The sequence below is a fragment of the Chiroxiphia lanceolata genome, chromosome 8 (genome assembly GCF_009829145.1).
Source record: "Chiroxiphia lanceolata isolate bChiLan1 chromosome 8, bChiLan1.pri, whole genome shotgun sequence".
In the NCBI taxonomy this organism is placed as follows: Eukaryota; Metazoa; Chordata; class Aves; order Passeriformes; family Pipridae; genus Chiroxiphia; species Chiroxiphia lanceolata.
Window position 1 is genome coordinate 9,669,873 of NC_045644.1, and position 144,179 is coordinate 9,814,051.

Consider the following 144,179-nt stretch of genomic DNA (forward strand, 5'->3'; position numbering starts at 1 on the left):
TGATGGTGTAGTTTGTGATCTCAGCGACCAAAGCGCATGACCAATGACATAAAAATAGCCTAGATCAGCTGTGGAAGCATCACCTATGTCCCAACTCTGAAAAAGAGGAGCTCAAGGCAGACCTACACACATAGGTTTCTTCCAAAAGATTGGAAAAAAAATTGTTTCAGTTCATGAAAATGGTCATTTTTCCCCTCAAGACTTAATTATGAAGAAAATGGATGACAAATGATATGGTGAATTAATTCTCTGTAGGTTAGCAGGAGCTCTATGAATTGTATAAGGCTAGTGATTTTTGAAGTGTCTGAGCAGGTTATGGCTCAAAATATTTATTCAAACTATTACTTTTTGACAGAAGTGTCTGCATGCATGGGGTTTTCATGCAGGTAAGAATAAAATTTTTCTTTTGCTAGTTTTTGTAGGTGATAGAAAGCTCAGTAGTTTCCCTTCTCTGTTTAGATCCATTTTCTGTGCTATCTAAAGGATCAGCAGTCAGATTAACACATCTTTCAAATGTAATCATTTGCACCTTATGCAATTCAGGTGACACTTGAATGATGAAGAAAGGCACCAAAAGGAAGCAAAAGAAATTGAATGGAATGTTTCTTCCAGCTCCACTACTGAAAGCAGGATTCAGAGGCATATTTTAGATACCTGCCAATGAACATGTAACTGTGGGGTATCCCTGAATGCTGATTTAAAGTGATTCTTGCTGAGGTTGTGCAACCAGTCTGAGCTGTGAAAGAGTGGAGCTAAAGGTCATTACCATATAAAGCTGCAATTTAATCACTTCTAGGTACTGTATAAGAAGGTTCTTTTTTCTTGGTCTTGTGCAATAGGCTGTTGAATGGTAAACACAAAACAAACTCTAACCCTTTAGCCTAAATAATTACCCTTACAGTAGTAAAATTTGGTGACAGGATAAGTCATTCTTACTGTGTTAAAGCATTTGTATACAAAGGATGGGTGTGTAGTTAAACTGCTTTGAGGAAAATGCACGTCTGAATATTTGCAGCTGCGCTGTGGTGCCCGAGAACGGCTACACACTACTGTTGTTACTGGATATGGCTGCTGCATAAAACTGAAAGATCCGAGTGAATCTACTGTTTCTGTATTGCCACTGACAATCCTACATTCTCTTCTCTTCATGCAAAGCTTGAGTAGTGTCCCTGTAAGTGTCTGTGGTTTTAAACCCAGACAAAACATGGTCTTAGGTTAACTGTGAATATTAAATACATACCAGTATGAGCTGGCACCCCCTACTTTGCAGGAGCTAAAAGCATCTGATTTCTATCTTGACTTGATGACTCTAAGAATAACAAGTGATAGATAATTCTACTGATTTCGACTGGAAACTATGGAATATGTTATAATGTGTATATATATTGGTCTATTTGGGATCAGAATTTGTCCTCAAAAGACTAATTCTTCTGAGCTCTGACAGAAAAATATATTTGGCATTGATCACTTCTGTTTAATCAGATAACCCTCATAGATGAAAAACTAATGAAGCACTCTCTGCATAGTCTCCAATGCAGCAATGCCATTCCTATTTTAAAAGCCCTGAGTGCCATATATTGCATCTTAACCCTGGAGACCATCCAGTATGAATTCTGCCTGGCTGTGACAGCAAGGCTCTGATGAAAGTCTGCAGATAGATTAAATCATCACGTCTTTTCTTCCTCTGAAGGTTAATGACACAGGGGAGGCCACTGAAACATGAAGTGGGCAGATACAGTGAATATAAATGAGCTCAGAACCAGCTTGCAGCAACTCCTGAAGATTCCATGGTATTTAATACCTGATGAAAATAAGAACTGCCTGTCAGGACTGCAGGTCCTCTGACATTTTGAAGCTCAACACAATTTTGTTGTTTTGTCCATGCGGAGCTTGTCTTCTGCATCAACTCCAGACTTCCAAAACCAATCCTGAAGCAAGTTCCAAGAACTGAAGATTTGATTCATTTGCTCCATAGTTTCCATAGTTCAGCTCTGTTGTTCTGCTTACACATTAATCTAAATGTTTTGCTGTACTTAACCTCCACTACTGCCAGGATAAGATGTGGGCAACAGAAGCAGACATGGCAGTTTATGATCGGAGACTTTGACTATTGACCATTCAAACTGGAGGCAGAAAAACTGAGCAAATTTTTCCTAGTGACTTTAGACTTTGGATCTTCATACTAATAAAAGAAAAAAGAGCTAATGTTCAAAGTAAGCAATATCTGACGTGTAATATTTAGATGATGAAAGTTTAAAGACCAGTTGGATTGCTTCTGTGTTATCACAGTGCTGTAATTTCTTCAGGTGGTTAAACTTCTGTTGAAACAACAAAATTCCTTTTTTTTTTTTTTTAAGGTACCATGCTTTTGATGGTGCAGTTGTAATTACAGTGGTTTGCTAAGATGTCTGTTTCAGTTCTTTGTGTGTTGTGTCTTGAACCTCTGTTCACCTGTGCTTGATACAAAGGATAAGCCTTGAAATTTAGCTCTTGTTCTTATATTCTGAGGAGATTTGGGGTCCATCTCTAATTTAGAAACTCTCTAATACAGGGACTTTTTCTTCCTTTCAGGATGAGATAATGCTATTGATGTTGATGAGGTGCAATTATAAACCAATACAGAGCTCCAGCTTTTAAAATACAGCAGATCTTCTGCTCATACCTTGTTATTGGAACAATGCAGAATGCCTGTAATTTCTGAAATCTTTTTTATCTGTGCTTCAGTCTGAGTCAGTTTTGTCCCGATTAAAGACCAGACTGAGTATAAGAAGTTCAAGATGTGGCTTGTTGTGAGAGAAGGAAGGTCTCCAATGCTTTTGTGATTTAATTCTATGGGCTTTATTAGATGCATAGATTTAAAAGACCAATGAATTATGATATCTGATCAATACTTGCATGTTCTTTAATTCCTAAGTATTTGTATGTCTTTCTTCAGAAATCTGTGGAAACAGACCACTGGAGCTAAATCATAGAAGGTCTTTGACATCACAGTGGTGCAAGATCACAAAAAGAGGCATTGCTCTAAACTGTGCATTTAGATTTTCATTAAGCCTGTCTTGTTGACGTTACTTATTAATAATGAAGGCATTTGTATTTTGGTGCCTAAAAGTAGGTTCAGAAATGTAGGGACTGTGATTGAGGTAGTTTCAATAGCACATGTAGCTTTTCAGGGTTGTGCAGATAAAGAAATGCCAAATTCAATTTTGTACCAGCTGAAGCTACTGACCTTAAAAAAGCCATTCGCTTGACTAAATTTGGTGTATGTTGCAGTTCAGGGAAATACATTGAGAAAAAAGGTAGTGATATTCAAATTCAAGCAATCAGTACTTCCTGTGCCTAAGTTGTAACCTCTGGGTCATGTTTAATAAGGGTTTGGAATGAGGTGAGTAAATGCCTCTGTCTACCTGATTAATCAGTGTGTGATGTACGGGTGTGTAACATGCTCTAATGCCCATCTATGGCATTTCCACTGCAGTCACTGCAATAGACATGCAAAAGAGATGCATTTGATGCTTTTTGTTGAGCTACAGCAGATATGATTGTCAAAAGTACTTTAGCCTGTGGGAAGTCATGAAAAATCATTAAACAGACTTGTCATGGTGAGTGTTTAAGTGCAGACATTTTACTTGGATTTCCATTGTGTTCAGTGTGACTTTTCCTGTGTTTTAAGCTAGCAGTTTCCCAGATTTATGTTGTTTTGGGCAGAGAGGATCTGCAAAAAATATGTAACAAGAATGGGGATTTTTCTTGGGGCAGGATGGCAGCAGAAGTATGGCATAGCTGATTCTGGATTGTGTGGGGGATGGATTAGAGAACCTAAACTTGCAATGATTCTAGTGGCAAATGAATTCAAGACAAAATGCATCACATTAAATTCTACACCTTTTATGACCTTGTGGTTGAATTGCAATCACCTAGTTACCTTTGAAAATGCTGCTAGAACTTATGCAGCAATCCACTGAGGTGATGTGAATATTCTGCTGAGTTACCTCAAGGCCTGTGTTCCAGCCGTAAATGATTTAGAGAGGACCTACTGCTCATGTTGCAAACTTCTCTTAGATTTCAGGCCATAGCTGGGGCAGATGACCATGCTTTGCCAGCTGCCTCCTCAGGGCAAGCTCAGACATGGATTATTTGGGTTACATCTTCTTTTTCAGAGCATGTGGGATATTTCATGTGAACAAGATAAATTGAGACTTGGTCACTGTTCCAGTAAACCATACTGGATTTTTGTCCTGATGTCCAAAGAAGAAAATACAGTGCTGAAAATTTTGTTAAAAATGAGAAAAATTACAGAAAATGGAAAAAAAGTAGAGAATAAACAGAATGCAAGAGAACAGAAAACACATTCATGCTGGCTGTAAGCAGAGAATCAACCTATTCTGCCTTGGTAGTTTCATGACCTTTGTCACCCATAGCATTGGACTCCTTGTGGGGCATTGATTGTGTAAAAGTTTGAAGAGCAAAGACTATTTGGGCAGAAAAAATGCGAGTGAGTGTTTGGAGGAGCCATTGGTGGCCCCTTTTTGCAGGACACTGCTTATACCCTGAGCAACATGAAGGGCACCAAGAGCCATCTACTCCTTGTCCCAGATCTTTGAATGGTATCAGAAGTTGTTTACAGAGGTTGCTGGAGGATTTGGAACTTTTTCATCTGTTCTGGTTGCATTTGGTTTGAGAGCAAATTAAACCACCCATCTTGCATAAAATGCATGTTGTGTCTGATGACAGGCTGAGGAGCACGTTCATTGCTTCACAAGGCTGCACGAGTTCATTCAGTTCTCAGTGTAGAACCAAGGGAAATATTTGAAAACAAAACAAATGAAAAACTCAAGCAAATAAACAAACACTAGTATTGCTTTCATTCTCCATCATCATCTGCCAGACTTTTTTCTCCAGGAAGAGAATTTCTACCTTTTCTATATTATACAGGATGCAACTTCTGGCTTAAATAGAGAGAAATGAACAACTGCACCATTGAGGCAATCTCACTAGTGATACTTTCCTCATCCTTAATTGCTGTTATACTGAATTCAATATACCCAGTTGTTTTCTTGCCAACTGAAGTGTGATAAACAATATAAAACAAGCTGTAAAATCTGACCTGCCCTGAGTTGCAATTATAAATTGAGTCCAAACTCAGGATGCCATTGAAACAATTAAACCAAAATGCTCTGATTAATTAGGATTATCTAATTAATATCTAGTGACAGATAAAGAAGTTGGAGCCAGCAGAATACAAAGAGGAATAAGAGGAAAGTGTAGTGTCTGAGGTATGGTGACAGCGTGGTCTCAGTGTGCCCTTCAGTGCCAAGGGAGGACTCCTGCCTGTTAGTACTGCAATAGCTCTTGCTCTGGTAAACCTTGCCAATGCTTTGGTTAATGTGCCAGACACCTTCGAGCTTGTTGTGGAATTTCAAGCACCTTGTAATGCTTCCTACCCACATGGCAGCCAGAAGCTGGGCTCAGCCACCCAGATTGCTGCCAGATATTTCCAACCAGTCATCCTCAGGTAACTTCATCACGGCTTTTGTTTTTGCTGTTTGTGTTTGCAATGCCAAGAAATCCTTTTATGCCTTTGCCTGTCAGGTTCACTAGGAGAATGTTTCATCCCTTTTGTACCAGATTGCTCAAAACCTGAGGTGGAGTATATGTTTCTGTGGTTTGCTTGCTTCACCCTCCAAGTCTTGTGATTCTGGGGTTCTGTTATTTGATAACAGTGCTTGGACCAATGTCTTCCCAATTTCAGTGGGAAGTCCTGGCATGGGAGGAGGTTTTGTCTAATATGTGACTCAGACTTGCATCTGTCATCCTTGGTATAACCCCAGTTTGACTGCTGCTTTCCAGTAGATGCAAAAATACTGTGTTCTGTTTCCAGGCTTTTCTGCAGAAGTGCTTTGGGAGAAGGCTATTGCTCTGAGGAGTCAGGAGGATTTTGTCAGGGGCTCTGTACCCTCTGATGTGTTTCTTATGCCTCTGAGCTCACAGGCTATTGCAGTGCACTCATCTCAAATTGCACTCATCTCACTCTCTGTGAAAGTAAAATACTCTGAAATCCTCATGACACACCCTTGCTCCTGCCAGTAGTTGCTAAAATGACAGGAGGCTTTGCGACAACAAGCTGGGAAATTTGGGGTGGGGAGGAGGTGGGAAATTGATGCCCCTGTGTAAGTTTTCTGTGTAAGTTAACATAGTGTTAACACCGTTCTCCTGTGTCTTCTCATCCGCTTGTGGTGAGACCTGCCTTTTGACATGGATTGCTTTGTGCCTTTGCCAGATCTTGAGCACATTGCTTCTGCTATGAAGTTGGTATTTTCTGCTAGGAAGTGGGAGGGAAGGGGGATTGTTTGTCTGTTAATTATAACAAATGACAGAAGGATAAGCACTTAACAGCAAACCCAGGCAAGTAGTGCTCTTCATCTGTACTGAGCTCTTGAGCTTTTGGTGGTTGCTGTCAAAGGCTTTTTGCAGTCAGGTCTGCTATTTTCTCATATGAATAGCTGGTTTCTGTCCAGAAAGTACTTTCTAGAAGATATAACAGCTATTTAGGAGGCAGTTTTATTTTGTCTCTTGTAGTTTCAGAAGGCTGGACCCTATTTTGCTTTGAGGATCTTTCAAACCTTAAAAAATAAGAGAACATTTTTAGCTGAACCAAATTGCATAATTTTTTCTGAAATGCTGAAGCACAATGTCTTGACTCTTTCCAGCTGGGCTAGGGTGTTTTGCAATATGATTTGCTGCAGTTGCTACCAACCTGAGCAATACTTCAACTAGTCAGAAGCAGACAGTGTCTTCAGGCCCAGTCTGGGATGTCTGGGATGGCACTTCAGGCACTAGCTCTTGCTGCCTTGAGTACCTTTTAAGCCTTTTTGGCACACAGACTGCTCCTTTCTTAACCTTTCAAACACAACACCTGCCACAGCATGGTTTGCCCCAAGACTTCTTTGAGCTTCTCTGACAGTCTGCCTGTAGCTTTAAATTAATTTGCTATGACGGTAATCACAGCATTTTGACTCACTGTGTAGCAATCCAAAGAAGGTTCTTCCTGGTAGAGGTATGCAATAGGAAGGCAAATGCTAGAAAATATTCCTGCAATACCACATCTCTGTTTATAACTGGCAACATCCAACTTAAAACCTTCCTTGAGGCAATTGTGGCACTCAAGCTGGGCTCATGTCTGTATCATGTAACGAAATCCATCCCTCTGATAGCAAGAGCATAAAATAAATGCTGTGAATTCTATAAATGTCAAATCAGCATCATCAGTGAGAAATGGATCATTAGTTAGATGAGTATTTGGCAGATAATTCTGAATAACAGAGGAAAATGTGAAGGGCATTATTCTATTTAATCACCTTGTAAAGACTAAAAACTGCTTGAATATAGTAAGCAATATACACTCCACAAAAAAGACTTGTCCTGTGGTAATACCCTTTGTTGTCCTCTTCTGAGTGCTGGGATCCCAAGCTCACTCATATGCTAGTCCATGCTGTGTAGTGCAGGTCATTGTGAGACTTCCTCCCTACATGCAGTCACATAACACACTTCGTTTTGTACACCCACATATTGTTGTAAAACCTTTGGTGTAAGTAATATCATTAATTATTTCCTATTAGAGTAATACATCCAGATCCCATCTTGTTGGCCAAATGTAAGGAGAGCAGGAACTCTATTCCCATAGAGCAGGAACTACTGTAGAAACTATTTGACTTCAGCCTCCCAACACAGCTGGAGGACAACCCAGGGCTCTGGAGATTCTGTCAAGTCCTGGAAATGACGAGTCTGTCTTTCCTTTTCTTTGCCTCTCTCCTACTTTCTTCTATTTCATTCAAAAATGGTGCACATTTTTTTATTATGTTTTTGCAAGAAGACATATTAGGAAACAATTCTGTAACACTCAGATAGATTTCATCTCACTTGCACTCTCATTATCTCCAAATTTTGCAATCTGTGTTTGTTAAAAGAAAATAGAAAAAAAACCCAAGGGAAAAAAACCCCAAATCTATGATGTTTGTCTGAGGAGGTGTATCCAGGCAGTATAGCTGATGGCTTCACTTAGTTCCATGTAGTCAGTGGTATAGTTTATATTCCATAGTAGTACTTTATAATTTTTAAAAAATAGCATCCATGCTGTTCCTGGGATCTTCCTTTTTTCCTTGTGGGTTGAAGTGCTATTTGCTTTCTTCTAGTCTTGAAGTAAGTCCATATGCTCTTCAAAAATACATACCAGTATACATTGATTCATTATCTCACAGATTTCCATGTATCAAATAGTTGTCATAAAAGTTAGGAATTTAGAATTTTTTCTTTTCCCATCTCCATTCCCCTTTCTTTTTCCCATCTCCACCCCAAAAGTGCAAATGGACAAATCAAGTATTCATACAGTACCTTCTACTCAAGAGTTGTAAATGGAACTAGATATTCTAGAGAACATACTCCACATAAATACTCTCCTAGCATCTTTTAATGAGCTTACTATGAAAGATGAAAACATACATTGTGACACACGAGAGAGCAGAAGAGATCAACAATATCATTGAAGTCTTAACTCTGTGGCAACAGGAAGTTGTTAACATCAGCTAAGCACCTTTGCCCAAGAAGTGGACAAAGCAAGCAGCTTTTTTTTCCCTTTTTTTTCCCTTTTTGTTAGTTTTTTAGGGGGTTTTGTCTTAAGTCACTCACCTCTTTCAGTAGAATATCAGTTGCTGTTTCTGTGATCTCCTTAGCACTGTTGTTAGCTTCTTGCTCTTTGCTCTTCAATCTGCTTACTCAATCATCTTTTATACTGTGACAGCTACACCCTCACGCAATAATCACTTGTTTTTATACAGTGCATTCACCTCAGTGATTTACCCAGCCTACTCACAACCTTACAAACCTGAGAACACTGTTTTAATGGGATGCTGTCTACCCTCTAGTTTCCTAATCTGTTAGTGGTATGTTTTATGTTATTACAAGATCACCTCAAGTATGGCAAATGGCATAGATTACCATACCTCAATATGGTGAAGAATTTAAATCTGAAATGGATTTTCCCCATTCAATGGAAACAACTTGCAAAAGGATTTTCTTAATGAATCCATTTTTACAGTAGAGAGTTTCCATATGCTTATAAGACATCGAAACTTTTCTAATGGAGTCAATGTCCAGATTTAAAATTGGATTTAAAATTAGAGAAGTGAATTACCGTTTCATCCAGAGAGCCCTTGTGATTGTTGATTCCAGTCATCTTAAGACAATCCATCTAAGTGACTGCTGTTTAAAGGGACAAAATTTGGGGGCTGGGGGAAGTCCCTCTCAATTCTTCCCCAGTTTTACGCGGCCAAAAGCTTGAGTAGTTGCCTATAACAAGCTGCGGGTATTCTTTAAAGAGTGTGGGCTGTGGCTCTGTGATCAGAGAGACCTTGCTGCAGTGTTTTAATAGCTCTTTTACCAAGTCCAGACAGAGATTGTTCAAGAGCAGCTGATGCAGCTGTTCCTGCTCATGTCTGCCTTGTTGGGCTTCTGTTCAGGCTGCAGGGAGTAATAAGCAGTTCTGTGCTGTCACAGGGCTGGCGCAAACAGCATGAAGAGCTTCTGTGGAAGAGTGGTTAGCTTTCATCTTGCAACATTTTTGTTTGCTCAATTACTTTTTTCATTTCGTACTGACCTTTTCCCAAACCAAATGACTTTTTTTTTCTTTTTAACTCAGGGACTACTTAAGGGCAAAACTTGTTCATCTCCTGGATATAAATCTTGATACAGAGATACATTATAGGGAAAAAATGATCTATTGCTGATTGCATAAGAGTTGCTTAGGTAACACATGATCCCATGTAGTTAACTCTGTCCTCTAATTTTGATCATTGTCATCTGTTACATCCTTTAACTCTCCTGCAGGGTCTTCAGTTTCAATACAGTCCCTTCCAGTGTGAATGTAAGGCCAAAACCAATGAAATTTTTTGTATGATCTAGGTATTCCAACAATATAGACAACAGCAATGCTTTGATAGACAAAGTCAGACAAGTATACATGAGTTAAAGATCTGGGAAAAAACCTCAAACATTACTATAGCTTTTTCTAAAGCTTAACAGGGTCTGTGTGAACATCCTCCAAAACTTTCCTGGTTAGGAAAACATCTATTTTTTTTATTTCAAAATCAAAAAGTAGTTGCATTTCCTAATATCTAAAGGGTAGGAAAAAATGCTGAAGGCATTTACACTATCAAAAAGACGGGATGTTTCATAGGACATAACACTGCTTAATAGGTGAAAATGTGAAGTGCCTAAACTACTGAATAAAATTGCAGGACATCAGACTTTGCCTGTGTGAACCAGGAAAGTGTCTTTAGGTCTGAGAAGCCTCCAACCACTCTTATTTTCTGCTCTGGAGTGAATTTCTTTGGCTGTATCCCTCCCAAGGATAACAGCAGTAAACCTTAGCCCTGCCAGAGGGAATAAGGTGGTGTGAGCAGTTTCACTTTCCTAATGGCTGAAGACATTGGCTCCTGTTTGTTGCTGAAGGTAAAAGAATGGTGCCAGATAATTGAGTCACAAGGTTTAAAAGCAAGATTTATTGGTTGATCTCTATATATGGGTGACTGGCAGACTTTTAGTGGAAAGTCTATAGAATAGCTCTTTATGACAAAATTACTCTCTGGACAAGGGTGTATTGTAGGTGGAGTTGTGGAGAGTAAGGATTCTCTTCCTAACATAAAGATTATTGGATCTATGGGTTTTGTTATTAAAGGCTCAGACTGATAGTAATGAATGCTTTCTTCTTCTGGTCTTCCCTGAGATTATTGCCACCGTGTGAACTAGTTACATGAGTGCTCGACTACACTGTGAAGCTAGCAGTGATTTTGCAACTCAATTTGTGAATATAATAGCAGCCCTGACGGAAAAGCCATTTCAGCAGGCCAACAGCAATGTGCAAATTGCTTTTACTTTTTGGAGCTGATATGTCAGAGCTTTACATTGAAATCTGAAGGCAGCTTTGGAGGTGGGGAGTAGAAAGGAAGGGTGTCTGGCCCATACATGTCTGTGGTTGGAGAAATGATCATCACCAGTATCACACATTTCTGAGAAAAGTGGGCTTTGATCCATGTAGTTGTAAATAAAAATGGAGATAAATCAGGAAATATTTCTTCTCTATAATTTTGCTCTTTTATGCCGTAACTGTAAACTTTAAAATTTACATGCTTCTAAACAGCTTTCATTGGCTGGGTATTTCCCAATGTCCTCAATAGACATTACTTAGATGTTTAATTTCAGTTATGATATCATCAGTGACATAAAGCTGTTAAAAATCACCCTTACCAGCTTTTTGCAAGGAAAAAGTATCTGGAATTGAGGCTTGGAAGACTATTCTAAACTTACCAATACAACACATACAGGAGTGATCCAGATTTGGGCTCTAATATTTACATTTTTGTTTGCTCTTGATGGTCTTCTTTGCTCTTAAAGAACGTAACAAAAAAGCTGGGGAAATACTTATATCAATTAATTTACTCCGTGAATGAATTTGTCCTGTAAAACACAAAATCACAGCTTTTGTGATTTATGCAAAGTTCAGTAATTTTTCAGCTGTATGGCAACTGTATTAGATAATAGCCTAAGATTTCTCTTTGACGTAGATAATGGTACTATAAAGTACGAAAACAATTGAAATCCTTGGGAGATCAATAAATCCAAACTGACCTATGAGACAAAGGCAGAAGCCAATGGTGATTGTGATTACTGAAGACTATAACAGGGCAGAGTTGCACTACAGAATAACTTTTGCTTTCTATTTTCTGACACAAAATAAAAGGCCATCTTCTTGTGACCATCTCTAGAGTACTTTTCTTTCGTCTTCTGATTGAAATATCCCTGTGTTTCTCTATGGACAAACACCAAAGCTGGAAGTTGTCCTTCTCTGACACTTCTCTCAAAACTGTGTCCTCTCTAAGGAAATTAGCAGAAGTACTTTACAAGCATCCTCTGACAGGACTTCTGCTGTGTTATCTTATAGCTCACCTGAAGCTGCTGTGTAGGATTAAGGAAATGAATTGTGGACCTCTGTAGAAAAGCAGATCAGTTAATATCATCGTTGCTGCTAAGCTTAAATACAACACAAACATGCAACCCTTCACCAGGAAAATCTCAATTACATATCATCTGCTCTGGGAAGAAATTTCAGTTTAAATACAGTTTTCCTTTGTCGGTCAAATCTATTTTTCTTGCAAAGTGTCAGCAGGAATTCATTAAGGGAGCAAAAATAAGTACAAATCAGCTTGACTCTATCAGAACTTTACTCAGCCTTTCTTCACTAGGGAGGTAAGAAAGTGCTGTGCTGAGGTAAGAAAGGAGTGTAATGGACAGCACTTGTCTCTTAAGGGATGAAGAAATTGGATACTGTTGCAAGTGGTGATTATTTTATAGTGCATATTTATAAATAAATGCTTCCCAGTTAGTTATGGTTAATATACAAGTGTGTAATAAAACATTTTGTGATAGGTAATCGGTTTTTCAGGTTATATGGTGATTCCCAGAGACTGTAGTGTTTCTAAATCTGTGTGGACTCCATTCTCACTGTTACCTGTTTAAAGGATGATTTCTATTTCTTACTAGCTCTTGTAGAAACTGTGTGAAGCTTTAAAAACAGGAAATGTTCCTCTCCATGCTAGAATGCAGCTAGTAGTGAACATTGAAAACTGATATTGTGACTAATACTGCAACCATCTTCTTTGCATTTTATTTTATGGACTTCATTATGTTACTCACTTCAGTAGCATAGCACAAGTCAGAACACTCAGCAAGGATTACTGTGTGCCTAACACTGTGGTACAGAGACAAGTTGCATCTGCATCTAGAGTAGCCAGTATCTTAAAAACACAATTCATCCACATAGAGCAAAACTCTGCATCTAAATGGACATCTGATCCACTTGGAATACCTCTAATTAGGATGCCTGTACTCAGGACCATTTCATAGCAGTCTGCATCTGAGCTCTTTACAAATCTGCTGTGTGCATCTTGCATGATCACAATTTTTGGAAGCTGCTTCTTCAGTAGTTTCTAAACTCACTGTTTTGTGATTTTAAAATTGCATATATGTTATCTTCTGTCATGTTACCTTACAAAGATATATAAATTTATATTGCAGCAATAGACAGCCCAAGCGCAGGCCATTGAGTCTAGCTAGGTAAATGACGCCCAAATAAATGATCTTTTGACAGGCTTCTTGCTGGCATTGTACTTAGCCCCAGCACCATGCTGATAGCATGCGCTGCTTTCCTGTTTGCTTGGTGCATCCTAACTGTGCAGGAGGAGGACTTTGCTCTACTCACTATAGATTCAGCATTTTGCTCTTGCCTGGGGGAGGGGACAAGAAAAATGTTCACATATGACACTATGAATATAATAAACTCTGACCTAAGTCACTCCCATGTATAACATTATGATCTTTATGGGTCCCATCCTACTTGAGATATTCCATAGTTCCATGTGACTGCACATTTCAGTACTTCAACAGGACAGTGCAAATGTGAACAGCGATGTTCTGCCCTTCCTGAACTGCAGAAAAAGTGACACAAGACACAAAATACATGTGAAAGCAAAAGATCAGAAAGAAGGTAGAAAATTGTCTCCTCCACCTGTTTAGAGCCAGGTCATAGTGAATCAATGGAATATGAGAAGGCAGAAACTTAATTTTATTAATTGCCACAGTGGTGGGGGTTTGTGGTTAGAAAGGTGGTTGATGCCCGGTTTGGGCCTGTGAAAAGGGTGAGGTGAGGTGTGCCTACATGCCAGGCTGCTGATTTTCAGAGTGGAGCAGGAATGGAGACTCCCCTGGTCCTCCTGAGCTTTTCTGGGATATACTGTTCTGCTGCCAAACATGACTCACCTGTTTGTGAAGAGCTCAAACCATCCCTGCTCACCAGCCTTACTTAATGCCCCCTGTAATGAAGTGGTGTCCCCACCTGCCCCCATTCTCCGGACACTGAAGTAACAGAAATAAATCCTGTACCTGTGCCTTTTCCTTGGGAAAACTCTGGAGGCAGAGCTGTCAGGTGCTGGACTTTTATATATACTGTCATTAATTCTGGGCATGAAAACAAAGGTGAGGAGGGGGATAAAAGAACTTTGTTATTAATACCGTTGCTTTTCGCCATTGGAAAATGCTGCCAAGTTCCAAGATATTGATGGACTTTGGAATTTTAGCACAACGTTGCCAGGAAAAAAAAATAAAGTGTTTTAGTAAATATTCTATAGCTTTTTAGTAAAATATTTATTTTGGAAAATGAGTTTTCCTCCACAAAAAGAGAGGAAAAATAAGATGAGAGGATGAATGAAACTGTTCCTGCTTGTCTTTAGTTGTCATTGATATCTTGTTTGCAGATGTTTCTGTGCTGGTTTAGGCTGCTGTCCATCATCACTCAACAAAATGCTTTCCAAAGAGATTTTTTTATCACCTGATAATTTTGGTTTGATATTCTAGAAGAAATTATTTTTCTGTGCAGCAAAGAGAAGCCTGTGGCTGACAATCCTCCTGCATAAAAGAGCAAGTCCTTTCTTGTATTACCTCCAGGCAGTTTACCTGCAGGACTATTAATGGGTAAAATTTTGGTGGCAGTTTCCAGCTGCCACAAAGCACTTAATTTCCATCACCACAAGATATTTAGCTGATCATCAGACAAATATTCAGCAAGCAACACACGTTTATTTACTAAATTACAGCCCACTGGGCTTTCCAGAGACATGTATGTGGTTAAATACCCTACAGAAGTGTTCGCTATGTGGTAAATAATTTATGTAATTTTAGTACTGATCAGTACCTCTATTTGTTCTGTGACAGGTTGTAAATGAAGTGGTTGTATGAGCCTCTTCACTGCCCCCTCAGCCTTGCAGTCATTCAGGTGTCAGTCAATTATGGTAGAAGTTAAGCAGATTTACTACATGGGAAACTTGTCTTTGTTGTCTCACAGTTTAAGTTTGGCAGCAATGCAATTAGTCTAATTTAACTTTTTTATTATGTACCTGTTGGTCAATAGGACAAAATCAACAAATAAACTAATGCATTAAAGCTCTTACAATCCAGCAGTGAGCTAACCCTAATGTCTAGCCTTTTCCAAGGAATTCATTGGATTAAATATTGGAGTTACTAATTGGATGCCAGAGGAGGGGCATTGTTTCTGGACATCTTCCTGGAAGATGCACTGAGAAACAGCAGTGTTCTCCTAGTGTACCAGCATGGGTTCCTGGTAACCCTCAACTCTCCTGGGTAATATACTAAGTATTTAAATTTTTTGGAAGAGGGCTAGGAAAGACTTGAAGGGACAGCCCTTTTACAGCTCCTTTTCTTCAGAGAAAGAAGTTTGATGCTTCTTCCTTTTCCCAATGTATGATTTCCCCAGATTTGTATACTTAAATAAGTTTGTCTCCAATCAAACTTCAGCTGAGGCACCTGTGAGTGATTTCAGTTCCCCAGGGACTAAGGAATCCCAAAGTCCATGTAAGAGTGATGTTCCTAGGTGTGTTTTTGTTCCTTCCTACTTGAAGAATGATACTAGCTAATTCTAGATAGTGATTGTTAATTAATTATTATGGACTGGAATCACAGCTGCATTTGAGACAAAGTTGGAATGTATTTATTGAAATGAAATTTATTGGAAATGGAAATTTTAGCTGAAAATATTTGACATGTAACAAAGCCAGGAAGTATCTTGAGACTGCTGCATTTTTGCTGCACATTGGTTTAGGTTTGTTGGTTAAGGTCTGTTCTTTATTTGGCCTCCTGCATGATGCAGTCCTGCTGTATGTCAAAGGAAATGTTAAACCATGGGGCTATTTTGTGGAAAAAAAAAAAAAAAAAAAAAAGTTAAATATGGGAAGGACATCTGGGGTCAAAGAGCACTTACTGCAATAAAATCCCTTTGTACAGTAAGCATTCAGTGAGGTGATTTTCATGGCTGTACACAGTTGGAGTTAACCAACAGGCTTCTTCCTCTTATAGCTTGTAGCTGGAGAGGAGTTTGCAGGACCTGTGAGCATATACCACTCTTTTGAGGTGATAGCTAAATGTTCTGTTTTAACTGTCACTTATGAGGTTGAGATCAATACCTCTAAATCAGACTCAGGCAGTTCTGTTACCTTAGACGCTTTTCAGAATAACCTTTTGGTTTGCCTTTTACCTCCAGGTCATTGTGAGACTGGTTTAGGGAGAGGTGCTGCTTGAGGGTAGGTAGGCAGAGGGAGCTGAGTAAGGTGCAATGGTTTTTTAATCTGACCAGGTGCAGCAGCCTTATGGGTTACTGGCCTGGTGCCAGTCCTGTGTGGTTCAGACAGTTCATCAGCAGGCTGTCCCCAGATTGGCACTCTAGGAAAACCATTTTTGAATGTCTGGTGTCCTTCCCCCCAGTTAATAAGCAGGGGAAATTCTTTAGGGATCTGTCTGTCCTGTGTCTTTTCCATTGAATTACAAACTCTGCTGGAAGACTCTCAGCAGGTCTACAGTATTTGGTGAAGAGAGCCCTAATTTAGGCCAAAACTGGGAATAGGAGTGTGGACATCATGCCTTGTCAAAGCTCATTATTCTAGTTGCTCTGTAGAAAGAAAACACATTTAGAAAGGCTGCTGAGCAGAGGGGAGAGATGTGGCACAAGAACAGGAGCTGTACATCCTAGGCAGCCTGCTTTTGGTGCTTACTTCACTTGGAATATGCTTTCTGTTTCTTCTGAACATATGTGAGCACAATGCACCTTTGAAAAGTGATGTAGTTACTCCACCATCTATTCGAAGTCCTGCTAAAATCCCCTTTGGTTCCCAAGGACCAGCAAAAAAAAGTCAGTATATGGGTACGGAAAGAAAGTCTTGTCCTGAAAGCTGCTTTATTGTCTTCTCCGGGAGCTGAATTGTTTTCAGAGAGAATGGATGCCTCAGCTATAACACCCCCAGTAGATACCACAAGGTCCTTCTCACAAGAGGGTGGCACTTGATGAAAAGTATGGCCACTTCTTCACCAGCCTGGAAAGTACCATGTTTGAGATACTGCGTCATGAAAGTAGCTCTGTTGTCTATGCAAGAGCTTGTGGAAAGGCTTTGGTGTAACTTGAGCCTGAACTTACTCAGCAGCAACTCTTCCCCAGGCAGCCTTGGGTCCTGGTGGTTTCACCATGAGCAGGCCTGTTACCATCATATATTTATATAAAACAAAGAAGAAACTTGCAGTAAAATGTCAGTCCTTTGGGTTTCTGTAATTAGCAGGCTACTCTGACGTGCACCTGAACCATCTGAGAAGGATAAAATTGTGCAATTTGGAATCTTCTTGCTCTGTGGATTTTAAATAATTTCTAGCAGGAAAATGTAAGAAACTAATGAGAGAACATCCAGCTTAACATGCAGCAAAGGCAGAGAGAAGCTGAGGCTGACCAGGTTCCTCTCATCCACAACTTTAATTGGTTAAGCTTTGTCTTCTTAGGAATGCTGGCTCAGTGTACATTGATGAACTGGGAGAGAGGAGCATATTTTAGAAAAGCATACTCTATAGGTGGCTGGAAAACTTCCACTATCAGTATTCTTCACTCAAATAGAGATGATTTTCCATGAAGACACTATATTTTAACAGGTTTTGATATATTTTTCCCCCCTCAAAATATTTTATTTGTAGCTTGTGTCCTACTTTCTGAAATTTTTGTGGGGAAGAAAACATCCAATTTTTAACAACACGACAGAGCAGTTAGATGTGTGTCCCTGCAATTCATTAAATAAAATAAATATGAAAGATAGAAGATAGTGGAAATGGATTCTTAAATAACTGTCTGCATCTGCCTGCAGTCCAACAAAATAAATTGCTTCCACATTCTGGCTAGATGTCTTTCCTCCTAAACACAGGCCCCTTTGTGGACTTCTTCATGAATATTGCAAAAGTGAGTATATTTAAGAGTCATAAGAACTGAGCTATCAGGTACTTGGGGGAGTGAGAAAAGCATTGCTCTTTTCAAACATGACAATGACATTTTACAAATGTTAATTAACAGAAATTCATGGTGTGAAAAAGTGGCCAAGAGAAGCAAGCCATGAGGATAGAGTTTTGCTCACTTGTGAAAGGCTTATTACCACAAATAGGATGTACCTTTCACCTAACAGGTATCAAAAGTGTTTTGCAGACCATGTGAAATGTGTGTTTGTTCACCACTCAAATGCAGCTGTTGAAGAGAAGGAAAAGAGTGGCTGCTTAACAGCCTACAAGGACAATCTTCACTGGTTTAGAGCAGGAAATGAAGACAATTAATATCCATTTGAAACCAGATGGCATGTTAATTAGGCAAATAGTAAGCTAGTCTGCTTTCTTTTGAGTACTGACTGTGGTTGATGCAGGTGTCATGAGTGAGGGATTACTTCATGTTTGGTTTTCTCTATCTCTGGTCAATACTGTCCCAATTTCAAATGTTTGTCTAGTCTCTTAAAGCAAAATCGGTCACATTAATCTTGCTACATATAAAAAGCCTCAAAATAAGCTAAAAAGATAAAAATGCATAGAAGTGCCTCATCCTTTGCAGTTGTGCTTACTGTAAAGTAGATACCCCTCAAGGGGTACAGCCTCCTCTATAACATCCTAAAGACACATGGAATTTGGCAAAGGGGTCATGGAATTTCTGGCAAATAGTTATGGAATAGCAGAGCTTTTATTTTGATTCTTCTGCTGGTCTTGGAGAGTGACCTCTGCTAAAATAACTCTGTAGGAAGGTTACTAGCAAACACATTTTCATAATCTATTAATGGGTGTGAGGAGGAACCTTGTTTCCCCATCTGACAAGGAAAGTTGTGAAGTGGTTGAAAATCTCTCCTAGGTAAAAATACTAAATAAAATTTCAGTTTAGTCCAGTGAAGGACCATTGATACAGTAACTTCAAAATATTTTTGAGGGATTTTTTCCCCTCTGCTTTTCCTTACATTTTTGGAAAATAGTTACTACAGGATTGAAGGTTCAGGGTTTTTTGCACGCTGCACTCCAAATCTAGGATATGCAATAAAATAGCTGTACCCTTTTTTTTGCTAAAGGTATAAACCACTGGAGATGCTTATACGGTGTCCAGCAGCCTGCCTGTCCACAGTGGGATGAACCACACCGAAGAAATAGCTATTATGGCTGTGAAATTCCCAAATGCTGTGATTACTTTGGAGATTGGCCCTGCACCCAAAGAGGAGCTGAAACTGCATTATTGGCCTTCCCACTGGTAAACATCCCGAGTCTGGCTGACTGTGAGGGGGTGTGGAGGTCCAAGCATAATGGAAGGTAAGGATTGCCACCCACTTAGGCATGGTGGCACACCTCTCACAAGTGTGAGGAAAAACCTGTTGATGTAAGCTCCCTTACAGGTGATTAACCTTTGAGTTTTATTTTATGTTAGGTATGTACGTTTCTGATTTGTTACTGTGGGTCACTAGATACATGATAAATTGCATATATGAATTTATTATATTGATTTTCTGTATATATAGAATTTCTCTTTCCAATATAGATAAAATAAATGCAAAATTTGCGAGTTTTCTCAAATCACAATTCATTCTCAGCAGTATCAGATCAGGCTACATATTTTTCCTTGATTAATATTTCTGTTCTAGTAACATTCCTCTCTACTGGAATGAGTGCCAATGATCTGCTCATGTCATTCTTTCTACCTCAGTTTTTCTTGGTTTGTAAAGGGAAGATGAAATCTTCCAGATGAATCAGTTACTGTTTTTAGAGTACCTTGAAGTACTCACTAAAAGGTGCTAGCACAGAAGTGTTGGGCATGGAGACAATCAGAAGTGCTCAGAATGTTCTTATCAGTGCTTATTAATCACCATGTAAATTTATAGTGCTGGGCAAACATTTCACAGTGATAAGGCTTCTGTTTTAGCATTAGACTTTGCTTTAGCATTAGACCTCAGCTTTAGTGCTCACCAAGGAATAGGATCTACATGCCCCACTTCCTGTCATGCAGTACTGCATCATTTCGACTCTGCGGAATGGACTTGTAGAAAAGCAGAAAGCAATTTAAACCTACAAGATAGTCTCAAAACATATTTCAGGGCCATGTTACAGATAAGTCTGTGCTACCCATTGTGGCTTAATTATAATTTTAAATTAAAGTTAATATAATATATATCCGGATTATCTGTGTCTGGGGTGTGTTGATGTGTTTGCTCCCAGAAGAAAAATGCTGATGTTATTTTTTTAATTAAGAGCAGGTGAGTATAAACAGAAGAGCAGACTGTTTTGCAACAGGGTAGGTGGGATCCCTTCCAGTGATGCTTTGTGTCACAGAGTGTAAATGCTCAGAGAGAGACTGTTTGTGGGAGAAGGATGTTAATGTGGATGAAACTACACACAGAGAAAATTTAGTAGAAGAGGAGGCACAGGCTGCTCGATGTGGAAGCAGTCTGGGAAGGCTGGAGATGGACTGCACCACAGAGCAGCTGTTTGCATTGCAGGTGGGCTTCCTAGGGTGGAATTTAACATTTCTCTTAGGTTTTAGAACCGGAACATATCTAACCTAGTTGCTTTTAAAGAGCAAGTATACACATTATTGTGCACTAGGTTTTCCCTGTAACAACAAAGTGAAGAAAAATGTATTGGAAAGCAGGGCTGATCTCTGTGTTTCAGAGTGCAACCCAGCTTCTGACAGAGCTCAGGATGTCTCACCCTTGTGTGCCTGATGGCCAGGCTGAAAGAATTATTACTGATTTCTCTGAAGCCACTGGACTTGACCTTTGCAGGTCTGTAGTGATATGCTACAGGAAAGGACAGTGGGGTCCAATCAGTCAAAAGATATTTTTTCCTCTGCACATGTGAGTGACGGTTGCCCTTTGGATAGGGATAACTTGAAAAGATGTGATCTTCAGTACAGAGTGAAGAGGTTTACTCCTAATACAGGCCATGTATGTCTATGATGTGTTTTGTAATGTACCGAGTCATGGCTCTTATGATACTATTCCGAGATGTAGGGCTTTTCCTTGTCTCTGACTGGGACATTTAAACAAAATGTTATGGATTTACAGAATAAAGAGATGAAGTTGGTGTTTAAATGAAGATTAAGACTGGGGAGTTTCTGTACATGGTATCTGGATCTGAGGCATTGCCTGTGTTTCTATGGTGTAATGCATTGCCAATTCTGGCAGCACATGCAATGTTTACCTCAGTCTGAGCTGAGATCACCTACAGAGAGGCTTTCAGCCCTGATGTGCTTCACTCCTTCCACAGCTGCATTAGCAGTGGTTGCATAAGGTGGGCATGTCAGGTCAGACCTAGCCTGGCATCCCTGCAGCAGGATCATTTGCATGTCCCCCGGTAACCACCTCTGAAATTTGGATTTGAAACTGTGAGATCCCAGCATGAGATATAAGGCATTAATGCTTGACCAGAATTAATTCTGAATTTATAGTCTCAGAGCCTGTTCTTTCTTTTTCACTATTGGGCCTGGGCTGACAGTAGAGGAAGGAATCACAGTGCCAACGGCACTGCTTGTTTGGGGACACTAAATATAGAATGTCAATGATGGACAGTACCAGCTTGCATTGGTGGTATCCATGCTTGTTTTTTACTTCTGAGGATTCTATGTTAAATCTGACTCACTCTTTCACTGGCAGTTTCCATTGGACCTTCTTAGTGGTTATTTGCACCTGCAGCGACTGTCAAATAAAGGCCACCCAGGTTAATGGTGTTTACATTTGCAAGTGAGAGGTGACCTATATTTAATGAACAAAATACTGTGTAAAATTGTGTCACTGTACTAGCAATATTGTGCTGCAACCTGTGTTGTTATCATCTTGACACCTATGTGTGTTCATTTCTCTCCTACTTCTTGTCATGACCTCTGTGACCTTGTGCTTCAACATTGCAAGCTAAACTGTGAGAAGGAAAGCATGTAAAAATTCATGCCTCATTAAAGTTCATCCAAATGGGAGGAAGAATCAGGATAAAGCCAATTTAGAATCTTTGGGAAAACAAATGTTGAGTTCTAAACAGATTATCTGCATCCCCTTTAACTAACCTTCTTGTCCCCATGTTTCCATGGCCAGTATTGACTTAAACTTTCAGATGCAAAGATCAAGGCAAGCATCTTCATGCCCTGGCAGTTGAAAAAAATCCATCAATATAGTGCATCTGAAATGATGAAGTCTACCAAGCTTCATCTTGTGCTAAAATCTTTTGCAATCATTGTATTTTATGATATTGGCAACATAAATAGTATTTAGTAGAATAAGTAGTGATGAGCCATATGCAGGTTAGGAAAAATAAAGATGAATTATACTCCATATTTTCTATGCAAACTACTTAGGATGGCAACTTGTGCTTTTTTAAGGAACAGTACTTCTGGAGCTGTTCGTATGGTGCTGCCTTCTCTGGCAGATAGACCTTTCCACAGTCACCTCTGGCAGCTATTTTTCTGTTGTGTTTTGTTTGCTTGTTTTTAAAAATAAACTATTTCTGGATTGTAGGGAGACAGTGATCCAGACTGGGACAGCAGGGCTGTGCCCATCCTGCAACCACAGCTCGCTGGGTCACGAGCCCCACTCAGTACAGTACCAGGTACCTGAGACATGTATGCCCAGAGGCTCCGTCCCACGGCGGGCAGGGAGGTGGCCTGGGAATTCGCAGGCACACTTCACAGCTGCTGCAATCCTGCAAGGTTTGTTTCAAAGCAACACTTGTTGCATAAGCAGGAAAAATATTCATCAACCTACCAAGGAAACTGAGTTCAAGGATTTCTGCACAAAATAGCCACAGTAGGACAGCAGTGAATGTTGTAAAGGCAAGGCAAAAGAAGCAGGCTTTGGAGAAGCAGCCCATGCGTTAATCTCATTTGGCAAGGACAAGAAGGTAAAGCCACTTGGCGGGTGTTGAAACGCGGGGCGCTAGTGGGAGGAGGGAAGAGGAGAAGGAGACAAAGCAGCAAACGTGGGCGAAAAACCTGCCTTGTCATTATCTCTGATCAAAATACCCTGTGGAGCACGAAACATCCAGCAGCTCCGCTCTGCTTTGGGAACTGGGAGCACTGGGGAACACCTGGAGGTGCCGGCCCCGCCTGGGCTGCCCCGGCCGGGCGATGCCGTCCCGGGAGCGCCCTCGGCTGTGCGCGACCGGCAATAACAGCGCAGGGCCGGCGGCGCTCGGCTGGGGCTTGTCTGAGCCGCTTATAAACACGGACAGACTGAGATTACACCTAGGGGAGGAAGTGGAGTCCATGGAAAAAGGGATTCTGTAATGCACGCGTGTTCTAGCTCTGCGTTATCTTCATAGCAATGACCTTTCACAAAGAACAGGGAGCTGAAAATCCTAAACTTAACAGAATTATTCAGGAGGCTTCCTCTCTACAAGTGATAGCAAAAATTCTATAATGTGCTGATGCTTCAGTATGTATAGACACAGGTACACCTACTGTGTTCATTAATTGGAAGTGTAACAGCTGTAGTCATTCACATTTAGGATCCTGGACATTTAATGGAAAACATCTAGGAATGTTTCTTACCCTTTCAAGATTTTTTTTTTCAATATTGTTTAAGTAATTACTGGATGTAAGGAATCTACTGTTCTGCTTGTTAGGGAATTGTTTCATGCCCTGATATTTCCTGCTCTGTAGAAACCACGGTTTTCCTTTCTAATGATTTCTTCTTGCTGTTTAAGAGTTGTTGTTACTCAGGTACAGACCTAACATCTGAACCCAGTTGTGTCTGCCACAGCTATGTCAAGACAGGGTAAAGCTCATTAGCTTGTTTTCCAACCTCAGATGTGCTCAATATGCATCCACACCATGCAGCTATCTAGCACTGAGCCTGTCCAAGTCAGCAAGATATCCTCCTCTTACAGGGTACTCTGCTTAATCTAACCAATCAATACCAACAATGGTATTGAGAAGCAGGAAAGAAATGTCAGGTAATTAATTCTGAGTACCTTCTAATTATTGCTACATGAAAAGCACCCTTTTCTCCCATCCTTGACATGTTTGGCTACTTTTTATTTTGTTCAAAGACTTCACAGAACAAACTAGGACCTTGCAAGACCAGGCCTGGAGGGGAGTTTGGTACCACACTGAGACTGACAGGGAAGGGGGACTCTGAAGGTAAATTTGACTTTTAAAAAATTCTGAGTTTGCATATCCTTACATTCCTTATAGAAACAATACTATGGGCATCACAACTCTTTAAAAGGAGATGTCAGTAGAATACAATAACCCATGGGTTTTCATTAGTTTAAAATGCCAGCAGAGAGTGGGGAGAGGCAAATCTGCTTTGGGTTTGTCCAATATTTGAGGCACAAAGCTCATGGAATGTTTTATTTATCAGGTAAAATGATGCACAAGGATTTTTTTGTGGCTTTCATTTTTCTTCTGTAAAATAAACGTCTTTAGTAAAGAAGTCCAGGTCCAAACAGGATTGGGGGAAGTTAAGAAACACAGTTGGGCTGCATTTTATAATAAAACAGCACAAAATCCAATCACAAAGAGTAGGTGGAAGATGATATCTGCAAGAGAAACACAGACTAAATGTGACTACTTTTCTGTCAGATCTCTTTCACGTTCTCTTCCCACCCCCTTCAATGCAACTGTATGCCCTAATGTGGCTCTGTCAACATATCAAATGTTAACAAATAGACTTTGAAAGGTGTGTTTCAAACCCTCTCCAAATAGAAATGCTTTCAGACACCTCTGTTAACCCAGTAAAATATGATTGTTCCTTTTTGGGAACAGGGTGTGACAATAAAAGAAAGTAATGTTCAGTATTGGAAGTTATTGCTATGATTTTATTGTCCAGAGTGAGAGATGTGCCAAAAGGAGGAAAATAAAGCGTATAACATTGGGAAATAAAATATGAAATATTTTCCCTTCTGTCAAACTTACTATATTTTTCAATTTTTTTTTCTTTGAGCTATAGGTTTTATGTTGACAAAGTCACTCAAAATTAGTGTTTGGGATTGATATTTTCATTGTTGTACTTTGCTGTTTACCTGAGAGTGTGTAAAATCTGGATAAACCTTTGCCTATATAAAAGAAGATGAAAAAGATTATATTGGGATGACATGTTTAAAATAGAGTAAAGTGCACCAGTGCACCTCATAAAAGCAGAACAGAAAACCTTTGCCACATTTTGAAATTCTGGATATTTCTTCCTCTTGGCTTTACTATCTGAAGTTGTAAAAGGATCCTCAGTTCTTTTATCTTCTAAAATTGATGGGGGTTACCGGTGCAACATAGTGAATTGTAATAATGCTATTCTATGTGTATTTATAATTTTAAATTGGCTTTCAGATTGGGGTGGACGTAACTGATAAACTAGTATATAGAGCTCTAGTGATAACATGATTTGTTCCAAGGACTTGTTTCAAAAGATGTGCTGGACCTACAGGATTAAACCAGCTCAGAGAGAAACTCCTGGTGCCTCCAGGAGGCAGCAGCTAGAGGAAACAGTTGTTTTACAATGGGGAAACCCGATGGCAGTGCAATTTGTGTGTCAGGAGGGATAGGCACGAAGCATCCCCATAACACTGGCAGGTGTTGTGGGTAGGCTGAAGTACCAACCCACAGCGTAAAGAAAAACTCTCCTGCTGCTCCTAAGCCTGACCTCTCTCCCGGTCCCGTGTAACCCGTCAGAGCATATCTGAGCTGCTGCTGAGGTCAAACGCAGCTAAGCAGAGTTTACACTGCAAGCTCGGGGTGTGAGTGGTTTGGCCGTTTATGATAAATGCCAAATGGGTGCCTCTCCTCGCTTTGTAAATGAGGAGAGTTTTACTGAACTCTTCTGCCAGGGCTTGGCGGGGACCAACTTCTGTTCAAGCCTCCTGCTGCCATGGGGGAAAGGGGTCTGGCGGAGGGCTTTGGCTCCCTCTAGTTACTCCTAAAGGGAGTTGCTTCCCAAAGGGAGAAACATCCCGTAAAACCCAGTCACTTACTGCGTACAGAGATCTCTGCCACTAAAACACCTCCGGTTTGTTCCATGCGCTGTTTTCGTCTATCACATATCTTAAGAGATCGGAGAGAAAGCCATATATACCAAAAAAATTATAAGAAAATCCAAACACAATTCTCACGTTTCCAGCCAAGGAAATTGCTGCATATTTTCTGGAGGCTTTTTTTCCCTGCCTTTAATTATTGGGATTTTGTGGGCAGGAGAGATTTAGGGAGAGTCTTTACAGTGCATTTTCTGAGCATTTTGGTGGACTGCCCCTCCCTCCCTGTCTTAAAACCCCTGTCAAGACAGAAGGGGAAAAATAGAGCTTGATCTGTTTAACCCATGACCTCGGGGAAGGCTTCTGTGGTTGTTTATTGCTAATGATAATTGTTGCCCATTGGGTAGAGAAAGGAAGCACCAAATCACTTCCATATAGATCAGCCTCATGTCCAGCACTAATGATGCCTGTCACAGCTGACAAGGTCTGTATTGGAGCCAGTGCTCTACAGATTAAAGGTCCTTGTCCATCCCCTGACCTTTACAGATCTCCAGCTGTGAGCATTTTTATTACAAACTCAGCATGTGGTAATTCTGGTTATGAGTTGCTTGTAAGCGCAGACCCCTGGCTTGGTTCAACCTTAATTGCTGGAGACCACCAGCTGCATTTTTGCGTGGGAAGTGGGCTCCAGGGATGTTAGCCTGATTGAGCAATTATCCTGCACTGGAGGGTGAGGTGGGAATTCCACCCACTGCCTGAAAGGATGATGTAGATGTTTGACAGTATTGTCAGAAGGGCAGATATTGAGTAATGGGTTTGTGTTTTCTTTTAATTCTGATCTGTGACTGAATAAAAAGTCGAAGTAATCTTTAAAAACAAACAACAAAATCTAAGCCTGGAGTTTTTTCTTTTGCCATTGAAACACAGAATTTCTAATAATGCGTTTTTGTCAAACCTGCAAGTTTTTTGAGCCAGGTCCTCTCACTGCCCTAAGGGTGCTTTTAGCACTGAGATACTTGGTAAAATGGAAAAAGATCAACTTTCTCCCTTTTTTCAGGCTTGTGTTTCACTGTGGCTATTTGTCAGACAGGACTGTAGTCTGGGATATAGACGAGAGGTGAGGTTTTCAATGGCTATATTTAAAAAAGTTTGCCAGTGTTGCATACGGTGCCTGTGGCATGACAGAAGTCGGGGTGCATGGCTGGGCACTCAGATTCACACACGGCAGTGCCTCCATCCACTGACACCCCTGGCACTGGCTCTACACCTGACACGCCCTTGGAAAAGGTCTCAACATCCTCTGTCAAAATTTAGAACTGTGCATTTCTCCAGGAGGGAGGACTTACCACTGGGCAGGAGAACTTCTCGCTGTCACAGACGTGCGTCTCGCAGTGTAGCCACACCTTGGACAGCTTGGGGATGTTCCGGAAGCGGAAAGCATTGAACTGGAAGGTCGCTCGGTTTGTTTTCCCATTCTCGTGCACAATGATGGAGTAGTCTGTGGGACACCTGTGGTTGTGCATGGAGAAGCAGTATCAGAGCCCCTGTGGCTTCATTGAAACATCTCCTGAGGTGGCAGTCTGATGAATGCATTTGCCCTGCTGTGGGCCAGGTTCTCCCTTGCTCCTTCATCCCCCAGCTCCCAGCTTTCTGTCACCCTCGGGGCTGGGCTGAGTAGGTGTGCTCTCCGGGGTCCCACCAGCACCTACCCCTTGGTGATCAGAGGCCAGTGGATCTGGTAGAAGTACTCTGAGGAGGGAGTTGCCCAGCAGTTGTTGAGAACAACTTTGAACCTGGGGAGATACAAACTCCAGATTAACAAGGAATGTCCCAATTACCAATTTATTACTAATTCCTCCTTCCCTTGCCTACCTGTCGCTTAAGCCCTTGGCTTCCACTCCAGCAAATATGTCAGAACCGATTTCTGATGTTTCAACGACGAAAGGGGCTTCCTTTATACTTGAAAACTTGGCATTCTTTGGAAGACAAAGATACAGGTGTCATGCATTACTAGTAAATTGCAAAGCAAGGCATGATTCAACTTCAGGCACCCCTAGAGAGACTGACTCTGGAAGTCTGGATTCTTATTACCTGCAAGCTCCAAACTCTACATGTGGTAGTAGAACTATTGCAAGTCCAAGGTGACATTTAAAAATCTTTTTGTTAGTGTTTGGCTTATAATGACAAGTGACAGAATTTGATGCTGTTTAGGTTGTAGTATGTGCTATATCACAGAACTCTCAGCAGTACTGTCGTAAAAGTCTTGCCAGTCCTTGTGCTACAATGAGTGGAACCTGGTATAGTGCTTCTTTTTCTAAACTCTATTGCTCTGCACTGATTTAGAGTACTATCTTGCTTTTCTTCACACCAAGTTTCTGTGTTGAAGGCCTGATTTCTATTCAGGTTCCAGCTCCTCATGCTGAATTACAATCCTTTGCTGTTATTGGGGTGTCACAGACCAAAGGGCAGGTGAGGCTGAAGTGTTTCTCCTGGATTACACTGCAGCTTATGTGCTGCTTCTGGATGAGGAAATGGGCTCATGAAGCACCTGGAATTGTAGCCCACCAGAGCAGAAGGCTGTGGTAGGGAGCACCAGAAATGAATACCATGGCAAAATAAATCTTTAATTTCCATTTTGCCAGGAAAAAAAAAATCAACATTTAATTGAAATTAACATTTTATCCCCAGTGAAAATGAGAACAAACTAAAAAAGGAGTGGTCTGGTAGTTTTCTGAGCTTATTCTGTACTTGTGCTCACTGGGAAAATATATTGCTACAGTTCAGCCACTCTCTCCTTGACTCCTGGGAGCCATTCCAACAAGAAAGTCATTTGGCAAAAAATTAAAGTATCAGAGATCCATTCCTCACTGCCTATCATTTGTTTTTTTTTGTAACCATTCTGTCAGTTGACAGGAGCAGTGTGGTACCTCCCGAGACCTTGCCAGTACATAGTACCTAATATTATATATTAGTGTGCTGTATATCAGAAAAAAAGACCACATGGGCTTTCATGTGGCACATAAAGCCTATCAAAATGTTTAGTAATCAATAAGTGCCCAAAATGCAGTGTGTGGGACAAGAGATTTCCACCTTGTGGTAAATACTCCCTCTACCTGGCCTATAAATTTAACACAGTATGTTATTAGTTGTGCATTTTCTAGCTGTACTAAAATAGAGAGGCTGTTTTGGTGCTTTTGTCTGTGCTTTAATGGAGAAAAGACTCCAAGATCAAGAGCTGGCTTTCCAACAGTGCAGTGGAGCTGTGGAGAGGAGAGGGAAGTTTCAAAAGATCCGCCTGATATCCAGGGATGGTATTTTGTTGGCAGCAAAATTCCAACATGACATAAAGATCTTCGGGGTACATGAAATATCTGTCAGGTGAGAGGACCAGGGAGAAAACTGCAAGAGAAATGCATGGAGTTTTGCTCTGTCTGTAGAGACCATGTGATAGCAGCGATGCCTGAAGATGCATGCTGCTCTTGCAGTGGGACTACAAACAAGTTTTGCTTTTTATTATAAAATCTGTCAACAGGTTAGGAATGTACCTCTCAGCAGAAAAATCTGCCAGTTTTTGAGGGATTAAAAGAACAGTTGGCATGTGTCTGCTCTGTTCAGTTTAAGTATATCCCTGTTAATCAGCAGAAACAAGGACCCCTGCCAACCCCACTGCAATTATCTGTTCCAGGCTATTAATGTGCTCCATGACACATAAAAATCAGGAGCAGCAGCCATGTTTTTTCCAGCTCTTCAGGCTGAAGCTTGTGGAAGGTGAAGGTGAAAATCTAGGTGGCAAAGAGCACTTACAGAGTAGAAGTTGAGGGACAGCTGACTTTCAAATGAGCCAGAGCTCCCATTCTTCACATGGACGGTGGCCACCCTGGGAACATGACAAATTTCTGTATGAGTGAGGTGTGGTTCTCAGGACAGGGTAAGATGCACTTCCAAAAGAGGACATACCTTTGGTCAAAGGCAGCCTGGTTCACCAGATAGTTGGCATTGTATGAGCAGGTGAACGAGTAATTCACAGGCTGGCTCTTCACAATTACTGAGGAGTCATTGGAGACGATGGAGTTGTAGAAGTGGTAAATGGGATTCTTGAACTGTGGATGGTGAGACCAAGAAATGTAGGCAGTACTGAGTCTTTGAGGCATCAGGGACAACTTCATAGTTTGAAACATGAAGACTCTAACACCACCCCAAAGAAACATGATTGAGTAGCTCTTTATATGCTGTGCTGCCTATGCATATATCTTACCATATGTAAGTTCTGTGTAATACAGGTGCAAAGGAGCAATACACACACTAATATCACTAAGCCTCCGAGTATTTTGCCTGTAGATACAAAGCACAACTATGTGATTCTTTCTTCTCCTTGATAGTGGAGTTTGCCTCCTTCTTCCATCAGTAACTGAAGCCTACTCCAAACTGAAGAAGACAGGACTCTCTCAAGTGAGTCCAGCCATTTCCTGAGACAGAATGTTGACCTTGATAGTCTTACCTCTGACTGTGTCCCACAGTATGATCTGTTTTTAGGTGACAGGTCTGGGATTGTGAATTGGTAATATCCTGAATCGTGGATCCCATTATAGCAAATGCCTCCAAGTGCCAGCTGATTTACCTCCCATCCGTAAGGACACTCTGGAATTCTGGTAATGATGGTTTTAGGATAGCAGTATACCAGAATTACATCTGAAAGGGAAATAATACATCTAGAGTTACTCACTGGTAATTTTCTTTCAAAGCAGTGGGTCTGCATGCTTACATTCCATTGGGTTTAATCTTCTGTGAGCAGGGGTGTGTGCTGGAAGGTCCCCTAACGTGAGCAGCTTTTGCTACACAAAACTGACCTTTAGGTTGTTAAATTCTGCCCTCTTTGGAAGAGGTTGGCCTTTGCCTTCTAATCAATGCAGAACTTTGTGTAAATTTTTTATCTTTCTGGAATAGCTGATTGAGGAGCAGAGACACTGCTGAGAAACCTGAAGTGAAAAAGGACTGCACTGAGATCTGTCAGAGTAGCTTATGCTGCAAAACTGGCTTCTGTAATGCCACTGACTCTGTAAAAATAATATTGGTGAAGTTGTTTGGTAAGCTTCATAAATCTGCACCCTTTTGTAGTGTTGTACAGATCTTGGCCACTATAGGTATTTTGCCCTTTCTCTTCTTGCACTGGCATTGCAGTGCCAGCACAAATTGAATTTTTCTTATAGTCAAGTTAAAAGCTAAGATGTAAAAATGAACTGAAAAGCTTAGGCTGGCTAATAGCAATAGTGAATGAACCAAACTCCCAGCTCTGTTAGCAGAGTGTGATTGCTAATACAGCCATGAATACTGAACATCATAACATCCAGGCTGATTACTTCATGATAGCAGAATTGGACATTTTTCAAAGAGCATCAAGTAGTACTAGTTTGAATGTTTGATGGGAATTTAAAGGGCAAATATTGACTAACCATTAGTGGCCTGAAAATCGAAAAAGGCTTCCAATTATTACAGTGAGAAACAAAACATTTTGCCTGGAATTATTCAATTATTTCTTTTAAAGCCCTTGACACTCTCATTTTATACTAAAAGCCTCATTTTGCAGCCTTTCCATGTCTGCTAGGGAATACTCAGTGAAAGTCAACTAAGGACCTTAACAACTTGCTTCTCTTTGGTCAACAAACCTTCAGCACATGCAGGCTGATTCCGCTTGTGTTGATGGTCAGATTTATAACTCGGGCAACTTTACAGCTATGAAAATTCCTGCAGTTCAGAGAAACTGCTTGTGCAAATGAAGGTATTGAAATAAATGACTCGAGAGCCAAATACTTGAGATATACAATAAAATTACTGACAGTAATGTGACAGCAGTCATGTACTAAAAGCAAACACTGTATCGAGGCATATTCCAACATATCTCTAAAGCAGGTTTCATAATTATAGTGAAGTCTACATTACAGGTCTGTCTGGCACCAGCTCATTTCGGTTTCTAGGCAGTAATCCGTGCAGTTAAAGCCTCCTCTTCAATGTTTTTTGTATTTTTCTTGTTTTAGTGTAGCAGTATGGTTCAGGAATTCAGCCCAGCACATCCAATCACCACTGACCATCTGATTGCAGTCAGTGGGACTAAAGCCCAACTTGGGCAGCAAAGATCTGTTGCATCTAGCCTGCACTACTACACATAACTTCTAATTGTTGTTGTTTTCTTTGCCATTTTATGCTTTTGTCCTTAAATTTATTGCACTTTGATTACTGCACAAAATGAAATATATGCCTAATTGTCTGTGGGGCTAGGACTTCATTGGTACATGCTTTACTGTGCTAGCTAAAAGCAGATCAATAAACAAAATGTAAGGATTAGCTCTGCAGAATTCACAGTTTAACTTTCTGAAGGAAAACCTTTTGATTTTGAATAGAAAAAACCCCCACATTTGGCAGCTTAATTGCAAGAGAAGATCATAGAAGACTTAAGTTATTTTACCTGCTTTATTTGGACTGCAAGGCCCCCCAAGAGCTCGAGCCAAGATGACCAGCAGATACACAGTAAGAGTCAGCATTTCTTGCAGTGATCTGAGGACAAAAGGAATAAAAGCTAAAATGTCTTTAAAACTGGAAATAAAAACAACGCATTGTCTGCAGACCTGAAAACATAGATACTCTTATACATGTTTTTTTTGTGGAGAGAAAAAAAATAATATTACTGATATTCTGTCACCCAATGTAATTGCATCTGTAGGATAAATATTTCCAAGACCATTACTATCACCGGGTCACTATTGTGACAATATTACTATTTCAGTTTAGTGGTGGCTTTTAATTATTCCAGTTTGACTTCTTATGAAGGCTCTAAACCTGAAGTGTTAATATTACCAAATGAAACTGAAACAATGGGATCTGAAGAAAAGAGAGGGAATAGAAATTACTGGAAGAAATATGATGCAAGAACATATATAGTGTGCTTAAAATTTAGTGCTGAAACTATTCTCTATGATGATGGCTATCCTGATGTATATACTCTTCACTTCATGTAGCTCAGTTCTGGTAAATTATGCATTTTCTCCTTTGCTGCTCAATGTTGAGTTTTTAGGAAAACATACATAGCAGTAATTTACATTTTTATTCCAGACCTCAAATATGAAAGCTGTTTCTCACAGGGAGAAGCATATATAACATGTGGGATTGGGACTGGAGTTTTCATATTTTCCTTTTGTAGGGATATACTCTTCAGTATCAGCCCTCATATTCACATCACTTAGAAGACTGTCAGAAGTAACAAATATCATTTAATTAAAGAGAAAAAATCATCCCAACTCAGTATTTCTAATAAAAACAATCAATTTCAACATTTTCACTCAGTCTCTATTTAAAAACATATATTTATAAAAGGCTCATAAAGTATATTTCAGTGACAATTCCTTCTAATTATAATCCTAGGCATTCTACAAGAAATTAATTATTATACCTACAGGACAGGAAGGGGATAAGTATTTCAGATTTTCATTCCGGTCTTATTCCAGTAGCTGCGCTGTCGGCTCTTCCCAAGATGTCCTCTTTCAAATGAACCCAGCTGGCATTATCTTCGCTTTATATAAGCAATCTTGTAAAAGGAGCCCATCTCTGGTTAAATCTCAACCCGCCAGTATTGTCCAGTGTGGGAGGGGAAAAAAAAAAAGTTATAGAAAAGCAGTTCTCTTCCCCTAGATGGGACTGTATTGCTGCTGCAATTTGATTTTTAAGAAGTTTTTCTATGGTGGCTTTTCACAGAGCTTGAAACCAAGTGAAGAGAAACCTGCTGAAGGTACTAAATTTTTGTTTTCCCAGTTAATTAGGAAAATGTAGAATTTCTGCAGAGGTGAAGCCACAACTGCCTTCTAGAATTCAGTTAAAAAGTGTTTATAGGAATTAGATGCTTGTCTTAAATGGCTTATTGACAATGTCAAACTTTTATGCCATGCAAGTGGACAAAAATAATGGCAACAGATCACCTTTGGGGTTGGGTTTTTCACTTATTTTTTCTGAAACTTCATAGGCATGTTATCTGAGTTTAGGTAGGCTCTTCCATAAGCCTAAGCATTATACTACATAATTATAGTACATAATACTACATGCATATAAGACTATGTAATATACATTAAATATTACATTATAGATTGTGTAAAATTTACCATTGCACAGAAAACTGAAACAAATTTGCTTTTCATATGACCATCAGTCATGAGGTTGCCTACGACAGTCTTGGTCAGATGGTAAGATTTTCTAGTGACCCATTACATCCTGTTTGTATCAGCTTTTAGTGACCCACACGGAAAATAGCACTTGGGTATGCTACTGCTATTTTACATGCCTGCATAAAAACATGGCTGTAAACACTTTTACAGTATAAACTGGCACAGCCTCAACTTTGGGCATGTGTGCATCTACCCAGTTTCATGTGTTGTTGAACTACTCTAATATCTGTCTTGAGTCACAAAACACAGAGGATCTCACTGACCTTGCTTGTGGGACCCAGTCCTGTGGGGCTGCTCACAGATTATTTGGTATCTCCTCTTGTGGAGAACCTCATTCTCCCCATTCATAGCAGGACTTTGGTGTGCATATGCCTTCTCTCAAGGGATTTTTGGCACAGAGGGGAGACACAGTATTAAAGCTGTACTAGTTGTCATTAGTCGGGAGCTTTTGAAGGAGGAGAGTGGAGCACTGACCTTACCCGAAATGCTAGACAAGGAGTTTTTAGCTGCCTGTGGGTGAGATTTATGGGTGCACCTTCAGGACAGCATTCACTACAAGAAGAGTTTCAAGCCGAAAGGCATGAGCACAGCGCAGCCATGACTGCACCGTGCCTTGTGAGGGCTGCTGGCTCTCGGTGGTGATGGTGTGCAGGTGAACTGCAATGATATGAAGATGTAATTAGGATGACTTCTGCTTCTGGCAAACTGATCCAAAGCCCTAAAGAAAGGTTGAAAAGGCTGTACATTTCTGTGCTTAGTTTCAAATAGTCAGTCTGAACCTAGATAGAAGCTTCCTAAGGATTGCAATACAGAGCAAATAATGGGCTGCTCTCACTATTGTTGTGAACCAAGTCCCGCAAGCCATCACATTCTGATTTAAATGAGATTACTTAAAGATGGACAATGGATAAAATCCTTTGTTTGTTGTTATTTTAATTGAATTAAAGAATAATCCACGGAAAAAGGACCAAAGCTCATAAATCGTTTGGTGTTACCTAACTAGGGATTATCCTCATCAGAAATCCTAAAACAAGGAAAATTTATCTCAAAGTGTCTGTTTTATAGGCTCACCTCAAATCCTGCAGGCCTTGAGGCCTAATTTTGATTTCCTAAGCCCAATTGAATAGACACTGTGTAAACATGCACTCGTTTTTGTCTTTCTCTGTGTGTGAGTGTGTATTTGGTCTGAAACCAGGAGCCAGGGTTTCTAGTGAAACATTATGATCAACCCTGTTATCAAGAATATATAGCTCAGTAACAAGGGGAGGCTTACAGGAGAAAACCTGTGACTTTGGACATGAGAAAGCCCTCATGACCTTGTACAAGCTGATTCTTCAAGCTCAAGGGATCAGTTTCAGCCCTGGGGTTGGACTTGGTCTGTCAGGTCTGCCCGCACAGAGCTGATTTGGAGCATAAGATATTTGGCTAACCTTGATTAGGTATAGTGGTTAACCTCACCATAACATTAACAAAGCTCTTGAAACACAGATTAGCTTTTTACTGATGATTTTTAGCAAATACTGTAATAAAATTATCATTGGTGTAATGCTAGAGGTTTCAGTGGAATTACTCTAAGATGTATCTAATCCCACAGTTTGTAAAAGAAAATAAATCTCTTGCTATCTTCTCAGAGCAAACTAATCTCCATGTACATAATACTCCTTTTAGACAAAGGTAGAAAACAGAATGAAAACCATGAAACAAATTTGGCAGAAGTGCCAGGTGGTATATAGTAGTCTGCATTTGCATAAGAAACAAGCACAAAATGTACCTAAGCCAACCAGCACTTGATACCTGCACTGATCAAAGGTAAGGGCTTGGGGAAGGGTTAGGTTTCTCTCAGTAATTGCATACATGGAAAAAGGAAAGCCATTAACTTGTAAAACAGACCACTGAGGATTGTTGCAGTTTCCTGACTCTTTCCAAGCCCATTGAATAATCTCAGCAATCTAAGTATCTGTAAAGATTTTGACAAAGAGCAAATGAAGGCCTTATTGAGAATTTCACCTACAAGGGCAGCTTGTCTCTCCAGCCTTGTTCCTCACATTGTGATGGAAAGCTGTGTATCTACTGTCTGGTTCTTACACGAAACAAATGAGGTTCTGCTGTTTGAATCTGCAAGGGATATTGTGGCATCTAATTTTCATTGGATTTGGATAAAATAATAACCCTGAAGAGTCCCTTAGATATATGGAAGGACTTCATGGGACATTGAGGAACAATGGAGACAGCAAGCTGATTCCAGGAGTGAGATCTGGTGACATTCATCTAGAGGCTGAAATGTGTTAATGATGCTGTTTCCACACCCCAAAACCTGGCATAGTCAGTTTTGTCTGAGATAAGGAGCGTATTTATCCCACAAGCATAGAGACATTCATGCCAGGTCTGGAAGCATAGCAACTGCCTGATCTGAGTTAATGTTCGGCCTGATCTGAGTTAATGAATCCTGTTGGAAATGCAGCACTGTGTTGGCACAAACTTTTCCTGAAGCTTAAGTGAGCTGTGCTGTGTAGACTTATTGCCTCAAGTCATAAATACCTTACAGATTTAGGATTGTTTTTCCTTTTATAGAGTAAATACCTTTCCAGCAGTTTGTTACTCATGGCACGTGGTTGGTCACTCACTTCAGCATGTGACTGAGTCACCACCCCGCAGGCAGTTGTAGATGTGGCACTAAGGGACTGATTAGTGGGGGACTTGGCAGTGTTAGGACAGTTGAAGATCTTAAAGGTCTTTTCCAACCAAAATGATTCTATTCAATGAATGGTTTAGCCCTGTGAGCAGATTATAGAATCATGCAGGTTCGTAACAGAGTACCTGGAACCCTAAGTCCTCGGGTAGCTGATATTCTTCTGCAGCTGTACAAAATGTATCAGAAGAAGGAGAAATTAGAGGAAACTTTCTTTGTAGAAGAGTCACATAAAAATCAGAGACGGATGTTCAGGCCACTGGAAGAGACAGTCTTCTGCTCTAAACTTCCTCATGCATCACCTGTCTGTCTGTAACTACGCAACACTGAATCATAATTTTTCAGCAATCACCTGCAGCCATAGGCTTGGTGAGACAGTGCTGCTGTTGTTACATGCAATCCCAGGGTGTGGGTGAGCACAGACTCTCACCTAAAGAATCATTCCCTTGACATTTCTGCTGTTCAAGACAAGTATTTACAACAGCAAATCTTGCTGAACACAAAATTGTGACTGAAGTAAATAATAATATTTCACGTTCATTTGAATGCCTGATCTTATTGCTGTTTAGCTTTGCCAGCATATTTAGAACAATGTTCTTTGGAAGCTTCTCCAGAAGAGTTCTGCCTGGAGTTTGCTACTGTTGGAACAAAACATCGGTTTCCAGCTGAGTTTCCTTGAAGCCTTTGTGTGGGTAAGTGCTTTATTTGGTGTATTTTTTATAGGCTGTCTTGGAGCTAGCTAGTTATGCAGAATAAGGATTTGGGGCTTGACTTAATAAAGACATGGTGCTTGATTTAATAAATGCATGAGGGATGTAAAACAGGTCTTGCAAGACCAGAATGGATGACTTAAACTGGTCATGTGAGTCCTCAGTCGTCCTTGGGCTGCCACTATTTGGAGATGCCTAAACTTGCCAGGCACTTGATTCATTTGCCTAAATGAGGATGTATCGTGTTAGCAGCTGCTATAAGATGTCCAGGATATCCTGTGACACCTCCAGGACACTCTTGTACTTTTGGAGTGGGATCTGGAAGCCAGGCAGGATACTCAAGTACATCTTCAGTGGACTGGGTGTCTGTGTGTGGGCATATGAATTGAGCCAGACACATTGCCATGGTTGGCTTGACATTAATTTTTGTTTGCCTTGAGTCTAAGCAGCCCTGCACACTCTCTGCCACACATGCCTGAGCCTGCTCCAGTCGGCACAGCTCCCTCAAATTACTCGCTGAGTGCCCAAGGCAAGCTTCCAGGTAGAAGTTAGAGCACTTGTGGGGAAAGATAGCTTTGAACCCTGCAAGTGAGGAGAATTGTATCTGGGTCTCCCCGTAGTCCTGGGCAAGGATTCTGACCACCAGGCCTCTCTCCTCCAGCTGTGTTCTTTGAAGAGTGTGTGGCTGTGGCTGCTGAGCTCAGCTGTATTCAGAGCTGCTGTCACATCTGGTATGTGCCAGAGTAGAACTGCAGGAATTTTCTGTTGAGAACACATGGATTTTTTTGTAGTGGAATAATATTGTTGGGGAATAGCATTCTGTAATCACCTGAATGTGGCCTAAATCACTTCTGGTTAAGTGCTGTTTTGGATCTCAACCATATTGTCCTGTATAACACCTTGTAAGACTTTTAGTTCTTGTTATCTTAACAACAGGTCTTGATCTCCTGGCACTGTGGGGCAGGGATCTTGCCTCAGTATGGGAGAGGATTTTAAGAGTAAGGTGAGAAAGAAGGAAGAATGGACTTTTTGTGTCATTCATTAGCATAACCTTCTCAGGTTGACAGCTGGCTCTGACACAGTGACCATTGCTCTTCTTGCTCCAGTAATGCTCTCTTTTCTGGGCATTATCCCACTAGTGCTGGGAAGGTTGCACAAATATGATGTTTCTCTGCTTGCATTGGAGTATGTCACTACAACTTTAAAACAGTCTGCAGCAGCTGTCTGATCTTCTGCTTGATTCCCAACCATTTGTGTTGGCCATAAATAATGCTGCTCACCCAGCCTGCACACTTTGCTACAGAAAAGCTGACAAAACCAGGACTGCGGTGCATTAAAAATATACCCAAGGCAAGTTTATCCTCTGATGTCCCTCAGTGGCAATTCCATTGATTGCTGAGAAACTGACCCTAAATGTCTGCTGCTTATTTTAAATATATAGTTAAGTAATAAAAAAACAAAGCAAAGAAAAATGAAGGGGCAAACTGAGAAAAAATTTCAGCAGGAGGAATGATGAATTACAATATGGGACTTGATTGCCACCTAGCTTGGAAGTACCTCTGTCCATTCACATTCCCAAGCCTAGAAATCTTTCCTCAAATTTGCAGTCTGTATTGCCCTGGGAATCTGGAGTGCTCCTGCTCCCATTGTAGCACCTCTACCCCTACCTGAGCTACAAAGCCCTTCTCCAGCTTCCTGACTACCCATGGTCTGAGCCAGGTGAATTATAAACCTGCTTTGTGGGATTCAGATAGGATCATACACATGAAGGACTGGTAAAAATCAGGTTCTTGAAACACTCACCATAATTCCTATTCTCTGAAGAGTTAAGATCCATGCATTTTCCCTATGAAATAAACTTTCAGTATCTGCTGCCCCCCCAAATCAAACACAAACCTCTGCACTTCTATCAATAGCAGCTGCTGATCAAAATCACAGTTTTGGTTTCCCAAGCTACATAATCCTGCTAGTTCATTCTAAGACCTACTTTCCTTAGCACACTGTATCCATTATACTGGTGTTGTCCTCATTTTTAAAAGTTTGTGACTTTTCAGCAGTCTGATAGCATCATCCTTGGAGACAGTCTCTTTTTCTGTGAAAGGGATCTGTTTGTTATCAAGAATTATGTGGCTCTGAGAGCTACATATACCAAACTTAACTGCATTAATTAGCTTGTGCTGTGCTTGTAAACTGATCATAATAATGCTTATCACAATCTTAGTGTCATTATCTCTGTTTTGCAGATAATGAAAATGAGGCACAGAAAGGCAAAGTCCAGTGTAGGGCTCTTGAGCTGCCCATACTGTTCTTCTCCTGTGTCATTCAAGCAGTAAGCAGCTTGGAGCAGAAGCTACCCAAGCAAACTTTGGGTGGGTTTGTCTGTGAATGAAAAAAGCTTCCCGGGAAGCAGCAGAACGATTGCCTGGACTGCCAGACCATGTCTTCTGGAACAGAGGACTCCCACTTATCTCTGAGGCTATGTTGCCACCTGAGGTATTAAACTCCCCCTGCTTGCCAGTTTAACATTCACACTGGCCTTTATGCCTTATTGACAATGATTGGATGATTAGGAATCCATTACCAGTTGAGTGTCTCAGTGGATTTTCCTCTTCTGGTGCCATAAACAAAGTTTCTCTTCCCAGTTTATCAAGACGTATCCTTTAGTGCATTCAGCCTAAAGGACCAAAAAGTTCACTTTCTGAGACTTCTCACAGATAACAGACCAAATTTCAGATCAGTTAAAGGATATAGTTTTCTTAAAATTGCACCAACACACTAATGATGATACCCATTGAGACAGTTCTTTCTGTTCACCATGTTTCATAGTAGCAGAGAGATGTTACAGCTTCATGAAGTGCAATGAAGCAGAGCAATTGGTCTACAGGTTTGAGGCACTCAGCTGGGTATTCATTTACTTATTACAGTTATGACTCAACCAATCGCAAATAAAAAACAGATATTACTTTTTTAATTAGCTGTTTGAGGACTTCTTGGAGAATCACTAAAACACCAAATGCAAAAGATGGCTGGGGTACTGCCCATGTGCAGCTCTTCAGAGATTTTCATGGGCTTCCTTTGATAGCCAAGAGAAATCTGACACCCTTGTATTTTCTTCTGTTGAGCTGTAGCTGGTGTTGCATTGATTCACTCAAAATCTATTTGACAATCCCATATGATGGTCAAAAGTACTGTTTGCTAGCTTTTAAAATGACGGTTTGTCTCTTTTAGTGTGGCTTTTAGTAAAGTATTTGGAGGAAATATGCAGTCTGCAGAAAGCTATCATTTCGATGTGAGCTAGCTGAACAGAGCATTGTGGTTATCTGAAAAATGTATGCAATTATAATATACCAATGGCATTCATATAGCATTTCCTACAAGCTATTCCAGAAAGTATGACACTGCAGTTCTCTTTCATGAAAATCCCTCAGGATTACCTTCCAAAGGATTCATAGATTTGTTCTCAGTAGCCCACTGTAGCTCCAAGTACTCAATTCTCTAGCACAGACTGTGCTGAAGACTCTAGATTGATTATGCTGTTAATGACGCAGGAAGCTCTGCTGATGTTTGTTTATTCTGAGATTAGCTAAAATTAGAAGTTGACCTTATGTTCCTGAATTAATTTGAAGGCAAAAATACAAGTTACTGATTCTGATGATTTTTTTTCTGGAAATATCGTCTCAAAAGCCTAAACTCAGAAGGTATCTTCCTTGAGCTGTGAGTCAGTTTTTAAGTAATTTGAAAGGAAAGGTGTCTGGGCCAATATATGATGTATATGAGCAATAACCCCTGAGCAATTTCCAAGGTAATGCCTTAACATGCTATGCTGGACATCTACAGATTTTGAAAGACAAGAGGATGTCAAAGCCTTGTTTTAAATGCTTGAAAATAGCTGGACAAATTCAGTAAGTGTTATTTGGACAGACATTGATCTATTGACTGTTTGGCTGTGCCAAAAGCACGTCAAGTTGAAGTGTTACTCTTTGCATCTCTGGATGGTCTTGATATCCAAAAAAAAAAAAAGAGTAAAAAACCAGGGAATACTGAATCTTTGACAGCAATAGGTTGGGAAAACACATTGTTGATGTTTCAGAAAGGGTGTAAGCCTTAAAGTGCTGAATTTGAAACACTAGGAAAGGGTCTGTTTTCACACTTTTCCTTAATATCAGTTTTGGTTTTTCTCAGTGGACTCCAGAACAAAGCATACCCAAATCAGTAGTCAGTTCTGAAAATATAAGCCAGTTTTAGAGTATTCTGATACATCTTGCTGGAAACCCTTTGGGAAAAAATGTAGTTTAAGTGCCCACACACTACATCTAATTCTGGGGACGGGTGTGGTATTATTTTGACGTAGGTAAAGTAAATGAATATGAACGTATCGAAGATACAGTGATGATAGTATTTTCTATGTTTGCAATACCTTTCATTCCAGGCTGTCAGAGACTTTTATAAAGATTTTACTTCAGACACCAACTGACCAGAAGATGGTGTTAGTAGTGTTCCATAAACAGACAACATGTGACACAGAACAGCAAAGTGACTCACTCGTATGAAATCTGCCGTAGGCATTTCACCCTCCTCTGCATGCTGTCCTATCTCTTGGACCTTTCCTTGGCCTGTTCTGATTATTGGCATCATCTACAATAATTATTATTTAGTGTTGCCCCTTCAGTATGGCAAGCAAGCAACAATATGAAGGCAAACATAATTTTCTTGGATCTTTGTGGATACATTAGTTAACTAATAATGTAGGTAATTTACTATCAGGTCAGTTAAAATAGAATAGACCAAAGCCTACATCACTCAGGAATAGCAGAAGTGAGTGAAATAAGTTCAGTCCTCCAGATATTTTTTACTTCTCTTCCAGGCCTTAATCTTGTGGCTAGTAACAAGTAGTTTGGAAAGATATTCCTCTCTAGGACAACAAATGCCATATGTTCCATTCCTCCTTCACCTCCTGTTGGGAGGCAGCTCAGCTGAGATTCCCAGTTGAAGACTGACCTCAAACCTTCCAGTCTCCTTTTCTATCAGTGTTGTGAATTCCTATATCAGCTCATTTCTCCAATTCCTAGTCTTTATTTTCATTATGTAGTTGCAACCCTTACTGTCTGTCCAGTATGCCACTAAAACCACACTGTCTGCAGGTGTTACTGTTTAATGTCACCTTCTGCTACTCTAGGCTGACTTCTCACCCTCACACCTCCTTCCGTGTTTCCTCTCCCATCACCCTTCTGTTCAGTTACCCCTTCCCCTGAGCTCAGCAAACACTGCTGCTCCTGCAATCTCCTTCACGATTTTGCCCATGCTACTTAAATATGTTTATGTGTGAGATTTTGATTATAAATCTTTCCTTCCAATATTCCTTCAGTTTGTGCAGTGTTTCCGTCATAGTTTCCTGCTTCTTCTTCCGCCTCTGCTCCTCTCACCAGCAGTATGACATCAGCTAGAAAAGGCTCTGTGGGCAGGGAGACAGTGTTGGTGTTGGGCAGATGATGGTGGTCAGCTAACACGATTCCTTGGCATCAGGTTGTTGCTGTGATCTCAGGTTATTCATGCATGGGTTTGCACTTTTTCCAGCTATTTTAATAACTTCCAAAGGGAAGGAAATAAAGGCTCTTGTGCTTCCTGTGCTACTGCGCAGTCACAGCCAGGCTGGACCCTTTAGTCTCAGTCTAACCACACTCTCTTGAAGTGCAGTGAGGAGGCCAGGTACAGCCTGAGTTTCACTGCTTAGAGGCCTCAGAAGCTCAAAGGACAAAGAGAGAAACGGTACCTTGATATTTCATTTCTCTGCCTTCTTCAGGGAGGTTTCCACAGCTCAGTGTGCAAGAGGAACCTGCCCCTGACTTCCCTGATGTGTGAACTGCCCTTGCCTCTAATCTTAAACAGATCGCACAAGAGGGGCAGTGCCTTTTTTTTCTCTTATCTCTTATTTGTCTGTCCATGCCAAAGTTGGGGGCATCCTGACTAGTGGCCAATGTAGCTCCTGTGCAGGGACAAGCCCTGATATTTGTATCTAAAAGCTGTATATAGCCATCTTATCTACAATGGTTATTATCTTTTAGATTTAACATACTGGACAGAGTGTCCTGGATGGCCTAGGAAAAGAGCCATTGGGATTAAAGGTCAGTGAGATCAATCATGCTGATGATTTATTTATGTGGTTGACTACTGTGATGGTGATAGCTTTTTCTGCTTGGGTAGTATGCTCAAATTTTATTTTTTTTTTTTTGAAATTACCTTGCTATTCTATGCAAAATTTCCTTTAAGTCTAGGGGGACTTGGCACCTAAATACTTTTAAAAAATTGACCTAAGTGATTTAGATGGCTAACTCAAATTTTTCAAAAGATGTTATTTAGGAATCTAAATCTAGTGATTTTCAGGATCACAAAACTGATGGACTTCTTTCCACTATTAGCAGTACTGTAAGCTTTTTCCTCTACATTTGCCAAATAAATCTATTGCATTTTGAGTTTCATGCAGAACAACTTTTTGAAAAATAACTGCTATCTTCCACTAAGTACCTTTTCCAATGAAGCTACTTTATCTGCAGTGAGACTACAACAAGGCTGTTGAGCCCACCATGTATTCTTCAGCTTGGTCTTCATTCTGCAAGTACAGAGAGCCTCCATCACTTCTGAGGGCAACTTTGAGTTATTGCCCTGAGAATGTTGGCAGAGAGGGCCATTTGGAAATGCAGTATTCACTCTAAGGATGATCTCTTGCCCTTAAGTTATTTAAAAATGAGATCTGGTAAGAAGATAATGCTCCATCCTGTCAGGAGAGTATATCTTTAGGATATATTCATATTTCCATAGGGTTCATTATTTCAGCTTTTCAACCAAAATCTGCAGAGAATGAATGCAGAAATATTGCAGTGCTCTTCAGGATTGAAAGTCTGAAAATTGATCAGTTGTGCTTACAAATCTGGAAAGTTTTGGGAGAGTTTTCTATCTCACAGAGTTCTCTGAAGCAGAAATCTTTTCTCCCAAGATTTATGTAAACTGAAATTTTTACTTAAGAAGGGTGGAGGAAAACATCTACTTATTCAATATGCTTCTTTTTAAAGTCTGTTCTTTAAGAAATTGAAAATGCCTGAGTGTGTGAGTAAAATTGTGTTTGAATACAAAGGACAGTTAATACAGAATTTGAAATTTATGTATGAGAATGTAAGAATGCAGAAAATAGGCAGTTGTGGTTTGGGTACACACATATATGGAATCCTAAGGAAAACAGCAGTAGAATTCAGGAAATATTTAATCAGAGTTTTGTTCATACCTTTGGCTCAAGTTTGGTAAATATGTGACTAGTCAAGGTAAGGATGCCAGAACAGGAACATTTTTATCAGGCTATTGACTGTTATTTTAAATGGGCCTTGTAGCTTCATTACTCTCTTAGATATAGTGCTAATAAATTTCTTGGGTGTAATGGCATCATGTTTTGTTGAAATGTTTTGTTATTTCACTAGAAAACAATTTTTTCACTGTCTTTTAGCTGAGAAATCTTTTGAATGCAATTTAATTGCTACCAGTAGGATACCCTTCAGGAGCTTATTATCCTCTCTCGATGGAATTTCTGTTGCCGTAGTGATAATGTTTTTCAAACATGGTTTTGGAAAAAGAAATCTAGGGTTATCATTAGTACATAATTATGATAAATAATTATGATAACTTCAGTTTGCCTTCCTATGATACTATGTACATATCTACAATGAGATAAGTCTTTAAGTAGCATTTACAGTAATTATATTAATTAGAGAGGTGTTAGGGTAGTATTACTACTTTGTAGCCCTTGTACTGACTATTTGATAGTCCATGTGCAAGGACAATACTTCCTCTTATTTTGGTGAATAAAGACTATCACAGTCACCTGGGAAGAGGATGGCTTTAGCTGGACTATGAGTGTACCTATGGCTGTACAGCAGAGTATCCCAAGTCCAGTCATCCAAAAAGACCAGTTTCAGGGCATGGCAGCCTTTATTTTCATGTGCAGACATGCTGAATGTGAAACATATTTCTAGGAAACTGGAAGAAATTCAGTAAATAAAAAATAATTTGTATATACTGGCCACATGCATTAAACTGTGTAAGTGCCTGAGTTAGACTGTGCTTGTGCTTTTTAATCATAGTTTTTCTCATTTTGCTTTCTGCAGTTTGTTTATCTTTTAGTACTCATACTTATTGAACTTAATAGTGTTAACTACTTCCATTTAGACAGAAATTAAAGTAAGGAGTCCTCTTGTCTTTCCATTATTATTGGTAAGTTCTTTTTGTTACTGGGTTTTGCTACATATCTACATAAAAAATACATTATAATTCTGGAAGATGAAATTAGTCAATTTTTTTTGTTCATTTCCCTCTTATTGATAGTTTTAAAAGACTGCAGGATTAGCATCAACGTTACAGTTGGTTGAATGGTCTTGGTGACACTTCAATCACTGTTAAAACAGATTCTGTTGCTTGAGAGATCAAGGAAAGGAAATTACAGAGCCTCGTTTAGTGAAGGATTTAAGAGTGATACATATACAAATAAAGAATTAGGGTGCCAAAGCAAGCTGGAGAATTCTGGAGTGGTCTGGTAAGCTACAAGGCAGAACTTCAACAGCCGTGTGCAGATCCTGATAACTCAAGAAATACCATTTTAAAAATTGTAGAAAAAGAGTATGGTTTCCTTTAATCATTGTAGAAAGCTCTGAGAGGCAGAGGTAAAGGAGAGAGAGGCAGGCTGATCAGTCTAGGCACTAATTAGGGCTAAGGTCTCTTTAGGAAGTTAATGAGTTTCTAAATAGCCAATAGCAGCTGATAGGGAGTGGAAGAATACTGGATCTCTGCATCCTGCTTTTGTTTCTGCTCTCAAGTGAGAGATTCCTTTAGGAGATAAAGTGTTTTCTGGTCAAAAGTCTTCTACTAGGAAATACCGGCTTCTTGTGTGAAAACATTTTTCTTACACAATGTGAGGGAAAATTTAAATATATTTTTAGTCTCCTGAGATTTGGGATGATTTACATGGGTATTCCTTGAGCCTTACTGCAGTGCTCAGCGTAGGGCTTGACTGATTTTAGCTGTTCTGGTCTCTCTGCCCCTGCCTGTGGGTATGCTTCTGTAAGGGTCTGGCATAACTGCTCTTGTTTGCACTTCTCCCCCATCTTTGTATGCCAGATAGCTTTTGCCATCTTCCTGACCTTGCTGGGTAAACATTGTACTAACACAGCTTTTGCATAGCATTCGATTTGGAAAAATGTTGAAAGGCAAAAGAAGTGCAAGCAGGTAAGTGAAGAAGAAAAAAAGAAATAAAATGGGAGGCCAAATGAGCACAAAGCAGTGGGAGTATATGCTCTTAGGACAGAGCAGAAAGAGGTGTATTGATGCTTCTTCAGTGTGTACATGATGCTGTGTAGACCAGACAGAGGTTCATGTGTGTGTTCAGTTGTAGGTGTAATGCACCTTTTAGCTAAGCACCCACATGCAGATATGGGAATCAACTTGTGCAGCAACAGTGAGGATTTGCTTGCTCGGGTTCTTAGCTCTCGAAGGGCCTTGTCTTCCTGAACTGCTTCCACAGTGGACCTGCTTCATCCATTTTTTTCCCCACAGGACTCTCTGATACTCATGTCTAATAGGTATTTAATAGCATGCATGGGCTAAGCAAAATATTTTTTCTGCTCTAAGACTCTCTTTCATTTTCACCACCTTACCACTTGGTGGATCTGCATCAGGAAGGACCAGTGCATTTTTTCCAGTTTGAAATACTTGTCATTCCTGTAGTGGCTCATTTCTGAGTCACACCTTTTCTAATCACTATAAAAGTAACATTAATACAGCAACAAGTAATTACAAAAATCAGAATCTATTTGGCTCACGCTACAATTGAGTTTCATTCCACAGCTGTAATTAACTAGGCAATGTTTGGAGGTGTGTTGTGTCCACCATCTGCCTCCCCTGTGCTAAATTTCTATTCCCTGTGTTGTTCTTACAAAGAGTAATAAAAAGCAAGCCTCAGAACTGAGACCTTTCTTGATTGAATGCCATGAAGAACAGGAATTATCCCGTGATGTGGTGGCATGACTTGTACTGTTCTTGTTGAAACAACCCACAGCGGTAGCTTAAGTCTTATTATCTTAACATAGAAGGCATTCAGTGTTTCCAAAGCAAATTGCCTGCCACCTTCTTTTTGGAAAAAAATTAATTCTCTCCCACCTGTAAAACAGGTGGCTGTTAATTCTCTTAAAGGTTAAACTCTCCTTTTACGTGATTATAGTTGTTTTGTCATAGATCTAATGGCCTAAAGATACTGCTTTACTTATGTCATGCTCATAATTTTCTGGTAACTGCTTTTGCTTAATAATCTTTGGCTCAGGACTTTGGTTAGTGGACAATATACCTCACAGCCAAAACTTATATACACTGATTATCTGAACAGGATATAGCTGATGGTATGGGCAGAATTTTATGAACTTCTATATTGTTCTCTTTAAACTGGCACATGAAAGGGAATTGCCAATGAGTCATGTGCTATATGCAGATTGTTACTATCCAGAATGTGGTGCCAAGGAAACTGATTTATTCTCTGTTATTACTTTGTTATTCATTGCATTGTGCAATACATCAATTGCGAACATAAATACATTGTGGAGTCCACGGATAGGAATAAATCCTGTTATGTTCAAGTACGTACATGCTACGTACGTACTTCCTAGCCCTGGGACAAGGAATCAGAAGTATTCTGCAGGTTGTTTGGATTTTTCATATTCTGTTACTAGTACTTTCATGATTTGTTTTTTCATTTGGCTGCTTCATTTTGGATCCTAACTTTGAAGAAATTACTTGAACAGAATATTTTGGACTTTATTCTGAAACTCATGGTGCTCCCTGAGGGTGTCTTGTGTATTTTTGAGCTCTAGGTGTCTTTGACAATTGCATAAACTTTCGGGAGGATGTAATTTCCCCTTTAGTTTCCCACCAGGATTCAGCAGCTAAGGTATGTTTGTTTGTTTGTTTTTTGTATTGGTTAAGTTTGTTAGGTGTAGAAGACAGAATGACTCTGTGGTATTATGTAGAACATGTTCCTGTTTCTTGCATCTCCTTGTGTTCAGACCAGAAGCACTTGGGGAACTTTGGGGTTGTACAAAGCCCCTTTCCAGATCTGTGTGTCCAATTCAGTAAGGACTGATGTAGTGCTTGGATCTCTCCTAAGGCTCACTCGTTATTTGTGCAATGGTTTCTGTAAAACAACTTTCTGATCCAATTTGAGACTACTTGTGATCAAATCCCACTACTGGATTCATAAGTCCTCAGTCAGTGCTGGTAGGGTCAATCATTTAGCAGCAGATTCTGCCAGCTGTGGTCTTGGAACAGAGATCTTTGGCTTCGTGTTAACTTAAGGACAGTGAAAGACATCATTCCATGCAACTTTTTCTGTAATCTCTAGAGGCTTTTCTCATTTTCACCGTCACTCTCTGTATTTAAGCAGTGCTGTGGGGACAGAGAACAGCCCTTGGGCACAGGCCTGCTGTGTGATCAGAGACACGGAATATCACCCTGTGCCTTTGGCCTGCCCTTCAGCTTCTGCCTTGTATTTTTAGCTTCCAGTCTGCTTACAGGGAGAATTGTCTCTTCTTACAATATTTGTAGCCATTCTGCTCACCCCTCCTCTAGTCTCCAGTAAAAAGTAAATATTCAAAAGTGATTCCTTGGTTTTGATTAAGGAAGAGTTGTATTTCCTAACATTACATGACAAAGCTTCTTTGTTTAAGGGAATATGTTTGAACTGGCATCTGAGCTTGGATGCCTTTGTCACACAACAGGTGCAGTCCAAGCTGATATTTATTCCTGTCCCATGTCAGATACTTTTGCTTGGCATAGCAGAGCATACCATGCAACCCACAAATTGTGCTGGTGAACATATTTAATCACAGATTACCTATAATTAGCTCCATCACAGCGAGATCCCTGGAGATCCTCAGTAGGAGGATAATGTCTACTCTAAGGACAGAGGCAACTCTGCAGGGAAGATGGGAACCCAGCTGCAAAGTTCTGCTCACGTAGACTTGAGCTGGTTAAAGCTTTTGATGATCAATCTGGAGTTATTTATAGTTTCATATTTCAAAGTCCAGGCTTTGGCTTCCTTGAGCTGTAACACTGGGTAAATACAAATATCTCAGGGGTTCATATCAGTCCTGTGCATCTAGATAAACTCTTAATTTATTTGCTTTAATACTGGACTGTCAAGGCTTGTCATCTGAGATGGGGTTTGCCATTACTAGAAGACAGTGGTTTATCTATATTTGAACTAGTCACCTTAAACAAATTTTACATTCAGTGCTGAGAAACGGAGTCCTTCAGAGCCTGTTATGAGCCATGCATCTGGATGCTTGAGGCATCTACTTTGGGATCAGAAGGACTGTGCCCTAGAAATTAATGTTTCTTTCCAGAGAGAGAGACACAAATATATATATCTAAGCTTAGCTGAATGGAGCTCACCCAGTGTGTTGGCCCTTCAGTCTAGTTCATCTTTTCCTTAGTCTTTCAGTAATCTCTCAGGACTTGGCAGGATTTAGGACAATTTTTCTAGGTTGTAGGAGGCACAGAGAAAGCAGACAAAACATCAAGTCTGGCAAATCATTTATATAACTTGTTTGGACCTGTAAGTCCACTCCAGTTTTGTGTCATTAATGCTTTTTTTCAAAAAACCTCCAAATTATCATCCCTTTTGACTGTACTAGAGCACAACTTGCTACCTTGTAGACCTTGTAGATCTCGCAGATGCCCAGGGAGACAGAATCACAGCTCCTCTTGGGCTAGACGTGGGGTTACATTATTGTGATCACAATATATGTAATGTTATCCCAGATGGTTAACACCTCTAGATTAAGAACCCACAATGGTTTTCTGTGTTACTATTTCAGACTTTCCCACCTGATTAACACCAAATCTGTTTTCACTCATCAGAATATCTACTAGATATATCAGCAACTGGATTTTCCCAGGTATTAGCATATAATAGTCCTATTCTTATAGAGATATATTTAAGAAGATTAAAAACTGAACCTTATGATTTGGAGAGAGCTGTGCCTATGCCTCCACACACCCTCCCCACTCCCCAAATGACGAAACTGCATCAGGATCACTTTTATTACTTGAAAATCAAAAAGAAATGTGTGTGAAGAAATAGAAGCAAGGAGACATATCTGAGGAAGAAAATAAAGGCCAAGAATATAGGAAATAAATCAAGAAGGCTAAACAGATACATATTTGGAAGAGTATAAAAAAATCAAAACAAAAATATTCCATATTGTAAAGGGAAGACAAATTCCAGTTAGAAGTTTACTACTTAACATGAAAAGAAATCAAATAGCAGATGGTAAGAAAGTGAAATTATTCAGGTCTTTCACTCTGAAAGTTTGCTGTGTCTAGAAGTTTAGCAAAATTAATCCTGTCTGTGTAGTAGGACCTTAAGTAAGAAAACACAAAGAACAGATTAAAGAATATTTTAAGGGTTGGATGTAGCTCTGAGCAACCCGGTCTAGTGAAAGGTGTCCCTGTCCACATCACAGGGGTTGAAACTAGATGATCTTTAAGGTCCTTCCCAACCCAGAACGTTTTATGATTCTATGATACAGAAATTACCAGAATATGTAAAAACTGCTCTGGGGTATTTAAGGAATTAGCAAAAGCAGTCACTGAATTGTTACTTCTCTGTGGCAAATGTGGAAAATGAAAAGACACAACATCATTCTCAGCATTATTCATCATTAGATTTCCATCTCCACAAAAACAGTGAACCTACTTTTTCCTTCCTCTTGTTCATGCACAGATTTCTTTCTTATTGTCTTTTATGGTCATTACATCTTGAATCTTACTCTTTCCAAAATGAATATCCGGGGGTTGAAATGGAAATTTTGAAGGCGTATTGTGTACACTTAGAGACACCCTGATGTAAAAATGTGAGAACTCCTCATAGCCTTCCTTCTGCTCTGTTTGGTCTCCATGAAAAGTGCTGGTTTGAAGTATGGCACAGCAGCAGCTCCCAGCTTATCTCAGTTGCTGTGGAGAGGTGTCTGCTGGAGTGTATTGCTGTTACACTGAATGCCTGTAGGTTTTTGTTACTCCCACTGCTGTATACTTAAATTGCATGTATCTGTGCAAGCCTGCCATTAAGACAACTGAAACCATACATGCATAATGAGTTGGAAGTGAATTTCCAGTCTTGCACTTGGCTCCTGTGAGTAATACATGTGTCACAGGCCTCTTCAGCACCACTGAGGTTCCCCTCCTGAGAGGGAACTGTTCAGCTCAACACGTGTTTGAGAGTCAGGACTTAGATTTATATCTATATTATCTATTAGTGCTTTTCTGCCTCAAACTGCCCTGCATGTCTGAACTTATTGGAAATACTGTCATGTGTATGTGGAATGCTGTCTATGTAAAGAGAATGAAGAAAAGTTAGCCTGTGTTGACAGATTTGTCCATAGATTTGAAAGAGGGAAAACTGAAATGCTTTTCTGTTCAGAAATATCACTGCAGAGACCTGGGGAGATGCATTTTGGTGCATGAACTTCTATCTCAGGCAAAATCTCTCAAGATGCATTATACCATGGCAGATGCTGCAGAACATATAACCTTGCTAAGAATCCTGGCATGGAGAGGTGAATGAAGGCAGGAAGCATTCAAACTACATCTCTCCTGAAACACAGTGACATTGCTGATTTTAAATTATTCCTATTGAACTGTGAGCTCATCCTCTCTCTCCATAAGGCAGTGTTACAGCATTTCTGACCTAACATCTTTATTTTTCAGCAAGTGATTGGGACAACCATATTTGTAGATGAAATATGAGATGAACAACAAAAAAATTCCTATAAAGACTAATTTTATATTATACTTGTCATCCATTCTTTCATTCAAAAATATCCTACCAGCTCTAGCACAAGATGTTATTAAAATCTCTGAACATCTAAAATGTTAAGAACATTTTAGATTTGGTTGGATCTTACATCTCACTGCACTATATTAAGGTTAATATATTAATCTTGAAGCTCACATTGGTCACAGCTGAAAGAGTCAAGATATTCCAGCATGACAATATGAAAGGTGGAGCCCATAGCTTTCCGAAGTCATCTGAATGGGTGCATTGTGTGAAACTCTAGCATTATTGCCATCAATTCCAGTCCAACTAACCTCAAATTGTCACCAGTAAAAGAATTTTTTAACTAGTTGCTGAAAATATCCTTCATTACATTGCTGCAATGGTGCTGCTGCAGGAAGTGCCTTTGGCACCTGGAACTTCATGACACTTTTTCTTGTATGCTTTTCCCTTGGTGCCTTTATTGGTTGCAGGTTTTCTGTCATGAGGATTTTGTCTAGGTAGCTGCAACATATCCTTGTAATTTTAAAATCAAGAATAGAAAATAGAAATTGACTTAGAAAATAAAATTATTTTAAAAAAATTATCCTGAAATATGCAGCAAATAACTGGTCCCTAAGCTGATTGAGCATGAACATGTATTGGCATCAGTAAAATCCTTGAATCATAGAACAGTTTGGGTTGGAAGGAACTTTTAAAGGTCATCTAGTCTAGCTCCCAAATGATGGGAGATACAGCAATCTATTGTGTTAGAAAGATACTACTGGATGAAAAAGATTTAGATGAAACTGTAACACTACATGTTTTAATGGAGAAGATGTCAACATATGGAGCACATTACTTCTCATTGCTAGGTGTTGTCCAAACCCATTATTAATTTTAAGCAATCCAGCCTTGCTTGTTGCTGTAAAGGCTGCAGAGGTGATGATATGGGTGTGTGTTAAGTGTCAGTGGATCATATATTTCTCTCTTGTAGGACCTAGCATTCTTCAGTCTTAAGAGCATCTCCAAATCACAATTAATTATCCTTCCCAACATCCTACCAGGTTGGTAAGTATTTTGCCATTTTACAGATAAAGATAATTATAAAAATATTAATAATTTCTGACTGTATGGTATCATACGGGAATCATAAAGGATTGCATAAAGAGCATTATTCCTCCACTTGTTGCAAAGCACCCTAAGGGGCATACAATGTGTTACTCCAGCAGCCAGCAATGGGTACCTACAGAAGAAGCTACCAGATGCCATCCAGCCATCAGCCTCAACTTACATCACTCATAGTAGATGTTAACATGCCTGTGTCCCACGCAGAAATCTCACTGCTGGCTTCAGTAAATTAACAAGACCATATTCATATATTTATATTTTGGGCATAACTTCTTCATGGTTGTAAACAGGAATGTTTTGCTTCCAAAGCAGTTTCAGCTATAATGCTGCCTTAGAACATATTCTGATAGTCCAACTTTAAAAACTTGAAGGCATGAGTAGGTTAACATCATCTTCATTTAATAGAAATTAACTTAATTTTATGACCACATGGACAACGGGGAAAATATAGTCTTACTCAGCACTCTGTGATTAAAATGATTGACTGATATAGACATTTAGAAGCCTTGTTATGAAATATATTTATCTTGACAACCACAGTTAAAGACCATTTAAAGTGCACTGAAAGAAGCTGCTACAAGTGATTTCAGCCATTGGTTCATGTTCAGTAAAACATCCAAGTAGAGCTTCTTGACTATTTTAGCATAAATGCTTGAGAAACACTTGGATACTTTGGGAATGGGCTTAGGTGTTGATTTATATAGAAATGGTTGATAAACACCTTCTACCCATTGAGAGCATGTGAAACTTGTGCAATGATCTGTTCTGCTTCAAATTTCTGACCTGGGGTAACCCATGTAATCTGTCTACCTTATTTGAGTGTTGTAAGAACAGCTGTATGTCCTTATATATTCTGGCATCATAGTAATGGGAGCCATGTAAATGCCTCAGCAGGACAGATAAAATAGCAGAGGACAGAGATCACCTCTGGCACCTCTCCTGGGTACCTCCCCTCTACATACGAGTCATGCCTCATACAGGCAGATTTTACTTATGTCCTTATTCATGACCACATATATGTTAGGATTGCCTGGCCATGGGAAGACACTGCATATTTAGTCATATTTTTTGCATAAAAGAAAAAGAAAATAGAATTAGAGGTGTCTGTACAGTGCCCATGATACTTGCAGGTGGGGAAATAAATGGTTCCCAGGTGCCTTAGAAGGGAGCAATATGCGGAGCAGAGCAGCTTGAATTCTTTCAAAATTGCTGCCTGTTTTACAGTTATCTTTTTATGTGTTCTTTTATTGTTATTTTTTAATTGAGGATAAAAAATCTATGATTAAAAATAAGTCTGTGGAATGGTACCTGTTAGTTAAAGCAACACAATTAGGATGTTGTAGATGACAGACAATTCTGGAATAACCAGTACATAGACATTTAAAAAATTAAGAGACGAAGGCCAGAAGATAGTAAATAAATGCTTCATCACATTTTCCAGATCTTTCTGTACTCATAGATCCTTAGTTTGTATGCAGAGGTGTTAACTGTGCATATAGAGATAAAATGGCAGTTTGCCAATAGCAGGCAAGGAGCGAAACTAGCCCATATGACAATATACTTGTTTCCAAACTGTAGGTGGTGGAAACCACTTTGGAAACCTGTTTCATTAAGGAGAGAATGATGTTCCTGGCCAACACAATTATAGTGTTTTCAAGCATAGCTGAATTGGATGTAACTTGTAGCAAAGCGTAACATTGAGGAAAGCACCTGGTTCAAGAAAAGAATGATTTGGTGATTAATCCCATTGATACTGCTGTGGTCTAAAGGGCTTTGGCAAATGCAATGTAGTTTTAATTAGGGAAATATTTTCTGGTAAATTGAATTGTCGCCATACAAACAAACCAGATTTTTATTTTTTTCAACTGGGAATTTAAGTGAGAGAAAAAGTATGTTATCAGTATTTAAGTTATTTTCCTTTTTTTACTACCGGAAAACATGAAGTTAAACTGTGATAAACTATGTGTCTTTTAAAAAGTATTTCTGACCACACAATTATATCTGGCTATCCATGTGCATCTTGACTGAGGAAAAAATTCTGTTTCGTTATGACAGTGGACATTTGGAATAATCCCAATTTCTATTGATGCAAAAGGGACCAGAATCTGTCCCATATAGTACTTTATACAGCACTTAAACTTCTGCAGTATTGAAGTACGTAAAAAGGGGTCTTGGAATGCTCCTTTTATAAAGAATGAAACTCATTTATCCAGAAACTATATCAGCTTTAGATGATATTCTGAAGGTAGTACAAAGATAATTGGATATCATTTCTTGAATTTAGAATAGATGTAACTATAGGCATGACTGCCTGAATTTAGACGTACCCTGAGATGAAAGTATTGCCTGAATTAACAGTTTTAATTAAAGGGCACTAATAAACTTTGTGCGCTGAGAAATGGAGTATGTTCACCCATACTAAGTTTGAGAAACCTGCAGTGCTCTGGCATCATAAAGAGATACTCAGACACCAAACTCGAAGTGTCTGAACAGTGCATGTAGAATGGGATGACAGGAAGAGAGAGGCCCAAGTAACCTCAGTGCACAAAAGTATCTGTTTGCTAATGACCTGTTTGTTTTAGATCAAAAGTTTATTATTGCAGTCAGTAAAGATATGAGTTGAATTGCACACACATTTTGTGGCAGTGTTGGTCACAGTTTGTACTAACAGGTTTTGAAGCATAAAAAGTTTACAATGAAAATCCACTTTGTGGATTAAGGTTACTAGCAATAGAAGTACAGAGCATCTACTGAAATGGATTTAGTACAAAAAATGTTTTCTGCAGGTAGAATTTGCTTTCTGGCACTGCTTTGATGATTACTCAAGATCCTGTCTGTGCCATGGATTTTCATCTGCTGATGGTGTTTGCATGAAGTTGTGTAACTGCTTCTTAATGCCTGTTACGTAAGGATGCATAGATTGCAGCTCCATGAGGTATCCTGCACAAATCACAGCTGATAATGTAAGCACGGTTTCAAAGGTTACTCTCAGTTGAATTAATTCTACATTAATTAAATGCTCCCTGCATAAGTCAAATGCTTGATTAAGACAGAAGTGTACAGTATAAGTTCAAATAGGGCTCAGAAAGTAGGTAGATGTTGTTGTCCTGTAATACAGTATATAAGTTTGTGATATTCATACCATATACCAGTGTGATGCAGCTTTCCTGGTCAGGGTGGAAGATTTGCCATTGGCTTTTGCCATGCTGTGATTTTACCCCAATGACCTCAGGCTATATAAGCTAAATCACAAATAACAAGTCAATAGAGAAGATATAATCAACATTCACAAGAGGGTTTTTTTAATTTATTTTGTACTACATTTACTGTTTTAGCCCTTTTTCTTGTATTTAATTTTAATTAGACTAAGTCAGGATCCATACTGAGGAAAAAGAGTCTAAAGATTTCATGGACATTGCACCAAATACAGAGTTGTGGTGGTAACCCAGGACAAGAGTTTAGCCCGGAAAGGAAGAAATTGAAGAGATCGGAGATGAGAAAACAAATCTAAGTTTAGCAAAAATGAAACAAGTCTTTAAATCTGAATCAGAAGGATTATAGACACAGTTGCAACTTGAAATGTGGTTAGTTATAACAACACTTACCTCTTTTCCTTCTCTATCATTAAATAAAAACCTTTCTAAATTATTCAAGTTCCCATAGCAAATCCCACAAGTTAGATTTAAGGCATTTCTTCACTGGAGGGCTTCACCAGCATACATTTTTTCTAGTGAAGTCCTTTGAAAATGCACACTTTGAATTGTACGGAGCCTCTTTAAATTCTGAATATCAACTAACCACAGGAATATCACACACATCTCTGGTCAGGAAACATCTTGTCCAGAATAACAGGAAAAGCAGAGAAGCAAAGAGAGTGTATCGTGCTACTGACCACAAAGTTGCAAAATGGCATAGGGACTCTTTGATTGTCTATTATTCTGCTTCTAAATTTTCTAAGTACAGATGCGGTTGACTTTTGCTCCGGATCTGCCTGACCCAGGTTTTATGAGATTTAACGAGGCCTAGATTAGAAAATAAATTATGTTTAAAAATATATTGGCGCTCACTTTGAGGACTGATCAGAAGCAGATAAGATAGCGTGCTAGTGCTTGAAATTTTAGTTAAAATATAGTAACTCAGATATTTTTAGCAACAAGTATTGCTTGTGTAAACAAGCTATGAAATTTTGTTCCATGTTTCATCATACCAGGTAGGATTATTGATGGTACCTCCTGGCCTATACATGCTAATGATCTACCAGAGGAGTTGAAACTGAATGAGGAATGGCCAAAAATGTCAGGATGATGCCATGATGTGGGTTAAACTTGGGGCTGATATTTGCCCCATAATCCTCTTGGAAGACTGTTCCAAAAATTACTTCTGAAGTGCATAGGGGTCTTCAGTTTCCAACCTGGCCGGTGCTTCCCAACTGTGTTTTATTATTAACTTTATAAGCACACTCTAAACTTGTGTTATGTAAGGAATACTAAATACTAACTGTCCTCAAAAACATACCTGAAAAATGTCACAGGTGAAAATGCACAGAAAGTTCTTTTCTGAAAAAATCTCATGGAGAAACACAACTCAGCTTGATTGGTGGAGCTCAGTTTGATCTCAGAGACACTGCAGTAGCACAGATAGAAAATGAGAAGAAAACTTTTTGCAAGGAAGAGTCTGAGGCAGATGCATGCCCAGTATATGCTGACCACTAAAGCAGATTTCTGAATGCACATTCAAAGTGCACTGGCCTGCTCATTTTTTTTTTATTTCATAATATAAACATAATATTTATAATTTAACATTTATAATTTATATTATGATAAATATTATAATATAATGATACTATTTACAAACTGAAAAAAGGGAAAATTTAGGCTAGATATAAGGAAACTGATGTTTTCTGATGACCATATAATTTTTCTGAAGCAGTGGCTGGTCATGTGTGAAACACCAAGCTAGTAAAATGCTCTGTTATTTTATAAAGAGGAAAGGAGAGAGCTGCAAAAACATCAGTTCTCAGAAAGAGATATGGCCTCTGCCATTTCAAGTGAATATCCTGGAATAACTAAGCAATTTAATAGTTTAGGGTATAAAAATAAAACAATTTGTGCTCTCATGAAGGTATAAGATGATTGGGAGAGTATTAGGTTTTTCAAGCAGTGAAGAAACCTGCAACCCTATGTAAGATTTTATCATTTTATGGGTTGAATATCTGTTATTTAGTAATGGAAAAAGTATGCTTTTGCTGGATCATTTAGTATTGTTTTGGTCAAATGATCACCCATAATTTTTGATATCTAGCACTACATTACAATTGTTGGCTGGGTCTGTGGGCTCCAACAAGGATATTTTTCTGCAGTTCCAGATGCAAGACACACATAAGTGGGAGTGGGAAAAATGCTGTTGTTTGGGAAACACACTGTGGGAAAATTGCTCAAGATGATTTGAATGTCAGAATTGGAATGTAACAAGTGGTGCAGCCAGATTAGTGGAAAGAGAAGGCCAAAAGCTAAAAACTGCTTTTTATCAGGGTTCTCAGTAATTTGAAACAAAATTTATAGTTTACTTGTTGTTGATTGTGTTCATAGATAAAATTTCAGTTATGTAAAGTTAATTTTCTATGTGTATGGTAAGCTAAAGTCTGGAGAACTTTTAGTTTTTAGTGAGAAAGACTTACAAAAAGGAAATATATCTAGACATCTATGGGGAAGTTTAGTTCCTGCGTGCTTTTTGCAAAGCCCAAATCAGCAAATCCATTTGGTTTGCTTGAGTAAACTGGGGGGCAGGGAGTGTTGCTCTTTGGAGATGTCTCTCTGTTCAGCTACAGAAGAGATAATCATGTATGGGATTGGCAAATACTGGGAGTGTAAAGCCTTCATTAGAATACATGGCACTCTGCATCAGGATCATTGCATCAGATCAGAAGAGATGCCCAGACACTTTCCTAACTCTCCCAAGGTTTTTACAAAAGACATCTCCAAAATTCTGAAAAAATTTCCCAACTAGCAGGTCTTGTGTCTTTCATGTCAAAGGCATTAAGACTCCTCCAGTGTCCCACACAGCAATGCCTTGATTACAGTCCCAAATACCCGAAAATGAGGGGAGGGGTGAGATGGGATATCATGTGATTCAACACCTGCGTCATATAATCTGTTGCAAAGACTCTTGTGCACTGGCTGAAAGAGCTATCTGTGATCCCAGCTTCTAATATCTATGGTGCTTTCAATCACAAGATGTGACAAGTCCTTCTAAAGCCAACAGCTGCACAATCGAGCAAACCTGAGCAGTGAAAATTGCCTCCTTTTGAGACACTGATGAAAGACTTGCCTACCACCTCATATTAATTAGGGGTTGTGTTATTCTAGAACAATTGGCAATCCCTGAAGGATGAGTCAGAGCAAATTTGGTAAGATCACGATTTTGTGATTTTTCTATGGGATGCCTTTTTTTCAAAATGGTCCATAATGCCCTTAGCTCTCAGATTTCTTTATTTCTATGCCTTGGTTTCTTGTTTGGAGGGGTAGAAAGCAGTTCTGGATTCCTGGAGAGGGAGGTAGAGTAGAAAGTCTCTGTCTTCTGTGGGAAAGTTGTCAACAAGTAGAAGTTCATTGGGTTGACATAAAGTCATTAGTGAAACCTGAAATATCTGTAAATGCAAAACTAGATTTATCCTTTACACAACAGACTCCTCCACACATACTGATTTTTAATGATTTATGAATGGATAATACCACTGTTAATACAATAGTATTTAGAGCCTATACAGTAAATTAGTTCTTTCATCTGTTGTTTTTCAGATAAAATCAACTCTTAGGTAAAATGTCAGCCCTCAACAAAGAAAAGCAGAGAACTGAAATAACCACCCTGAAAACATGTACCCCTGCTCACAGCAGGCACGGGGAAGCTTGCATTGTTATGGTAGATAATTGCTCAAGGCCTGAGTATGGGAGAATCTTGTTCCACATTCTGTCATTCAGTATTCCTAAATTAAAAATGGTGGCAAATTCCTTTCGATAGTTAGGATTTTCTGATTTGTAGGAAATACAAGTATGTGTGTAATTTCTTGATAGATAAATGGTGAAAAGGTAAAAGTTAGTTATACTGGTTTTAACCCAGTTAGTTATACTGGTTCTTTCTCTTGGAACAAAAGCTTTTTTTGTACTAATGTGAGTAACAAGTTCAAGGGAAAAGCCAGGAGCAGCTTGGGTTGAAATGCCCTTATCTTTTCAAAATTATAGAGATACAATATGCTGTATTACATAGCAGAGAGTCACTGTACTCCTAATGAATTTTGCATTTGTTCTCAAGATAAGGGAATGAAATAGAAGAGAAAAAAATCATTTGTCTTGAAACACAATATAAAGTATAAACCATTTCTACACACAATCTTATCAGTCCATTTCATGGCCACTTGACACTCTCAGATGCTCTTAATATATTGTATACCAAAAGCAATACTGCTGACATTGAGTTCTGCCACTGCCAAATTGCATATTCATTATTGTTCATAGTCATGTGTGGTCAAGTTCGGTCATTGCAAACAAAGAACCTTTGTCTGGATCTTTACTCCCTCCTTGCACAGTTTTTGGTTTCCTAACTTTTGTAGCATTCTCTGGGCTGAAAGTTTCTTTTTAAAGAGGATGCTGTGTACTCTTTTGTAAACATGTCTCCATTACTAAAAGTGACATCATGGGAATCGCTGGACATGAGCTTGGGGAACAGAGCCAGAGTTGAGGCAATGCAAAAAGAAGTCCCCTTGTCCCTTCTCCCCCCTCCTCCCCATAGCACTGTCTAGCAAACAGGTACTTTGTTGAACTCTGTTGGAAGCTTCATGAGGAATTTAAAAATAAGAAGGACCAAGAAAAAAAGGGTCCTGCCAGCTCTTTCTCATCTGCAGGCTGCTATGCAGAATGTGGTCAGAAGCTTATTCACACAAAGCCAGGGTTCTGCTCATTTGCCATCATATGCAAATTACCTCCCTGGACTCACTGGCACGGTAAACACTTCGGTTTAAGAAGTTTAAAAAGATGGATTGCAAAACGCAGGCATGCTCCCACTCCTACTGAGATCAGTGGCAAGCCTCCCATTGACTTCAATGGAAGCAGGATAGAGTTTCCCTTTTCTGGAAGCGAAACCCAGCAGTATTTGAGCTTTTTGGAGCACATGCAGCTCTGAAAGTCTGTTCCTTTGAGGCACTCCAAAATTTTTCCCATTTGCTTGATTCCATGGCAACACAACATCACCACCAAGCTTTCAGTACTGAAATGAGATTTTACTACTAAGCCTGAGGATTTATACAAGTGTAAAAAGATCTTGCTAAGCTGCAATTTCCATTAGACTAATTCACGATCCTTTTCAAATGAGTGGCAAAATTATCTCAGGATTTATTTTACAATAAGACAAGAATTTTCTAAGGTTAGAAAAACAAGAAAACTGCTTTACAATCATAATGGAAACCTTTTTTTATTATTACTACATAGAATCATTACGAGTAAAACACTGTATCTATTTATTGTTCTGTTCAAAACAGTCTAGAGAATAGCCTAAGCAGTTTTCTCATAAATTATACCAAAATCAAACTCTAGAGGCTGCATAAAATTATGATAAAGCCATTGAGGCTTTTCTTCTGATTTTGTATTGCTTATATCACAGAAATAACTGGTTTGCAACCAGAAGAAATATACCAGTGTGCAAGGAAAAGACATGCTAAAAGCTCCATATTAGATTCTGAATGCACTATACTAATTTTTATAGAGGGAAACAAAGCAAACAAGCTTGGTTTACACTCAGTGAATGAGAGTTTGCTGTGAGTTACATTATAGCACATTGAAACCTAGCGCACCCTATTTTTACGTGTGGAAGGGGAAAAAAAATCAAAATGATTCCATACCTAGAGAAGGTTAAGTTGTGTGTAAGCAGTCTTGAGGGTCTTTTATAAAAAGTATCTACTAAGAAGTTCCCAAATAACAATACAAAATCAATGGAACAATTAAATTATTAGACAACATTAATAAGAATTTTAACTGCTTTATGTTTCCTGCATTTGCTTAGACTCTAGATATAACTGTTTGTTACCATCTGTTATAATCAGTTTTCATGTAATCCAGCTGTTGAATCATACCCTCCAATGTGATTTCTGACATTGTTCAGGCTCTGACTTCCCCTATTGCACACAGACAGACCCATGCTGGAAGCAATGATCAGGATGTGGGCTGCAGTGTTCTACTGCGACTTTGACTACTTCTGTGATCTGCTCCTTATGCCAAGAGACTTACAGGAATATGTGATGTAACACTTGATCTCACTTTTCAGAGAGGAGTTCAGAGCTTCCCCTTCTGATGCTTCCATGAGGCTTGACACCTAGGTCAAACACCATGCAATCCTGAGTGTGGGATGTGGCCCTGCTCTGGGTCACAGAATCGGAGACAGGCGTTTCCTTCTCTGGCCTCCACCAGGGCAATGAGATGGTCATTGTGCAAGCAAAGCTGAGATGAGGGTAATAACTGAGATCACAGATCTGACAGTAGCACTGTGACTCTGTCAGTGAAACCCTTATGTATTATTTCTTTTTCATACAGACAGACTCCTGGCTTGCCTCTGATTAGTGAAGCTGCTACAAATCCTCTTAGCTGAAGCAGACCCAGTTGAAAGCAAAATCTGCCCCCTCTGTCGTGGCTGATCTTCAACAAATCACTTAAAGAAAAAGTTGCTATCAAGTCAAAAGCCTTGTTATAAAGCTGGACAGTTATGGGCTTGTATTTCAAAGTGGCCAGAGATTCTAGCTACATTCCTTCTCAAGACCAAAAGTTTTAAGTGGGTGTTTGGTACAATTTCACCACCTGTCCTTCACCTTCTCAAGAATTTCAAATTTGAAATTCTTGGTCCAGATTATGAGAAAACTGGATGAAAACTTTAGTCTGTGAATGTGCTCTAAGAAGTACCATTAGAGATTGTCCTTTCTTTATACAAAATGTGATGCCCTAGAAAACAGTGCTTTGCAATACACAAACGCTGCACTGCTTATTACACGGAAATACAAACTTTATGTGAGTTGCACCTTTCACTATCTCACATCTTATCGTATTTTTATTTGAAAAGTAGGTCTCTTTGCAAGTCCACTTTGTGAAGGGTATCATTTCTTGCTAAAGGGGGAAAATTCAGACTCAAAGTCCCTTCTGAGCAGAATGCTCTGTAAACTATCTGCTGTAATACTCCAGTAGTACTCCCTGAAGCCACTCAGTGGTGGGGAGTAGGGCAACTCACGTGTGCATATAGCAGTTGGTTTTTTGTCTATAACTTCTTATGGATCTTCTTTAATGTGTGAAAGTCATTTGTAATTCTTAACAATTCTTATTTGTGATACACTGAAAATGACATCTAGAAGGAAGACCTTTAGGAGAATACCTCCTTGGGTTACTTAGATTTCTAATTAGAGTATTTGCATTAGCATAAAGCGATGTCTTGTATCTTGCCACTTTATTCCTGTGTTGCACTGCAAACAGATATTCAAAAAAAAAATGTAGGCACTGGTTAGTCTGTAACTCAAGCCACAAAGAACCTGTCTTTAAATAGCCCAAGAATGCCAAAGCCAAAGGATACTCCCGCCTATGTGTAGCAATCTCAATCAACATTTACTTTTGCGCTCAGTAAAAGGCAAACTGGCACTGCCGCAAGGCCGGGGGGCAGATCGATACCTGTCCCGAAATTTCTGCAATTGTTCTCAACGGCTACTCTTGGGTTGCCGTAAACCATTAAAACACCACTTAAACACCATTTCACATCGCTTTTCCAGCGTTTTCCTGTTTTAGCAGCTCAGATTTGAGGGCAAAGCAGCCGCGAGTCGCTGCTCTCGCCGGGCGCGGTGGCAGCGGCTGTCGGACGATGCGGCGGCTGCCCCAGAGCCGGGGCCGCAGAAGGCAGGGGGGGCACGGGCACCGCAGCGGCCGTGCGGGGGTGCAAAGGTGTAAAGGTGCCGCGGCGGAGCGGGCGGGCAGCAGCGGGGCTCTGCGGCCGGCGGGGCTCGGCACGGGCGCTCAGGAAGTCGCGTCAGGCGCGGCGCCGCCGCGGGGCGCGGGGGCGGGCGGGGGGCAGCGGCGGAGCCCGCGGTGCGGCCGGGCGCGGGCCGGGGCCGGAGCCGGGGGCGGTGGCGGTGGCGGTGGCGGTGGCGGTGGCGGTGGCGGTGCGGGGCGGGCGGAGCGGGGCGGTGCTGCCCCCGGCGGCGGGGCGGGGCAGCGCAGTGGCTGCCGCGTGGCGAGAGGGGCGGTGCGGCCCCGGCAGGCGCGGGGCCGAGCGGCGGAGCGGCGGCGGCAGCACAGGGTGCGGGGGACGTGGGGCCGCCGGGGGGCAGCGCGGGCAGGGCGGGAGGGTGCGGGGAGCTCCGAGGTACCCTCCGCGGCCCTGTGCCCGCGGTCGGCGCCCGCCCCCCGCGGCGGCCGGGGAGGCGCGGGGCGGCCCCTTGGCAGCCGCCGTGTCCGGAGCGCTGCCCACCCGCACCGCGCTCAGCGCCGCGGTTTTATTTATAGCAGGGCTGGAGAGCTGTGGAGCCCTGCTGGACTCGGAGCCCTGCTGCAGACCTCCTGAATCCTACTGAGCCCGGAGCCCTGTTGGAGCCCTATTGCTTCCCAGTGAGCCCTGCCGATCCCTGCTATCCCGGAGCGCTGTGGATCCCGCGGGATGGCGGTGGCCGGCAGGTGAACAGCGACAGCGGCGGAGGGGGAGCGGGAGCAGGAGCTCGGGTTGCGGGTGTCTCCCAGGTATGTGTACGGGGGCTGCTGCTGCTACTCACACGAGCTTTTAATTCCGTATTATTTTTTGAAGTTCATGTTTTATGTGTGCCGGTGCAGCCAAGGTCACCTTGAGCCCGAGGAGGACGCGTTTCGCTTCCACTGTTCAGAGGTTTACAAGGGGGTTTTTGGTTTTTATTGGGCGGTTTATATACTAAATTGCCTGAGCGCTGATTACAAAAAAAGGCAAATTGAATGTAAGAGCTAGCAGAGACAAAAGGATGGCTGCATGGTTATATTGGTTCAAACTCCAGTTTGTTTTGAGCACTCAGTGCTTGGGTATCACCAGATGGGCTTTGTGGCAGCTTGGAGGGGGCAGTGAGAAAGGCAAAAACGTTGGATTAAAGTTTTAGGCCTTACTGTTGCAGATCTTAGCATAGAACGTACAGCATGGGATCAGTCTTATTCCTTACGGCTTGTAGCTTGGCCACGACTGAAGTTTCTTTGCAGTGACAGAAGAGGAAGGTATTGCCACTTTACAGTTTCTCTAGGTGAAAATGCTGGAATTCCTATTTCAGTGTCTCTCCATAACAGAGCAGTTTAATTTGTAGTGTTTTGCATGTATATTTTACATCACTATGTTGTTTTAATATGTTTGCCCTTTCTTTTTTCTTTGGCGAAGGGAGAATTATTTACTATGCTTATTATATAAACTATAAAACTTCCATTTCAAAATAATAATGCAAGTTTAGACTTCTTTACTGCTTTTTAATCCGACAAGCCTGTAATGTCACTTATGTCAGCAGTATGTTCAGATTTAGGGGTGTGCTTTTTTATAGAGCACTCTTCCTGAGGAGTTTGCAAACTGGTTTGACTACAGCCGGACCAGACGTATAAAATATACTGTGAGATAGGATTGGGAGAGAACATTAATGGCATTTTTTGTAGATCATAGGTGCCCTCGAGAAGCAAGTAATAAAAGAATGAAGTCATGGAGTGCAAGAGAATAGTAAGCCTTGGAAAGTGGCTGAAATGCGTATCCTTGTGGTGACTGCATGATTTAAGCCATGCAGTGAAGAACAGTGGAAAATTATCAAGGGACCATAGTGACCTGTAAGGGGAAGAAGAGCAGAGAGAGAGAAGCATGCCGGAAGCTGATTGGTGTGCTGTGGAACTTGAATGTGCTGAGTTTTTTTGGCATATTAAAATCGTGCTGATTTTTAGCTGCAATGAAACATCTTTAGAACTGAACTTTTATTGAAAAGTGAAAAAATACCAATTTGCTAATTTATTGCTAGATACCCATCACTGAAATTCTGTGTGCACTTCTGTGTAGGTTTATATACATATATATATACACACATGTGTGTTATTATTTTGCAGTTTCTGATCTTCAGTTCCACTCCTGTGTCATGGATGAAACTGCTTTGTCCCTTGGAACAATAGATGTTTCCTATTTGTCCGCCTCAGCAGACTGCAGCATCAGTAGATGTAAGCATTCCAGTGAAGAATGGGTAAGTAAAAATTGTGAATGTTACTGGCCATATTCAAGTCAGAGGTGGACATTTTTATTCTTATGAAGAACAAAGATAAAGGCATTACCTCTCTTGTGCATGGTACAGTTTGGTTTTAATTTAACTTGAAATGTAAGGAGGATCCAACAGTTCATTTCTGTGCCAAAGACTAATGTTGCTAGAAAAGAAAAACCCTATCAAACCCTACTGATACAGTCCTCTGGTGTAATGTTGCTAATCATTTTATGTAGCAGTAAATGTACAGAATCCCATTCTGGAGTAGCTCAAAGTGAAGCAGAAAGTCAAACAGAAAACTTGTTGCTCTTCTGCATTATGTAGTTTAAAATGCGCAGGTAAAAAGGAGCATGAAGCTGAAGATGCAAAGTCGCGTAGCCATTGAAGCTGGAGCTTTTCATGCAATACAGAAGGCAGAAAATATTGGTGGATATAAATAAGGAACCTATTAAAAGTGTATGTCCTCTGTTGAGTGAGTCTTGGGATTTGGAGGAGACAAAGGGTCAGTGAGCAGACCGGGCTGGGTGGAGCCAAAAGAGCCATGTGAGGGCTGGGTTGATGCTGGTTGGTTTAGCAGCATAGGTCAGGAGAAATTAGACATGGATTTGGAGAGGAGGGCTTTGAACTTGATCTGGAAGAAGAACTGAAGACATGTTTAGAGTTGAGGGGGAAAGACAGATGTCCTGGCAGCTGGGTTTTCTATCTAGCTAGAGCTAAATGACATCAGACAGCAAACTGCAGTAACCAAGAGATCTGTGAGAAAGTGGGATAAGGACAGGCAGGACAGAAGAGATAGGAAGGAGGTTTTCTAAGAAAGTACTGGTGAGTTCAGTAAAGGGTTGGAGGCAAGCAGAAGAAGGACACTATTACAAAGTCGGTTTAATTTGGTGTTAGCATTAAAGAAAGTTGGAGAGAAAGGGATTATGGCAGGCTTAGGTCTTGATGCTTCTTTATTTCAGATGAAAGATTTACCCTTGGAATATTTCCCAAGCGACTTCAATACTCTTGCCAAGTGTGATATATGCACAATTCAGTTTTTAGGCATCTGCAGCATTGCTTTTGACTTGCTGTTTGTTTCTCACTGGGCTGAGTATATGATGATGTATTTGTGTTTTACAGCCCTTATGCTGGTTTAAGGTATTGGTTCTGCCCTGCTGCTCTTCCACATTAATGTACTATTTTAAACATCATTTTGGTTTTGTTTTGGTTTGTTTCTGTAACTTCCCTTTTAATACTGAAAATAACTTCCCTTTGAATAAAATGTATGGTTTAGAAATGGCAACCCAGTGCTCATTCTCAGGCAAGCAATAATTCAGTAGACTTTAATTGGAACAATCAATATCTTTGAAAGCATACTTAACAACAATTTTTACATAGTGTTCTAACACGGAGAATGAGTTCTGTGAATCCAGCTACTTTGGATTATTTGGTTTTGTAACCTTCAGATAGACAGTGTAACCTTGGAGAAGGCACAGGGGTTCCTTTTTTCATACCACTCTACATGAAACTGCTGGAAAGTGCCTTCAGAGTCTGCTGGGTTAATTTTTTGGACACACTGAGTCTTGTTGCAATTTTACAGATGTGATGTTCAGTTGAAGCTTCAAATATATTGCTCATATTACAAGCATGTTTACACTATCGAGAATGTAGTTTACTGTTAATTTCTTTCACTTTTCTCAGCTGGCAGTTTCCTTGGTGTTTCTTAATTAGTTATTGTTTCTTTTAAAATTTTGTGTGTCAGCATGTGCTGCAGTGCTTAGATACATCAGTACAACACTGAGATTTTGCTTTTATTTTTTAAAATCACATCATCTGCAGATAACATAGTTTATTTTAGAAAAATCTTGGAAAAATTTGTGCTTTATGTAACTGAGGGGTAATTTTTTGTGTGTGTGTGTCTGACAACTCCTCTTACTCAAAGTTTTCCCATACACAGTAAAACATACATTTCTACATATTTACAGAGTGGTCTTTTGTTCTGCAGGGAGAGTATAACTCTCGTCCCACTCTTTTCCGATCTGCCACTTTAAAATGGAAGGAGGCTCTGCTGAGCAGAAAAAGGCCGTTTATGGGACGATGTTGCTATGTATGCACTCCCCAGAGCCGGGTAAGAAGATTATAGACTGGATTATGTTTGACAATAATGCATAGTTGCAGCATAATGAATTTTCAGTAGTTTCCTTACTTTCAGAATTAAGGTCACAGTGTTTTTACTTCATAAAGTTTTGCACCATTGTTTGTGGTTATATTTTCTTTGTCATGGAATAAATGGATGACACAGACTTGCTGTGATGCTTAGTCTCCCACCTTTCAGTGCGGATTTACTCCTTGCACAAAACTCTCCAGCTCCGCAGAATTATCTCTAGGAAATGGTATGGCAAAATTATCTGCTCTGTTAAATTAATAACGGGAACTTGGTGCACATGAAAGTGTTAAAGCTTGCTTTTAGGACACTTTATTTCTCTATCCACAGAATAAATGCAGTTTCAAAACTAAGCAGTATGCCTCCCTTCAAACTTGGTCAGTCCTGTACATGAGAGAACAAGTCAGTTTTCTACACCTGGCTGATTCCTTGCTTCTCTGCCCAGCCTGGAAACAGGGAGTGCCAGTTGCCATAGTGGGAATATTTGTCTGCTGGGAACAGTGTCAAGATGGTGGCTCTAGAGAGGTTGTGCAAGCTGATTTAAAATGTGAACTTCATTGAACTGCAGTGGGCAGCCTTTCTGTAAGCTGAAGATGCAAAATGCTGATAAATGGCATAATATAGTTTGCAATCAGTTCATCCTGTAATTTGACTATATGTACAGCCCGAGCTTTAAATTGCACAGTTACACCTGCATTGAGCTCCATCATTGGCTGAACTAGAATGAAAATTTGCTTGTCTCTTTGACCAAGGAGTAGTTATTATTTCACTTGATTCCTCTGCCAGAGCAGAACATTCTAGCAATGATACACAAATTTGGTGTAGAAATCGAAATGTGAAGGCTACATATGATTTGGGCAACAAGACAAGCAATTAGATAAACTGAGAGACTACTTCTAACAGACAAGTCAAGTGCTTTGACATGTGAAAAGTTGTGTATGAATCCTCAATTTAGGGCTTTATACATTTTATAACTAACCTGTTAGTAATTAGGCTATTCATCTCAAGCTGGGAATTACGCTTTAAAAATAAAAATCTTGTTCTGTATTTTGTCCGTTTAGTAGGAGACTAATTAACTATCCTGAGATCCCTCTTAAGATAGGGGCATGACCTATTGAGCCCTTTATTGCCTTCTACTATAAGGAGAAAATACCATCCTTGCACAGACAGTAACAAAGAAGATCCTCTCTGTAGACTCCAGATTTTTTTTTTTGATTTGCCTTTTTAATTATTTCTCTTAAGGAAAAGGAATGAATGAGTGAGACAGCTTTCCTTAAGTGTGTCAGCCAAACTAACAGCTTGGTAGTTCTAAGAGTGGCAGGTCTTGAGTCTCCCTCTCATTTTCCTCCTTATTCTCCTAGGGGCTGATCAAGTTCACTAATCAAGCAGAAAACTACCTGCTTTATTCATTTAGTCTTAGTTTTTAGTCTAGTTCTTAGTTTTCAGTCTTGTCTGAATGAAGTTGGCTCATTAAGGGATGTGGTGAATGCTAGACATGCTCTTAGTTAAGAGGTGAGGGATGGTGAGGGGTAGTGTTCAGCAGGAAAGGGTAGGATGTGGGGGTGGGAGCTGGGCTTCTTGCAGCAGTAGAGGGATCCTGTATTGGCTCTGTTGGTCTCACAGAACCAGATCCTCTGCCTGACACAGGATTGAGGAAGAGTTAAATAAGGAAAAGCTAAAGTATGATGTTACAGCTGGAGGATGAGCTTTGCAGAGCGAGGTTATAACTTAATGATTAGAGCACTGGAATGGATTTGGGCATTCAGTGGTACTTAACTTTGTTGCTGGTTTTTTTTTTTGGGAGAACAAGAACAAGTCATTTCTCTTCTCTTTGCCAGAACATTTCATCAACTTTTAAGATCCACAAAAAATCACCAGTGAATAGTCAAAGAAATTAGCATTACCTTGAAGTTTCCTCTTAAGAGCTTAAAGCAACAATTGGTTGATTGAATGTACGGCACAGTTATGCTTTAGCAGGGGGGCAGAAGACTCTGTGCTCCCACTATAGCCCCTAATTTCTACCTGATTTGCAAATGACATAGGACACTTGTATATTTTAATTTGTGGTGAATAGTGTGTCCTAAACAAAATACAAACAAATGACTCTTATCTGACTCCCATTGCAGAATTGGTGGTGAGGCTGTTCTGCAGCTCTGCTACTGGTAACCATCTTTCTCCTTCACTGTCCTGTTTTTGTCTTCTTTGACATGTACAGTTCCAGTAGTTCTAGCTGTAATTCACTGCTGGCATGGTACCAGTTTTATAATTGTGTGTTATCTGGATAGAAAAAAATTAGCCTCTCGGTCAAGGTATTTCCTCAGAATATGGAAGATTAAAGTTTAGGTCTTTTTGCCAAGGAATATTTGTTTATCCAGAGTGGAACTGCTCCTAAACTCTCCCTAGTTCATAGCTTGGAATGTGGAGTCTGTAACAAGGATCTAGAAGGCTGGATTGAGTTTGCTGTTCAGGCAGAGCAGGAATGTGGAGATTTGCCACCGAACTATGGATGGATATCCTGACCCTTGGGCTGTTTGTACATGATGCCTGATCTGCTGGCAAACTGGATGTCACAGGCTGGGTGTCAACTGCTTGTGGTTATACTAATGCTGAATGTGGCTTAATAAAGTTCTGTCTAAAGATGAGTTCTGTATTATGACAAGTCCTGGTTTATATTGCGTCAGAATACAATGAAATATTGTGGCTTGAAGAATACAGCTAGAGCAACCACACTCTAAAGCCTAGAGAATTCTGTGAAAGTGTTGGAGTTTGGAATAGTGACTTGAATTTCATTTTCATTTTGGAACAGTTTGTGTGTACTGTATGAGCAGGTTCAGTGCTTCTCTGGTTTGGGGGTTTTTTTATAGTACAAATGGAAAACATTGCATTATCTTAAATGTTATGGTGAGTGTAATAGACACAGCTGTTCTTATGTAACCAAATAATTCACCAGTCTTTTCTTTTCTTGGTTTTACAGGATAACTTTTTCAATTCTAGTATTCCTTCTTTGGGTCTACGTAATGTCATATATATCAATGAAACACATACAAGGTAATGTAGCAAGTCTTTCTTTTGCTTTTAAAATCCAATGTGTTCTGATTTTATGACAGAGAAATCTCTAGGGTAGTCCAGACTGAGTGAAAATGTGTTGTGGTCCTAAAATGCAGGAAGTGGTGCTGCCTTCAGGAAAGTAATGTACTTGTTAAATCTGGCTGTGTGTATTTGGGAGCTGGGCAAAGTCCATCGGGGTTATAGACAAGGAGCGTAAGCGTCAAACTTGTTTCACAAAAACCAGAGCACCTCTAGATCCTTTAGTGCAAATGGTAACATCTGTGGCATAATGCTGAGAAAAGCTGATTTATTCCTATGTGCAGAATGACTTCAGGCTTCATTTTAATTTACTGAGCAGATCTGGCTCATAATTTAGGCATTGTCTATTATCAGTAATGGCAATTAAATCTAAATATGTCTTAAGATACTTCTTCTGCCTCAGTGGCAGAGTGCAGCTCCTGAAAGATGGTGTATATAACCCAAAAATGATGATGTATCTTTACACTAATGGAAGCATATCTTGAGTTCTGGAACAAAGATCCTGGAATTGAGCACAAATATTCTGTTCTTTGGAAAGTTAATAATGCTTGCTAAGTTTTTTTTCAATAATCATTAGCGTAAGCAGGTCCTGCAGTGTTTGTCATAGAGTCAGAGCAAACAAAGAGAGGGCAGCAGCCTAAAAGAAGTGAGCCAAAGTGTCTGAGTGGAAGAAAGGCAGTATTGTGCTGTGCTTGAGAGGGAGGAAGCTAATGTTAGAGACTGTTCCTTATTACACTTGAATTAATTATGGTTTTTTTAAGAGTTGAGCTTGTAGTTTAGGATACAGAATAATAACAGAAATAGTGTTCAATTTTAACTGTTTTTTTAAAATTAGTTTCAGAAGTCTGATGATTGAATAGTTTTGAATGGTCAAAGTTACTTAAATTGGAAATAAAAGGACAAAAGATATGGGTTAATGAACTATTCTGAAATAAATATCTTTAGCTCAGAATGTCATTATGGTGTGAAAAATGACAGTTTAATGAAGTTCTGTGGTCCCACGTGGTTACAGAGTCACAGTTTCCCAGCCTTAGACAGCAAGAGGGATTCTCTTTAACTGCTGGAGTACTGTAACTGTATTGAGATGTTATCACAGCCTTTGGCTGAGATATGGCTGCCAGTTTTTTAATATATCTTGACTGGGTCCATTCTGTGTGGTTTTTGTCTTTTCTCATTGCTACATGATCAGCAAACAGATTTTTCTAATTAAACTACATCATGTCTAAGCTGCAAAATGAATGTAGAGGTCTTCATACCTTGACTGATACCTGCAATAACTGTATGCTGCTGTGATGATATGTTCATAATTACCAAAATCATTGTCAGAAAGAAACATATCCTTATCTTTGCTTTCTAGAAAAATTATTAAGGCTCTCAAACTCCAAAGAGAAGGGGAAAAGGAAAAACGCAATTAAAACAGAGTTACCAGTCTGCTTCTCTGACAGCATGAATAGCAAAATTCTTTGTCCTTTGAGGCAGTCTGAATATTTGTGTAACCATTATGTGTCAAGACTGTGCCAGTGGCTTGTGCATGTTCACTCATCTTAATTACAGTGCAAGTGACCTGTGTGCTCAGGTAGTTTGGCCTTTTGCAGTGTAAAAGTTCCTTCTCATCTTTCCTAGCTGTTTATAACACATGTATAAATTTACTGAAACGTGGTAGGGAGGTTTAACAGCCACGATCAGTAACTCAGGTGATGACAAGCAGTGAGACCTTGGCGGCGCTCCAGCATGGAAACCACCCACGGTTCAGTTTGGGACACTCACTAGAAAATCAGCCATGCATTGCACCAGCAGACCTCAGGACAAGGGTTTTACGTAATATTCAGTGCTCTGGTCTCAGGAATGGCCAGAATTTATTTTTTTGTCCAACTCTTAATTCTGACCAATGGCATCAGCTCTGTTGTTCCAGGGTCCCAGCTGTTTGTTTTGTGGGGTGACCCACGTAAGTGGTGGCTTGTCCAGTCCTGGCCTGGTAAGGGGGGTGAGGAGAAAAATACTAGTGCATATTCACTGCTGGGGGCTGGATTTTTAGCCCTTCCTGTTTCACTTGCATGTTCTGTGATGTTTGGTGTTCAAAGTAGCGTTTTCTCAGGTGATTGCTGCTTATATGATCTAGACAGTAAAGGACAGGGTTAATTTGGAAAGAAGAGACTGTCCACATAAGAGAAATTACCTTAAACACTTGAATTTATAGAGATTTACTGTTATTCAGGCACATAAAACTGGGTGTTTAAAAACACTGGGAGGGAAGAAAAAGTTACTGAAAAAACATTTTTAGTTTTGGTGGCTAATGCAAACTTCTTTTCAAAAGTATCTGTGAGAGTTTACCCTGTGCTTACGTGAGCAACTTTCCCAAGAGGACCCAGTGTGCCTTCAAGAAGTTGGCAAACCTCTTAGCTGGCATTTACTTTCCTCGGTGGAAAGTCAACAAATGGGAAATCACCACTACCTCTTCTTTTGACCTTATTGAGCTGGAGAGTTGGTTCCAGCAGAGACACAAATGTATATGCTGGTTTGTTTACTACTTTCCTGTCATACCATGGGTGTTTTAAGGCCAGTGTCACCCTGGACTGAAGTGATGCAGACCCCAGTTGTCTCAGATATTTTGTGCTGTGTATGAGTTACTTCATCTATAACATGGACATATTGGCAATTTACTAGCAGATAAAGAAGCTTTTAGGCAGCCCTTCATAAAACTTTTCTTACTTTTGCTACTTAATTGTATTTTTAGGTATTTTTCATACTATTTTTTTTGGCAGTCAAATATTTCAATAATCACACTGAAATACCCATTTTATTTTTGTAGGTACAGGGGGTGGCTTGCAAGACGGTTTTGTTATGTCCTTTTTGTGCAAGAAAGGGATGTTCATAAGGGTATGTTTGCCAAGAATCTGACAGAAAATGTGCTGAATAACAGCAGGTAAGATAATGCAAAATAAACTGGTTTTTAAATTAGTATGTATGATATAAGAATTTGGAAACTGCAAGTTTTAGAAATCAGACTGTTTAAAATACCAGAAAATACAGTGTCTTTAGCACAGCCTTTCCGGGCTGTAGCTGGCAATTTCTGTTTGAATAGTAAAAGAGGGGATTAAAGAAGTACAAGTCTCCATATGAGTGATGCCTAGTGGGGGAACACCAGCCAATACACAGAAAAATAAGTTGCTACACGGGAGCGCTTCAAACTTTTGTTTATCTAATTCGTGTAAATCATTACCACCAAAGTCATACTGCAGTCATTAGAAATTGTCAGTGTTTCAGAAGTAATAGGAAAGCAGCATTTTGAAGTACCCTGTGTGTACACCTGGAGCACGAGGCAAAAATAGAAAAAGGCTGTAGAGTGAAATTCCCACCCTTTACTTTGAGGAGCCTGTTTTCAGTTTCATAGACCACATTTTAAATGGCATGTTGAGCCCTTGATTAGCTATTAAGGGATCAGTTTCCCCTGGACATAAAGAAATTCAACCGCATACCCCCTCCTTGAGCCTACTTTTTTGTCAGAAGGCACTCCCTGCCTACATTAACATTCCTAATTCTCCTGAATTTTTAATGTTTGAGTCCGTCTGAAGATGATAGTGTTGCTTTTGAAAAGTAAATAGACTGCGTTGTGCCATAGTTATAGTGTGTTAAACCACTTAATCTCACTTAGATTTGTTTCAAATGGGAAAAATAGGCCTTATAGATTTTGTTACACTTTGTAAAACTGAGAATTCAAGGGGAACAATACTGTAGAATTTCAAAATAGCAACTGCATTAATCTATCTAGTGAGGTAAGTGAAAGTGCTATGACAGGAAAAAGAAAATATTAAAAACAATGAGATTTCATCTGTTCTCTATGAATTTTTAACCTTATTGACCAGTTCTGAAAATTGGCAGTCACTTAATATTAGTACCTGTGATTTGCATATATACTGTTTTATGTGGTCAACTTCGAATGTACTCATCCATCAACTGCATGTTAAATCAGAGCTTAGAAAACTACTGAATTAGATTGAATGCATGTGGAGTATACAATACTTCAGTATAAATGTTTTTTTTATGTTTGCAAGTTGCTCCTGTAGTAATGCAGAGCACATTCTCAGCAGTTGTTGTGTGTGTCTTGGACTCTTCTGTGTCATACATTTTATTTTTCAATGTTAGAGTCCAGAAGGCCATAGTAGATGAAGCTTCTGAACCAAGTGCTCCAGGTAGTTTTACTCCAACAGATCCTAAAGCTATCAACAAAGTGAAGAAGAAAGCTAGGAAAATACTCCAAGAAATGGCTGCAAATGTGTCACCTGCTTTAATCAGGTGAGGAAAATGTCTCATTGGTGTTTTTAGTCGGTGGAAGAATGGAAAAGCTCTTTATAATAACAACAGAACTTGTAACACATAATGCATAAATAGTGAATAATTATTCTAAAAATAATACATTATTCATAAAAATCCCTTTTTTATTATTAGCTAACAAAATAGTAGTTATTCTTCATTTTCAGATGCAGCAGAAACCATCTGCCTTTACAAGGGATGAATCTTACAAGATCAAATACAAACTTTTTTTCCTCTCAAAACTAGGTTTGGTACTAATGCTTAGACCAATATTGGCGTAATTTCAGTCTCATATGGGCAAGAGCAGCTATCTGCAGCACCATGGACTGTGAAAGATCATTTTTCCAGTAGCCTTTTTAATATTCTAATCTGTAGTTATAAATACCTCACAGATGGTGGTCCTACCCTTTGAACAGGCTTCACTGAGGTTGATCAGTGTCATAACTACAGGAGACTGAAATATGGTTACTAACCATAGGTGAAAACTTGTTTGGCAATTGGATTTTACAGTATTTTTGTTTGAATATAAAGTAATCAGATTTTATGGCTTTGCCTTTAGTCATAGAGAAGCAATATAAAAGAGAGACAGAACTGAATGAAGCCTTTTGGGTTTTGTTTGCTCTTCCTTTAGGTTAACTGGCTGGGTGTTACTGAAGTTGTTTAACAGCTTTTTCTGGAATATCCAGATCCACAGAGGTCAAATAGAAATGGTCAAAGCAGCAACAGAGGTAAGGAAGGGTGGGAAAAAATCTAATAAGGTAGATTTCTGATGTAGTGTCTGTGAATATTTACAGCACTTTCTATTGTTATGAGAGTTTTGCTAAGTCTGTATGAAGTGAGATTGTAGATAGAAGTGTCTTGTATCTGTGAAATAGGGTTCTCAATTAAATATAATGCTCTAATAAATAACCTAAAATATGATGGGAATTCTGATTTTACCTTTGCCTCAGTATCAAATTTTAAGTATTGGACTGCATGATTATCTCAGATAACCTGCATCCAACATTTTTCTTCTTTTTTTAAGCTGAGGCAGCCAATAATAAATTAGTAGATATATTTAGGATTTTTCACTTTTACCTTGTTTTGGAATAAAAATCTTTAAGAAATAAAGTCTTCCTATTTCTTACTAGCAGTACATTCCCAGTTCTTTGATACTCACTGAAATTGGTCAAACAAATTCCTAAATTCTACCATTTTCTTTATACTCGAATTGATTCTTTTTGCAGGATTTACCTTAGAAATACTGATTAGATAAATGAAACAAACAAACAAAAAAGGTTCCTATTATTTTCTGTTGTTTTTTGATTATAGTGTTAGGGAACCCCACTATTCATAGATCCTTGCTAATATCTAATGGAAATACCAGTACTTTTGGTGACACTGAAGATTTGTCCACATCCCTTTAACTGTTTGATTATTATCTGAAGAAACTGGGAGTATTAATTAGTGCTAATGTAATGCATGCAACTGAAAACTGCAGTCCATGAAAAGTAAGTATGATTGACTAAAAAAATCTCGTTGTCACAGCTGAAGGAAAACCAGAAGTAAAAAAACTCAATGATGGTAACTGGAAAAATACCATCAGTGCAGAGAAGATGATGCTAGCAATCTCAGTGAAGGATTTTAGAAAAGGAGTAATATTCCACATTTCTTACCAACTGCCTTCTCTCTTTTTTCCTTCTCTCTCCACCATAGATGAATTTGCCTCTTATCTTTTTGCCTGTTCACAAATCCCACATTGACTACCTGCTTCTTACATTCATTCTTTTCTGCCACAACATCAAAGCACCCTACATTGCTGCAGGGAACAATCTCAACATCCCCATCTTCAGGTAATAACCTCTTCTTATTTGAAAAAGACTGAAGTGGCGGGATCTGACCTGTTGTGCAATATGTCTTAGGTCCAAGTGCAGAAATATCTGAGTATTGCTGGGCCATCATGTATAACACGCTCAGAGAGAGAAGCTCTGTCATAACCCAAGTAGGGTAAGGAAGGGTATTCCTTTGTCCTAGGAGTCTCAAAGTGGATAGGTGACTAGGAAAAGATGACTGTGAAAAAGTGTAGTGAATGCTGTTTGTGCAGCACAGCACAGACTCAGGACAGCTCAGGTTAACTGTTAGGTGGATCACCAGCATCTCAGTGTGCAAGTCTCCCAGAAAATGGCCTGTCAAGGGAGTGAAATGGAGCAGGACAGGATAGAGAAGCCTGTTTCATAAGTTAAATGGAGAAATAGTTGTATGGTCCTGCCATGTGCAAGTAGTATAGTACAGTTTAGTCTTTGGCAATTTCAGTTATTTCAGTTCCTGTTGTGTGCTGGGAATTTTGTGCTGGATGTGTAGTAGCTTCCTGCAACTAAGTTCAGTGAGTATAATCCTTCTTTATCCTGCAGCACGTTGATCCGCAAGCTAGGAGGGTTTTTCATTCGTCGGAAGTTGGATCCGAGTCCTGGTCGTAAGGACTTCCTCTACAGAGCTTTGCTCTATGTGGTATGCATTTCTTGTTGTTTCTGTAGGTAGCATTTCAGTTGGGTTCAAGTGGGAAAGTGAGTTCCATCTGTCTGGAGATCTATTTTACCGCTTTGAATTTGTCTTCGGTTTCATGCTGCAAAAAGGGGATTCATTTTTGTATGAACTCTTGAATTTATAGAATTAAAGAAAATCGAATGCTCAGCCCCTTTGAGGATGAAGAGATTTCCACCTTGCATAATCACTGCTAAAGAATGTGGAATCAATGCTCCCTGAATTAATGTTAGGCTTTGTTTCTCTGATGTCTTTTGTTCTGAGGCATATCTACACTGATTCTGTTAACATAATGGAATTCTCTGTTTATGATGGGTTGATGTAATCCTTTGTGCCATTCAGTATAATAGCTGTATTTGCATCTTGGAAGATGGGATATGCTGGGGAACCAGAAGAAGAGATGAATGTGAATTGACTAGATCAACTGTTGCTAGAGATGCTCTTTGAACAAAAGTCATTATACTGCTTGTATATTCATGCAAATTCAGTTTCAGATTTGTCTGGGTTTGTGTCAAGCATTAATTATTGCTTTTTTTTCAGAAGTGTTCATGCCAACTCATGGTCTTCTGATGCTTTTAAAAGGAAATGGTTGCTGACAATATATTTCAAATGTGAATTTGCCAATATAATTAGATATTTATTTTTTCTCTTTTTCAATCTTTTTGTATTCAGCACATAGAAGAACTGTTGAGACAGCAACAGTTTTTAGAAATATTCTTGGAAGGCACACGGTCTCGAAGTGGAAAGGCATCTGGAGCTAGAGCAGGTCTTTTATCTGTGGTGGTGGATGCTCTCTTCTCAAATGCTACTCCTGATGTCCTAATTATACCCGTGGGAATCTCCTATGATCGCATAATTGAAGGTCACTATAACAGTGAACAGCTGGTAAGAGCAATTGAACAACTTGTTTTGCCTAGGGGATTTTCTGCTTATGCAGGAAAATGTGCTAGAGTTAAATGATGTGCTAGTCCTGTTACAGGTACTCGGGATTAGCGTTGAAGAGCAAAGAGCCATTAATCACAAAACCTCTCTGACAGGAAGTGCTGAGGGACAGGTGACATACTTCCACATGCAAATTCATGACATAACAAATAATATGTTCAAGTGGATCTCTATGGAGAAAAGTAGTTCTCTAGATTTACTTTTAAGTTATAAGGTGTGTCAAAAGCTTCGACCTTGTTTTTTCTGCTGTTGCATGCATTTTAATTTTAAACATAACCTTGTAATTGCGAAGTGGAAGAAAACTCAAACCAGCCACCTCTGTTTTCTAGGGCAAGCCTAAGAAGAATGAAAGTCTTTGGAGTATAGCTAGAGGAGTCTTCAGAATGCTGCGGAAGAATTATGGGTGTGTCAGAGTAGATTTTGCACAACCATTTTCCTTAAAAGTAAGTTTGACTTCTTGAAAATCCATTTGAAGGTTTGACATTTTTGATATTTCAATAATGGGACACATTTATTTTGATTTTTTTCTTTGTGGGTTATCATCAGTAGCATTATCTGCTGAAGTCCATTCTGGTAAGACAAACTACCCCTGTTTTGATGAATGTGTGAGTCTTCGGGCACATTTGTGTTAAGCTGAAATAGACTCAAAGCTGATGAAAAGGGTTATGTTAGTTTCAAAGTGGTTTAAGTGTTCTTACTGGGGTTCTTTGTTTGTTTAGCAAACAATCTTTAAAATGATCCTTGTACCATGCAGTAATCCTTTACGTAGTAGAAACATTAGGAGTTCAAGGAGCCTGAATGCTGTTTTCCAGTTTAAGTAATTTAATGGCATATGCTATTATTGAGGAAGGGCATTTATCTCACTAGATTTTTGAAATTGCTAAGTAAATTAGTAGCTATAAAAGTATTATGATTAGTATGTTGCATATATAGGTGTTTTGTAGCTTCTCAGGGAATGTAGTGGTGTGGTAGTATCTGTGTTCACTCTTTAAATCTTCCCTGATCTGTTTGCAGAATTTGCTGGTACTATACTTATCTGCATTTCACTAATCTGTATTCTGCCACAGTATGCCTTATTTTTAGTGTGACTTTAATAAGATTAACTACTGCAACAGCAACCTACTAGAACATTATTCAAATTAATTAGGTGTTCTTTTTTCTGCCCTACTTCTCTCAGAAAAGCAGTAGGTTGGAGAGCTTTGGAGGGTTCAGTTACCACAGCATGAAATTATTGTGACTGTCTGCACTGCATTATAATTAGCGTAGTAGGGAAAGATACTAATGCACTTCAAGGAGGAGGTTTGGGCTATTCTTGGTAGGGAGTTAACAATTCTTGGATCAGTGTAAGGAAAAGAAGGTTATCTGCCCTCTTAATCTAGAGAAATGCTAATCAGCAAGCTCTGTCAGGTCTCATTTGTATGTGTATTTCTTATTGTACCTCAGAAGGGTGATAAATGGCATAAATCATTTAAGTATGCCTTAACTAAGATTTGCAGAAGTAACTGTGGTTATGTCACTGCAGGTTTTTCTAAAGCAGATGAGCTTTGGGGGTTAATTTTGGGCCTCTGCAGTTCTGGAGCACAGGCTTGGAAGCAGGAGAGAGTGAGCTGGCTGTGAAAGTCTTTTAAGCAGCTTTCCTGGGAGGGAACTGTTTTCCTGAGCAGCAGGTTAAGTGGCTCTTTAGTTTCCCATTCTTTACAGAAACCGAAGGAACACAGAGTCCTGAAAACGGAGTAGTGTAAATGCTAACCTGTAAGGAGAGGCTTTTGAGAAATTTGGGATTCGAAAGTTCCAAGCATGCAGTGCCCTTACCTTCTTCCTGGGTGCTTAAGTTTATGTCACTGTGAGGGAATCTTGCAACTGGAGTTTGTACACCAGTGTTTACCTACGGAGAAGTTCCCCATCCTGGCATTTGACAAAGCAGCAGCAAGCAATAATTACTTCGTGTTGGTTCTGAATGGGTATTAGGCTTTGCTCTCACTCATATTAATGAGGCGGTTCTCATTAATTTAATCGTGGAGAAGCTAGTCTCAAAGGAATTGTTCCCAGCAGGGTGCTGACAGGGGTTATGTATTGTTTTCATTGCGTTGTTTTGCATGAAGTACAGATTCCTTGATGTGGGAAGTTTGCTTTTGCATAAAATAAAGTAAAAAATGAATAAGTTGTTGAAAACTTTTAATATCTCTGACCTTATTACTGCTTTAAATAGTGTGAGCTATTTTTAATCACAGTTGCAGTTTGAATAATTGCCTTTTTTCCTATAGTAATATCATCAGTTGAATGCAAGAGTAAAGTGGGAAAAGTACAAAAAATAACAATTCTTATTTTAACAGGAATATGTAAACAACCAAAGCCAAAAACTTGTGCCTGCTCCTCTTTCTTTGGAACAAGCTTTGTTACCAGCTATACTTCCATCAAGGTAGAGATTTTTTTTTTAGTGTTGTTGAGAGGGAGGACAAGTTGGGATTTGTTTGTTTGTTTGTCTTTTTAATGTTCTGCATTACAATCCAAGCTGTGCTTGAACTCCTCAAGGGTAATCTAATTGTTTATAGAAAATTGAAAAGCTTAGACAATTATAACAGCAGTTTTTTATAAGAATTGCATTCTTTCTGATGAGCTCTGTTTAAATAAATTCGAGGAGGCTTTTAAAAGGTTTTTGGGTTTTGTTTTTGTTTGTTTGTTTGTGGCTTTTTGTTTTGTTTTGGGTTTGGGTTTTGTTTTTTGTTTGGCTGGTTTTTATTTTAGTGACCTCTCTTGGTTTAATTATAAATTTTATAGAATAACTTGGGGAAAAAATGACATGCTTAATGAAAAGTGAAGGATTTGTTTTAAACCTCACTAAGCTTGCACAAGACTTTGGAATATTTACAAAACAAATAGGATCTGTGAGTGAGTACCCCTTGCTCTCAAGGAGGTGACTGTCACTCAGAACTGCAAAACTGTGTTCAAGGGCTAAATCTGCATTTGTTACATAGATACACATTTTAGTTGAGGTCTCTGCTGTAACTGTACGAACCTGTGTCCTCCTGGTAGAGACAAAGTCAGTCATTTACCTTTAGAAAGTTGTAGGTCGATACAAAAGACCATTTCTAGCTTGTGGAGAGACTGGGCTCTATCCAGCTTTTAGGCAGATTTGCCTATTCTACTGTTGTCCATATTCATTGAAGGGAAAAGAGCTGTGGGGTATAATTGATGTTACAGCAAAGTCATGAATAGCCATAGAACAAGGTTGCAATTTTTCTTTTGGTAGTCTTATCTTAGATTGTTGTTTAGTGTGAAGAAATAATCTGTAAAAGTCGGTAGAGCTATTTACAGGTAACATTTTTCTGCCCTTACCAGACTACAGTGGTGTTTTGTGCTCTATTTTGGTTAGTATATATGAAAAAATATCAGTCTAGGTTATTTTACATTTTAATCTAAACCTAAATGTCATCATGTTAATTTTTATTCTGTATTTAGACCTAATGATACTGTGGATGAAAGCGCAGAGGCCTCGCTGCCCAACTCCAGGGATATCACCTGTGAACCCTTCAGAAGAGAGCTGATATCCAACTTGGCTGAGCATATTTTGTTCAGTAAGTGTTAAGAGTATCACTACCACAGAATCATAGAATGGTTTGGGTAGGAAAGGACCTTAAAGGTCATCCAGTTCCAGTGCCCGTTGCCATGGGCACGGACACTTTCCACTAGACCGGGTTGCTATCAACTACCTGGTTTGTTTTGCTGACTGAATGAATTTGTTGTTTGGTAATGTCATACTTCCTAATTCACTCCATTCAGGTGGTTGTTTCATGACTTCAAATGCTCTCTCGACAATTCTCTACCCCTTGCCTCCCTCTCTCCTCTTCAAAGTTTAATGAACTCTTTTCCTGATTTAGATTTCTGATTAAGCTTTTTGTTCTGTCTGTTTTGCTAACATTTGTATTGCTTGGACTAGTGTACTAAACTTGCTGTACTCTGAAGTGTTTGATAGTCATACTGGTACACTGATTTCTTACCTCTTCATGTAAGAAGTTATTGGAGTGTCTGAATGGCATTATTTTAAGATCATACTCTCATGAACTCCCCTAGCTGCATGGACCAGTGTTACTAGGTTTTATAGGTTATATGGTGTATGCTTTAGTCAATAGACCTGTGATTTGTGGTATAAGAAATGCATACAAAACAGTACTTAGCTTAGTAAACGTTGAAGCTTTATTCGACCTTAGTTCAAGTTACTTTGATTATTTAAATATTGTTACTATATAGACACAACATCCTTTGTGTTTCATTCAGTAGGTACAGTTCGGTGCCAACATCACTGTTATTATTTTTTAAATAATAGGCACTCTTTCACTTGTAATGATGTTCTGAGTGTTTCAGATGCTTAACGAATTTATCTTGTTTACCTCTAGCTGCTAACAAGTCCTGTGCTGTGATGTCTACCCACATTGTTGCCTGTTTGTTGCTGTACAGACACAGGCAGGTAAGGCTTCTGTGTTGCTTAAATAGTTAAACATTACTTTGACCTTCTTAACTTAAAAAAAAAAAAAAGAATGCATGTTGCTATTACTTGATACTGAAAAGAAGAAAGATGCATTTAAATTAAAATAGATTTCGGGTAGTCTGAGTGCCTATATTTTAGTTACTGGTGGATGCTTGAAAACAAGCCATTATTGACGGGATGATAAATGCTCATGTGGAAATAGTTCTTTGTAATTCAAAACATTATGCTTTTTTTTAAAGAATACATGGGTTTGATTTATTGCATTAAGAATTTTTTAGATCTTAAAACATATTCACTGTTGAATACACTACAAACTATTCCATTCATTTTCAAATTAAATTTGCTGTTTCCCAGTACTAAAATATTATATCACAATGGCAGAATGATTATGAATGTTTAATGCAAGTCTTGTGCATGGGGCTTGGAAGAATTTTTTTTCTCCTACAGGTGTGTTTTACACACCTGGACTCCTAGACTGAAGCTTGTACTGCACATAAATTGAGAACAAATTTAAAAATATTGATCAGATATGTAATCTTCCTTGTGGAAGAAGTATCACCATTCTCATCAGTGCAGTCTTTCCAATTTCCTAAAATAGTAGAGTCAAAGAAACATTTTACAATGTGATCTGAAGCTGTTGTGACAGAAAACAAGAAAAGGAAGTGCTTGAAAAAAGACTTTTCCTTATGTTCCAAACCAGTTGAACAGTTTTATTCATTACAGTACTCCCAGATAATTGAGCATTCATTTTATAGCATAGATAATGGGAATACAATATCTCTGACGTGTTCTTGAAGAACAACTCAGGTCTCTGCAGGCTGTGAAATAAACCAAGAAGCAAACAAAAATCTTGCATTCCCCAATAGCTGCATGGCTTTAAAAAATATAATGGCATGTAGTTCAAAACACGTGGGACTACTTCAGCAAACCTCAGTGAAAATCAGTTTTTCTGATATGACTGTTGTGCTTTGGGTTATTAATAATTAGTGTATTGTTTATGTGTTTGCTATATACCTGTTTATGTAGTTTACAGATAAACTCCTGTGCAGAACAATTGTTTCACTGTGTGATTCTGTTTTTATTTCTAGGGAACTGATCTTTCCAGGTTGGTAGAAGATTTCTTCTCCATGAAGGAGGAGGTCTTAGCCCGTGACTTTGACTTGGGATTTTCAGGGAACTCAGATGATGTTGTTATGCATGCCATCCACTTGTTGGGGAACTGTGTAAATATCACGAACACTAGCAGAAACAACGAGTTCTTCGTCACTCCCAGCGTAACGATACCTGCTGTCTTTGAACTCAACTTCTACAGCAATGGAGTAGTTCATGTATTCATTAAAGAGGCTGTTATTGGTATGTTTTGGGGTTTACCAAGGAAAGACTTTCTTGTAACCCATGAAGTCAAAGTATCTGCACTAAAAACTTCATCAGTTTTTTATTTACTTTAATATATTTTTTCGCTCCCTGCTTCAACCCATGTTTGCACTTACAAACAATCTTAGAGTAAACTTGCATTTTGTTTGTGGAACATTGCCACTCTTTTTTCCCTTCATCCTTTATCTTTCTTGGAAGTATCTGTTTATTGGTCACTGCCATAGGCAAGGCACTATCAGAGTTCTGAGCTAACATGCAAAACCTGTTTGCCAACATGGCAAAACCTTTGATGAGCAGCATTTTATTGAGATTCTGTTTTGATTTGACATTATTGAACACAAAATACTGGTGAATTCTGTCTGTATTCTTGAATTGCATGTGTAATGTTTGACTGCTTTTAGGCCTAGAAATAGGCAAAACAAAAGTTTGACATTTCCTTTGCTATAAAACTCTTTGGAAAATTAAACTTTGCTTATGTTTCTGCTCTAGCCTGCAGCCTTCATGCAGTTCAGAGTAGGAGGTGCAGAAATGGTACCAGTGGTGCTTCTCCCAGTTTGATTAGTCAAGAACACCTGGTCCGAAAAGCTGCCAGCCTGTGTTACTTGCTTTCTAATGAATTTAATGTATCTTTGGTAAGTAACTGCATTCATTGTCCAGGTGTCAAATTTTTGCTGCTTGTTACTTTACTGAGTGCCACCTGCTGCTCATGCAAGTGCTGCGGTGGGTGATGCTGGGCTGAGCCTGCAGCTTGCCTTTCCTGAGAAGGAAAAGCTGCTCTCTCAGCTTCCCACAATTCAAGGTGGGCTTCTTAATGCCTCTTAACAAATTTTGTGTCACTGGTGTCATTAGACCATCACAGCTGTATTTGCATTCTGCCCAAACTATTTAGTTTCTTTTTTTTTTACCTAAACAAACACAAGGCTTTGAGAGTACTCAGCTCCTATGAGTTTACATAGATGATTGAAGTTATGCTGGGAACTAAGGCTCCATATTCTGAAGATATTCCTTATTTGCATAGGAGAGCAATAGTCACAGTGTGCCGCACCTAGTACTGAGTGGCAATTTTAAACATGGCCTGACTTCAGTTTTTGTTGTGTTACAAAACACTGAAGAGAACTGATGTTATCTCATTTTTCAGACACTGTGTACTTTGAACTTTAAGTGCTAGGTGTTTTTTTTCTTTTGTGTAGAAATTACTTAAAATTCTAGGGATTCTTGAATTAGTTCTTAAATTTGTACTCATGTTTGACTAATGCCTTTTTTACTGAAGTATAAGCCAAATTTAGTATTTTTGTCTGGGCAGTAATGTAATGTCAGCTGGTGAGGTTCTTTGGTAATGTTATCCTTTTGCTTTCAGAGTTAATGATTATTTTCTTTTTAACTAAGAAAATAATTCCTACATGATTACGAACAATGTAAAAGAGGTTGGCATTTTTTTATTCAGAGTTTCAAAACACATAAGGGAATTTCTTTAAAGTGTACTTTCCTTTAAATTTCAAATAAATCACCATAGTGAGTCTCAATGATTTATGATGTTTGTGTTTCAGAATTGTTAATAAACTAAAATTTGGTTAGAGGCGATTAAAAGGGGAGAATATTTTATGTGGCTTTCTACCGGTGGTAATGCATTTCTTAAAAAAACTTGGACAGATCCCATTTCACTGTAATTTTTCTAATGTCTGCCAGGATAAACATAAGAGGGGTGCATTGGGATTATACTGATAAAAGTTTAACAACTTGCATAAAAGGAAAAATACTGCTGTATCTAAAACATGCATGCTGAACAGGAAGTGGTGTTGCTATAATGGGTATAATGGATGTGATTTTTACATTGCATTTCTTTTATGTTGTACAGCCCTGCCAGGTGATCTATCAAGTTTGCCATGAATCTGTGGAAAGGCTGATACAATATGGCATTCTTCTGGTGGCCGAGGTAAAGTGGTAGAGATACTATACGAGTAGTACACTACACTATAGGTAGTTTATACTTCTTAGTTGTGAGACTTGTTCTAAATATATGTTGTTACTGAAACCTTGTAACAACAAGTCCAGGACTAAGACTACTTCATTCCTCTCTCTGTAAGTGTCAGACATTTGGATATAGTCATCTCATGATGCCCAATGACTCTCTGTAATTTCATTGTACCAATAAGCCTACTAAGACACACGTTTTTTTACTGTCTTGTAAAATTGGGATTTAATTTATTATTGGAGCTCTTTCAGATGCAGCATAGCTGCATGGATGTTTACTTTCTGCTCTACAGGAATCAGGAGTCCATATCTTTTGTCATTCTTTGATTCCTTTGCATAAATCTTGGAATTAGTGTGAAATCTCCTCAGCTGGCACAGGTTGTAGTTTCAGGGCTGTAGGGGAGTCACTGTGTGGTACCATCTGTCAGAGGTGTGCAGCATAAAGAAAACTTGAGGAGCAGGGGCAGCTGATTCAGCATATCTTTGCTTCCCAGGCTTTTTTTGTGCACTGTAAACAAACCTTAGCAACCTCCAGGAGGAAGCAAGAAAATCGTAGAATCATAGAATCAGCCGTGTTGGAAAGGACCTCTGAGATCATCAAGTCCAACCCTTGATCCAACACTGCCATGGTTACCAGGCCATGGCACTAAGTGCCACATCCAGTGTCATCTTAAAAACCTCCAGGGACAGAGAATCCACCACTTCCCTGGGCAGCCCATTCCAATGCCTGATTACCTTCTCTGTAAAGAATTTCTTCCTAATCCAACCTAAACCTCCCCTGGCAGAGCTTAAGACCATGCCCTCTTGTCTTGCTGCTGGTTGCCTGGGAGAAGAGACCAACCCCCACCTGGCTACAGCCTCCTGTCAGGGAGTTGTAGAGAGTGATGAGGTCTCCCCTGAGCCTCCTCTTCTCCAGGCTGAACAACCCCAGCTCCCTCAGCCTCTCCTCATAGGACTTGTGCTCGAGTTGCTTCACCAGCCTCGTTGCTCTGCTCCATTTGAGGTGCTCCATTTGAGGTGCTCCATATTGGGGTGCTCCTGCTCCAGCACCTCAATATCCTCCTGAACTGAGGGGCCCAAAACTGGACACAGCACTCCAGGTGTGGCCTCACCAGCGCTGAGTACAGGGCAAGAATCACTTCCCTGGTCCTGCTGGCCACACTGTTCCTGATCCAGGCCAGGATGCCATTGGCCTTCTTGGCCACCTGGGCATACTGCTGGCTCATGTTCAGCTTCCTGTCAGTCCAAACTCCCAGGTCCCTTTCTGCCTGGCTGCTTTCCAGCCACTCTGTGCCCAGCCTGTAGCGATGCAGGGGGTTGTTGTGGCCAAAGTGCAGGACCCGGCACTTGGCCTTGTAATGTAAATGTAAAGATCATGAGGAAAAGGAGTTACATGTTTGGCTGCTTTCTTCTTGCAGCCCTCCAGTCTCAAAGGAGGTTAGAGCTGCTTCTGGTGTGTTTGTTAATGGCCATTGCTTCACTCTAATCATGGTGCATGCCTTTTGATATGTGCTTCTGGTTTTAATGTTTGTTACCACAGGTGCTATTTACTTGTTATACCTGAATATTAAACATTCTCCTCTGGAGTTACTACTGCTTCCTTTTTATCTGAACTACTCATGTGTTGTCATGCATTAGATTGCAATCATCATTAGATAAATCAAAAAATTAATGCTAATCAGAATTTAGGAAGAAACCTGTGTGTTCCGTGCCTGGGGACAGATGAGGAAAATGGGTGTGGACAGCAGTAGATGTGCACTTCTGTGTAGTCAAGCATGAAATTGGTCCTCAAGGTTCTTCTATAAGTTATGGTGGTTGTGTCTGGTACTTCACTGTTTATAGCTGTGAGATAGTACCTATTAGGCAGTATAAAAATATCTGTCTGTAATGTCTGACATAAACCACCAGTGCAACATCTGAATGCTGAAAAATGAGATATATTCCCTCATTAAATTTTTTAAACTTGGGAGACCTCTGTACCTGCTTCTAAAATGTTAAAAATTTGCATAATCAATGCAAACAGTGTAAGCAATGGTTGTTTCCCAACCTCAGAGAAGTTTGCAATGCTTGTGGGGGTTTTACAACCTGTTCTTTAGGAAAGGTGGATAGCTTCTGTCCCTTGTAATGATTTTAGTTTACTGCTGACATTAACACATCAATCAGTTTCCTGTTAAATTGAGCCTAACTGACCCATGTTTTTTTAAAAAATTCTTCTCCTGTGATTCTAATGTTTACTTCAAAAACTAAAAAATATTCCTAACACATAGTGATCTCTTTGGGATTTATTTTTAGGGTTATTTTATGACCTTTGCTTCATTCAAAATAAAATATTTTATCAGAGTGCAAGACTGGAAGGATGTAATTTTTGATTTGCTGCAGAGGCCTTTTTCTTTCTCATGCATATTATCACAATAATCACATGAGCAACGTGTCTGTTATCCATTTAGTTTTAATGTTTTCTGATTTCCATTTCTAAATGGAATAAAGATGCGGGGGTATTTCCTTTTTGACTCAGCAATGCTGAACTTTAAAAAATCTTCCTATTCTGCTGCTTTGAGCAAAACAAATAATGGTGAATGACTGACGCTAAGGTCTCTCATGTTCTTCTGAGTGTGTGTTTAATATCTCTAAAACTCATTTCTGAAGATGCATTGTTAAAATTGAATGTTGCATTAAACATTCATTGGTCAGGTGGAGTATTTCTGTGGAACCTCATTTATTGTAGACCTGAACTTCTGACACACCTGCCTCAACATAATCAAGGTTTAAATAATTTGTGGCCTTGATTTAAACTGACTCATTCTGTTCCAGCCCATATCTCACTTGGGGACAAATGCAAGAACATCATTAGAGGCAATAAGTTACTACTTTCAAACAGCAACTTGTAGCATTCTGCATTGAGTTTTTAGCTATTGTAATACAATAACACAGTTTACTACTCTGAGGCAACTGTAGTACAAAGGTTAGCAACACCACAACCAGAGAGCTTCTCAACTGTCTGTCCTAACACAGCTGAAAACAGTTGCTTGGCAGCTGCTACTGCATGGCCTCTGGTAGGAAGATTCAGCAACACTTGCAAAGATTTTAGCTTTAAAGCAACAGGGAAACTAAAGAAAAACATTTTTTTCACCAAATGTCTCTTCTCCCTTCTCAATGCTGTCTATAATTGAGTCTCACCTACTTCCATTAAATATTAGTTAATAAACAGACTGGTTTAGTCAGATGAGGTTATAAAAAAACCCTATTGCTTGCTGGGATTTGGACCTTTTACCTATTTACCACCTTGTCTTTCAAATTTAAGCAGGATGATCAGGAGGATATTAGCCCCAGTCTTACAGAACATCAATGGAATAAAAAACTCCCTGAACCATTATCTTGGAGAAGTGATGAGGAAGATGAAGACAGTGATTTTGGAGAAGAGCAGAGAGATTGCTACCTGAAGGTATTATTTCTATAAGGCTAATAATATTGAACTCTGTTGTGAGAGATACAAACTACTGTGCTCATTTAGGATTGGTAATTATAATTTTTTTTTTTTGGTTGGTTGGTTTTGGTTTTTGTTTGGTTTGTTTGTTGGTTTTTATTATTATTATTTTGTTGTTGGTTTGCAGTGTTAGCCTGTAGTATTTTTGTACAGTCAGCAAAGTACCTTTCTGTCCTTTACACGAGGAAAACAGCTGAAGAAACATCACATAATCTTTTAGGGAGATGGAAGAGCAATTATTACAGTCATGAAAACTGATAAATACTCAAGTAACTTAGTTTTAGTCTTTACTGACTGCATGCCCTCTAAAAGGGGCACATTGAGCTGGTATTTGTATTCAGCCTATATTTCTCTTCATAGATTGTTCATGTTGAATTTAGGTATGTTACCAGTTTTCTCACAGAGCTGACAGACACTCTTTAGGATATCTTGTTAACAATTGAAAACGTCTGTCCATCTCTGTGATTGCATGGCAACCCTTCTGTTGGCTGTAGAACAGTATGGTGTCTTTAATTTTAACTTAGAAAAATAGTAATACCTTGGAGGAGAAAAAACAGCATCGATCTGTGATGTGCATTGCCTGTTCTGTGCCTCATGGTAAACTGCCTTTTTGCTATGCTTCCGTAATGTTCTGTGCCCCATACTCCTTTTTGTAGAAAGAATTATTTTGGCTGCCATTTTGCCATGTTCTGTCTTGGAAATCATTTGTTGTTTCTGCTGGTCTCTGTCACTTTGACCTGAACCTTTTGCTGCCTTTTCTTAGGTGAGCCAGTCTCAAGAGCACCAGCAGTACATCACTTTCCTGCAGAGATTACTGGGACCTTTACTGGAGGCATATAGCTCTGCTGTCATCTTTGTGCACAATTTTAGTGGTCCTGTTTTAGAATCTGAATATATTCAAAAGCTACACAAGCACTTAATAAGCAGGACGGAGAGGAATGTTGCTGTGTATGGTATGTTAAACTGGGTTTGGATCTGGAATTGAGTCATTCTGTTCTTCCTACCACAAGGTAGCCCAAATTAAATTGCAGTTTGTTTATCCCTGGGTTTTCTTTCTTGCAGCTGAGAGTGCTACCTACAGTCATGTGAAAAATGCAGTGAAAGTGTTCAAGGACATTGGGGTAAGTGTTTGGTGCTCAAATCTGATGACTATTAAGTTTCATTTTAATAATGAGCACAATTTTGACATTTAAAGACATCTCTTTAGTGGCAGTTTAAAGTTTGTGAATGTGTCTGTGGAAATGTATTGTGGGTTTTGAGCATTTTGGTTACCTCAGGCTCAGGACTGTAAAAGAAAGAGCATAAGCTGCAGAACAGGGCATTCCTTGCCCCTGGGAAGACCTATCTTGATGGCTGGGTGACCAGACATTTTTATTCACAGAAAATGAAGTCCATCTGCTCTACTCCATGTCCCTATTGAACAATATTGAAAGGCTGAGAGCATGTTCTGTGCTTAGTAACATCTAAATTTAGTTTTGAAGACTGCTTAAATCTTAAAAAGAGCAGTAGTTACTGAATTTTGGCTTAGCAGTGATTGATCTACAGCAGAACCATCCTTGTAGACCTCCAGTGTTCACCACGAGGATACAGGCGTTCTTTAAAATAAACATTAAATTTTGCACATTACCAGTAGCATTTTGAATTTTAAATCACCTCTTTGGATTTTGTAAGTGAAGCGTTTTTCCTTCATCAGAATGACATGGCTTCCTGAATTCAGATGTGATTTAGCATTAAAATTTTCAAAGTATCATTTGGGCAAAATTTTGCTAGATATGGGATCTGAAACCTCTGTGTTTAAGTTCTGATGTGTTAAATAATCTAAAAATAGGTGGCCTATAGTAAAGGTATCTTCCTATAAATGTAAGAGTTGTGAAGAAAGCGTGTATCGAATCCATCATTTTCCAGCAGCAAGATAAACTAAAAGAAGTGAAACTAGGTAACATCTGCTGAGAATCCATGTAGAGCATAGCATCTGAATTCTTGTTTTCAAAGTGCTCACACTTTCAATTTAGATGCCTTTTAATTGGGTGTTTTATCTCTCGCTGTTAAGAGTTGGCTGTTTATCATACAGCATACTTCTTTCTGAGTTTCTCTTCTTCCATACCACTTGAACACTTAAAGGCATTGCCACCTAAGCCTTCAAGGAAGGAAAAAAAAAGGTCTTGTAGATGAGGGAAAACTTAGTATAGGCTGTAAAATTTTAATCACAAAAGGAAGGAGATTCCTTTAACGTGGTGATACTCACATAAGTTCATGCTGTGCTTTAGGTTTTCAAACAGACGAAGCAAAGCAAAGACACCATTTTGGAACTAAGCACGACATTCCTACCTCAGCGCAACAGGCAAAAACTACTGGAATTCATCATGAGCTTCATGGTATTATAGACCACATAGAGCACCTTGTCCAGGGACTCGAAGACAGGTTTTGAGACTGTGGCAAAGCCTGGGGACATTTGCTAATCCTTCAAAGTGTAAGGTGCCACTGTCCGGGTAAGGCCTTCTCTGACTTGAACTACTGGAAGACAAGTGCCTTCTTACATATGCATTTATGGGTTTCTTACAGTCCCAGTCCTGTTGTAATACAGCGATACTCAGATGACACTTTGGATACAAGTAATTAAACAAATTGCAAAAAATAAGGTAAATTATTAGAATTAGATGTAAAATGAAGAGTGAAGTTTTATCAGTGTTACATTTTAAATATACTTTTAAAGACTGTAACAGATGCACAAGTACACACCTTAGTGATCTGTAGCTAACCCTGAGATCTTGAGTTTAGTGGCAATACAGCTTATGGCATAAACAAGTAACTTTCATTCCAGTTCCGTTTTAAATGGTTTAAAATTTTTGCTTAGGCAGACTATATATTTTGTGGATAAAGCCATAGTTTTTCATAAATGTTAACATAAATGCCAAAATTCTAATGAGAATTACAGTTACAGACATCTGAGAATAACAATCATGTAGCAGAAGATTGTGAGAAATGTCAGCAGGCACACCTTGCACTGTTAGAGCTGTGTAGTGCAGTGGTAAATTGCACTAATCACTGCTGCCAGGAAGAATGTGAGAGTAGTGTTCTTGTTTTTGTTGTGGCATCTGTCACTCAGCCAGATGAAAGTCAGGAGACAGTTGCCTGAATGTAAATATCTTAGATTATTATTTAATTGAAAATAACTCTTAAGTTTGGGGAGTTTTTTGTTTGGTTGGTTTTTTTAATTAATAGGATGTCAGATTTTTTTTAAGTGGAGTAAAGACTTGATTTGGTGAAATAGTTTTTAATTTTGGCTCTGAAAATTTCAGCAATAACTTCTGCAATTCTTTGGAAACAAAAGCTCATACTGTATTCTGTTGCTGAACAGATCTAAATTGGCATGAAGTAGTACCTCTAGAAACCCAGAAATATAAACAATGTACTTTTGACTGTGATCTGACAAAAAAAATATAATTCATAAACAAAACTGAATGATGAATAAATTCTGTCCTATGAAACAGGACTCTAGTCTTGCAATTTGATCCTTTTGCATGGAGGACTTGCACTGTAGATTTCATCTTCTCTTCATGTGAGTGGAGATTAGATTGCAACTTGTAGTCCTGTATTTTAGTGCAACTGATCCAGCTGAAGCAGTACCTTGGTGGTATGTGAAGCTGGTTTGCTTGTGAAATGTGTTTTCCCTCCTTTAGACTACCTTCTAGATGAGGTGGTACTTCCAGATGAGGGAAATCAAACATTTCAGTTGCTGCATTGCTTTGCTTGATTCTCATGTCCCGGCCTTGTGAGCAGAAAAATCCCCCAAACTTCTCATCATGTAATCTCTGTTGCTTAACATAGATATGGAAAAGCATACTTGAATCCCAGCACTTGCACTGTTATGCCAGCACAAAACTGATGCACAGAAATTAGACTTTGTGGCCGAGGACCTTGCATTTGTACTGCACATTTGTCAACAAGAATATTTCTGTAAATTTTTTTATTAAATGCTATTAATATTTGAAACCTGCAGTTTATAGTTTGTTAGCATTATACTGTTAGCACTGTGAGACGCACGTGTTTTGTCACTAAACCAGGTGCTCTACAACACTTAAAGAATTTCTGAACCAAAGCTACATTAATATGGATAAACACTGACCCTGGGGTCGCTTGTGTTCTTATGTCCTTCTGCTGTCTCAGCAGGACAGTGACTACATCACACATAGTTTTTGTGAAGTCTACTAACTGTTTAGGAAGCAGTTTCATCTCATATTTACTGATGTGCACTGTTCCTTCACCTGATGTATTCTCCATACGTTTGTTGCTGATGGCTTCTATTTCATGTCAAAAAAAGACTAGGTGCTTCTGAATAACAAGCTCTCATAGTTTACTGCATTTCAGTAAATCTGGAGTGTACTAACAGCGAAGATTGTACATAAAAGTTTTTTAAAAATGAAGCAATATGAAGCAAACAAAACTTGGGGCATTTTATTAATATGTTTTGCCAACGGGGGTATTAGTTACCATAAAACCCAGGAGTACTGTGGTCACTGGAGTGTTCTGGCTAGGTGTTGCAACTAAGATACTTTATGGCTTATATTAAAAAAAAAAATTAAAAAAATAAATCTGGTTAATATAAATCAGTGAGTGGGTAGGGCAGTAATGCATGTGAATACGCAATAATGAATGCTTATATATGCAGAGGGAGGGGGCACCTCTAAAATTGGTTTATTTTGTATGAAAAAAACCTGCATGTGAGAGATGGGTACTACGAATCATATGCCACTGGAAGCCTTTGCATTCTGCTGCAAATCTGTATGTATACATGTATATATGCAAGTGTGTATGTTATGACACACAACATCTATGCTTTTCCCTCAAATTAAAGCACAGAATATAATATTATAAGGCTGTAACAGTCAAAAACTAAACCCAACACTTGCACTGTATTTACACCTTCAGTGTCTTATGATTTTATTAACTTCTCATGTTTCCTTTGCTTGATTTCAGTAAGTTAACCAGTAAAGAAGAAAGGACTGGCCCTGAATTACCACAAATGTATTTTAAGACTCTTATAAAGACTTACATGAATCTCGGTCATTTGTATGAGCATAATACTCAGGTGTACAAGTCTTTTTGGGTCAGGATCTTTCATGATATGAGAAAATTAATCTTTCCATACATATCCTGTAGATCTCACGTTTTTAGAGTGATGGAAATGTAGAATTCCACTTGCTGTGCCACCACAGCAATCCAGGGCCCCACTGATCATAGTCTTGGCTGTGTATTTACTTTGTACTGACACTGAGGTCAGAGGCACAGCTGCCTTCCCGTTGACAGCATAGGGCTTTACTCACCCATCTCTGATTAGGAAGCATATGCACACACTTGCATTCAACTGCCTGCTCCACAGAGAAGCATCCCAGTCACCAATGTAGAAGAAGGTTGAGCTGGGAGGTGATATAAGATACTGTTGCTTTTGTGTTTCTGTGCTACTGAGCCAGGAACTGCTGACTTGAGAATGTTACCGTGTTTTACCTGTTATATGTAATGCTGTGTCTGTTTTAGAAGCACAGAGGTGTACTGGAGTCATTTTAATAAATTAAACTGTTTGGTAATATGACATTTGACAAGCTCTTGTAGTGATTTTTTTTTTCTGTCTGTTTAATTGAGTTTTTTTTAAATAACTTGCTGAGATAATTCATTCACTAACTTTGTCCCGCTGCGGGGAGTTTCTGAAATTAAACCATGAAAAGCTTTCGTTGTAGATGTATCTCTTAACAGTGTATGTGCTGGAGCAGAGCCATTTAGAAAGCAGATTGAGGTGACATCTTGACTCCTGAGCCGCTGTCTCTTCTGTTGTGAAATGGAAGTGCCATTTTGCTTCTCTGTTTTCCCATCCCTGCAAGACTCTTGTACATGGAGTTCTTCTGGAGTTCCTCTCGCCTCCTGGGGGAGTGTCTGTGTCATGCAGGAGCCTGGGATGGCTCTGATGCTGCAGACTGTGCCTTCTTGTGGTGATTTCAAGCTGACCTGAAGTTCAATAAGCACCTGTCAGCAATTGTGACAGCATCTGGAAATGTGAATTAATTGGAGTGAGGCTTTAATATAATAAAACCTACATAGATGATCGTTACCTAAATTGAGAAGGAGGGATGCTGCTTCACTCTTCAGGAAAAAAAAAAGTTATAATCAGCTGATTCTTTAAGAGGCCTCTAGCAATGTTCACATGCAAGCAAGGCTTGCCTAATTGACAACTCTAGGCTGAAGCAGGAAACTTAAAATTCAATTATTGCCAATAGCTTGAATAAAACCCAATTCTTGTTGGTGATGACCTTACATTTTATTCTTTCTGTAAATGTCTTCCTATTTCTCAGTCTTTTGAAATCCCAAATGTCAGATAAAGCACTTATCTCTAGTTTTTGCTTAATTCAGTTTTTCTATAATAAAAGCTTGTCAGGCTTACTTAGAAGGATCATTGCTTTGAGCTCTCTGCTTTGTTCTCTTATGGTACACCATGTTTTCAGCAGCCCTGTATTTTCAAGGTAAGATCCACATTGGTCTGAATTGCTACTTGAAACATTTTCTTTTCAGTCTTCATTTACAGATGTTCTTAGCGCTTTGCAATTGCTGTGCAAGAGTTGTTGTCCTTATTTATTATTCTTTGAGTTGGTCAACCTCTTAATGTAGTTGTTCAAAAAGTTTCATAGTTGATACTGTCCTTAGAATAAAAGGCTTCCTATCTCTTTTTGAAGAACTATGTGTGAAATGTTCACTGCTGTGTGTTACGCCAGAGTTCAGACCTAAGAGACCATAAATTCTGAAGAGACTTTCAGATTTCATTTGTCACAAAGCATTGACAGTTAATGAAACAAAGGCTATTTAGTTAATTATTATATAACTATTAGTTACTAAGATTGTTTTGTAAAAATGTTTGCTTAGTGTCTCTGCTGGGCAAAAAGCAGATGGAGTGCCAGCAGGGAGCAGGAAGGGACTAGGGAAGAAACCAGATCACATCACTGTGGCTCTGCTCTGTCTTGAGTGTTGTGTGAGCATTTTCATGGAGAGATGTGTTAGTGCCTCCTACTTCTGCCAGGAGTAAAATCCCTGGTGACTGGAAAAGGAGTGAGGAATCCTGTCCCTGGCATTTCACCTTCCAGACTGCTCCAGATTGCATAATAAATTATAAATTAACCCTGTAATCTGTTAACAGTTTACAGTTTAACTCTGGCACTGCTTTGGAAATAGGAAATACCACTTGGCTTTCCATGAGTTTTGGGTTTACTAGTGCCTTGACTGTTGTGTTATCTCTGGAGTTCTGGCTCCAGTGATTGTATCTACCCAAAGAAAACAACATTTATAAATGCCACAGAATTGACAGGCCACTATTTTAGCATAATGGATTTTCTTTGGAAGACTTTTCATGATCAAAATGCTTAAGCGGCTTCTTTTAGAGAGCTCTGTACTGTGTGTATACTGGCTGCTATGTAATTGGTACCCAAGATGGCTTGTTAACTGTTAGCTGGAGCATCTCTGTGTAACCAATGTCACACCTTTGATTTGTTGTCCTTCTTCAGATGAGGCTAAGGAAGAGGTGATGGATTGGTTTAGTTCCCCAGTTAAGCATTTTGTGTATCTGTGAAAAGTTTCACAGGCTCACCTTATGGCCATGTTAATGTATGTGTTTTTTAAATGTAGCTGAAGCCTAATTTTGGCCAAAGTGCTCAACACTTTTTGAATCAGACTTCCTCTTTTTTTCTGCAGAATGGAGAGAACCAATTAAACTATTACCTGTCGGAAAGCTGTAAAAGCCTTTTTCTGTATTGATTTTTCTCCTTCATTAAACTTAATTACCATAATTCAGCACCTTTGACTACAATTTGCTCCCTTTGTCTCACTGTCTGGCTGGCCATTTATAGCTTCCAGTTTCCCCTATTTCTTCTTCCAGTGTGCTACAAGTTCAGACACTCATCATCCCGGTGATTGTTCCTGTTCCCAGGTCCTTTCTTAACAGCAATTATTTCTTGGGTGACTCAGCTTTCTCATTCAAACAGAGCCCCCAGAATATAAAAATAAGGTACTTGAAAATCCAGACATGTTAATTAAAATTAATGAGTGTTTTTTATCCTTTTTTTTTTCTATCAGAAAATCCTTAAAAATCGATGTGTTAAAAAGCAGTTATGTTTCTGCCTGTGCTTTCTTATTTTGGCAAGGTGTTTGGGAAAGAGGGAAAGAAATCGGAAGAAGAACTTTGCACTGAAGTAGTGGCTTTGTTTAGTTTGGGGGCTAAAACTGTAGAACAAACTTTTATCAAAAGTTTTCTATAAAATCTTTCAAAAAAACATTTGGATTTGAAATGTTTGTGACATTTCATTCTCCTGTCATTGAAATGTAATTAACCTTCTCTTCCTTTTGGAGACCAGCTTGATTAGTCCAGTAATATTTGTTTTCCTGAATAAGTGTTATTTGTTATTTTTGAAAATAATCAACTTGACTTAATGAGATGAACTTTTATGCTGCGGAATTATATGTTATATGGGAAGAAATTACGTTTTGACGAAGCCTTACCACAGGGCACAGTCTTTGAAAAATATTTTTTAACCTCCCCCAAAAAAATCATTACATGTAATAAAATTAATTCTCTAGGAGATGAGAAAGATGAGGAGATGAGGAAGTTTAGACATGTGTTTACATTTTTGTAATACTTAAATATAGTGTGATTTAATTCTGGTGCTTAGTTTTAAGACTCCTCCATTTTTCCCCTCAAAACTTCAGATTCTGTCCCTTTTACCCCAAAATGTTTCTTTTTGTCCAAGAGTCTAGGAAAACTGGTTTAAATATTAGAGGGATTCTATCCATTTACCAGCTGTATTCATTAACCCCAGTTGTAGTTTAAGGAATTCTGAAGCCAAGAAGCATAGAAATATTAGAAGCTGGTATTTCTGGATATACTCCAGAGAGTTGGGAGAGCAAACCAGGGCAGGAGGTAGTGTGTGTGTGTTTTTGTTTTTCAATTGGTTTATGTGAAGTTATCCCTTTGTCAATGCAGAAGGCAATAAAAATGAAAAATGTTGGAATCAGTGACACATGCAGTTGATTTTCTGAACTAAGTAAATTAAGTACAAATTGGTTATTAATAATTCAAAGCAAAATGCTAGATAAGAAATTGGAGCAGCTTGTCTATCATTTTCAACCATTAAAGGATTAGTCTGAGCAAGGCAGTCCAAGGCTCCCTTATCTTTTATTAAAGCCTCACTTCCTCATTTATTAAAGAATCAGATCTAAATGATGCAGCAGGCCTGAGACATTGCTGGTGCAATAGCCTGGTGTGTTGTGCCCTGCTGCAGACTCGGCATAAGCTGGAAGGTTGGTTTGGTGCAGGAAATTTTGGATATGCAGGACCTCCTGGAGGTAAACCCCAGGGAAGTGACCAGGCTGTTGTAAATCATGAGAAGAGGTGAGGAGCTGAGAGGGCAGGGAGTGTCGGGAGGGCTGTGCACTGGAGGATTGGAGGGACGTTGGTCTGATACATGGAGATACGGAACTCAGCACCCGGCTCTTAAATATTCTCCAAATGTGTTTCTGGGAAGACCACTTAATGCTCTATGTTTATTAGAAAGCCCTTTGGTGCCCAAGAGGTGCTCCCAGGCCCTTGGGGCAGGGATGGAGGATGGGCTGGTGCCTCTGTGGTTGCATTGGTATGAATGTGCACAGAGCTGTGCCCTGCTGTGCTGGCAATCCCGAGGTGCATCCTGTGCTGGGCACCTCTGCCCCATTCCTGCCCCTGGAGTGGGACAAGCAGCACCTGCTCAGCCATGGCACAGCAGGGATGGAGCATGTGGCAAGCACCAAGGGCTGCAGCCTGGGCAGGTCCTGGCTGTCCAACATCATCACAGCAAGTGGGAATAAATGAAGGGAGGGGAGGCACAGTGAGACTCCTGATCCAACTAGCTCAGGGTGATTCTCTTTGATACAAAACATTCAGTTCTCCCTGTTAGTGCTGTGTGACTACTGCAATGTCCTCCGTCTGCTCTGGTACAGTGATTTCTTTCTCCCAACTCATTCTCATACAATAGGTTAACCTTGAGTCTGACTGCTCACTACTGTATAAACAACATAAGGGTTTTTGTTTAAATTGACTAAAGAAACACTCTTCCCCCACTGTTTGCCTGCTTTTGCATTCAGACTGTATTTGTAAGAATTGCCTCTCAGATCTGTCTACAATAAAATGAAATAAAATCAGACTTTCCAAAGGAGATGTGTAGTTGCCACTTATGTCCATGGGTAGGAAAAAAATCCCAATGGCTGGAAAATGGGACTAAGGACTTTGGTCCCAGCATTTTAAACTTTTTTCTTTAGAGAGATTTTGTCATTTTACTCATAGCCAAACGCAGACGAGCCCATCTCCAGCATGTCCAGCAGATGGTGGTGGAGTTTCATCTACAGCTGCAAATTCTGGTGACAGCCTGAACAGCACCATTCCCAAACCTCAGCCCCCTGACTGTCCCTTAGAAACAAATAATCATTTCCTTGGTAGCCAGATGGAAAGCACTTCATTTGGAGTTGATTTTATCTGTTGCTGTGATTGATTTTTATAGTTGCAGGAGTCAGGCTGTGTTCGACACCTGACACAAACAGCACCACCTTGGAAGACCACTTTTAGTGCGTATGGTCATTGTGTGGTGTTTACCTGGCTTCAAGAGAAAATATGCATTAGGAGAGAAGCATTTAGCATTTTAGAAGCTTTACTCTTCCTCCTGCACTCTCTGGTCCAGACAGGCATTTTAAAGAAACACAGCCACCATTCCAAGTCCAGACCTAAGCGTCCCAGATGCAAGATCAGAGTTCTGGGTTGAAGACCCATGTCATATACACACTCCATGCAAACCAGTGCCCCTCTACAGCTGTAGAAGACAGAGAACTGAATCTTCTTCAAGGTAGATGGAAAGGAGAGGGGCTGTCAGGGCTGCCAACTCAGCTTATCCCCCTTTAGTTGTAAACCTTCCTCTGACACTGCAGGGCAACTCCAAGGCTTTAGCTGAATGTGGATACAAGGTGTTCTCACAGTGTCACTACATCTCCTAAATATTTAATTTTAAAATATTCTGCAGGCTTTTCCTTGTGAAGATAACCTTCTCAATCTCAAACATCCCAGAAAGAAGAGTCATTAAAACACCAGTGGACATCCTATTTCATTAACACAGCACAGTTCACTGCTGCACAGCTCATTGGTATGAGGCTGGACAGGGAGATGGCCAGGGCCCTGCTGGGCATCTCTGTCCCAGTGCCCAGATGGCTTTGTGGAGCCATCTGTGTTGTTCATGTGCATTTCTTGACAATAGTATTGACCTTTGACAAATCCTGCTCTTTCCCATTCTGTCTCCCTGCTCAGTTCCTCCCAGTGCCCATATTCCCTGTTCCTAGGCAGCTGGTTTGAGGCTTTGCTGGGAGCACAGCTGAGTGAAATTCTGCACCTTCCCTCCCTCCCTCCCTCCCCTTTTCTTGTGAATTATTCTTCAGACACAATGAAGTCCCAGCCCAGCTCCCTGCCACTGGCCACTGTCAGAACAGCGTGGGGAGCCAAGTTGGATACAGGAACAACTGATGCAGAGAGGTTGAAAGGAGGGCAAAAATACCTTGCACCAGCATTTTTAAGGCCTCTTACCTTAAGACTTTAGGTTTCTGTGGCAATTCAAGCAATTTCCAAATAGCCCAAAAAGCAAGGTGTAGGGAATAAAGCAGCAATGACAAGGTCCTTCAGTTCCTTTGCTCCTTCCAGATGCTGTGCAGGGCAGAGCTCACACTTGGGCCTGGATCTGAGGAAAGAGCAATTGCCATAGAGATGGTTTAAAAGTCAGAAGGAGCATGATTCTGGCTGCCAACCCAGAAATCATGAATCCAAAGGTGTGCTCTGAGTTAGAAGGGTCTGTGTTTAACTCCCTGAGCCTGTCCTCTGCAGCCTGGGCTGCTGGCAGTTTTAGTAGCAATACTACTGTTATTATCCTGCCACCAAACTTTGGGACCAGAATTTGGTTCCTTTAATCAAAAATTACAAAGAATCAATTCCTCTGTCTTAACCTGCTTGTAACAGAAGTAGTCACTCTGACACAAGTCAAACTCTAAAAGGATTTCTTCCACAGCTGAAATGTTAGCTAATCCAGCATGGAGGAGATTTAGGAATCTAATGCAGCCACTGGAGGGCAGCTGTGAGTTTTACAGCTAATCTGTCCCCAGGTTATTCACTTCAGGCCTATCTTGTTGCAGCACACATTTTCCTTTTGCTTTCCTTCATTTCTTTTCCTCTCCATTATTTGTGGATCCAGCAGCTTTTTGAGCATCCAAAATGGTAGCTCCCTCTGCTCACCTCCCAGCCAGCAGCAGCGCAGCTGATGCCACTGGTAACTCCAGCCTGGAAAAACGACTGTTCATCTTCTGTCTCCAAGCATCTGCCTGCTTGGTCTGTGCACCAGGTCTCCCTGCTGCTCCTGCTAAAGGCACTTGCTCTGTAACCCAACAGGACGTTGAGCACAACGGGCATTTGGATATTGAGGATGAAAAGTCTATTACAGTGACAAAATTTCTTCTGGGGTGTGTGTGTATGAATGTGTCCCAACAGTGAGAGGAGGGACACAAACATTTCACATGCTATGGTGAAGATTGGCTGTGACACTTTGCAGCCTGGCAAGAGATGCTGAACAGTGGCAGAGCCACCAGCAGCAGAGAGGGATGGCTAGTGAGACCAGTTACCAACAGCAGGGTGATACTGGTGGTGAGGTAGGCAGGGGTCTTAGCTGATGGACACCCTGCTTTTGTAGGCACAGCAGAAAAAGAGTGTCCTCAGGAAGCACACAGAAGAGGACAAGACTATGGACTTGATATGTGTGAAAACAAACTCAGAAGAACAAAACAGTGGAGATATCTCTGACAGGCCCCAGTGCTGAAATAATCCAGAGCCCAGTTCTGGACCAAAACTACGCTGGAGCTGGCACCAGGGGAGGAAAGCGAAGGCAACATGTGCCCATGGGTGCCACTGCTTCAATCAGGGTGTGGTGCCAAGGTGCTGTTGTTCAGGAGCTTGGTCCCAGTGATCCTTTGACTTGATACAGAGCAGGGACATGATCATTTTGAATGTCTACAGGAAGAAGCTGTGGGCATTGCATGCTAAGAAATGAAATAACTTATACCTTTCTGTCTTAGAAACAGCTGCATGCCACCCCTCAGCCCCCCATGAGGGTTGGGAGCAGCGCTTGGATCAAGCAACAGGAGGTGGCTACTGGGGAGGAGAGGCTGCATCTGGGAAGCTCCAGGGAGCCTGCGGGGTTGAAGGATGTCAGCACTGCACTGCTGGGCTGCTGTGGGGGCAGACTGCCTCAGGTTACTCGCTGAATTAGGTCATATGCCATCACATCATTCCACATTAGACAAATCTCTGTGCTTGATGATTTCCCTTTTTGGCCACGGCTGAGTGGAGATACAAACACAGACAAACACTCTCTTTCTCTATAATTTTCCTCTGCATGGTAGATGCGACCTGAAAAATAAACATGTATGTTTCCCTATGGGCTATGATGTTTCTCCAACTGGTGATTATGTTTGCCAGCTGTAACACATCCCTTCCAGTCCGGTGCCTTTGCTGTTGTCGCTGTGATCCCCATTGCATCTCTTCGGTACTGCCCTGCAGGAGAGTGGGACTGTTTCTTCTCTACTCCAGCCTCAGTTAAACAGCAATTTGTTTCTTTGCTGGCACGAGGAGCTGTTTGCAAGTGAGGCATAGGTAGAAGCTGGATATCATCAAGAGGCCTCAAGAGCCTCAGTCCAGTCTGATGTGCTTGCGGCTGTGCTTGGCAATTTTAAGAAATGAGGTTCTTCAGACAACTGGGATGTCTGTCTCCTTTTCCAGACAATTTTAACCAACTTGCACAAGCCAGAGTAATTGCAGATGTTCTAACAAGTATCATATCATCACGACTCAGTTCAGCTCCATCACTTTTCCAAGATGCAGCAGTTGGGTGGTTGAACTGCACACACCAGCTGATCAGCCCTTTGGTGGTTTTGGATCAACTACTGCTTGTACTGACTTGTGCCCATGGGAGATGTAAGGGCTGTAGGAAGTTGTATGATGAGGTGGTTGTTAGAGGAGAGAGGACACAGAGATTCATAGGAAATAACATTTCATTGGTTTTGCTGTTCATAGGCTGTCATCCTTTCCAAGTATAAATAGGTTATTCTCTCTTTTTAAATTCCCTGTGTTACTGGCTTCTGGGTATTGACTGTTTCCACACAGCCCATAGGGGACACAATTGCTGGTGGAAAATGAAGGGGGAAAATGAGTCTTTAATTTGACCTGCGACATCAGAGAATTTGAAAATTGTGAGTGTTTTTATAGAGCTTTTGTATCATCACCCTTTTCAAGTTAGCATCCTGAATGCTTTATAAATATTAACTAAGTCTCATGTGGCTCCTCTGAATTACGTAAAGACAGAATTGCCTCATCCATCAGCAGAGAGGATTCAGAAACTGCTTAAAAATTTGAGACAGCATTAAATGACACCAGCTTAGTGAATATGAACGTGCACCCACTTGAAACTTCTGGGCAGGAGAAAAAAGTAAACAACTGGACTATATCTTTCCACTCTTGCAAAATAGTAGTGTTGGACCATGAAGGGCTATATGATGGCCTCGCTTTCTCCTCTTCTCTTCTTCTGTCTCTCCGTTTGTTTTGTGGGAAAACCTTGTCTCCCTGGGTAAACAATCTAAGATTAGGATTTCAGAAAGGAAGCAACCCAAAGGGAAAATGCTTATAAAGTCCTCATTCCCTCTCCCACGCCCAGGACATTATTGATGGCTGACAAATGCTGAACTGCTGAAAGAGAGGAATAATCCAGAAGGATGGAGATCAGGAGTAGTGCAGGAGCTAAGGGAACTCTGTGCAGCAATGTCGAGCTGGGAGCAGGATGGTGAAGCCAGGCATGATGCATAAACATCCTTAGACAGCAGAAAAGAGTGATTTAAAGGACTGTAGTGTCAGTCCACAGGAGATGCTGCTTGTTTGGGAAGGAATTTCAAGATTATTCCCAGTCATCACCCAAAGAGATGAGCTAAGAACAAGCTGCAGGCCAATTACATACCAAGTGTTAGATAAATTACTTATCACACTGGCTGAAGAATTTGGGTTTCTACTCCAGGTAATTTAAAAGGTTAACTCATAGTAGAGACTGATGCTTAATGAATTCAGAGAGGCATCAGATATTTACTCAAATTTTTCATCTCCTACTGCAATTATTCTGAGAAAGACAGTGGATTAATTGTTTCTCCAGATGGACTTCTCCAGATATGTCTTCTAAAGCCACTGTGGATCGATGGTTTTTAAGAAGACGACAACAGACCAGGATAAAAGTAAAGGACAGAGTAAAAAATTGCGTTGGAAAATTCAGGGAATTTTCTTTTGTAGTACACTGGACACACCAAGGAAATCTTGGAACGATTTAAGATTTCAGGGAGTACAGAAGACATGTAGAGATGTTAGTTATTTCTCAGTGCCACTAACTGAGCTTTATATAGAAATTAGAGATCGAAAAGGACCTGCACAGCCTGGTGGGCATCAAGCTGCTCATGCACCAACAATGCTTGCACAGGCCATGAAGACAAACTGTCTCCAGAGCTGCATTAGCTGGAGCTGAGGTGCTTCCTCACCTTGACTGAACACTTGAATAATGTACCAAATATTCTCTCCTCAATCCCCAAAGTAAAGGCTTGCTCTACCCTACTCTCGAGAAGTAACAGACACAAGCCACAACAAGGGAAATTCCTATCAGATATCAGGGAAAAAATCCACAGTGAGGGCAGCAAAATCCTACAGCAAGGGCATGGTGAGGGTGATGAATCTCTCTCTGTAGAAGTGTCAACACCAGATTGGAGGACCTGAGCAGCCTGTCCTAAGCTGGCCCTGTGTCAAGGCAGAGTGGGTGGTGTTTGACCACCTGACTTCCAGAGGTCCCTCCCAGCCTAAATTATTCAATTACTTTGCTCCTGTTGGGAACCAGAGTAGACCTGTGGAATCTCTATTATTTTTGCTTCTCCAGGCCATACTTAGACAAATTAACAGACACAGACAGCCTTTGAGACACTTAACTTTGTGTTGCTATGAGAATTATCATCATTGTAGGGTCACAATTGTTCTGCTTTTTTAAAAAATGTAAAAGTGGAACCAGTTTTCTTATTTTAATTCCTTTCTTCACCACATATGAATTCACCCCTGCTGAGTTTTAATTTACTGTGAATGTTCTGGCTTTTTTTTGCAGAACTTCTTTTGAAGAGCCCTTGTAAAGAATTGCATGGACTTTGAATGGAAATGAGAAGTAATTCAAAGCATAGATCTCTTAATCCTGAGAGTCTCAGAGCTGCTTGTTCATATACATCAGTAAAATATGCGAAGTTACAGCAATCAGTTGCTGCAATGAATCATTTATTAGCTCTTGCAAAACACACTACAAAAAGACTGATGAAGCAGGTGAAAGTGAATTCTTTTTTATTTAAATGGTCCCATTTCAGTGTATTCTCTGTGTTCTTAGTATGATAACCCAATTACGATTGTCTGTGTGAAACAAGAGGACTGACACTACTTTAATGTATTTCATTTTACAGCATTTGCTTTCCTACACATAATATTTGTAAAAAAAACCCCTAATAATACTTGACTACATGAGTGAAAATTAAGCTAATTATTAAGCAGATTTCTCTGTCTTCCTCCTCTATATGATCTGTATGCCTTGGAAAGATTTTTTGTTGTTTGGGTTTTTTTTTTTATTTTTATTTTTTTATAGCAGTACTACATAATTAGCATCAAATGCACCTATCTCTTGTCTTTCCAGTCAGGAAAAAAAAAAGGAGTACATCAGTACATTGCAAAGAAACAAATGGTAAAAAGAGAATGCTGGAAGCGGCTCAGGCAGGTTAGAACCTTGTTCTCATCCAAAGAGGTTTTTAAAGAGCATTATTAATTTCCAGTGACATGAAGGAGGATTTCAGCAGTGATTTACTGTTTGTCTTTGTTTCAATTAATGGTTTTGCTTCCAGGTAAAATAACAGAAAACATATAAGTACTCACAACACTCAGGAAATTCTTTCAATTTTTTACCCTCTTTGTTATTAGCATTTTCAGCTTCACTTATAGTTAACAATGTGTCAACACTGTCATTAAAGACCTCTGGTTCTGTTGTTATATATGAACTGTAAAAAATTTGCTTCAGGCTTCAAATTTGGTTTCCAGGGTCTTGCTCATGAGATCCAGTAAACTATTTTATGAATTCATAAAACTGTTAGACTCTGCTCCAGCTCTTGGATTCAGTCTGTTGAATCTCTACCACAAAACTTTACTAAATATGTTATAATACACTTTTATCAATGAATTTCTTATAGAAGCTATTATAGAATTGTTATCAGAGTTTCTTTATAGCTTTGTTTCTGTTTATCACAAATTAAAAAAGAAGCTCGCTGTTTCTGCTGCTTCAGAAATTGATTCTTGACTCAGGTAATCAACACATTTTTTGGACTCTCAGAAAGGTTATCAAGTATTTGCACACTTGCGCAATTCTCACATTTCCCTTACTCCAACCTCTCCAGTCTGCTTGTTTTAAATAGTTCTGGAAGGATTTTGAATGGCATGAGATAACTGGAAAGGATCTTGAGAGAGTGTTACTGTACCTACAAAATCTCCCTGGGGAGGATTTTAATTCTGCAGAGTGCTTTCCAAAGTCATTGAGGGAATTATGTTTCCAGAAGGGCAAGAACCCAGGATTTGCATTTGCTCAGCAGAGCTGAAACAAAGCAAATTATCTGTGATATTGTGGAGTTAATAAACACAACTCTTAACATGACTCTTTGGTTTCTGTGAAGTATCAAAATACAGGATTTGTCCTGTTGGAAGAAAACCGGGTCTGTGTCATCCTGCCCCTGACAGCAGCCAGGGGCATGTGCTAAGACACAAGTCAAAAAACCCCCACAGCTAAATAACTCACCTTAAAACATAATTCTATTCCCAGATCTCCAAGTTCATGGCTGAGAACAAAGGCTGAAATGCAGGATAGCTTTTGTCGTGTGATTTCTTGTATCCCTCAGTGCCGTGGCATCAAAGAGTTTCAAAGGCTTATTAGTGTTTGCATGAACTGCTCATGCAAAATGACTTCTATTTCCTCCGACCAGCTTGCAGTGGGTTTCCAATTCACACTAACCAGATTATCTCTTTCCTTTCAAAAGCATATATGCAGGAGAGCTCTATTTCCATATACCACTTGATATTATCAACTATGTCTTCCCCTCTTCTCTTTTAACTGCTACTCCTGCTCTGCAGATGAACCTTTGCATTAGATGCTGGAGTGTCCATCAGCGTATGTGAAAGAGATATTTAGTATGGAATAGGCCTTTTGGTGGTCTATATACAAGTGAAGTTTATTGTTTATTGTTTCTGATATTGAAATATGTTGTAAAGTTTATTGTTTCTCATAGTCAAGTTTACTCACAGACTACCTCCAGGTCGGGGGGCACAGGATCGCACACTCTTCCAGGATAATTTTTCCTGCTGCAGGATAATTTTTAAGCAAATGCCAGTACTATCCTTTACTTCTGCAACAAAGAAGGCTTTAAGTAATGACAGGCAGTGAGACTCAACCAGTCAAAGAAAGCATAACAGGAATCAGCTCTTGCTCAATGTTGAGGCTCGGGTGCATGTGCCCTGCATGTGATAGCTGTGTGTGTGCAGGAACAGAGTCCCTCCTCCTTTGGCAGGCTGTACTGTGACCCCTTAAACCCAAGTGATGTTACACTTTCGCTTCCATAAAGCAGCGTTATTACCTGCTGCCAGATTTGGGAAGGAATTAGGACTTTCAAAATTAGGACTTTTCTTTCAAAACTCAGAGTTCCAATTCAGAAACCTGTTGTTGTTTGTCCTTTTATTTCCCTCTGTCCTTCCCTCAGAAACACGTGATGAGTGTGTCATGTGTCTAACAGGATGCAGAAGGGCCTGTACTCCTTCCCAAGAGCAGACTGTGAGTGTGGGTTGCAGGGTCTGATCTCTGCCTGGTGCCAGGCCAGAGCACTGTGAGTACATCTCTTCTGCTCACCTTAATACAGTCCTAAATGCCTGAAAGGGTTTTTTCTCCCTACTCATTCAGAAATTAAGCACTTGGGTTACCTTCCTGATTTGGCCACTAAACTGACATGTTCAATGACTGTAATTGTCCGTGCAGAGAACTCTGAAAGCCACCTGGACATTGGAGGCACCTTGAACCCTTTTTCCCGAGCAAGAATTTGTGTGACAGAAAGACGGAGTTTTCTTGTTGCTTTGTTCTGAAACAAATCCCTGTTTAGAACTTCTATAAAGAAAGGAGTTTTGTTTTTTTTCTTCTTTCAATGTTGCTCATGTATGGAACTGTCTGAAAGCACTAAGGGAAATAACCCTGAGAGGAAAGATTTCTTGTCACCCGGACAAGGAAGAGGGCAGGAGGTGAGCTTACTGCCGCTGGGATTTTACAATACCACTTTGCTAAGGTTAACGAATGCTTCAAACACATCCCAAGTTCACTCTTCTCTAGAGTATTAAAAACAACCTAACTGAATCCTGTGAAAGCTGTGTCCTCTAGTGAGGCTTCTGTGATTGCTTGCACCAATAATGTGCTCTGTCCCTGCATGCAGAGGGAAGATTACCCAGGAGAGGGACCACAGGATTGGAGGGAAGGCACAGCATTGCTGAACAGAGCCTGGTACTTCAGACTTGTGCAGAGCTGTAATGCAGGAGCTCTCCAGTGAGCCTCTGTAGCATGCCAGACTTGACAGCAGTTCAGAAAGACCTAAGTTATGTAGGAGTAATCTCTCTACGTCTGCAATGGGACTGTCAAAAGTACCACTGTCTGAGTAATTTTCTGTAAAATCTCTTATGACTGACCTGGCAACTCAATGGAAAATGATGCTGACCTGGCTAATATCCATCTCTAGAACAAGCAGAAATGAAATCTGAGGCTTGAATGCATGTGCTCCTTGAATCACCAGGATAAACACTTGAAGGTTATGGTAGCACCTTGGGACCACCAGTAATAAAATTAATGTGTGAGACTGTGCTGTCATTTGTTTCACTTCTAGTAGCACTTCACCTGGTAGAAGCAAGCAGAGAGACAGAGAATGGCCAAAAGTGATAAACTGCTGTGTCAGAGGGTCAGTAAACCTTAGCCACAGAGTCCTTCTGCTTGTCATAGGCAAGTGATTTAAAACTTTTTTGCCTTAGCTTCTGCCAGCACATTTTGCAGAGATTGTCTTTCTTCACCCCACCTTGCAGCTGTCACCTGCCACAGAGAGCTTAGAAGTGATACAAAAATCACCTCTACAAACAGGACACAGTACTAACAAGAAATCACAAAGAAAATTCACATACTCATTGCTTGTAGCAATCAGCTCTCTCCAGCAATATCTGCAAATCAGTGCTTTCCCCCATGGTATGTCTTACCAAAAGCCTTCCTTGAAAGGAAATCTTAGACATGAAAATGAGGGTAAAACACTTGATGGTCCCTAAGGTTTTGGAGCATTCAGTTCTTTCTACAATTAATGGAATTTGGGCCTGTTAATCCCTTATGTGGCTTTGAACATTCTGCTTGACTAATACTTAAAATGCTGAAGCTCATTGCAAACCCCTGGGAATGAGCATTGGCAGGACCTCCTGGGAGCTGAGAATACAAGCAGCCAGCAAGAAAGAAGATGTGCTCCTTCATATGGATATGAAATGTTTCACTTTCATGGCTGCAAAGCCACAACAATTACAGATCTTCAACGACATTTTCAAGTCTTCAATTTCATGTCTTCATGTGTTCCAGAAGTCTTCAATTAATTAAGGCAATTATCTTTCAATAGTGCTTTTCTGCTGCTCTGGGCTACACATGTCCCTTTGGTTGTCTGCTATGTGACTTCATTTGAGGACCAAATATTCTATTTTTAACTTTATCAGTGGTCAGAGATTTTCTTCATCCCAAGACCACCTTGTCTGCACTGATGACAATGTCTACACAGAGCAAAAAGTAGTGTTCATGGTAGTAACTGTGATCTGCAGATCACCAGCTGGGGAAATTAGTGGGAATTACTACCATAACAACCAGTGGAACAATTGTTAGGGCCACATTTCATGTAAACTTTAGAACAGAACTTAGATTGGGGATATTTGGTTACCAATTGGAAATTTTTATGTAGCTTTTGTGAAATCTACTTAAACACTCACAGTAATGGTTAATATAAAATACTAATTAATGGTTAATATTAAATATTAAATACATTGTTCCAAGTACAGTGGCAATATTGCATGCTTGTTGCGATGTTAGCTTGAAAGTTGTGGCTGAACAGATTGTATTTTGTCTGGTTCCCACCACTGGAGGCTGCTGCAGTGAGAAATGTGATGTTCAGAATCACTCGTAGCACAATGGAAACTGCAGCATAAATCCTGGGAAAACTTGGCTAAAATCATGGACTTTCATCTCCAAGACGAAATGTGTTTGTTTTAATAGCTAGTCTGAGAAATGCACTTTGAACTCATTCTTGAAAAAGGCTTGTATTACAACTGTGAAATATTGTATTCCTGCAGATTTCTTATTGATCTTCTGTCATTTTAGGTTTTAAAAATAGAGTTGTTTCTTTTTGCTACTTCTAGAAAATACAGCAGAAGAAAAATGTAACAGCCCCAGGATGGGTCATGACACCAATGGCAGACTCTAAATATTACTTTTTAAATAGTACATCGTTTGATGCATGCAAGTGTGTCACTACAGAGAATATTCTTTGGTGCAGCTCTCTTTTAGGAAATCTTACAGTATTCATCCCACAATGCTAGATATGATTTTTCTCCATCAAAACACTGATGAACAATTTGAAAGAAACAAACACACAGTGATGTACTGTACAAAACCACCCCAATAGCTGCCCACTTTGTGTTCTGCAGAAAAACATGAGAATTAAAATTGAATAATAATACTTTCTCTTTCTTTTTTAAGTTTCATATTAGGTTTGAAAAAGAATCAATAAGATTGTCGTGTCCTTGCAAAATTTTGCTAAATGTTTTTTTCCTATGGGATGGGCAACAGTAAATGAAGTCAGTGAATTTAGAGACATGCAGGAGGCCTGAGGATACCTGGAGAGTCAGAGGCAAAGAATGGAAATCAGCTACTATCAATTCTAACCCCTGAATCACACAGGCCTGCCAGCTCTCAGGAAGTATTTGCATATTCCTGATTCTGGCCAGAAACCATAGAGTATATTACCCTATTCACAAAGCTGACATATGGAAAATGCAAATTCAATCACTGGTATGTTAATTCAAGCATATATCATCTTACACAAGTCAAAGGGAATTTCTCCCAACTATGTAAATCTTAAAGAAATAAGTTTTTGGCTAAAAACCCTGATATAGGAAAGGGGAAAAGAAAATCTGAATAATTTGGATCGACCTTCCAGTTCTGAGAGAAAACTCGAGAGGTGTCAGGGATCTAATTGTGCCTTAATTACCTGTATAATGGAACACGGTTACTTTGGAATTTGCATTTCACTCCAGTTAGGGGCCAGAAGTAGCCATGTAAATGATGCAAATAGGATAAAGTATGATAGAATAAAGCATTTCTGTGGGTCCAATTCTCTGATGTTTTACAACTTAAGATCAAGAAACTAATGTACAATGATTCACATAGCTCAAAATACTCCGCAAGAGATAATCAGTCCAAAAGTACTTGCAAGCAATAGTTCAGTCAGATGGTGAACTGACTGAGCGCTAATGATGAGCGAGGAAGACTTCTAGCATTTGTGAGCTATTAGTTGGATCACCTAATCTGGTACTGAAGATAATTGCCTAGCAATATTTATGAAAAAAACAAACTGAAAAAAAATTAAATTCCAGGAAGTGTTCAAGTAGTTTAAAGGAAGCTCAGAAAGCTACTGAGATAATAAAATTGAAGGTTATCTGTTGTTGGCTTTTATACTGGCATTAACATTTGCGAATGTAATCTTTCAAATGCAGGGATGGGTCCCACTGTCAGACCCTGAGGGCACTAATGGCCCTTTGTGTCCCTGCCCAGCTGCCCCTACCCCTGCCCATGGTCCAGGGACCCCTTGTCAGCTCACTCAGGGGCTGTCAGTCCTTGTCTGTAGACATGCCTGACAGTGACCCTGCCTCCTGAATGCATCTTGAGCTGCCCTGTAAGGAGCTTGTCTCCTGGACTGATTATTTGGGAAGATGTCGTAGCTTTGTCTCTAGTCCTGTCTTTCTGAAATGCCCATTGCCACCGCCGTATCCTGGATGTAGGGGTCATTCACTACACGGTGTCTCCAGTGCTTTCTTGGGTGGTTGACTGCTTTTATCTGCTTTTCATTTTTTGGGCTAAAATGCTGAGGAGCAGATGCTGCTAAGTGTTGTGGAAGGAAAGGGCACGGCCAACACTCAGAACTTGCTGTGGCTTTGTTATGGATCACTTGGAATGGGAAACAGTGGCTCAGATGTGGACCAGGGTTAAGTAGGGGGTAGAAAGAGATATTCTCAAGGTTTCCAAGCTCTGGAGAAATAAATCCGTTGCTGAACAGTTCTAGACAAAGAAGCATCCACCTGTCCACATCCTGCACCCTTGTAGGGGATCCTGACAGCCCACAGCAAAGAACTGACCAGAACAAGTAATTTGTGCTCTCTCTTTGAGGTGAAAGGTGGATGCTTTGATGAAGCCACTTCTGGATGGGATTTTACCCAGTGTTTGGTAGCATTTGAATTTTCAGCTGGGCTCTGGGATGCTAATTTGTGGCAATGAAGCTCTCCTCGATTACCGTGACTGGAAGATTAAGAATATGCATCCTTACTGAAGGCACCTACAGTACCTGTGAAGAACAGGAAGTTTTAAAAATATCTTCAGAAAAGATAAAGAAATAGTCAAATAAGCATTTTACTGACAAACTTCAGAGGATCAGCAAGTTAATTAAAAAGTGGTATTTCCACAAAAAAAAAAAAAAGTGATATTTCTAGAAGTCAGGACAAAAAGAAATAACTTCAATAAGACTGAGAGGAAGGGAAAAGTATTTGGGAATTTTTTTTGTTTGTTTTTTTGCTTTCACACTAAAACTCAATGTAATTGTTAGTGAAACATTGCACATCAAAAATGCAGCTTTTTTTTCCATGGCATAATTAAGGCCAAACCCCATCTAACATGTCTCCTTGCCTGGCAGCAGACAGTTGCTTGTATGGCTTTCCTGGGAGGGTGGAGGATTTCACTTTGGTCCAAAGCCAGATGATGGCACCTGTATTAGCAGGGTGGAGAAATATGAATTTGCTTGCTGTTTGCCTGCAGCTGTTGGAAGCATCTCTGAGCTTCCTCTTATTTTCCAAGAAGGGTAAAATTATAGGTGCAGGAGATTTAGACTGCGTATCTTCGTCACCACAGGCTATTTATTACCATTGCAAAGCAAAGAGAGACACTGTTTACTTTTCGTTTAATTGCAGTATATTCCCACGTATGACTTAATACTTTAATGGAAGCTCACACTAAACCTCTGTGGTAATTTTCTCTAACTCTTTGGGCTCACGATCTTAGGAAGATTTAGGCGGCTTGTTTCAAAATCCATTCTCTTCTAGCCTACTAGGGGTTTGATGATGTCAATTGCTATACTAATTCTCACTTGCTATACACAGTGTGCTAATTAGTTTTGAAAACAATTTCACAGTTTACTGGGAAAACAAAAAGGCAATTGTTTTAGCTATAATTTAGAAAATAGTGTGGACAGAAATGATGACTGAAGATTTGTCCATGATACTTAAACCATCAAATTGATCCTAGTGTTGTTTTCAAGCAGCAGTGGCAAGTGTCATGGAAGATGAAACAAAAAAAACCCTCCCTAATTTTCATTTAGGTCTGAAATTCCAGATGCAATGATTTTAACATATGCCTAATCAGTACTTTCATTATAAATGAGGTCTGTATCTGCTCATGCAGAGTGTGTTTGCCCAGAGATACATGTTTTGGTGTCTAGGCCCCTGCCTAACACTGATCTTGGCTTAAGAGTTGCTTTTCCTTCCTTTCTGTAGGCCAGACTTGGAGTTTGAATGATGCATAGATCTTACGAACAAAATACAGCCCCTGTGACTGATTTTGTTGTACACATCTTTCAGTTTTTCTTATTCAGAGGTGGGTTTCAAGGCATAGCAGACTGGTAGTGATCAGAACAAACAGCACTGGAGGAAGGCTGGTTCCAGAGAGCTGGTCTGTGAAGCCATTGGTACCTCCATGCAGACCTTGGGTGATCAAGATGAGACAGAGGATGAGTAGTAGTACATTTGTTGAAACTAGTCCCTTCCCAAGGCAAGGAAGCACAGAAAAGGAAGCACAAGCTGCTACTGGAGCACGGAGGTTTGTTTTCAAGGCACTGGCATGCCCCAAATGCCTGCTGCAACCTGGGGCTTTACTGTAGTCAAATTTGAACATGACGAGTGTGGGGTCTACCTAGTCCAACAGGAAAAAAGACATTTCTTTGCCCAGGAAAAATTATCAGAATCACCAATATGTGAAACATGCTGTAGAGCCCAAGCAGCATGGTAAGTCTCTGAGTGGACTCAGCGGCAGGCACCAATCTTGTCTCTCTGGTGTCCAGTGACAGGACCCAGGGGAGGTTTAGGTTGGATATTAGCAAAAGGCTCTTCACCCCGAGGGCGGCTGGGCACTGGAACAGGCTCCCCAGGGCAGTGCTCACAGCACCAAGCCTGACAGAGTTCAAGAAGCTTTTGGACAATGCTCTCCAGCACATGGTGCAACTCTTGAGGCAGTCCTGTGCAGGGCCGGGAGTTGGACTTGATGATCCTTTTGTGTCCCTTCCAACTTGGGGTATTCTATGCTTCTATGAGTCTTTGGATTTCAAATACTGTAAGGCTCAGGTACACTGGGATCTGCTATTGATGATTCAACCTGCAGCACGTAGAATAAGGATTTAAATTTATCCATTGAATTATCTCCATCAACTCAGGGAACGTGTAGGCAACCTGATGCATTTATATTGTCATCAAAACAGTGCACTATATTTTAATTCTGCAGCAGTAATAACAACAAAAAAAGCCAAATTCCTTGAGTAATGCATAGTGTGTTATGACTTTCCTTACTGATGGCACTGGTGTTAGTTTTGCTACAATGCTAACTAGTTTATACTTAATATCAATTCTGTTTTGTAGTTCTGCACATTTGCCAGATAATATCCAGAACACAAAATGCTACTTAGTAGAAACAGCAATAAAATTACTGTATAGCTTCCTGTGTGTGTTTTGATTAATCAAAGAAAATACTCTATGTGGAATATAAAACAATTAATTCTGGCTAAGAGAAAAAGATGAAACATTTAACTACTCTGTTAGATAATCACAACAAAAAGGCACATGAAGCTGAGTGAAAGAGATATGAGAAAGTTTCTCAGTAAGCACAGGGACAACTTAAAAGGGAAGTTAAATGAAAAAGAGAGTTGGATATGTTGAGCCTAGAGGAGAAAAGATTGGAAGAGATTCTTAATATGGAAGAGCTTCTCTAAGTGAAGTCTATTTGTGTCCAGGTGCTCTTCATAGTCTACTTAATGTTAAGCACTTTCTTGTTAGATTAGTGCCTGCCTTTCTGCACAGTTCCAAAACAGTGATTAAAACCTGCAGTGACTCAAGGCTTTCCCCTGGAAAAAACCTAATTCCAGTAAAAACATTTATAAACAGATTCTTTGAGGTAGTGCTGAGCCTTAGCAAAGTGCAACTGTATAGGACATAGTTTGGTAACCCACAGTGTGGGTTACCATCCAGTATCAGGTGTTTTGAATCCTCCTGTTAGGATGGTACATCAGTGCTCCTGAAAGGAAACATTGTCTTTTAAATAAAGACTTTTAAATAAAGATTATGAACAAAAATGTTTATTTGCAAAACACATAGCAGGAATGTCATAGGAAGTTCTTGCTCTCCCACATCCTTTTATTCTCTCTGCCTCAGGTTTGTGACAGGAGCTGCAGAAGTAGTGCTAACCAGGAATGTAAACCTTACTTCCACTTTCACTATATCTTGGTGTAATTGCTGGATTTGCACTTCAGTTTGACTTGAAACCTTTGCTTGGAAGACATGTTGGAAGATACTGGATGAATTCTGAGCTGAAGATTGACAAATGAACTGTTGTTGTATGCTGTCCCCTTAGCTTGTCAGGCTGAAACTTATTGTAGTTTCAGAGTGGGGGCTGTAAAACTTAAATTAGGTCAAGCTTTACAGGATGAGCAAAGAATGCATCAAACTACTTTTCAAAAAGTGAAGGTTGAATTAATTTAGTGCAGACCACTTAATTAGTGATAGAGAGTCTGATTAGTGACAGAATGTCTGTTATGTGGTAGAGGTACAAATTTTGTGTTTTGTGCTGTTAATTGTTTTTCCCTCATATGCTAAATGACACTATTTTTTGTCAATGTATTTGTGAATAAATAACTCATAACCAAATAAAACCTTTGTTTCATCAGCATGCTGGTTATAGTAGTAGCAAGAACTCTTTGTTTAACTCTGCAATGAGGGGAGCTGAAACTTTTATCCAAGTTTTAGTTTAGGGAAATGTAATAGACATCTTTCACGTTGGTTCAATTTAAATTGTCAGACAATTTACAAGTGAAAGATGATACGTTAAATATTGGGTATAATACATGTACTCACACTCCTTTCTAATTTTTAGAGCAGACAGTGGGGTGCTGCAACGCAGAGCTAAGTCCTATAGCAGGGTCCTCTGCAGACTGCAATAAATGGAGCGTTTTACTAGCAGGGAATGGGTCTTCCTCAAAGCAAGGATGATGAGGATAATGAGTGTGGGGGGAAATAAGGCTGTTTTTAATAAGTGGTAGAGCTCCTTTTAATCCGGTGCGTATCAAATGGCCTTGAAGAAGTAAATCAGTAAATCAAAAATTGTCAGCCTTCTGCCCAATTTCAAGAAAATGCTGTGCTAGACTAAACAGAAAAAATGAGGTGTTGGGAGGGTGAGGCTGACTGAATGGAAGAAGTCTGCATGAATAATATAATGTTTTGGTTTCTAAGAAACACTGCTGTGTGAATAATGGTCTTTCACTGGCTGAAGACCTTATTCAGCAAGCCAACTTTGAAAAGTTGAGCAAATAGGTAAATACTCAGCAATGTCTATAAACAAATGTGTTGCACGAAGAACTGGATGTGTGTGGGTGCAGCTGTTGGACTTGAACGGGGAGCTTTGCAGATATTTAAGTATGAACAAGAGGGGGCTTGCAGAGCTGCTGGGGGGCATGTCCTCCCAGGTCTCTGTAGAGACAAATACCTGGAGCTCTCCCCCCTTGTCACACAGTGTGGGTCTGTACTTCTGCTGGTTTATCTAAGCCAGTGTTCACCAGAGCTGTTACATTTGTGAGTGGATGGAAGGAGAGCAAGTTTGGGCAGAGTCAGTTCTGTTTCAGAGGGGGATATGTGGTAATGAGAGCCTGTTGAGTGCACATGAGTGTACCAAGTGTTGAAGCAAAGGTCTTTATGGGTAGTTAAGCTTAGGCCCAAATGGTACAAGTGGAGATGAGGAATGTATCTTGTGATACTGATTTGTTCTATTGTGTGTGGGTTTTTTGGGGGGAAGGTGGGTGTTGAAATGTCTGTGGTACTTGCAGACACAGGCTGGACATTTTGTGCAAGGAAGAGTTAGCTTCCGTATTTTGCAGTGAACAATTTGGAAAATGCAGCTAGTTAGAATTAATAGAATGTAGCAGGTGACAGTGGGGTATTTTTTCATCTTAAAGGGAAATATGTGACAGGAATGGATGCCCTTTTTTTTTATTGTCTCAGTAAGTACTTCCAATCTCATAGTATTTTGTCCCTTTACCAGGGAGAGTTCATTTTAACTTGCTGAAGGTAATTAGTTATATTTCACCCTGTTTATAAACAAAACTCCCTAGGTATGGAAAAAAAAAATCTGTCTTTATTTTCCATGCATCTCATGTGACTTTTTAACCTGGGCTTAATTGACTACTCTTTAGAGAAGTGTTTTAGCTTTTTTCTCTTCCTCAGTCAAGGATTTGCTTAATGTGGTCTCCGTTATCTCTGTATTTATCAGAATTGTTCAGAAAACCTGAAAAGTGATTGCAAGTAATGAGTGTTCTGTTCAGTTCTCATTCATTGCCTAAACTATACCAGGCTAAATGCCCTTCCTTCAGAAGTACAGGATGCATGTATGTTAATTGCAGTCACTCAAATTCTTCCAGAGCTACAGGAGGCTTTCATCTGATCATCTTCATATGCCTTCACAAAGAGGGAGGAATGAAGTGTTTTATTCTCTCCAGTGGAATACTCCATCTTTTGAAGTGTAGGAAAAAGCACTCTGAAGTATTTTAATGATCCTCCTTAAAGGAGTGTAAAGCATCAACTTGCAAATGAAAAACTTACCAGTGGTGACTCATGATGCCTGCCTGACACTGAAAAGACTTCAGCTTCAAGAATATCTCAGCTCCAAATGCAGTGCTGGCTCTTGGTTTAACTGTGAGTCTCTGTTCCAATGCATTAGTCAACTTGAACCCTGACAAAATGATGCTGTAATGGTAGCCACCCTGTATCAGTTTCTTGTGACTGGTAGGTTCAGCTGAGTGTCCCCAAAGTGTCTGTGGAATTCTGGGCAAAAATTCTGCTCAAGCATGTCCAAATATGTTAAGCTCCTCAAAACTGTCTTTAGTACTCATAAAAAATGTTACTATGGTGATGTATATTCCTTCAGGCATTCAGACCATTCCAAAGAGAAGTGAAGCCTTGCAAGTCTGGATGGGACAGCACAAATACTCACGTTGTTTTCATTGCTTTGGTGTTAGGAAATGGCAGCTCCCTTTCTGAATTTGCTGTATAGTATTATTTCTATCTTGAACAGTAATTTTCATTGTGGGAGAAAGTTCTGCCCAGGGTACTGAAAGCAAATGTGATGGTTGCCTGAAAGCTGTTAGAATCCTTGTGCAAGTGAACTATTATGCATTTCTTTCCCCTTATAGAAAGGTGCTGTGTTAAGGATGCATGACATGCCCTATTGGGCAAAGACTATGGAATGACTTAGAAAAGCTCTGCTCTTACCTGCTGAGCTGATATGAAAGTTGGGGTGAAGAAACATGAGAATAGGCTTTAGAACTTGTTAATGTGTTCTGTAGCGTTTTAATTTTATTTTAAAATAGCCTGCCCCATTACTCTTCTTTCCCTAGTTTTGGAGTCTGCCCTATCCTGTTTCTCGTCTGGAATTGCTCTTATATAACCTCAAGCCCCAAATCTGTGGTTCATATTTGTGTATCTTTGGGACCCTTAAGCTTTCTTGCAGCTGACTGTGTTTTGAGGAGATGCAAAATCCATTTGTACTCAAGTGTGCTCCAGGGGTTTTGATTATTGCTGGGAGACAGCGTGTGGTGGTGCTGGCAGTGACATTCATGATCTGCCTGCACTGATGGGGTGTTTGATGTATAATTCTGTTGTATTCCTCTGCTGGGGACTCCATTTTCCCTTTCTTGTTTTCATGCCCTAAAAATGCATTTGCCTTGACTGCAAGAGCAGTTTTTGCATGTTCATTTTTTAGTCTCTTTCATCTGAGTCACAAGTGATCTGTCCTTATTGAGATACTCTGGCCCTGGGACATGCAGTTTCTAATGTACAACAAAACCTTACTGTGTATTTAAGGGAGTTATGTACTTTAAAGAAATTAAAGAATTTCAGGTTGGGGGAATAGCTATTGTGGTGGCTCTGTAGGAAGGAGAAAGATGAAGAAGAGTCACTGGAGTAGTTACTGGAAGGCGATCCAGAATTCTCTTTTAATACCTTGGCAGCATTGAGTGCATGGAGCTTTTGCTGTGATGGACAGGGGTGACATTTGAAATACTTTCACTATTCCTGACAGTGCAGCTCTGTGTCTGAGGAGATGATCAGCCAGCAACTGAAACAGCCTGATTGTTTCTGGGTGCAGCACTGAGTCTTGCCCTATTGGATTCAGCACAATGCAGGCAGTGGGGATAGATCCCTTCCCAATTATTTCCAAGACTTTCTCTGCTGGCTTGTTTCAAAGCTGAAGGGATTCAGTATGGGGGATTATGTGGATGTGCTTCCCCCATTTAATAGAAATTAAGATTTGTGGTCTGGGTGTTCAGTATCAGGTTGCAGTAGGAACTTCTGAGTTGTGGTTTGGGCTGATGGAGTTCTGTTGGGTTAGAAGTTTCTCACATTGACCGCCTTGGTTTTGATGAAGTTGTTTATTGACTTTAACTGCAGTAGGGATAAGTGATGTCAGCTACACTTTGATCCTGGTTATATGGGTTTGTTATGATGTACAACGACTTGGTACCAAGATCTTGCTTGCAGTCTTATTTCTGCTGTTCTCTAATTGGTCTCAATCATATCACAAAATACAGGATATTTTCCTTTTTCCCTTCAAGTGTATGGAAATAGATTTTCAAAGCTATTTACCACTACAGGTAGAACTTTAAAAAAGACCCCAAGCCACAGCACAGCAAACCCTGACTTTTTCTAGCCTTCAGTATGACAAATTGGCCAATGGACTATGTTTTGAAAAGCCTATTGTCTTTCCTTATTCTAACCTACTTCATGGGGAATTTATATACTTGTCTGTTGTGAGCTATGCAATGTGACTCAACATTAAGCAACTTAGAAAACTTGTGTTTCAGCCTAGTCTACAGTGAGTAGACGATTGATGGGGTTTCTTAATTTTTAAGAAAGTAATTGGCATGAGAAGTAGCCCTTGCTACTTGGCCAGGGGATTGGTCTTCACTGGTTTTCATCAAAACACTCAGACTTTCTGAATAATGTTCTGAAGGGAAATGGTTATCAGTGAAAGAGTTCTTAATTACATTCTGTTTTAAATTTATTTTACATTCTGATCTCTATAGCAAGCAAGTGCTATGCTTCTGAGAAACTGGCATTGTGGCCTACCCCTTGGGGACTTCTGGGGCAGCACAGAGAATTACAGCTGCTATTAAACTTCTTGCAGTAATCACAAATTGAAAACACAAGAAGCCAGGAAAAGTGTCTTGCAATTATCTTTGAGTCACAAGCTTGCAGCAATGCCTAATTCACCTTTAAATTAGAAAGGAGATGTTCTAGTGCTGAGAAGCACGCCTGCATATTTTATCACAGATGGTTTCAATCTAGTGTCACTTGCAGTGTTGACTCTATCTGCATACAGTATTTAAATTAGTACAAACAATAATTAGGTGACAATGGTGAAGTCTTTAACAAGAATCAGTATCTATGTTTATATACCTTACCAGATTTGCATGGGGAATAGTGTAGGGAATACTTAATATCCTCTGAAAGAGGAAAAAAAAGAATCCTTCAGTTTGTATATATGTACAAAGAAGGCTGGTGGTGATGCAAAATGTGAATAATGATGTAAGACCTTGTCTTGAGCAACTCGTTTCTTACTCTGCCAGTGGGAATAATTTTTTCTGGAAGCTGGATAGATAGCCTAACTAGTTATAGCATAACTACCTTCCCCTTTTGAATGCTGCAGCTATGCCATGGAAAACAGTTTGTACTCAAAATGCAGCTATGGTTCTGGAAATCAGCATCACTTTTTTGTTAAAAGTCAACTGGCCAGAGTGGGAGCTTGAATTTTCTGGCAGGGGCCACCGGGGCTGTTCCCAGAAAAACCTCATTTCCTGGCAGGGTGAGGTGTATCTCAGAGGCTCCTCTATGGGAAATGCCCTGTGGGAACAGTGACTTTGGTGAAGGGAAGGGAACTCAGGGATGTGGGGCAAAGCTTTGAATTTGGCATCAGATATTTCTGGGCATCAACTCATGCTGTGTCACTGTCAGAGCTCCCGTTTGGTGGTGGGCTCAGTCTGGTGGAGTGAAAGCTTCAGAGCTCAGTCTACCTGTCTGTGACCTACAGGATAGTACTGGGTGACAAATGCAGTCCTGCTACTGACTAATGTCACTGAGGCTTAGTATATGGAATGATGGTTACTGGGGATACCAGGAAACAAGCTGGACATGATGACATTTACATTAACTCCAAAATCATAATGCCAGCTTCTCTGTTTTTGTCTGAAGTGACATCAACTCATTACCCCTCATAGGAGAGTCTCCTGTTTGCATTTATCTGGAAATACTACTGTTTCTTTCTGCTGGCCTTGGATTGTCACCATGTAATTTCTGCTACATGTGTGGCTTTAATGAAAGCTTCCCATACAGAAAATGGCTTCTGAAATTGAAAAGCATACAATTCGTTTATTGTCACTCCATGACACGTCTGAAGCTATGCTGCCAATCTGTTTGCTCTGCCTCTGCAGAAAGCTAATTTTTTTTTTTTTTTGAGTAACTTTCCTCTGAACTTGGTCAATCCTGTAAATTGCTGAGACAAAAAAAAAATCCTGTAGTGTGTATTAAAACACAATGTGAATGTTTATGCAGTGGCCAGGGACATTTTAATAAAGACTTGCCTTTGAAATGACTGCTGAATTAGGCAAATTTGTGCATTTGCTGACAACTGCAGTGCAGAATCACTAATGCCTTTTGTGAGTTACTCCTCAAGAGTATGGGATTTACTTCTCAAGGAAAAAACCCCACAACATTAAGAGTAATAGTCATTACCAATTCCCTGGGTGACAGCTAATTTCAAGCCTGAATTTCAATGTATAAAACAATACCTGAATTGAAATAAAACTTTAGATGTACTCTGGGAGGACTCTGTCTATTAGAGCAATTTAAAATATAAGAAATGGTAATTAATGCTTTCACCCTTTTAAAAAAACTTTGCCTACCCATTAACTAATTACTCTCCTGCCTGCTGATATTAAATTTCATGCTGAAACATTGCATTCATATCCACAGCTACCATTTTTGTCTAGACATAATTTTAATTACGCACACAGAAAAGTGTAAAGCATTGTGCATACAGTTCTGAGATTTCATTATTACTTAAGTGCATGTAAAGAAGGGACTTCAGGTAAATAACTCTGAAAACCCAGACCAAAGTGTATAATAGTCCTTCTACAAACCAAGTATTTTCATATCCCCAGTGTTTTAGGCCAGGTTGTGACACTTGATGATCTTATTTACTCTTTCCACTTTGACAACTTTCCAGTTAAATGTTTAGACCATGTTTTTTATCTAGAATTTTCCTACTGAAAGAATTTAAGATAAGCTCTGCTGATCCCAGAGCAACCTGAGGTTGTTTTCCACAGCTCTCTGATACATAATAAGTCACAAATTCCTTCCTGAAGCTCTTCTCATAGCTCACTTGTTTTTATCCTTTCTTCTGGGTAGATTCCAGAGTCTTTCACCTGAATACTCCATAATAAGTTTTGTACAACTCCAAAATGCACTTCAAGTCTTCTACCCCCCTTGAGGCAATAAACCCCTTCAGTTTGCAGGACTTCTAAGAGAGAGGTTCTTTGGCTCATCCTTGTGGGTGTTGAATGAGGACACTGGGTTAACAATTTTCCTCTGTCTTCCGCTTGTGTCCCTGTGGGCTTCTTGGTGTGCTCTGCCTCTTCCTGATGTTACCAGGCTGGTTCTGATCCCAGTCAACCTGTGTTCATTATGGGCCTTTAATTACGTAGCTTCACAGCCTTGGATCCAAAGGGGTTGTTAGTGGCACAGAAGGGAGGACAGGGTGGATGGCGTCGACACGGAAAATCCCACTCCACGGAGATGCCTCACTTACAGCTCTCTCAGCAGTGGGGTTGTGTAGATGGCCAGTGAGGAAGAAGGACAGAGTTTTTTTGGCTTCACTGCTCCTCTTCTGTTCCACTCAAATACTCCAAACATGGGGCCGCTAATCTTCTAGGACAAAATGCCATAGAAAAGAAGACTTCTTTCTGGAAGCTCATCACTGGTCTCAGCTGATGATGCGACATCTGTTTTGCCCACGTTTTAGGACTTCTCCAGTGCACAAGCTTAAGCTAATTTCTCTGAGCTGCTCTGGATCTGTCATGCCAGGCCCTGATTAATAATGTCTGTATTAAGGGTCCTTCTAGCACTGTACTCTGACTCTAGCAGAGGTCTAAGTGAATGCTTAGAGAGGACTAATGATTTGCCTTGAGTGCTTTCCTGTCCTCTATTTTTCAGCCCAGGGAACTTTCTGAGCATGGAATAGTTTCTGCCTATCTGTATTACTCAGTAAAATCTTCTTTACATAATTTCTAGAGGATACTTGGTAACTTCAACACACTTTTCCCAAGAAGGAATACCTTGCGCCCTAAACATGAACATTACTTAGCTTGTTTGGCTAAATTAATTGGAAGATTATTTTAAATACAAACTTTTCTTTGTTATCCCTATTCTGTCACAGCAAAAGATACAGAGCTGGAAGCTAGACAGAATATAAAAGTCAGGGGGCATTATTCCTGCAAAGGTAGCAGAAGTGGCTGTTGAGTAAAATGGTAGCAGGAGTGTTCCTTTTCTGCATGTGACATCCTGGGAGTCTGCGGAGCAGGGGGAATAGAGGCTGATTTTCTTTCCAGGTGTTTTCCATTTTCATAACATAAAATTACTATTTAACTGGAGCTGTCAGAAGCAGAAAGATAAGTGAGGTTGTGGCTAGGCCTTGTGCCAGGCTTGGGATGGCACATCCACATTCCCCAGCAGGAAACAAATGGAGCCTGACATATACTTGCACAGAAAGCACTGAAAAAAAAAAAAAAAAAGTGATACTGAAGACAAGGTGTATTTTGCTTAAGACCTCTCAGTTTTGAAGGGGAAGAAAAATGTGTGGGGAAAAATTGAATAGAGTGTGGTGCAGCAGAATCCCTTAAAATAAGAATGAGATAAGTCTATCTTGGTGTGTGAGTTGACAAAAAATTCTTGCGTCAGATCAGTGCTGTACAGTGTTATAACGTCCTGGAGGATGAAATGATCAGTTTCATGAGACATGAAGAGCCTCCAGAACAATGTTTCAAACTTTGAAATTGTACACTGGATTCATATCCCTACCTTACAGTATGTCAGCCGAAAGGCTATGGGTCTTGGCCACTGTGTCTGATCCCTATTGTGATTTTAAAATTTCTCCATTTCCTTGCAATTGTGGAGACATCTGTATCTTGCTCATCTGTATCTTATATCTTTGCCTGCTTCTATGATGACTAGCACTGCTCTCTTAGCATATTGGAGGACCTGTATTTGGCTCTACTGCTACAGGCATTCTTGCTCCTATGTTCTGCAGTCCTGTGATTTCTACTTTGCACACTTTATGTGTTTACTTTCCTGCTTCCAAGACCTCCACCCACTCCATTGTTTTGATCCTCCTGGACACCCACACTCCCACTTGCCTTCCCCAGGTGTAAGGAGGCTGCTGCTGAGCTCCTACTCAAGCCCAGAAAGGGCCAGGGGACTGTCCTGTACCACTGAATTACCCCTCCTTTCTTTCCCTCTTCTGTGAAAACAGCAGCAGGTTGCAAGAGTCTGCAAGGTGCTTTAATATTACCTTACAACGTAGGCAAGTATACTTACCTTCTTCAGAAGGAATAAACAGAATTGTACTTGAATTAGTGCTCCAGACTTCTTAAGGTCTGTTTTGGTATCAGTCAGTATCCTCACTGTAGGAACAGATAGTTCTTTCTTTGAACGGCTGGTTGGATTGTGAGGAAAGCTAAAAAGTTAAAGAAATTATTTCTGTTACCTGTTCTCCTATTTGATAAGAGAATGTTTCTTCTGTTCCCCATCCTTAGTGAAATTGCTATTGGGGTAGAGTTTTAATGGATGAAGTCTGAATATCTGCTCTCTGCTTGAACTAGACCATTTTTTGAGACTTACAGAATGGTTGGCTATTTTGGTGCTTTGGCTTTTCTTCTGTATGGTAGAGCAAAATTGTCATCAGAAACATTGGGTTAAGGATATATGTAACCTGATGGAAATGACAAATAACAGGCTATTTCAAGGGGCAGCCTGATTGCCTAAGGCCTTTTAAATAAAAGTAGGGAAAACAAGTGGGGAACTTTTTTCCTCTTATCCTCTATCTTAGAGACATAAATGTTCAGGCTTTTTTTTTTTCTAGGCCCAGCACAGGGTTTGAGTTTTTAATCTGTCTTATTGCTGACTACTCTGAAATGTGCTGATTCTAACGACCCTGGGAAGGCCTAAGCAGTTCTTAGACTTTAGCTATTTTCTAGCACTGTTGTAAAATTTTAGGGAGTTTTTTATCTTAGTTCCCATGGGCTTCATATAGGAAACTTGTAGGCAAACACAGATGTAGCTGCATGCATTATGTTTGTGGCAGTGTCTTGATGTACATTTAGCGCTCTCATAATGATAAAATAAAAATTGCGTTCAAGTTCCTTTAGAAATAAATATTGAAGTCTACTGGCTTCCATGTTGTTGTGAGGTTGTTTAGTTGTAATTTAATGTAACTTTGGGCTGCTTCCTGACTATGATCTAGTCCCTTGCATCAGAAACAAGCATGTGGCCTCAGGCAGGTTCAAATATCTAGCTGATCTAAGAACTAACTTGTTTTACTGGGCATTAGATTTGTCTGATCAATAAACTAAAATGGTCAACTTTGCATCTGCAGTCTTTCTTTGTTCAGCAGGAGGAAGACATGGAAACATGTAGATGGAGCAGAATCTCTTTTAATGCTGGCCCTGTCCCATCAGTGTGCATCATTTGTCATGTAAAAGTATTTCTGCATAAAAATGCATTAGCATTTCTTTTGACACTGCTACTTATTATCCTACCTGTTTTGTCCCCTTGATTGTACTGGAAGAACCTTCTCTTGTGTTGCATCATGAACTGGAATGGAGACCTGATCTTTGCTGAAAGCAGAAGCTTCTACCCTTTCAAGGGTGTGGTGTCTGGGGCTGGAGCTGTGACCCCTAAGGTGTGACATAACCTAGGAAGGAGCTGAGTAGAAATTAGAACAGTGGGGCTGAGCCCTGAAAAGTGGCACAAACTGCTGTCACCTGGCATTTGGTTCCACAGGTTCCACAAGTCTTGTCATGGCCTTATTATTCTAGGCAGTAACTTCCAATGTCCCTTCCTCTTTTTGGAGAGTCATGGAGGGAGTTCATGGAGTCATTGGAAACAATGACTGGCATGCAGCAGAACTTCCTGCAATTGCAAACTATTGAAGATATTTCCTAAGAGACGCTGCAGAAAGCTCTCATAGTTTCAGTTCAGTTTGTGTGCTCCCAAGAGGCATTCTATGTCCTGGAGAAGTCAAATCTGGTGGATGCTCCTGTTGCCATAGTGACAATGCTTTTTTACTAACAATAAATAATTGTGCAGCTGATCAGCTGCTGTTGCAGAGGATCTCGCTTGCCTCTGCCTTGCACATTGTTTTTACTCACTAGTCTTCAGGCTTTTCAGTCTTGTGTGTCCATGTTTCTTGTAGTGCATTAAGGTGGAAATCAGTTTAGTTTTAAAATTAGGTCATCCCAAACCTTTGCAAGGCATGAGAATGAGGTAAGCTTAATGGAGAATTTGTGAGACAAGTTCCATATGACTGAAGTTCACTTTGGCACTCACAGTCATGTCTGAGAACCATCTCCCTCCATCATGGGTGGCCCCAGAAAGAATATCCTTTCCTTCTGCTGAACTGCTCCATGCCTGTTATCCTCTGTTCTGCCTGTCAAGAGAAAGTGAAGGATGGCAAAGCAGGGAGGGTCTTGCCATCTCATGATGACCACTAATACTAAAACTAATACAGCAGAGGCTGTGGCTCAGGGCATCAGAGGGCTGCCTGGATTCTTGATAAACTTGATATAAGGTAGATTAATTCTATTTTTATGCCTACTTCTACCCCGTCTCTTGCAGAGCAAATCAAGTTTGCGCACAGGATTTGCATGTGGTGGTATTTCCTGTGGGGAAATAGGAGTATTACTGTAGTCTTTTGTTTATAGGCTGGAGAAGAGAAACCACTTGTGTACAATGCTCTCATGGTGGTGTAAGAACTGCATCCAGATCTGCTGTGGGCCAAAGCAGAGAGCTCTGTCCCAGAAGATTATGCTGAACTGAATAAATCATCCAAATGCTGAGAGTCAGCTTCTGGTGCTACTTTTTTTTTTTTTGCTGAATGAGTTGGAAAGTCAGATGCAGAATCCAAGGTCTGAAGACTTGAAATTATGCCCTTTAATTTACTTACAGTTCTTACATGCGCCTTCCACTAGGAAGCAGCTAATGTTATAGATGAGCTTACATGCTTCATTAACAAATGTCATTTCTTTTCAGCAATGAAGGATATATGACCTGTGAAGTGGGAAAAAATGCTTAATATGAGAACTTGGAGGGAATCTTTTACCTGGATGGTCTGAGAATGCAATTTATTGTTGACTGAATTACATCTTGTGACTTATTCTGCAAACCAAAACCTTTCTAGCATACATGTTTCTTCCTTTTAATTTTCATTATCTTGGCAAAGTTTCCTGTTGTGTCTTGGAGTTCCCTCCAGACTCACCAAGATATGAGCCAAGCTAAAAAAATGCATACATTTTGATAAATTTACATAATGACAATTTGGAGAGGCCCTTTTGCTAAGAAGATGCACCCAGGATTTGAACCAAGCTCGTGATCCCTTAGGTAATGTTTGTTGTTAGGAAAATGCCTCATCTGTTAGCAGCAGAATCAGTTAAATTTTTTCCTATCAAAACCATTTCTTCCACTTACCTGACCTGCCTCTGTATTTTATGTAGGAGATTGGTTTAGTCAGAGACCTTCACTTCTTCCAACTGGGAAGGGACTAATCAGTTGTCAGCTGCTGCCATGGTTATTTTCACTCAGCTTGTAATGAAGCAGCTGCCTCTGGAGTTGGTGGGTTTTCATCTGTGTGTAACTCTAGAGTACAAAATTTAAATACAGGCCTTAGGCTTTGACTGGCAAAAATAAATTGGAAAGGGAGATTGTGGTTTCTTCTGGAGTCTTAGGGATAGCTGTGGGGACTGATGAACTCTGCCACCTGATACCACAGCAAAAGCACTGCTGCAGGCCTTGCCTTGAGGTTGGGTTTATTGTTGTTACTCATTAGTTACAGTGTAAGTGAGACACTTGAGGTACAACACAATGGGATTGGAGAGGAGATGAAACACTACTCAAATTGATTTCCTTGGAGATGACTTCTGCAAGCATCTCCTCTTCTTGTCTCTCCTTTTTCTACCCTTTCTTGCCCCCTTGAAAATGGGATTACATGCGAGGAGATATGCTGGATCTTGCCATGACTGAGGAGGAAATTCTTTAGCATGGAAACAAGAAAAAGTAAAGCGACTCAGTAAAAGTTGAAGTGTTGAACTCATTTTAAGTAGCATTGTCAGCTGCTGAAATAAAAGAAAAGACAGAAAATTAAGGGGGCATTGAAGGGATGGAGCTTCCTTTTATCTAGTATAAATGTCAAATAGCTGACACCTTGTCTCAGGGAAGTAGACAAAAAAGGAGTGCATCAGTTTCTCCCTGAGCTGGGTGAAGAGATGCCATTCCCTGACCAAGAGATATTTATGATGCTCAGTAACTGTCACTCTTTCCCAACAAACTGTGGGAAGGAAGGCAGTCATGTTATCTGCCACTCAAACCCTGGCCTGACTTCTATTTACCACCATGCTCACAGGGGAAAAAATCAGATTTTTTCCAAAGTGGAAAGTGTACCTTTCCTGAATTGTCATATACATCATGAACAGGGGATAGGGCAGTATTGCTAAAAAAATCTTTATTTTTCAAAATGGAACAATTATAGCATCAGATTTGAAACTTTGCTGTAGCCTTTGTGGGCAAATTCATCATTAATCTTGAAATGAATATTTTAAAACAATTTTGATATTCAAATATTATCAAAACAAGGCATTTTTATGCTGCTTCATTTCATTTCAATATATAGATTTCAAAGATTTTCTTTCATCCAAACAACCCAAAATAGTTAATGAAAAATTGTGCTGTACCTGTATGAAGTTTATGGTGGGTTAGGGAAGGGGGGTAGTCAGCACGTGGGGATTTGATTCTATACAGAAAATGGGTATTTCATGTTCTCTGCTATTATTTATTATTTAATTAGCAGGCAAAAAGGGCTTTTTCTCCCTCCAGATCCCCCTCACCTTGCCCCAGTTTTTCACTGATTATGCAAGTCAGAACCTGAGAAAACAAGTTGTCTAGGTGATATGCAGTATAATAGACTTAAAGACTTATTCAGGTCCATCCATAATGACTTTTCTAAGGCTTTGGGGTTCTCTCATAATAGAAATGGGGAAACATAGTGCTATGCTTGCCCTTACTGAAGTAAGAATTGTCCTGGCTGTTCTGTTTGCTAAAGTTAATTTCTTCCCTGATGTCAGTGGCAGCAGGGAATAGAACAGGCAGAAACTAATGCCTTTACAATGTGCTTCAGGCTGGGAGCATCAGGAGGAGTGTGGGCTCAAGGATAAGGTTTTACTGGGGAAAATTGATTGATCTTGGTGAATCTGCTGTTTAGAGAATGACCAGAGAAACCTGAGAGACCACGCAGATGTTTTGTCAGCATTATGTGTTCCATGGGTGGCTTATCTATCAAAAGCAAATCTATTGTTAAGTACAGATGTACTTAACAATGACTTACATTGTACTTGGCTTTAAAATAGTGATAATTGTGTACTTTGGTGTCTTACAGAAAGAAGGTCCATGGAAGAGGGCTGACAAATAGCTGCCAAAATCAGGCTGCTGAGCACAAGTAGGGAACAAACTGTACAACAAGGCACAGTGACTAAGCAGGCAGTCTGAGCTGCACCACTGCTTCTCTTGCTTCACATGCACCACTGGCTTGCTTGACGGATGTCATTCTGTCACTTAGACAGAAAAGATACATGGGTAAACTTGGCTCTGTGTGGGATGGATTGCTCAGCTCTGGTATGCAATTATCCTAAATAGTCTTTGTGGGGTTTTGCCATGTTGCCCCATACTGTTGCCTTCTCTAGTCATTCTAATGCAAAAATTGGCACTGCGGAGTGACAGCTGTACCAATTTTATCTGGACTTCTCTTCTTGGATTAGCCTTGCCTGGGACATATCTGCAGGCCTGAGTTAAGGACTGCATGTAGATTCCTTTGCTGCCTGACTCTTTAAATGAAGGGGGGAAATAACTGAGCAGTCTCTTGCTTGCAGGTAGCTATTTGAGAGGAAGTTGTAGTAGCTTCAAGCCTGCTATTTCTGCATCGATATATGTCTACAAAAATTGTCATAGAAGACAAAAAATATGAGGTATAAATTAGGAAAAATTGTATAAAACATATTTTTGACCCTTATTCTGCAAACTCTCCAGGGCCTGTGAAGTTGCCACTCAATGGGTCAACACGGCTCACTTCTGTAGCTTTCCTAGATGATGTAATTGTTCTTCAAATTTCAACAAAAAATGTCAGAAAACTACATCTTCTTGTGACTTCTAGAGCTCTTGCCTCTGATCAGGTGAGCAGCTTGCACTGCTGAAGGCAAGTAATTAAGCAGTGCTTCTGGATGCCTAGTGAGCACCTCATGGAGTCTCGCAGTGTTGACAGAGCAAAGAGAAATAATGTTGTAAAATAAATAACTGGTGTTCAAGACTGCACTGAAACAATAGCAGGAAGAAACAGATGCTGGGATGACAAACCAGGAGTTTTAACTAGGACAGCTGAGTTGAATACTGTGCTCTGCTAGAGATTTCTCATTGTGCTCTTGCTCAAGGCTGTCTGATTCTGGAGCCCAATATTCATATTACAACTGGAATAGACTTGAACTGGCCCTAAATTCCCTCACTCAAGTATTTAGCAGAGAACTCAGCAGTATGACAATCATTCCATTGAATGCTGTGCTTTCACAGGTCTCATGCACTGTTTCTGTTCAGAGCTGGCTTACAGGTGAGCAGTCATGTGCTCCAGCTGTAGTGCAGGTATATTGTCAGTCACTGAATTTCATTGTGACAGTTTCCCATCTGCAAATAGGGCATGAATAGGCTTTCCTTTCTCTAGTCTTTCTCTACCCAGGGCAAGAAACAGCCTCAAGCTCTGCCAGGGGACGTTCAGATTGGACATCAGGAAGAATTTTTTCACTGAAAGGGTTGTCAAGCATTGGAACAATCTGCCCAGGGAAGTGGTGGAGTCACTATCCCTGGAAATCTTCAAGAAATGACTGGATGTGGTACTTAGTGTTATGATTTAGTTGTCAAGGTGGTGTTTAGTCAAAGGCTGGACTTGATGATTTGAAAGTGTTTTCCGACCATAATGATGTTATGATTCTAGGGATTGCTTTTCTTCAGCTACAGGTATCTTCTGCAGGCAGTATATCCTTTTGATATACTATTATTAATGTACTGATTGCCAGTCTATAGCTGAGCTTATCAGGTTTGAGCTTAAGTTTTCTTGTTTCATTTACACAGCTACAATAACTGTGCTCTATTTCTTAACTTTTTTAACAGCATTTTAGTGTAGAAAAGAGATTTCTTGTGTCAAATAATTTAGAAAAATGAGTAATTTATGTGAGCTTTTCCAAAGCTTCAAAGTGGAGGTAGTCCAGCTCTGAGAATAAGAGTTGATGCCAGTGTTGCAAACTACAGAAACTGTGCTCCAAATTTGAAAAGTGAGCTGGAAAAGATCAATATGCTTCATATGAGTGTTTTTCCATTAATTTTGGAAGTGTATCCCAAAGAGTACAAGAAGCCATAAAAGTCTGTATAGAAAAGAAGACAGTATGAACTTGGGATACCAAGGCACTGTCTTCTATAAAGTTTTTGGAATGGTGCTCTTGCAAAACCTAATTACATTGAGCAGAGAGGGGGCCTAACTAGCTACCACAAAATTGAACTTTTATACTAAAGTCTTACTATTTGTTGTTCCAGCAGTAATAATCACAACTTCAGTGTATTTTCTGTGAAATTGTTAGCAATGAGACTGAAAGAGCATAACCCGGTCAATGCTAAGGACTTGGGAAACATTCTTCCAGATGGTTTCACTCAAGCAATGACAGAAAAAAAATAACCATAATTTTCAACAATAGCCCATTTTAACTTTCTATCAGCTTGGTTTCAACAGACCTTAAAGTTAAATGCAAGAGTTGGGTTTTATTTGAGCTTTATCTTTTGAGAGCCATACTTCTAAATTATCATCTACCATCACATTCATGCTCTCACTTGTCACTGCTGGCAGTAGCTCAACCCAAGTTTTAGAGGTTTTACTCTCAAACCCAGTACTCATTTGCACCACAACTGAACTCTTACTACAAGATTCATATATACAGCCTCTGTGCAAATGAGAACTGAAGTATGCTGCTGCTCTGTAGCTAAACTGAGGGACTACAGTATAGTAGATCTGTTATAATGTGTGTCCTGCTGTTCTTGCCTCTTGTAACCAGCTGGACCCAGTATGCTCATGAGTTGGCTTTGCCAGGTGCATGTCATCTCTAACTGCTTAGTCTCCCTAAGTGTCTGGGAAACAAAATGCTGCAGGGTGAGATTGGCAACGCATGAGTTCTGACAGTTTCTAGAGGAAATGTGATTCCATTCTTACATTCTTCACAAGAAAACACTATTTTATTCCAGAGCTACAGAAATTTGGTTTTTTCGCAACAGTCCAGTGGGTATTGGTCATCTCTGCTCTTGAAGGTATGAGACTAATTCACCTGAAAGACTTGATACTTTCCAAGAAAGTCTGCATTTTGGAGGATAAATCTGCAAGGTGTGGATATCAAAATTCTGTGGAATCTCTTTGCCCTGAGTGGTTATCTCCGGGCTCAGAACTTTAAAGCAACTCAGCTGATTTTTGCACAGAAACAGGTCTCGGAGTACTCAGACACCTGGAGAGGTGCAGTGAAGGGGAACTTCATCTGCTCCTCAGCTTTTGTTAACAGCCTTACAGGTGAAGAGGCTGCCTTTCCCAATCTGGCACACCACTGGGCATCTCCATTCAGATACCAGCTTCACCATTCTTCACAAAGCTGTGGATATGTATCCTGTGGGCATAGCACTTCACCCAAAAGATCCTAGTAGGCATGGATGACCCCCAGAGTCTTGATTCCTTGTCCACAGCAGATCTGTTGTTCTGGATACTGCTGCCAAGTCCTGGATTATGGTGTTTTTCTTCCTGGAAGAACTACAATGTGGACCTCAGTGGATATCATATTTTCAAGAGGTCTTTCAACATCTTTACTGGAGCTTTTACCCACAATTCCTACCTAAAGTTGGAAAAAGTCCCTTGAATTCCTATGAGGTATTTTGCACAGCAGGTGGTGACTTGGGCCGTTGAAGAAAAGAGATGTGGTTCTTCCCAGTGAATCTGAAATAATTGGCGGGTGGTGGTAGAGTAAGAGAGTGAGCAGTGGGTGGGAGAGTAAAAAAGAGGGTACAAAAGAACAGAGAAATTGGTAGAATACCAAAAAAAGATAATTGATGGTGATATGCAAGGTGATGGGAAAGGACAAGATGACTTGCAAATGGAACCAAGTAACATTAAGAATCTGCTACTCCCTGGGAACCAAACATGTCTTTTAGACATTGGGAACATCAGAAAAAGCAGAAGGAGGGAAAGTGAGAAAAGAATTAATTAAGTGCTATAAAATACTGCTATGGGTTGATCCTTAGTTATGCATATTCAAGGTCATGTGCATAGAGTCATACAGACTGGTCTGAGGTGTTTCTTTGTGAAATTTAATGTGCCTCAGTGACTCACTTGAGCAGGTCAAAAGCTATTTACTTCAATGGTTTTAATGAGTTGGAGCTGGAGTTTGCTCTTCATCAGGTTGAAACTGATGTGTCCTATAGAGGAGATGAGCAAAACAGCTGGTGCTAGCAGTACAGTGCTCTGCTATCCTTGGGGTAGAGATAGTCAATTACATTTGTTTGGAAGTTCTTGGAGCTCTTCCAGCTCCTCAATCCTTTGATTGAGGAGCCACCTTGCATGCAGAGCAGGATGTGCAGGGGGAAAAAGTGGGTCACAGAAATGTGACTTGGACTCGGATTGATACCTAGAACAGGATGACCCAACTGGATAAATATCAAATAAGAAAACAAAGGAAATTGAAGATCAGTTGCCTGATGGAAAATTAAAAAGCAGTTTATAGGTTATGGTGTCATGTAGAGGTCTTCAAGTGAACAGAATCATCAGTCTGTAAAGAACTTGAATCCTCTGCTGGAAGAATTGAAAATCATTAACTACTTAGAATACACCTGTTGACTTTTGATCCCTGTAAGGCAGGTTCTTGATTTACAGTATTGGGAACTGAACTCTACTACTCCCTGTAATCTCAAAGAGTTGAGTGTATCAGTGGATCATTTCATTCTGACTGCTCTGAACATGGGGAATTGACTTTAAAAAGCGACAATTCAACTTGTAACTGGATGCCATATTTTGGCAGAAAAAAAAATAATTCTCTTCAGTATTTGTCAGAACTGACAAGTACATTTGCCTGCAAAAATGCAGGGAAACAAGGCAAATTGTTTTCCTGTTCCCATTAATAGCTCAGCTAGATGATACAAAAGCTCTGTAAAGGATGTGTAAAAACTCAAATCATGTAAAGAAAAGGAGAATGTTCTTTTTTGTCATATTTTTTAGTAGGTCATTGGCCTGACTGAGGTTTGTAGGCAATGGAAAGTGTCATTTTGACCCTGGAAGAAATTACATCAATTTAAGTGACTGGATACCTTTAAAGCATAGAGTGCCTGACAAATTAGAGTATCCATAAAGATCTGAAGCATTTACTGAAGCTGTTTTTGAATCAAGATGACAAGTAATCTTTTGGCTCAAATTCCTGGAAAAATGAGCAGTGCAAGATTGCAATAGACACCCATGCAGAAGCAAAGGGAAATGTTGGCGCTTTCATTAGGGGACTTCAAATTTCAGCTGATTGCCATTAACTTTTCTATATGGCAGTTTAAGTCTGAGTTACTGTTGCTGAAGTCTTGGGCATTATTTCTTCATGAGGAATAAGATTAATTATCTCAGTTGCACTGAAAAGGCCCTTTGAAATTATTTGGTATGGTATGCTGCAAACCATGCCTTTGTGCAAATTCTTGAGCTAATGCCTGTATGCCAGAGTCTAAAGAGTCAAGAATCTGAAAATCAGGTTGACAAATTGGTATTTGTATGCCTTTGATCATGGTCAGGTGATTTTTGAGCATATCTGAGGTTCTTGGGAGACACTGATATAACTTGCAGAGTGCTCTGGACTTGAGGCATCTACCTGCTTCTGTCACATGTACACATTTTCTAAGGCCTATTCACAAAATTGGTAATATTATGTAACACTTTTTTTTTTTTTCCTGACTGAAGTCTCTCCTTTGCCTGAAGTTTTCAGGATCAAAAATCAAAAGGGGATGTGAATCCAGCAAGGTAGGTATGTAAGCCAAGTGCCTGAGCAATTTTGAGACCAAGCAATATGCTCTCAGAGAGCAGGCTTGTGTGAATACTAAAATATCTGCTGGCGATAAGCATAGTGTTTTACTCATATTTTGAGACTGAGGTGGGATTCACGCAGTGGGGGATGTAGTTTTATGAATTCTTGTATAGTATCCTTTTGAGGCTGAGACCTGGCCCTGGAAACCTTTATTCATCCCACTTGTTCTTCATGGGTGAGAGCAATGTTTCTTAGGATTAAGACCTTGAATTAATGCATTGGAGGTAAACAGCATGAAACAATGTAGACTTGGAGCTTCAGAGAAGACTGCACCAAACTTTCAGATCAAAGCACGTTTAAAGCAGAAAAAACACCTTTTTAAAACATGTCTGCAGATAAGACACTCTGGGAGCTGTTGTGACAATTATTCCTTTGGAAAATTATTTATACCACAATGATTGTGACAAGATTTACATAAAAGGAGCTGGACAGGAACTTTATGCAGAAATGGACTCTTAATTTGCTGTTCAACACAGTAAGTCTCTGGTTTGGGAAGAAAGGACTCACCCTGATTGCATAACAATAAACCCCAAATAAAACCGTAATCAGTATCTCATAATTATTGTACTGCTATACTTCATCCAAGCAATGATTTGTGTTGTATTCCAGAGCTGTAGGAAATGAAGCTTTCAATAATTCATTATGTTTTGGACTTCCTTTTGAGATGACAAAGCAGTTTCTAATTGCTGTGTAGGTTTATGGGGTGCCTTCAGTCAGTGGGGCTGCTCGCTATGGTAAGCTGGTATTCAGAGGGGATATTCTCCCTGTCTGAAAGCAGTAATCTGTTCTATTAACCTGTCCCAGTTCTTGTAGCTGGTGGAGTTTAGTCTTTACTTGTTCCACTTCTCCCTCCATGGCCACTGTCCCCAGTGTAGAACAGGACCACCACTTCTCATACCCTATCTCCCAAGTGCAATCCAGTTCCCTTTCTGCAGCACAGTGGTACTCAAAGAGTTTCTAGTAACTCTTTCTGAAGAATTCTTTTTGAGTTCTGAAGTGAAAACCTTTCCCTGCAGTCAAATTCCAGTCTTTCATAACAAAACCTTTTTAATTTGGACCTGTGTTTCTGCTTCCCAATGTATGATTTTCTCAGTGTATGATTGCTGCTGTGATAGTTGTCCTGATTAAAAAAACAATCCTCAACCAACAAACGAAAGCAATGGCTAATGTTCTCCATTTTTTATAGCTTTTGGTTGTGATATTTCTACTCAGAGATTCTATCTATAAGAAACTCTCATCTTTGCTACATCATCCAAGCTGATTCAATTTCTCCTTGATTAGATCGAGTCTGATTTTTTCTGCTTTTTTTTAACTGTCACATTTTATAGTGGGGTAAAGTGCAGGGTCCCTAGAGAATTTAAAAAATAAAATCTGAGAAATTGCTCTGCTTATTATCACATCCTAATCTTTTGTTCTCTGAGTAGAAAAAGCTTTTCCCTGCCTCTTATATGTGGAAATAAGAGTATGAAAATAAGTACAGGTACTTGATGTCAATTACAGCGATACTATTTAAATGCAAATTCTGTTTTGGTCAGGCTGATCCAATAAGATGAATAGAGGGCTTTTATGTAAATAAGCATATTGTAATGAGACAATGAAGTATTTGTAATTTTGATTGTTAACATTTTCCTTTCTCCCAGAGGATGAGTTCACTAGGTTTTTAGGAACACAGGGGAAGGATGGGAGTGGCACTTGACATTCAGCGTTGTGGGATAAAATTGTATAGGGCTATAGGCTGCAGGCTGAAACACATCAGGTTCATTAGATGTCCAACAAAAGAGATGGCTTGCAATTTCTCATTAGCAGCATGCAAATAGGAAACTGTAGGGAAGCAATCTAGTGTCAACCTTCAGAGACACGATTTCACTTTAGAGCTGGACAGTTTTTTCTTCTTTCCAGATTTATTGGTAATACACCCACTAACAAAGTCATATGAATTAAATCAATCTTATACACATTGTCTGTGTATACCAAGTAAATTACTTTCAACTGGAATTAGTTTTAAAAAAATTGCACCACTAATGAAATATCAAGAAACTTCAGATGTTGAAGTCTACCTTATTTAGATGTACAGCCTAAGCTCCCTCTGTAGTCAGTGGAGACAAGATGACACCTCCAGAGAGATTTAGAATGGAACAAATTTCACTGGAGATGTGTTTTCTATTTCCATAGATTATGCAAGAATCTGGATTAGTTATTTACACTAGATACCTATCAAATTATTGTAGGCAGAGGAACTGAATTAAAGGGCCGAATAGTAGTTCTTCCTGCTCTAAAAGTCCGCATGCACTGAGTTGGGTTGCATACACTTGCAGGGGAGCAGTCTGGGATTCAGTTCTATTATGGTGGAATTACCTTGGAAATTAATAACTGGGGATCTGTTCAGCAGAAATAAGGTAATTCTGTCTTCCATCTGAGGTATGCTGAGCCTCACTCAAGGCAGGAGATAAATGGGCTGTTGGTATCTTATGTAATACTAGATTTAAACCATACCAAAAGGAGTCACTGATGTAATCTTTTGCTGTCACCCCAAGGCATATCACATAATCCACTACACATTGCTTTAAGTTTGCTCTTGGCTTGTATCAAAAACTTCACTTTGTTCTAAGCCCCTAAAAATCAGTTGTAGCACACTGAGGAAAAAAAAGTAATTGTAGCTGCTACTTAAAATCAGTCATGATTTTTCATTGTATTTTTTTGCAAATATTTGACATTTTGAATGCCACTACCCTGAATTACCACGCACCTAGAAACCGGTGATTTGCCGGAACTTTTATATCAATATAATTTCAGATATTGCAGATGGGGCATATCCTATACAATCTGAAAAAGACATTGCAAATAGGACTAACGTTTATAATGGGAATGGTATAACTACAATACTGTTGATATGAAACATTTAGAAACGTAAATTCTTACTTTCTTCTGTTTTTAATGAGACTCAGGGTATATTTTAGGCTTTCCTCTGCAAGTCTTGAAAGCAGATACTCACTTTCTATTTTATAAGAAATATTGAGATTTCTAGATGACCACTGAGCCCTGTTCATCTTGTAGCACACACTTCAAGCAGGAGCATGATCTTGATTCCTCTGGAGGCAGTTTGTGTATAGTTCTGCAGTCTGAACACTCTCAGTGGGTCATCAGTCTCCATCTTCCCGCATGGAAAGCTGTGGCTATCCAGAGTTTGGATTTACCCACAGCAGTGAGGTATTGCAAGGTTAGAGATTTGAGTCCAGTAGCAGGTGTTAGGAGATGGCTGGCTGTCAGTTCCAGAGTGCTGGTGTTGTGTTCCCGTGTCTGGTTTTGCAGCACCATTGGATAATTAATTAAACTGAGGATACCATTGCACTCTGGCCATACTACATAATATACTATATTGCATTTGTAGTGATTAAAGCATAACTGACAAAGACCTTGTTAACGATAATATACGGTGTCTGTTAGATCACTGACACGGTAAGACAGGACTTCACTTTCTTACACTGACCTTGTATATACAGTCAATATAAGAATGACCAAATTGTCTCTTGATCTACCTCCCTTATAGGAAGAGTTCCTTTATTTTAGGATTCTGATATTTCAAAGGTTCTGGATGCTATGCAGTGGTGATTCTAATACTGCTTTGCTTTCTTTGATGTGGAAAACTGGCTCCAGGAGTAATGTCTGGAGATACAGGGCAACACACTGGATTAAAAATCTCCATTCAGTTGGGAACTGATGAATCTGATGTAACTTTCATTACTAGATATGGATGTATCATGTGGCTAGTCCAGCATGTAAAATCTCTTTCCTATCTAATTTGCTTAGGAGGTAAAGGCCAGATTTTTTAAAAAGCTGTACATAGAATGAGAACATAATGTATTTTTCTTTCTAACCCCTTAAAGAAAATTCTGAGGATTGAATAAGCCTTACAATTCTGAAACTTTTTACTGCTTTGATCTGAAAAGGGACTGTCTGATAGAATTCGCTAGAGAAGTAAAAAGTAAATTTTCCCCTAATTCAGTTATAGAAGTCTGGTGATGGCTCAGTAGAGCTACAAAAGGGAAGTAATTTCTTTTAAACTACACAGAGATTTAGAATAATTGTTACACTGTCCTATTGTGTTACATTCTATCTGATTTTTTTGTGATGGTATGCTGAACAAGTAACTTGCACAAAATAATCCATCTGGCAGTCCTGGCTCTCTGCTTCTCTTCCTGGAACATCTTCAGCTATATTGCAACTTGTTCAAACTAATTACCAGTACCGTGCTAGGAATGTTTATAGGTAATTGAGAGTCTCTGTTATAGACACAGGGGTATTCTAGTTCTGTCATCTTGTTGATATTTGAAATGTGCCTGGTAAGCCTCAATTGTACAAAAGTGTGTGAAATAAGAACATGTCAGGAAGATGACCATGACCCTTTTCTTGGAACTAGTGGATAAAGAGACCCCAAAGTACTTTGAGGAAACTTTTTTCTGATGTTTGCCAGCTGCTTCTCACAGGTGACCTAGAAATGGAATCATCTCTCAGAGATCAATGACAATGTTCTTACTGAGCAAAATGTCATCTTATTATTTGAAGTTCCTGACTTTCCAAAGGCGAGTAGAGGAATTTTGTTAAATTAGATTTTTTTTAAACTATTCGGTTAACACAGGTACTCAGGAGAATTGTCATGATACTCAATAGAGAAGTAAAAACAGTTGGTAACTCAGCTTTTTCCACAACCTGTATCAACAGGTCCCCGTCCAATTCAGCAGTGGGACCAAATTTACCCAAGTGTTAATTTTGCTACTTTATGTACTTATATGACTGTATTCTTGATTATATGCAAATGTTTGAGATAACAAAGCTTAGGATCTGTGTAGTTCATTGTTCTCCTTGATTCATGCCATCCCAAGCCCTTTGTTTTCCAACCCTATCCATCATTTCCTCACAGGGCTGCTAGTAACTCTTTTCTTCCTCCACAGTTTCCAGTTTAAAGCCCAAAGAACAATTGCATGGAGGCTTTTGGGTCATTGAAATGGTTATATTTGAATTTTGGTGTGGGTGAAACCATATAAAAGTGTGTGTAGTACTTCCTTGATGTAAATGATACTTATTCATGGCTAACAGCAATACCAAGGGTCCTTTGATACATGTAGGAGGTAGTGAATTCATCTGGAAGAATTTGAAAAAACAAGGTTTTAATAAAGTCATGAAAAGAATGTGTTTCAAGCCTCTGCAGCTTTCCACAGATGAGGGGTCTCACAGTTTGAGCAAACTCCACTTCTTTTTTTTCACTCATTTTTCTGCTATTAATCTTGAAGGAAAACAGGATTTTTCTTTTTCCATGCATAAGGATGATGCCCCTGACCAGTCAATTCCAAGATACAACAGAATAAGATTTTGTAGGACTGGCAGAGTCAGGTTTAATTTCTAATTTGAATGATGTTCTACATTTCAAACTTGCTAAATGTTTTTTAGTACTTGTTTCTATACTTGTCTTCACCACAAATTGCTTCCTAGAAAGGGTCATCTTGCTCTTTCTGGAAAACCATGAGTCTAAGTTTATAAGGCTTTGATCTGCCATTGGGGGAAGTCCTTGGGCCCAAGTTATGAAGTTTGTTTCTTGTATGACTCACCTTAAAGAAATAGTGGAGAATAAGAGAAATTAAGGTTTCAGTTCCTGTTTCATACTGTGTTGTGTCATTCCCTACCCATCCTCCTTCCTCCAGTGGTGGTAGTTGTGCCTTCAGGATTTAAAATATGTAGTGCTGGTAACAGCTGGGCAAAGAGAAGCTGAAGAAAAGGTAAGTCTATCTTCAAGGTTCTTCAAACAAAAATTGTTCTGTCAGGTTTTAAAGACATACTTTCTCTA

The 144,179-nt window shown here is 39.7% G+C and overlaps 2 protein-coding genes and 1 long non-coding RNA gene across 10 annotated transcripts; 2 read left to right on the top strand and 1 right to left on the bottom strand.

The window, feature by feature from the left end:
- Positions 1-24,265: 24,265 nt before the first annotated feature.
- On the bottom strand, positions 24,266-43,365 carry TECTB (tectorin beta). Of its 6 annotated transcripts, XM_032695092.1 has the most exons (15): positions 43,267-43,340; positions 40,078-40,170; positions 34,577-34,754; positions 34,361-34,516; positions 33,336-33,466; positions 32,351-32,439; positions 30,389-30,579; positions 29,848-29,990; positions 29,695-29,767; positions 27,763-27,866; positions 27,600-27,683; positions 27,237-27,399; positions 25,894-25,963; positions 24,952-24,984; positions 24,266-24,468 (listed from the first exon to the last, which is right to left on the bottom strand). In XM_032695092.1, exons 6-15 carry the CDS (start codon positions 32,424-32,426, stop codon positions 24,416-24,418), a joined length of 990 nt encoding a protein of 329 aa, XP_032550983.1. In that variant the 5' UTR covers positions 32,427-32,439; positions 33,336-33,466; positions 34,361-34,516; positions 34,577-34,754; positions 40,078-40,170; positions 43,267-43,340; the 3' UTR covers positions 24,266-24,415. The 6 variants fall into 6 exon arrangements, with proteins under 6 accessions (XP_032550983.1, XP_032550982.1, XP_032550984.1 ...); XM_032695091.1 differs by having other exon boundaries at positions 34,361-34,754; XM_032695093.1 differs by lacking the exons at positions 34,361-34,516; positions 34,577-34,754 and having other exon boundaries at positions 33,336-33,486.
- LOC116790280 lies at positions 43,292-64,251 on the top strand. Its single transcript, XR_004358298.1, has 4 exons — positions 43,292-43,618; positions 50,399-50,479; positions 53,333-53,402; positions 63,045-64,251. It is a non-coding gene; the product is annotated as an uncharacterized LOC116790280 (long non-coding RNA).
- A 501-nt stretch (positions 64,252-64,752) lies between these two features.
- GPAM (glycerol-3-phosphate acyltransferase, mitochondrial) lies at positions 64,753-96,633 on the top strand. 3 transcript variants are annotated; one of them, XM_032695085.1, is made up of 22 exons: positions 64,753-64,782; positions 64,989-65,219; positions 66,573-66,703; positions 68,703-68,825; positions 71,836-71,909; positions 74,758-74,871; positions 76,092-76,241; positions 76,891-76,987; positions 77,955-78,091; positions 78,650-78,746; positions 79,452-79,664; positions 80,051-80,164; positions 82,055-82,140; positions 83,181-83,296; positions 84,116-84,186; positions 85,296-85,560; positions 86,071-86,213; positions 87,437-87,514; positions 90,854-90,994; positions 91,800-91,989; positions 92,099-92,157; positions 93,304-96,633. In XM_032695085.1, the coding sequence occupies exons 3-22, from the start codon at positions 66,602-66,604 to the stop codon at positions 93,418-93,420; spliced, it is 2,487 nt and encodes an 828-aa protein (XP_032550976.1). In that variant the 5' UTR covers positions 64,753-64,782; positions 64,989-65,219; positions 66,573-66,601; the 3' UTR covers positions 93,421-96,633. The 3 variants fall into 3 exon arrangements, with proteins under 3 accessions (XP_032550976.1, XP_032550979.1, XP_032550977.1); XM_032695088.1 differs by having other exon boundaries at positions 90,857-90,994; XM_032695086.1 differs by lacking the exon at positions 64,753-64,782 and having other exon boundaries at positions 64,935-65,219; positions 90,857-90,994.
- The last annotated feature ends 47,546 nt before the right edge of the window (positions 96,634-144,179 follow it).

Bases quoted from the DNA above. Each gene is read 5' to 3' on its own strand.
- GPAM (XM_032695085.1), top strand. From the start codon at position 66,602: ATGGATGAAACTGCTTTGTCCCTTGGAACAATAGATGTTTCCTATTTG. The intron at 78,747-79,451 runs GTATGCATTTCT...TTTTGTATTCAG, and splicing joins ACAGAGCTTTGCTCTATGTG to CACATAGAAGAACTGTTGAG. The intron at 90,995-91,799 runs GTATTATTTCTA...GCCTTTTCTTAG, and splicing joins AGAGAGATTGCTACCTGAAG to GTGAGCCAGTCTCAAGAGCA.
- TECTB (XM_032695095.1), bottom strand. From the start codon at position 32,426: ATGCTGACTCTTACTGTGTATCTGCTGGTCATCTTGGCTCGAGCTCTT. The intron at 27,867-29,694 runs GTAAGTGCTCTT...TGTCTTCCAAAG, and splicing joins TGTCCCTCAACTTCTACTCT to AATGCCAAGTTTTCAAGTAT. The intron at 24,469-24,951 runs GTAAACAGCAAA...TTTCTCTTGCAG, and splicing joins CAGATTTTACACACTCTCAG to ATATCATCTTCCACCTACTC.